This window comes from Eschscholzia californica, unplaced genomic scaffold (genome assembly GCF_041429995.1).
Source record: "Eschscholzia californica isolate CP2 unplaced genomic scaffold, dmEscCali1.0.p SCAF_1, whole genome shotgun sequence".
Classification (NCBI taxonomy): Eukaryota; Viridiplantae; Streptophyta; class Magnoliopsida; order Ranunculales; family Papaveraceae; genus Eschscholzia; species Eschscholzia californica.
In genome coordinates, this window is record NW_028238198.1 from 73,386,927 (window position 1) to 73,526,291 (window position 139,365).

The following is a 139,365-nucleotide window of genomic DNA, read 5'->3' on the forward strand; positions in this document are numbered from 1 at the left end:
CAGAGAGCATTTTTATCTCATCTTTGGGGTCCTCTCGGCTAATAAGAAAGATCAAGAGGATGCGAGAGATAGAACAGAAAAACAGAGAAGGAGGACGGTTTAAAGAAGAAAGTAGAGAGAGAGAGAGAGAGGGAAACCGAGAGCTTAAATTCAATTTGTTTTAATTTCTGATTTTTGTTTCTTTGATTTGTAATCTTAATTTCTTAGTGAGAGAGAGAGAGATTATAGAGGAAGAGAGAAAGTTAGAGAGAGAAACAGGGAGATATTGTAGAGAGAGAGAGAAACCCGAGAGCTTTAATGGAGGTAATTTTTTATTTCAATTTTATATCTCTTTGATTTTAATTACTTTGTCTTTGTGAGAGAGATAGAGAGAGAGAATTAACAGAAAGATTGAGAAAAGAGAAAGAAACAGAAAGTTTAGAGAGAGAAACAGGAGGTTGAAGAAGGTGAGAAAATAAATTTCCAGAGAGGAAAATATTTCCGGGAAGACGAGAAAATCGTTTTCCCAGAGGGTGCGTTTGGCAGATTTCCGGGAAAAACAGAAGGAAATCAATTTTTTAAGGGTCTGTTTGGTGGGAGAAGCGCAGAAAAGTAAGTTTCTTTCTTCTTTTTCTTCTATTACTTCAAATATTTATCATTTCTAGCATGAGTAGCTAAGTCCTTTATATCTAGGGTTTTAGATGAAGTTTAAATAATTATTCTAATGATAAATTTATTACAGTTTTAATTATTTTAACGATAATATCTTCCGGATTTTTTTAGACCGTCCATGGACTGAAAACCTGAGTTATACAAAGAACTATCGAATTAGACCAAAATTAATTTGTCCTTAGAATTGTTAGGAAAACGGATTCGAAAACCCTAGGTTCCCTTTTTCTGAATATCGAAATATTTATTTATTTATTTATTTTTCTTGAGTTTTATATTATAATTCTATTTTATCACCATCAAAACCAATTTTAAATCTCGATAGTTTTAAGGTTAGAATTAATTTAACTTAGTCTCTGAGGAACGAACCGGTCTTACCGGAACTATTACTTGACGCCCGTATACTTGCGGGTGGAAACCTATTTTAGGGTAACCTTTTAGGCCCATCAAGTTTTTGCACATAGGAACCCAAAATACCCATAAAAAATAGGGTTATTTCTCAAATAGCCCCCAACTTTATCAAAAATACCCAGATGGCCCCTTTTTTGAGTCACCGTTATAACTCCGTTAACCCGTCATCATTTCTCTCTCCTCTATCTCATTACCTCTCTCTGCCACCTCACTTTCTCGCCATCTCATCGTCTTCACCGGCAAAAGTGGTCGACCGGCAAATTTTCCGGCCGACGACCTTCGAACATAAAAAAGGAAATTTTTTATCTCTCCTCTTTCTCTCTAGAAAAATTTTTTGGCCATTGAAGGTCTGCGAACAGACCTAGATGAACCAGACCTAGAGAGAGAGTTTTATAAAAAAAAAAATTAAAGAGAAAAAAAATTATGTTTTAAGGTCGCCGGCCGGCGACTTTTGTCGGTGAAGACGATGAGGAAAGAGGTAATGAGATGGAGGAGAGAGAAATGATAACTGGTTAACGGAGTTATAACGGTAACTCAAAAAGAGGTCATCTGATATTTTTGATAAAGTAGGGGGCTAGGAAGGAAGTTTGTCACAAAGTTGGGGGCTATTTCAGAAATAACCCTAAAAAATATATAAAAACTCTTAAAACCTATAGGTTATTGAATTACTTTTCTAAAATGAGCTCTCGTAACCATTGAATAGACGTAAAATTGTTTACATGATCGGTAAAGTCTGTCTTGGATGATAGTAGTCATTGAAGGAGTTGAAGGAGATGTCCTTCGACCAAGGTGACAATGCGAACAAATTGTCGGATAGGACAATTGATGTGGAAGATCATCAAGTCCGATTGATTTAGGGATCGTAGAGTTGTAGCTAGAGACCAACTACGATCGTCGAATTACGAAGTAATTCGCGGCTAACTTCGATCGGATCCTACAACGGGTTACGCATAAGAGTGACAAATTGATCTAGGATATGACTAGTGGGAGTGAGATATAATCATGGGAATGTCCCATAAACATATCTCATAGGCCTAAAAAGGAATTAGGCAAAGATAGTACAAAAAGGCCAAAAACAGGGTTTTTGGGCCTAGACCGGTTCGGGTACTTCTAGGACTCGGATTGGGCTGAATTTTGGAGGGTTAGTTGCTGATATAATAAACATTATATCTGCCAATTTTCGTGGTGTTTGGGCACCTCCTCCTTAGGGAATTGAGAAAATACCAATAGTTGCTATTTTCGACTATTTCCCTAAATCTTATTCTAAAGGGTGTCTTAGGAAACCTAAAAGGAGGTGGATTCTTATTAGGGTTCTATATAAACACTCTTAGGGCAGAGAATAAGGTGTGGAATTTCTCTCTAAGCTTTCTTACTCTACCACATCAAGTAGAGAGGAGAAAGTGAGCTAATTCCCATTAACTATCTATCTAGTCAAGAAGAAAGGAGTTCTTCTTTTCCAACCACCATTGGTGTGCTAGCTATACAACAAGGTGGGAGATCAAATTGATTGCTCGTGTCCCAAGTAGAGGAGCTACACTTGAAGCTCTTGGTCTTCTTCAATCAATTCAACTAGTTCGAGGGAAAAGCGATTAAGGTAATCTACTATCTCCATTAGATTAATTACTAGTTTTGCATGTGATCCTGGGAATACTAGTGTAGACATTAGATGTCATATTTCCGCTATAAACACTAGTAGAAGGGTGTAAATCCCTACAGTCATATGGTTTTTTCAGTTACTGTATTTACTCATTGAATAATGACACTATGCCTGACATCAGTCCCGGTCGAATCTCAACGGGCTTGATGTATTGGGGCAGGATCTAGAGAGAGAAAGTGAAAAAAATTCTCTCTCTTGATCCTGACCCGACACATCAGCCCGCCATTCGGCCAGGACTCGTGTCGGGCATAGCATAATGGTTGTTATTCATTATATCCACAGGGACCATGACAATGCAAGGAAGGTTGGATTCCAATTCCATGTTCCAAAAACGAATATAGCTTATACTTTTCCATTTGCTTTGTATAGACTATAGAGTATAAATCCCACCTCACCCCAGGATTTGGTGGGGATTTTACTTTTATCACGCCCAAAATAACCACAGAGCTCACCCCAATCCCGAAAATTTCAGGCACTCATTCCCGTCAAATTTCAGTCGTCTTCTCACTTCTCTCTCTCTCTCTCTGGTCAAGTTTGCGACACTAACCTAATCAATTTAACTACTACTACTACTAAATCACAGGTATTTCTCTTTCTGCTCTCTCTCTCTTTCTCTTTATAATGAGTTGGATCCGATTCAATTTCATTTTACTGACATAAATCTTGTTGTTATAGATTTAGTTCTGCTTTTTGGTTCTTGTTCTTTCCTTTTCTCCAATTTGGTTTTGTAAAATTATCTTAACCGGAATTAGGTTGACAGAAATTGTTTTAGGTTGAATTAATTCTTCTGTGCCTTAACAACAGTAACATGTTATCTTAAGACTCCAAATTAAGATAGTGTTTGGAAAAAGAAGACGATTATGATGATGTGGGTGGTAGTACTTAAATTGCTATTGAAAGTAATTAGTGTTTGTTAAATGTGGGATTATGATGATGATGATGATGATGATGATGATGATGATAGATGCATGTAGGATGTTCAATGAAATGCCTAAGAGAGGAATCTAGTTTCACTTAATGGACTTGTTGATTTAGGGGACACCAAAGAAGCATTTTTATTGTTTTTACTACTGTGGGTAGTGTTTTTCTATGCTGGTTCTGGCATATTCACCCGGATTATCGTAGTTTCGCTAGGTTTAGAACTTGTTACTGTAGGAAATTAGTTACATAATGAAAATGGGGATCGACAACGATATTTTCGTATCATATGCTTTCATTGATTTATATAGTAAATGGGAAAGCATTGAAGATGCTCATTCTGTTTACTGTGAGAAGCCAAAGAAGACTGTAGTTGGACAGAATACAATTATAGCTGGGTATGTACTTGAAGGATTTACTGAGGAAGCTATAAGTATGTATTATGAGATGAAAAAATCTGGTATAGTAATGGATGGTTCTACGTACTCGGTTATTATTACTAAATTTGCAAGATTGGATCCATTACAACATGATAAACAAGCTCTTGCGTGCGTGCTCCGTCATGGATTTGGTTTAGATATGGTAGCTAATACAGCTTTGATCGATTTTTCATAGTAAATGGGATTGAACAGAAGATGTGTGATGTGGTTTTGATTGGTTCCGTAGTAGATTTTGTAGAGATTTTAGTCTGAAATGAATTGAGTGTTAGTTGTTAATATGACACCAAATGGAGGTTAGTCAGTAGTCATAAATTTACAGTTTGAAGTCTTTATGTTACCTATGTCTGCTAAATTCGATTATCAATACTATTCTACATGCTTTCTGCTAGTAAATGATTTTTTGCATCCAAGCTAAGTACATTTGCTATGATAAATCTATATTTGTATTCTGTAATTTGGATGATTATTTCTAGGAATTGGTTGCCAAATAGACGACCGGGACGTTGAATTGATTACAAAGTAGACCAAGGAAGATCCCAAGGATTCATGAATCCTAGTATTCATGATTCCTTAACCCAAACATAACATAAATGTATTCGATGCTTGCCTTAGTATGCTGCGTATATTTGTGAATGCAAAAATTTTATGGTTCATGTATTTGTAAGTAATAGTGAGGGCATATAAAATTGAATATTGGATGGAATATGCAATTGTGCCTAGAAGTAATAGGAATTTTTTATATACTTTTTTTTTTATTTCTGAAAATTTAATTAGCATCTGCGAAATTGTGAAATTCCACTTTTGTGAATACACCAGTTTACCCACTTCCTAGTATGCCCTCGTCTTTTCGTGGCTTCAAATCTTTATTGCATTCAAAATACATGGTTCTGATCATTTCCTTTTGTGCAGACAAATGTGTTACATCTTACATAGCACTCGCTTATAAAATAAGATGGGTAGCAACTGACTATTGTCAATCATGCAAACCGTTACTCTTGTTCGCCCATGTGTTCTTATCAGGTACCTCCCTCTCCCTCCCTCCCTCTCTCTCTCTCTCAAATGTGGTTCTCTATCTTTTTTTTACTACTTTTAGTCTAAATCTGTGAAATCGTTGCAGAAGAAACTCCCCTAAACCTGTCAAAAGGAGGAGAAACGATTTCCTGGATCTAAGTCGAGTTATTAGTGGCATTGCGTTCTCTGGTGAAACCATTAACAGTGAGTTCCATACACCCATTCGTCAAACCAAACTCTTTTCGGTCCTAAATACCAACGACAATCAACCACCTATTTGGGTTCCTGAGGAGAATACAAACAACATACCACCTCAACATGAACAAGTTCCTTTTCTCAGCAGATGGGCTCCTCCCAGGCCCCTCTGGAGGGGGTTGTCAGTTTTGATCCTAGCAGGACAAGTGATCATCAGGCTTTTGAAGGGCAAAATCCATAAGAGAAACACCCTTCAACAATTGGAAAGGGTAGGCCCAAGATCAGTTGGAGTATGTCTATTGACTTCAGCTTTCGTGGGTATGGCATTTACAATTCAATTTGTTAGAGAATTTACAAGATTAGGACTAAATAGGTCAGTTGGTGGGGTTCTAGCCCTAGCTTTCGCAAGAGAATTGAGCCCCGTAATCACATCTATTGTAGTCGCGGGGCGAATAGGGAGTGCTTTTGCCGCAGAATTAGGGACGATGCAGGTCTCTGAGCAAACCGATACTCTAAGAGTTCTAGGAGCTGACCCTGTGGATTACCTGGTCACACCGAGAGTTATTGCTTGTTGTGTTGCTTTGCCGATATTAACTCTGATATGTTTCACAATTGGAATGGCTTCGAGTGGGCTACTGGCAGACTCTGTATATGGAGTGAGCATTAATATCATATTAGATTCGGCTCAGAGAGCTCTGAGGCCATGGGATATAATAAGCGCTATGATTAAGTCGGGTGTGTTTGGTGGTGTAATCGCTATCGTAAGTTGCGCATGGGGAGTCACTACCCTTGGGGGTGCGAAAGGAGTCGGGGAGTCGACAACTTCAGCAGTGGTGATATCACTTGTTAGTATATTTATTGTTGATTTCTTCCTCTCTTATTTCTTCTTTCAAGGTGCAGGAGATTCACTCAAGTCTTGCATGAGTTAGCTCTTCTTAAGCTCTTGTTTGTTTTTAGGTCACTTTGCGCTTGTGATGTTTTTGTTGGTATGCTTATGGTTTGTGATCTTAACTTGATGATACAAGTATTTATCATATCTTCATGTCAATAAAAATGTTGAAGCTATTCTGTTGTATGTTTTGTACTGATGCAAAAAACAAGTTCTAAGAACAACCATTATAATGAAAATAACGGGTTTGGCGATGATGTTTATTATCCTGTTTATTAGAAATGAAATTTGTTAGTGTAGATAAATCGTCTCGTCGTGAAGATACAAGACTGCTTGAAGTTTAAAAGAAAAAGACTCATTAGATACCGAAATAGGTGTTGGCATAGCTTTGTTGGATATAGACAAAAAATGCTAATTTTAGTCTAGAACTCTTAAGATTGTACATAAGAAAACATCTATAAGATATGAAGAAGAATCAGATTTATAGCAATTCTTGCTCATGATTCATCAGTATACATCGTCAATAAAACTGTGAACTTCAAGTTTGTGGAGTACTTTACTAGTTAGGTTTTCTAAAGTTGAGTATATTTCGTTACATTGTGGATGAGTTCGATCTTCAACACAGAAGGCATGGAATTTGTTCTTAACTTCGATCCAACTACGCCCTGGATCTTTCTTCACGTCCATGCTTCTCAATTTCTTTCTCACTTTCAGAACTTCTCCCCATTTACCAACTGCTGCATAAATATTAGACATAATCACATAAGAAGATATTTGGTTAGGGTTCAAACTAAACATCCTTTCGGCTACCCGATTACCCACTTCCATATCCATCTGAGCCCAGCAAGACTTAAGCAAAGCACCCCAAATGACCCAATCTGCTTGTAATGGCATCTTAGTGATGAATTCCTCGGCTTCTTTTAGATATCCCGATCGACCAAGAAGATCAACAACACAAGTATAATGCTCAAAGGTGGGGTCTATCTTGTATTCTTTCTTCATTAAGTGAAAAAATCCCATTCCTTCGTCGAGCAAACCTGAATGAACACAAGCCAATAGAAGCCCAACAAAAGTAACTGCGTTCGGATATTCTCCTTGATCTAACATCTGATTGAATAATGAAATTGCCTCGGCTCCCATTCCGTGGTGAGCATATCCATTAATAAGAGAAGTCCATGCAGCCACATTCGGCGATGAGATGATAGCAAATGCACTTTGAGCATCGTTTATGTTCCCACATTTTGCATACATGTCTACAAGAGAAGTTCCAACATAAACGTTTGACTGAAATGGAGTCTTGATCAACTGGCCATGAAGTAATTTCCCTTGTTGAAGTGATCCCAAGCACGAACATGCATGAAAAAGAGTGGAAAAAGTTGATCTGTTTCGCTCTATAGACAACCGATTCATTGTCACATATAACTTCACTGCTTCTTCGGGTTGCTTATTTTGGATATAAGCTGATATCATTGAGTTCCAAGTCACAGGATTTCTCTCATCTTTTGTCGATTCAAAAAGCTCAAACGCTTTATCAAGCTCCCCATTCCTAGAATACACAGTTATCATAGTATTTGAAGAAATTATGGTTCTTTGTGGCATCTTCTCAAACAATCTTTTTGAATCATCGATTCTACCACTCATTGCGTACCCTTTAATCATCAAATTACATGAAACTGGATTTGGTTCGGTCCGGTTAAAGACCATCTCTGCATCATCAATCCTACCCATCGAAAGAAGTCCTTCAATTAGCGAGTTCATAGAGTTTAAACATGGTTCGGCTAATTTCTCATAAACTTTCTTGGCATCCTCTATATCATCACAATTACAGTATAATTCAATCAAAGCCCCACTTAAAGAGTGATCAAATTCAAACCCATATTTGATTAGAAGCCCATGAACCATCTTACCTTCATTAACAACTCCCAATCTACCACAAACCCTTAGAATACTATCCAATGTGAACTCATTCGGCTCGACTTCCCCAACCACTCTCATCAACTTGAATAACTTCAGTGCTTCTTCATGTTCACCTTGACTTCTTGAATAACCAGAAATCAATGCAGTCCACGAAACAACATTTCGGATAGGCATCTTAACAAATACATCCATAGCTTCCTTCATTAAATTACAATGAACAAAACCCACAAGCATCAAACTCCATAACAAATCATTCCTCTCATGCAAAACATCGAACACTCGTTTTGCCTCCCCAATTTCATAACAGTTAGCATAAAAATTCAACAAAGAACTTCCTACAAGTTCAAAATCTTCCGACCCTGATTTTAAAACTACACAATGTATCTGTTTTCCATCGTATAACGACAATAATCGAGAACAAACACTAAGAACAGAGGAAAATGTAATCTCGTTAAGCTTCGTATTACTTCGATGCATTTCACTAACTATATCAAGAGATTCTTTCATTTTCCCCCACTTCAAATAACCAGATATCATAGTGTTGAAAGTTACTACATTTCTTATACGCATTCCATCAAATAACTTACGGGCAACTTCTAAATTACCTTCTCGAATGTTGTTTGTTATCGAAATGTTTAGAAAAACTATTTGTGATTGTGAAATGGAAAAGTTCTGATTATGGGTTGAATAGAATTTTGAGTTTTTCCATTTCCTGTGTTTCCAGTTCCTAAGAACTGAAGATTTTAGTAACATTTAGACAGAAAAATTGATCCTACCCAACTTTGTTAAGCTAGTAATTATAACAATGGAGTAACACAAATTCTTCTCTTGGGCATTTCGTCGAATACTTTCAGACCTTCAACCAAACACTCAAAATAAGTGATAATTCACCAAAGAAATTTAAATATAAACATGAATTTTACACACATAAATTGATTGAATAGGCATGAACTTTGGGTTTCTTTAATGGGTTACTGCAAATTAGGAAAAGCATTAAGAAGGAAGGAGAGACTAAAGAGAGATAGTACAGATATTCAATGAAACAGAGTAGATGGAATTTCATGAATTTGTTACTGCTGGTAGAAATACCTAGTGACAATTCTCTTAAGTAACGGCGGAAACCAGAAGAGATTTGAATTAAGTGGGTCGGGGCGGAACCAGGATTTTGTACTAGCTGGGGCAAGTGTAAAATACTACAAAAAAAATCTAGATCTTACGTATATGTGTACAAGTTTTACAAACGATTATATATATATCTTTCATAGAACTAAGCGATAAAGGTAAAATTGGTATTAAAATAATGTGTTTTGGGGGTTATTCTTTGACTTGATTGTAAGTTTGTAACTAAAACTAAAAAAAAGGAAACCAACAAAAGTAAGGCGTAATTGCCTAGCAGCGGATTCAAACCCTCAACCTAACATGTCGGAGGCAAAAACTTAATCAGTACGCCAAGCCTCTTCTGTTGTTGTATTCTCTATAACTTATTAGAAAACTCGTGTAGACTAGCCTATAACTTCTTGCAAAACTCGTGTAGACCAGCCTGGGCCACTGCCTAGGCTGGTCTACACATAGGTCCGCCCCTGAGTGGGTGCCTTGTTGGGTAAGTAAAGAGGGTGAAGTGTTACTTGGAGAAAGTTTTAGAGAGAGCTTACAGGAATACCGTTATGGCTTTTGAGGAATATTTAAAAGGTAAGTCTAACAACATAGACCCTAAAGTCCGACAAATTTATTGTTACTGAACCTTGACTCTGAGATTTTGGAGGTTGTCCACCACCCTTTGGTGTAGCGGTTGAACACTTCCTCTTAAGCCCACGAGGTAGTGGGATCGAGTATCGGTGGAAGCAGTTTGCCATAAAGATTAGGCGGTAATCGTGTTCATCACATCTTCATGATGTATCAATGTCTTGTAACGACTAACGTAGAACGTAGTCGATTTTTCAACGAAAAAAATAAAAATTGAAGGTTATGTCAACACTCAACACTATCAGCCAGTTGGGCAACCATGTGTTGACCCTTCTCAATTTTGTTCCATTAATAAGAAGGTGATGCTTGAGACCAGAGCAGGTCGCCCTCTCTCCAATTCCGTTCTATCAATAAGAGGATTAGGCGTGAGCCGCACTGGTAAATGACCAGGTCTTTGTTAGGTTTAAGTGTCTACATCAGTTTTAGATCTTCGCATTTAAGGTTTTAGATCTTCGTGATTAGTGGTTTAGGCGTGCACCACACTAATGTAAAATAATGAATTTGTTGGACTTTAAACTCTTTAGTATGTTATTGAGTTTTAGGTCCCTTTGATTAGTGGTTTAACTTAGATAATTATCGTGCTTATCATATCTTAATGATGATGTGTCAATGTCGTTTAATAGCTAACGTAGATTGTAGTCCATTTCCAAAAAAAACAACATAATGCTCGGGGAGTTTTTTTTTTTTTTTTGTTGAAACTGCTCGGAAAGACTTCAACGAAAAAGTTCCACATTGACTAGTTTTCTTTTTCTGAGAAATCGATTACGATCTACGTTAGTCGTTACAAGGCATTGTTACATCATGAAGATGTGATAAGTACAATAACAGCCTAAGTTAAACTTACAACGGAAGAGGCCTAAAGTCTAACTACATGAAAGAAGCCTAAAACCCGACAAACTTATTATGTTATTTATACCTTTAATAACCCAAATTCAATAACAATGGATTCCACCATGTCTAGGAATCGAACATAGGACCTCCACGGTTTTGGAGTATATGTCAACGCTTATCAACCACGTGGGCAACCATGTGGACAACCAAATATTGACCCACATGGACTAATTTTTTTTTTTTTTTGACAGCAAAAAGTCTAATAAAACCAAAGAAATTACATAGTAACCCAAGAAAAGAAAAAAAGTCAAAAACAGGACTAAACTGAAACTAGGTTAACAACAAGCACTTCAAAGCAATATTAGGTAATCTGAGGATCAATCGATGAGGTGGCCAGGATGTGTGCCTCTTGATTGTTCACCCGATTGCAATACTCTAAGACAATATGTAGTATGTTGACCCTGAATTGTAACCTACATGGACTAATTGAAAGCAGGTAAATAGACGCAAAAGAAAACAATAGGGAAAAAATTTGTCAGCCAGTCATGATTACGGCACAATTGATTTAGCCCCAAAAGGAAAAACATTTAGAAGGTCGTGATAATCTAATCAGTTATCTTTCACTTGTTGAAATGCCATTTGTAAAGTAGGGTAGGTTACCCTGAAAAATGACATCGTATGTAAAGACAACATTAAACCTAGTAGATTATAGAGAATTACATTACTCGGAAGGAGCGAGTCAAATGATGATGGTTTCCCTCAGTGTAGAGTTATCCATGCCAGAAAAACTGAAACACATAATTCATGAGTATAGGTTTTGGGGTTCTTCTGGTTATATTACACAGTTGTACTACAGTTGAAATTATTTTAACAGAGAGCCTGTCATTAACCCACCTCGATCTTCTAACTTTCGGGATTCACTATATATTCTTCATAATGCCACGAAATCTTCAGTCTTTCAATGGATTTGTCAATCAAAGATCTCCTGGGCTTCGATAATGCTATGTTGACTGAGGAAGGGAAAACATATACAAGTTCTAATCAGATATATAACTGGGTGGAAAACAGATTATTGTGCCAGAAATAATATAAAAGAATAACGGACTTACTGTTCATTCTTGGTAACGCGGTAGTATCTCTCGGCATGTTGTCTTTGACCAATTAGTTGGGCGAATCGTTCATCATGAGTAATTACGATTAGTTGAAAATTCTCTTGCCCTTTTCTATCCTCCATTATTCTGACAAGGGACAGGAAATTTATATGAGCGATAAAGTTCGCACCTCAATGTTATCACCTATACCTACTTATCCTGCTAAGGTTACAACTTTCGGCCATTTGAGTGGTTAAAACCCACTCAAAAAGATCATTGGTGTCTGATGTAACGACCCAAGCCCCAGCAGTTGATGATATTCTCCATGCTTTTGCCACCAAACCCAAGACCGATGGATTCAAGGTTTTGTTTCCGACAAAGGCACCATGAGCCCAGTCCCAGAAGTCCTGGGCACTCGCTAAGCTTGAAGTCATAACTATATTCTCCCTACTTTTACCACCCAAGACCAAGCTCGATGGGTACAACGCTTTGTTCCCGAAAGGAGGCACCACGAGCCCACCCAAAAAGGGCTCAACTTTACTAAGCTTCAAGCCTTGAACTCGTAAGCATAGCCAAGTCTGTGAAACGGTTCCGAAGGAGATGTGGCATATAACACCTAAGATAAGAAGTTTGATCTCAACCTTCCCCTCCAAACTTCCTCCAGAATAGACAATGTCGAGGGAGAATTTGTAGTAATAATAGTCTTGATTCTTGAATGGGGTTTCCAACTGGGATCTTGTTAGCGAAGGTTTTGCTAGCCTTAAACTGTGTGCTGTATCCAGACACAAACCCCCAAAAGAAGAAAATATATGGCCACCAGAGATTAAGAGAGTACCTTAGGAGAGCTGCTGCAAGGCTCTCAGCATTTGGGCCATCTAAGTTGGTAGTTGGTTCATCAAGAGCTAGTATACCACAGTTGAGGCAAAAAGTTTCAGCTAATGCTAACCGTATTATTAGCGAAGCAAGAACCTGAAAGCAAGAATACAAGATGGACAAAATTGAGGTATCCTGATCTCTCAACTAAATATCCAATAAAAGGAAAAGCAAAATACTAAGGTCACTAATATGTACACGAGTTTAAGTGGCTAGTAAGTTAGATGTCTAACTAAGCATGACGTGAAATCAGAAAAATAATGTGAATAATGTTCTTATGTTCAATTTCAAATAATCGCATTTCATAAAAAAAAAATTCAAATAATTGCAATCACTTAAGGCAGTTGGGCATTTTCAGCGAAGTGAAATGGTTCAAAGGGGCAGCAAGTTCTGACAAAATAAACTCAACATAAAATAAGTCATGAACACAAATAAGACGAACATGGGAGGCCAAAAAGATTAAACAATCTTTTTATTAAATTTTTCTTCCTCTATGTTCCTTTCCCCTTTCTTTTCTTTTAGTTTTACTATGAGACTCTTTGAACAGTAGAGCAATAAAGAAACCAAAACGAGAAGCAAAAAACTAATATGCTTCCTCAAAATTGGGGAAAGGCGTTCACATTGGAACATAATAGTCAACAATGGGGTCACTAACTCATTCGTTTCCAGGAGAACTTAGGTAGAACAAACAAAAGAGAGATCGAGGGAATCAATAGATGCTCACCTTCTGACCAGCACTACATCTTCCTCGCATTTCCAGCTCCGCATCCCCTGTTTGCATGATAACCTGCAAAGTAAACCGCAAAATGTCCTCCAGATTTTCAGGAAAAAACCCATTAAATAAAATAACAAGAAACAGAGAATGACGGTTTTTGCGTACTCTATAGCTGTAAGATCGAGTGCCAACACCATCTGAATCAGAATGAATACTTATATAATCAATATCTTGTCCCCTGTATGTTTGTTGCCACAATTCCCTTATAATCTTATTTATCTCCTCCATCTTCATTGTATGGAAGCGCATGAGGGCTCTACAACAAAGTGAAAAGTACAAAAGATTATATAGATGAAGTTTTGAATCATAATGTTTCAATTAAAAGGTAATAAGCTGTAATAAGCTTGTATAAGGAATAAGGATACGACAAAAGGATTTCAATGGCCAAACGCGAAATCAACATAATTATTAAGTTTCAGTAAATGTGTACAAAAGCTTCTGGGTGATACAATAAAATAGTTCAGTTAAACCGGGCACCAATTACAAAATGTAATAAACTTCAACGTTGCTGTAAGAATTAGTGAAGTTAAATGTATATGTGAGATAAAATGCTTTGTTAAATACACACTGAGATAATCTTAAACATTGTTGTATACTACTTCCAGTAAGGTACAAGACTGCTCTGTTTTATACTTCGTTTTTGTTTTGTTTCTTTTCATCACAGTAAGAGATCACAGTTCATCGCAGGAAGCTCAAGGAGGTTTGACAAAAACAGGTTAGCTACTAGGAAGTGCATAAAATGTGAAAATAGTTTAAAACCAATATTTCAGGAAATAGTCAAATATCTGGATTTTAAAATCAAAACAAATAAAGTTGGCGGATTTCTTGCTAGAACTTTAGTAAGGGGATTCTCCGGAAACAATGTAAAACAAGTACTACTTAGTAATTAGTAAAGGATAAAGTGACAAAGTAAGCGTAAAATCACCTAACCTATGTATCGGCATACCACAACAAACAACTGTACAGAGTACTAATGACGTGAGAGTCGAAATAAATAGACCATTATGTCGAAAACTATGGATTCATTTAACGAATATTCACATGAGAAACATAGTGGTAAGTCAGGTAGTTTTGCATATAACAGAGCATTTTAAGAAGGTCAGCGCTTTGGGGAAACCAAGGAATGAAACTTCCCGAAATTTCACGAAACGTTTCCTAAATTTAGATTAGGTGCACGAAATCACACTTACAACTATTTCCTGCATAGTTTCCACCGACATGATGGAAATTTCGACCGAAATTGTTGGAAATTTCAAACTAGGTTCCAACAATGGACAGCTTAAAGAAAACTTTTCAAATTGTTACATAAACATCCTTCAAAAAAGTGTAAGGCAATATCTAACTGAAGCCTTAGAGACTTGTGCTACTTACTTATCAAGTGCGTTGTAATATCTGTCGAGATCCTTATTTGCCATTTCAGTTGTCTGAAACACAAATACTTACTCAGAAAATGAAATATTGGAGGACAAATTTATAAACACTAAAGAACTATAAATGTCTTAAACCTTGAGCTGGATCAGCTGATTAAAGTATCGCTTGTCAATGTCATTGTACTGAGCTTGTTTCAGGTCAAGTTTATTTCTCGAAATATTACTCTGGTAAACAGACAATGTTCCATGACTCCTGTCAAGCTGGCAGATAGAGAGTTCAATCAGTTATCCACAAGGACATAGAACATCAGTTGCAAACATTTCGCTCGGCATGTGAGCTTTTCCTACAACACAACCTTACCAGTCAATTTTACAGAAAAAAAATTCTATCTACAGTTTATATTAACTTCTTAGTTTTATCATCAAAATCTATGTCCTTTCTTCACACTTTCACTCAATTGAGTAAATGAACCTATAAGGCTATAGGCATACATTATTGGTTCTTTCCCTTTGTCATTCAAGAAAAGGTTGACTCGTTCTGTAGTTAAAACTTAAAACACAGAAGTAGGTTGAAGTATCCTCTTACTTTGTTGCTGAAAAGGAATTTATTTCTTGGAAGTCGCTAAGGACAGAGAGAAATGCAAAATATACAAAATATTGGATTTTAATCGGGTAGGTAAACTAGAAACGTGAATCTGTTGTATTAATTTACCTCTGAGCGAAGCCTCTCCTTTTCCTGCAGGTGTTTCTTAAGTTCAGCTTCGAAAGTAGAAACTCCCCCAGCTTTCAGTATTCTCTCATCTAGTGACTCTATCTCCAGCGAGAGCTCATCTACTTCAGCTTTAGTTTTCCTATAATTTAAGTTATCATCAATGTTCCTTTTTATTTGACCTTGATTTTGCATCAATTCTTTACTTTTGCTCAACTCTGCTGAAGTTTCATTTTTCCTGGTCTCACAATTTTGAAGTTGAGATTCAGATATAGAAAGCTTTTCTTGTAATTCCTTCAGTCTCTCCCCTTTCTTAGCATCATTATACCTGGGAAGAAAGAGAACCTCTAGTTCAAGATCACTAACAAGAAACACAAGTGTATAACATGTCTCCTGTTGATAATACATACTCTTTAATCTTTGTAGTAATCGCTAAAAGCGTATCAAACTCCTGTTGGTAGCGTCTTTTAAATTCAGATTGCTCTTCAAATTCTCGTTCAAGTTTTAGTTTTAAGTCGGTATGATTGGATAGCAACTTCTCTTTCTCCTTGGACAAAGGATAAATAGCCTCTCCCACATGCTGTCATAAGAATAAATAAATTCATTAATTCTTCAAATTTAAAATAGTTCATCAATAATCATTTTGAAGAAAAGATACAATTAACAAATGGCTCGAACTTTCTTGTGGTTTAACTTTAACAATAACAAAGCTGATACGCTGCCCTTGCGGGAGGTTCTCACTTTCATGCTTCCACTCATCAACCGGAAAAATATATGATTAGATAATGTAATTCTCAGAGGATCAAATTCAAAGTATCATATTTAGAGAGCTCTATACATTTGAAGCTACTGATTATGAAGTTCATTCATTTTATGGAAAAAGTTTGCAAACATCACCCAAGCTAGCAAACTGTTGCAAACATTCTCTGATTCCGTGAATGGGTCCAAATTCTAGGTAAACTGTATTAATTGTGAATAGTTTAGAAGTACTTAAACAGAGGCAATGCGTTTGAATATAATTGAACGAATAGCGCACAGGTAACATATACAAATTTGATGTGCTACAAACTGAAATGCAATTTCATGCAAATGGGAGACAAAAATCACAAAAAATAGAAAAGAGATGTCGGAATGAATCTTTTTAACAGGTAAAAGCCCCAAAAAGGCTTTATGATTGCATCATTAGTGTATGCAATCTCAGGAGTATCCAGAAACAGGGAAAAAACTGCAAATATCTAGTTATTAACCTTCTCATCAAGTTCAACTTGATGTTTTTTTTCCGCCAAAAGATCTAAATCCTCTTCCGCTCTTTTAACTTTATCCAGTATGTTTGATGCTTCTCTTTTTTCCTCTCTTGTAGTGTGCCAACGCATCTGAACACTTGATAGGTCATTTTTCAAGTAGCTTTGTTCTTCCCATAGCTTCTGAAGATCATTATTCAGGTTATCCCTGTTTGAAAATACCAAAACATTTGAGCAAGCAATAAAACAGATGAAGAGAAAACAAAGTTCTGAAGTGTAATTGTCTTAAAAACGAAATTAACTAAAGACCTATCCTGTAACACCTTATGACTAAGTTCATAATGGAGTACCTCATTCTCTGAAAATTGCTAAGCTGTGACTGAATTTCCTCCAAGGATTTGACACCTTGCCCTCGAGCATCAAGCCTGGACTCTAAATCCTCAACTTCCTCTTCTAGACCCCGCATCTCAAGTAAGAGTCTGTCGGCATTTTCAACAGGTGGGATCAAGCCTTCGACCACATCCTTCTCAGATTTTATTTGAGCTAACACACCTAAAACCTGCATACCACCAATCTTTAGTTGTCAGGATTAAAACTTCCAGGCACAGTTCAAAAGTGAAGCTCATTAAATACCATATGAGGTAGAAAAGTTAGTTAATGCAGTGGCAACTGAAACCATAAACTTGCAAATTGCAATGTTGCACACAATTGGAAATATCATTTTTTTCTTTGAAAACTTTGAATGAATTTAAGCAATTAGAAATATCATCAATTTAAGCAATAGACAATGATGTTAAAATCGTACAATCTACGAGTCAAATCGCACGATTGGAATTGGATAGTACAAGTTTTGATCCAAATCATACTTCAAACCATTTATAAGCCTAAATCGTAAGATTCATAAGTTCAACCATATAATTTAAATCGTCAATCGTGGGATTCAGATGGAGTCGTTAGATTCAACCTTTTGTAGAATCGCAAGGGTTTTTTGGGTTCAAAACTTTCATCCCTTCTTTGAATGAAGCAAGTAAAAGACAAATAGAAGGAAAAGAAAAAAGGAAAGACTATTAAAACCTTATATTGAAGGTTGGGAATGAAAATGTACAATTTACCAAGTTCTTTTTCTTATTCTTCTTTACTCTTTTCCCATTTTCTTTCTTCTTAGTCTTAGTCTAAAGACAAACGAACTGACTTTCTCTCTGAAATTACTGTTTTTATCTCCTTTCCTGGCTTAATGTTAGCATACCATTTTTATTAGTACTCTTTTAGGATTTTACATGTTCTGTTTTATGTTAGTATATCATTTTCTATTAGTAATCTTTTTACATGTATTCTGATTTTTTTTCATTAGAATCTCATTTATGTTTTTGATATGTAGGTTTAGTAGTATGCTATATACGTGGGTATAACCCGTGTTCGCGGGACACGGACAGTTCTAGTAATCTCAACCTTTGGAGATATATTTTGAAGGTGTAATCTTTACCATTGAAGAGGGTTTGAAGCAAGGAATGAAACTTGTCGAAATTTCACCGAAATTCGCGAAACGTTTCCTAAAATGAGATTAGGTGCACGAAATAACACTTACAACTATTTCCTGCATAGTTTCCACCGACATGATCGAAATTTCCACCGAAATTGTTGGAAATATCAAAATTTCCACCGACATGATGGAAATTTCATCCGACATAGTAGAAATCTAGCAAAAAAAAAAAAAAGGAGAAACTAATACTAGAAACGTATCCCTTCTCTTCGTCTTTTTCATCTTCATTTCTCTTAGATCTCTCTTGATTTTTATGTTATGTTTTTAATGGTTTTTAAATCTATTTGAATGATTTATGCCTTGACTTAACCTAAATTGATTTTATCTTAGTAACACCTCTGATATAACTGTGTAATTGACGATACGTTCTCAGACTAACATAGTTTGTTAACTATTAACTATTATCAGTAAGAATGTTATCTTTTGGGTGTTATAGCCAAAAAGTTATTCAATTTACCGTCGGAAGTAACTATGTAATTGTTAATACTCCCTCAAACTAATAAATAATGTAAAACATCATTTTTATACTTCATTATGGTTCAATAATCTTGTTATACATAATTGCATCATAATTCTATCATTTCTGTAGATTTATAAGATTTCCACAGTGACCGAAACGTTTCCACTTTTGGACCGACCGAAACCGAAATTTCATTCCTTGGTTTGAAGATAAATTTGTGAGGTATAATCTCGACCCATTGAGATATGTTTGGGAGGTGTAATCTTAGCCATTGGAGAGGGTTTTAAGATAAGTTTGAAAGACATGATCACAACCCTTGGAGATAAGTTTGGGAGGTGTAATCTTAACTATTGGAGATACTAACATGTTACCACTCAATCAAAAAATGAGCTCTTTATTTTTAAACAGTAAAATTCAAATCCCAGTCTCCCCAATGGAGATACTAACATGTTACCACTCAATCAAAAATGAGCTTCCCAGGATGAAATACCTTTGATTGCCAGTTTTTGGTCATATTTGTGAAACTACCAACTTTTGAAGAAAAGCAGACTCGAACCTAGGCTACCTTAGGCCTAGTCAAACTGCTAATATCCCCTAATTAGTACAATATTTTCGTATTGGATTCTTTGTAACCTATTTTGTAAGTGATTTGAGAATCGAAGACACGAAGAGTTGATGCTTCAAAACCTATGCTCATGATTGTGACTATATATATATATATATATGAGAGAGAGAGAGAGAGTTACATCATCAAGTGCTTGTGACTTTGTGTCCAAATCTTCTATCAGATCTTTCAAATTTCTCTCGGCTTGAGGAATTGTTTCCTTCCCAAGCTTAAGATATTCCTCATATACCATACGTAACTTATCCAATTGCTGGAACAGTGAGTCAGCAGTTGAAGACTCTGTTGCCAGAACCTTCAAATGCTCTGCAGAAGTCGTAGCTTTTACTCTTTGCTGCATAAAACAAGACAGTTAAAATGAAACAAGAATCAAGAAACAAGCATATTATAATCAGAAGGTACAGCTTGTATGCAGCTCAAGAAATAAAGGAAGAAAATTGTGCACCTTTTTAACAAACTCATCCTCCTCTTCAGATGAGAAAGGGCGCTCACAGCAGGGACAAACATGATGGGCGCGTGCTACTCTTTCAAATGGATCAAACATTTGCCGCATGCCATCTGCAATGTTGTATTTGCTGCATTTGATGCATCACAAATAAATATGAGCTGTTTTAAACGTGTAATAGCGAGTTAGCAAAACCACAGACCTTTTCTGCACATCCCTTTTCTCTGTAACTTCACGCAAGACTTCCGGAAAAGAATCAACGTAAGAGGACCGTTGAACCAAGGTTTGAAGTTTTGAGTCGATAAATCTTTTTCTTGCTGCATCATACAAGAGAATGAAACACTATTAGTTACAGTCACTGTGCTGTAGCTTTTAAAGAAGTAAAATCGATATCAGTCAAGCAAACTGGTTAAAGAAAGAAAATCGAAGCTTGTAGTTGATACTTTAAAGCTCAACACAGGGAGGCATTTACCTGCAGACCCATGGTTGATACTTGATTTTTACTTGTAAAAGAAGACCAAAATTGCTGCTTAAAAGTGACCAGTAATAAATACTCGTATACCTAATGGACTTCTAAGGTGACCTTTAACCAGGAAAAGAATAACAGAATTGTCCGTACTAGTGAAGGATATAAAACAGCCTTGAACTTTGCAACTATTAAAGGATACATAACATTCTTGGTAGTGCAATAAGGGTAATTTTATCCTCAAAACTAAGCACAATAAAACAAATTTACAAATATGCAAAAACAGAGTTTTCGATAAATATAGTGACACTTATTATGAAGAATAGGTGTTGTGCTTTTTCTCCTCTTATAACATCGGATGTGAGGCTCATTAGATTGTTTTTCTTTTTATTGGTTTTCAACATGGCTTACCATCCATATCTTTCTGAAGCTTAGCCAAGTTGCTTTTTGTGTCCTGTATTTTCATCTGAACCAATTTCACCTCCTTTTCTGCATCAAGGGATTTTGAGTTCAGGTCATCGTATTCTTTCTTGAGTGCCCTGCACTAGGAAGGAAAATATGTTAACTACAATATAAGATGGAAAAGGAGAAGTGGAGCACACTTTGTAAATTAACGGAAATGAAAGGACAAAGTGTATGTCTAGGATGAACACAAATAAAAAAAATGTTAGTAGAGATTCGTCTTTTTATGCTCCTGACAAACAGTTGAAGCTAGATGTGATTCTAAAAACAGACTGGTTACATAAGCAATTGACAGAAGAGAAGATAAGGATCAAATCTTCCTCGGATTCTAAAAAAACAGTTGGTAATCAATTTTCGAAAAACCTGCCATTCAAAGACAACTACTTTCAAGTTTATTTTTTTATTTTTTAAAACTTTAAATGAATATATTAAAAGAAAAACGAAAAATATGTCCAATAGTTGGGGGTTAGGCAACTAGAAATCTCACAATATCCAGGCCTCCCAGTTAACAACAACGTCTATGAAAGATACATTCTTAAAAGAAGGTAATCTTCTAATCCAACAAAAATGGTTCCTTTGATACTTTCAAGTTTATTTGAAATAGCCTTCTTCAACCAACGCTGTCAGCAGATGAAGTATATCCCTGCTATGTACTTTTAGTTGCTACGGGCTATGGTCTGTGTCAGAGAATCTTAACGCCACTTTCAAATTATCTTAGATTTGAAATAATATGCTGACATTAAAGGAACCGACTCAGTGAGTTTCCAACCATCCCAGCGAGGAACTACATCAGGATTAATCTTTGTGTTAACTGATAAAGATAAAAGAGAGGAAATTAGTGACTACCCTAGAGCTTGAGTTACTTCTTTCTTCAGGTCCTTGTCAAAAGGAAGCCTCCCTTTCAGCACACCTCTTATTTTTTCCTTGTGGTCGTCAATACTGAAAGAAAGAAAAGGAAGTATAAACAATAATATGAGATTCTACACATATCAACCTTAACAAATATGTCATCATAAAACAGAAGCAAAAAAAGAATCTTGCATCTTTTTATGTTTCTTCTTGCGGCTTTCCAGTTCTCCCCTCTTCAAGTCCAGTTTTACCCTGTACTCTGAATCACTAGTGAGGACGTCCTTCTCACGGTCAAGTGCTTTAATTTTTTGTTCCAAGCCAAATACTTCAGTTCTCTTTTGTTGTATATTAGACTCAAAATCTTTCTCTGTAATCTGAAGGGTCTTTTTCTCGACATCCATTTGCTGAAATATATCCAGAAGCAATATATGAATATACTTGAAAGTAGCTCTTTATATGTTTGAACTGTGAAACAGAATCAAGGTACAAGGCAAGATCTTCACCAAGGTTTTCTCCTTTTCATCGATGTGAGACAGATTGAAATTAGAAAGTTGATTTTCAGCAACATCTCGCTCATTTTCCTTCTCCTTGATGCCCCTGATAATATCCATCTTAAAACAACAAGAACAAACCATAAAAATAATTCAGAAACAGAGAATCAACATGGGAGCTGAAGTTGAAGACACCCAACATAATCTCCCAAAAATGTACCTTCAGTTGTAGTTTTGCTTCCTTTTGACCTTCTAGTGCACTAAGGCGCTCACCTGCAGCGACATAGCTAGCCCATAAAGCCTTGAGTTCCATGTCATTTGCTTGCTGAAAACAATGACATCATTTAAAATAAACAATCATAACAAGTTCAAGTGGAATACATACAAATAAATCATGCTCAATAAATAGCTGTTTCAAAAAAAATCAAGCCTAATCCAAAAGACATTTCACCTGCTTTAATATGGGAATAAGAGAAAAAGCAAGCACTATAAAGTAACTTGAGGCAAAATTTAGGCGCTATGCACAAAGCACTAGTGAGCCTGCGCTGATTAAGAGAGGATATAGATATAAAAATGTATTTCAAGTTTTTTAGGCAACAACACGAGTGGTAGCATTGTAGCATCGAGTAAATATTATTCCTTACTCAGCTGGTGATAAATAATTTGCACTTGCAGCCTTACAAGGTATACATGGAATTCCATTTGCACAGTTCACAAGTTCACAGTATTCTAAGCCTAAAACTCAATACCAACAATAAGAAAACAAATAGTGTAAGCTAAATAGGTATACAGCACAGCAATTTACCTTTTTATCCTGCAAGTCCTTCTCAAGACCCATCATCCTTGTTTTAATACGATTTGTGAGGTCAAACGCAACTTCGTCACTGAAGGGAATACTCGGGAGAGACCCTAAATTATACTTTATGAAAAGCCTTTGGATCGTAGAATCGCGATCATGTTTCAAGGAATTATGAGCCTGAGGAGCAACACAAAAAACCATAATTGTATAACTCGTCTATAAGACTGAAACAAATACACTTCTCCAAACTTGATGAAAATTATTACATCGGCTTCATGTTGGAGCTTGCCAATCTCCCGCGTAGATTCTTTAATGGCCTGACTTAGGAAATCTCGTGTTGTATCAGTTTCTTTCATCTCCCTTTCCAACTTCCTAATTTTAGATTCTAAAAGTGCGATTCTTTCTTCGAACTTGGTTTGCCACTCCTTTAACTCCTCATCAGTGTCTGCATAAGCGAGAGAACTTTCGAGAATAAGACAAGGTTGACAAATTGTGCTCCCAAGTGACAAGCACGCTTACATGCACAGGTTGAAACAATCTGTGAAATATGACAAACATGCATACCCTAAAAGGCAGGAAAAGATGGAAACCCAGCGATCTTTCATGATAAGAAAGTGGCTCTTGGTGCTACCTTAAGTCTCCTTGAATCAAGGCATGATTCTACAATCCAAAGGCTTTTCATGAAGTATAAAAGTACCTTGTTTTTTTATCTCAAAGTAACCATGCTAAGTTTATTTATTTTTAACAATTTACTTATGGTTGAGAATTGAGATGCTACATTGTTCTAGCAACCTTTCACATATTTTACCGACCTTCATTTTCCTCAGCAAGAGCGGCATATTGTGTATGTTGAAGCTTAAATAAAGTACTTCTTGTTGCGGTTTTGGTGGAGATCTGATTCTCTAGATTCCTCAAATCCTTCAGTGTTGTTTCTGCCTGTTGTATCTTCGTATCAACCTTCTGTATATTCTTTTCAAGATCCTGTATTTGAGTTTTCAGGGAGTCTGATTTCTCTAGATCTTGAGCAATGCTTTCCCGGAGCTGTAAAAACAAACGTCATAAATATGGATAAGTATTCTTTAAGTGCAACAGACGCGCATATGAAGTAACACAGTGCCCCTATGATATAGATGCGAAACTTTTTATGGCCGCATTTACAAGCAACTAAGCTAGGGTTGCATTGTAATTTCTAACTAATGTTATTTGATTCTTTCATTTTGGGGGCGCCTTAAGTAAATCTTGTAGTTGGATCTCATTATAATTTATTTACAGTCGAGATAGAGGAATCTTATCTGCTAGTTAAGACTAGTCTATCTGTTTTTTATCTGCTTATTGATTGGGACGATCTAGTTTATCCTAATTTGCTATATCTATTTCCAAAGAGCACTCTAATGGCGTGTGCATTAAGGAGCATTCTACATTATAAGCTAGTTATCTTATTACTAATGAGGTAAAACTTGGTGGACTTGCACCTGTACTGTCGGGTCTCGCTTGTGACTCAGCCCAGCCTTGAAATTAAACGATGACTGAATTCTGAAAAAACAGAGTGACTCCCCGAGTTTGGACAGAGTTAACTCATCCCTAGCAACTTGACAAGGTGAATCACTCAAATTGTTCCCGTCTTTCCTTGGGCTCTATTTCTATTTTGTTGGGCGTTGATGTAAAGCAGCCAAGGCAACTCGACTCCACAAGTTCCTATTTTTGAAAAAATTATTGGTTTCCTTTAATTTAATGCACAACTTAGGATAGTTGTTCACTTGTTCAGTTGTTCCTTTATTTGTAGATGTTTTCTAATTCTTAGAGCTTCCAGAGTCAAAATGATACTCAGCAATCTCTAGGAGGACATGCCTTCTACAACAAACAGGACCCGGATTTGATTATAGGGCAAGTCACTCAATCTTTAGAAACAATGACTATCTCTCGTAGGAGTTCGATTCTTATGACCCTAACAAAAAAAGTAGAAAATACTTATTGTTGCTTTCTTCACTATGAATAACAAAATAACAATATTAGGGCACTCCGTAGTCCATATAGGCTATTTACATTAAAACCAAAAACTTGAAGGTATGATTATTAGTTATTACTCAATTGCATATTATATAGTAGTAAAAAGAATATTATCCACAGAGAAATGATAATAATGAGAACATCAACCTTATATGCAGCATCTTTCAAAGTTTGGAGATGCTCCAGCTTCAGCTTGTAAGTCTTTATCTCGTGAGCTTGATCCTTGTGAAGTTTTTTTATAACCTCTAACGCTTTTGTATATCTGATTGACAGAAAACCAAATCAAACTTAAAATCACAAAAAAAAAATGATATAAAAAGTCATCCTACTGTCTGAGACCCTAACACCCATAAAACTCCTTTGGATATAAGATATACCCATCTCCTGGTGTATTGAGGCATAAGCAATTGAACCCGAGAGTAAAACGTGTGCATCTAAAGTATTTTTAGTTGTTGGACAACATAAACAAAAACTTTAGTATTTGTTAATTAAACACTTGAGACTTCATTTTATGGTAGTGAAAGAAAAACTATGTTATGTTTTTACATAATTGATGTCATTTTTCTTACAAAACAAATAGTTTACGCCTTTTACGCATCGAGGGGTATGCCTTGGAGCGCCGCCTCCCCTTGTGAGAGCAAACCTCCTTCAGACATAAAACGTATTGTAAAATATAGATCCCATAATGCCATAACAAGTTATGACCTTCTAAAAACTCTCCTAACACCAACTAAGAACACTTACACAGAGACACTTATGCTAATTGTAACGCAGCCAATAGAAGTAGTGTACAAATCAAAATCAATGTTTTAAAATACGTTTTATAAAATATATTTTATGCAATTTGCAGAAAATTGACCCAGGTTGAGTATCATCTTATCAGCACCATGTTCAAATGCATTTACGCATAAAATATTTTTTGTAAGGAAAATGACATAAATTATGTAGAAATATAACATAGCTTTACTACCATAATATGAAGTCATCAGTGTTTTATAAACAAAAATACTAATGTTTTTTTTATGTATTCCAACAACTAAAAAAATATTTCAGATGCACAATTTTACTTTTTTTTTTTCAAGTTTGAATTAATAAGGAGGAAAAGAATATACAAAAAGAATAGGGATGCTATACAACGTTGACATGTTACTTCATAATATCATCCCAATTCGAAAGAAAATCACGATACAACAAATTTTTGGCCCACCCCGTATTCCTACTCCAGTGAAACAAAAGGCCTAAGATGTCTTCCACTTCTATGTTAAGGCTGGAAATAGAATCCTTGAAAATCCCATCATTTCTTGCTTTCCAAATAGACCAGCTTATAGCATAAGGGATTAAGTTCCACATCTCCTTCTTGGCTCTCTTGTGTGGAAATTTCCTCCATTGCTCTACAAATTGAGATAGCGATCTAGGAGCACACCATTGATAACCAGGAGAAAGGATGAAGAAGTCCAAAGTTTTCGAGCCTCCTAACAATGAATGAAAAGGTGTTCTATCGACTCACCACTCAGTTTACAACGAGCGCACCTGTTTGGCATTTGCTATCCCACGCCTCTGGAGGTTATCTACTGTTGGTAATTTGCCCAGAACTGCCGCCCACACTACAAAACTAACTCTGGGAGGTACTTTGGAAGACCATAAGCACTTGAATTCAAACACCCGATTTTCCACCTCCCCCTGGTTCCTAGCCTCGAATAGCAGTGTTTCACTGAGAGACTATCAATTTAACATGAACTCCATATTCTTCAGTCTTCAGACTCTTGAGAAGGTTTGAACTGCACTAACAGCTCCAGCAGATTAAAGTACATTAGTATCTCTCAATCGTTAAGATTCCTCCTTGTTCTGATCACCCAAGCTTCTAAGTGCCAGTTATAAGAACTATGGACTGATGCCTCTTTGGAGGTTGCAATGTAGTAGATTGCTGGATATCTTTCTTTGGGAGGAAGTTGATGACACCAAATGTCACTCCAAAAGCTTATTTTGTGGCCATTTTCAAGTTTCCATTTAGTTATTCTTTCAAAGTCTTTTGCTTTCGCAGCTATACATTTTCATACTCCACATCCATAAGAAGATTTAATTGATTTCTGAGTCCATCCACCAGGAAATTCACCATACTTTTCCACTATAATGCTTCTCCACGGGGAAGTTTTCTCCTTGGCTAGCCTCCATAGCCATTTAGACAGCAAAGAAGTGTTCATTGCCTTTAGATTTTTAATGCCCAGACAACCCTCCTTGAGATCCCTGCAAATTAAATCCCAAGAGTCTCTTTGTGTCCTCTTTGTCGTTCCATAAGAACTCACACATTCTCCTGTCGATCTCTTTTAGAACTGAGCTAGGTATACTGAATAAAGATAAGAAGTGAAAAGGTAAAGCTGAAAGCACTATCTTATGAGGGTTAATGTACCCCCTCTTGATAGTGTCTTAGCCTTCCATGCTGACAGTTTCCTTTAACCTTCTCCACCACTGGATCCCATAGAGCTGCTTTTGTAAGATTGATCTAGAGGTAAACCAAGATAGTTTGTTGGGAGCTTACCAGTCGTGCATCCTAACACTTCAGTGTTTGCTTGGAGGCCTACTTCATTAATGGCTGGGAGAATCACTGATTTACAGTAATTTACCTTCCGCCAGATGCTAGTTCGAACCAAACGAGGATATCCTTGAACTTACCTATCTGTTCCGTCGAGTCTTCGAGGAAGAAAAGTGTGTCATCAGCAAATTGGAGATGGTTAATAGCCACACCATTCTCTTGAACCCTGAAGCCTTGAACCCATCTTTTTTCTTCTGCCTTTCGAAGACAGTGACTAAGTGACTCCGTGACCATAAGAAATAATAATGGGGATATGGGATCCCCTTGTTTGATTCCTCTTGAGCTCTGAAAAGGTCTGGTAGGGTTGCCATTCACCATAACTGAGAAAGAAGCCGAGCTAACACAACCATAAATTCACGACCTCCATTTGTATCCAGACCCCATTCTATCCATTGTCTGGTACAAGAAATCCCAAGCAACTCTATCATATGCTTTTTCCAAATCAATTTTGACTATGAGACCTTGTTTACCTTTCTTTCTCCTTGAGTCAATCAACTCATTACTCATTAGTAATCAGAACTCCATCTAGAATTTTCTGACCAGCCACAAATGCTCCTTGGAAAGGGGAAATAAGATCATTCCACTACCTTGAGTCTAGATGCTAACACTTTAGAGACTATCTTGTAAACTCCACTGACTAGACTTATAGGCCTGAAATCCGCCAAAGTATCAGCATTATCCCTTTTGGGCAATAACACTATAAAGGTTTGGTTCAATTTCTAATCTAGTTGTGCTGTGTTCGAGAATTCCTGAATCATAAGCATAAAGTCTTCTTTGATTGTCTCCTTCCTTCAACCACTAAACCCTTGAATTTTGTCGAAGGCTCAAGGCATCAGGTGACCGCCTCGCCTCGAGGCGCGCCGCAAGGCGCACGCCTTGAAATTTTTTTATAACACTGACAATGATTGTGAATTTAGACCTAAAATTTGTTCTAGTCGTGGAGTTGGACAAAATCTTGCTAACTGAAGCCATTAGTGTTACAAACAAAGTGAAGCCTAAACAAGTAACTAACATAAGGCACCTTAATTTCCTACATTGAACAATTAATAAATGGAGGATAGTGCTCACCGAGTAGCTGAAAAAATATCGTCGAACTTCTTTTTTAACGTTGAAGGATCCTGCAATGGCCAGTTGGCTTCATCTTGGTGTACAAATATAACATTTTCCAGAACAGCTTTTGAAACTCCCATCAAAGCAGGAATTTCCCTATCCATGTCTGCACATCTATAGCTGAGGCAAACTTTCTGCATTTTAAAAATAAAAAAATGACGTTTTGCAGAATCACAGGAAATGTGATATGTAAAAGGTACAACAAAACATTAATTAAAGTAGACACCACTTAGCTACCAGCGGGAAAAGAAGTAGTACACCCGAGATTACACAAAATGCAAAAATTGGACAATGTGAGTGAATATCTGGGCTTTACCGATAAGCATGACATATAGGTTATTTAAACTTGGGTAAAATCTTGAAGTGTATCGATTAGGTCATACCTAGAAATCCCAATGACGTAGATTAGAGGATTTAGCTTTGAGTTGCTATAACGGCGTCACTATTAAAAGACATGTCAATTCATCATTTACTTTTAACCTACTATGTTATTATTAACAATGTTTAAAGCGTTTTTAGGCCTCGATGCAGTTTTCTTTGAAAATGCGAGGAGGTGCCTCGAGGCGTTAAAGAGGCGTAGTTTCAATCTCATATTTTAATTTAGTTACAGTAATTTATTCTATTAATAGTATGTTTTATTGAATTTGTTTGTAGTACTTTAGGAAATTAACTTTTTAATAGTAAAGTTAAAGGATATGAATGCTTTTTTTTTTTTTTGAAAACTTGATTGAATTAAACGAGAGGAAAGCTATACAAGGGAATGAGGAAGGATAAAGGGTTGCTCGGGTTATGTTACATTCACATAACCCATGCCTCCCAATTCCTAACTACATCCAGAAAAGAAGTAAATTTAAACTTAGGAGAACTGCTTATCCAGTAATGGATCGTTCCTTTTACATCTTCCACATCTGTCACTGAAAACAAATTCGATTCCTTGAAGATTTTATCGTTCCGATCCTTCCAAAGATTCCATACTATTGCCACCGGTATGAGATCCCAAATCTCCTTTTTGGAGTTCGGTTTCTTAATACCATCCCACTGTTCAAACATTGATACGATCGTGTTTGGCCTACACCATTGGATTTTTAGTGTTCCCATGAAATATTCCCATAGGTTCGACGCCACCCTACAATATAGGAATAAATGATCTGACGTTTCCTCCTCCATTCTGCATAAAATACATCTGCTAGGCAGCTGAAACCCTCCGTGTTTAAGTGCTTCCACCGTAGGCACTCTACCAATGAGAATAGACCATACTAAGAAGACTACCCGTGGCGGTGTATGTTTTCTATGAAGAATTTTAACCAAGGGTTCCGAGAGAATTTGTACGTCTTGAATCATCCTGTCATAACATTCTCTTACACAGAGAGGCTTGTCGCTTCCTTCCTTCCATACTTTCTTGTCTTTCTCAGTGTTTAGTCTAACGTCTTTTAGGAAGTCGCACAATAACACAAACTGATCTACCTCCCAATCATTGAGGTTTCTCCTCGTACAAACATTCCATGCACTGCTAGACCTATCGAATACAGAAGATACCGTTGCTTCCTGATCAGAAGCAATATCATATATAAGTGGGAATTTATCACACAGCTTGTCCTGCCCTATCCATACTTCTTGCCAGAAAGATATTGACTCCCCATTACCTGGTTCCCACTTCGTTAGCCGACTGAATTTAGTGGATAAGCATTGTATTCCTTTCCAAACTCCGCAACCATATGATGTATTCCTCACCTTTTCCCCCCACTCACGAGGATTGTTACCATACTTAGCTCCGATTACCTCTTTCCACAGAGCCCCTTCCTCGTGTTGAAATCTCCAAATCCACTTCATAAGTAGAGCCTCGTTCATATTCTTTAAATCTCGAACCCCCATGGCTCCTTTCTTCTTGGGTAGTCGGACCATCTTCCAAGCCGTCCAATGTAGTCTCTTCTTGTCCGATTTGCCATTCCACAGGAAGTTACACATCTTTCGATCTATCTCCTTTATAATTCCTCTCGGTATAGAGAACAAAGAAAGGAAGTATGAAGGGAGGGCTTGAAGAACCGATTTTATGAGAGTTAATTTCCCTCCTCTGGACAGTAAGTGACCCTTCCATGCCGCCAGCTTTTTATTAACTCTCTCTAGAATCGGATCCCATACCGCTTTAGACTTATACCTTTGACCCAGAGGAAGACCTAAGTAAGATGTTGGCAAAGATCCTACCGGACATCCGAAGCCCCTAAGAGCTTCCCAGTTTCTCATCCCACCTTCCGTCTCTGTCACCTCATAGATAAAAGACTTATTCATGTTCACCTTTAGACCCGAAGCTAACTCAAACCAAACCAGGATGTCCCTTAGTCTCTTCACCTGTTCCACGTTGTCATCTAGGAAAAATAGTGTATCATCAGCAAATTGTAAGTGGTTTATACTCCTACTTCCTTCCTCCACTTTGAAGCCCCTGATCCAGTCCAAGCCTTCCGCCTTTTGCATACAGTGACTAAGCACTTCTCCAATTAGTAAAAACAAGTGAGGGGATAGAGGATCCCCTTGCCTTGTTCCCCTCGAGCTTTGGAATACTTCCGAAGGTCTGCCATTTATTAGGACGGAGAAAGTGGTTGAGGATATGCAAGAGTAGATCCATGTTCTCCATTTGTATCCAAAACCCATCCTGCTCATCACTTTGTAAAGGAAGTCCCAACTTACCCTGTCGTAAGCCTTCTCCAAATCTGCCTTGATAATCGAGGCTTAAGTTTTAATGCCGTACACCTATATTTTGCCTCGAGGCGTACGCCTCGATGCGCATCTTATGCGCCTTTTTAAACATTGATTATTAAGTGCCAAATACTCTATACTAGTCCTTACTTCCTTGACCGACTGTACTAGTTACTTCAGCCTCCTATGTTGTGATCCAGAATTAATCCACATCCTAGCGGTGCATCCTTGATATCCACAAAGCAGCCGAGAAGCCCATATTGGCAATTGCCTAGTCAAGTGCTATTAGGACTTCATAGGAGTATTTTAGGCCCTTATTAAGAAGTAGTAGATCAGCCTCTGTCAGTGTTTACAAGGCTTAAATTCATTTGGGGTTTAGAAGTCTTTAAGTCCAAGTTATTACTCCCCCGAGATACTATTTGAGGTACTCCAGTCGTTGCATTTCTTTCTGTTACTTCAAAAATACCTGCTTCAGCTCTGCCACTCGAATTTTCGATATTCCTTTTTATTTCTCATCAAACGAATGGCATCGCCATTTGACTCGGACATGTTCTAAAAAAGTCGAGGTATTACCATCCGCGCCTATAAATAAGATATTTTACTTGATGTTTAGTACATGCTTAATGCTTTGACCAGTTGTTATATCTTTCTCCTCATCTGTATCTCTTTTATGCCTCTTTATTCATGTTTCCAGTTGTTCAAACCTAGCTACTAGTAACTAGTCTAATATCATAGCTAAGCGAACCTCAATTGTTATTGCACACACATTCTTCTCCCAAAAGGTCTAATCCTCTTGTAGCAAATATCTATTGCCCATATTAACACTAGTTAACCAGGAATCTAGTACATCCTTTCGTTAATAAATTGAATTAATGAATCTAGTATATGTGCCATAGAATGGATTATATTTCTTGAAACAGGTGATTAATACATTGAGAGAGGGAGAAACGGAGAGAGTTTTCCTTAATATATTCATAATGCATTCACAGTTTCAAAGAAAATGATACAATATGCATAAGAGTGCAGGAAAGGAACATGAATTTGAAAATTTTTACTGACAACTTAAACCAATCTATCTACTTATCAATCAAGGCATTGGTAAAAAAAAACAAATCTATGTAGTTCATTATATCCTCAAGGAAAATTCTATATCCACTTGCTACTTACAAAGTCACAATCTCATACAAAATTTGAAAATTATGATATTTTCAATCTTCGCAGAATGTACATATGTATTCAAATAAACTAAATAACAGTTTGAAACTGAAAGTGAAAACACACCCAAACCTTCACTTACCTCTCCAGTATGAGGATTAATAGTTTGCAGAACACTCTCAATTGCTTTATACTCCATTTTTGAAGCCTTTTGTGTCAATTGAAACGACCTTATACAAACAACATCCTTACCAGCTGCTGTCTTAAATCTAAGTTTTATTTGCCCTTTTGTTTCTGTTTCACCCTTAACCTGCAAAAATCATTAGCAGTACAAAAAGAAAAGCTTTACAACTCTAAACCCAGATTCATTCATGAAAAATGAACTTCAGTTAGAGGCCATACACAAGATCAATGAAGAGAGAGAAATCTAGAGAGAGAGAGAGGATACTGACCTTGGGGTCGTGAATGAAACTATGACCAGACCTAGCATTTGGAGGCAACTCTCCAGTACATGAAAGCTTCAAACACTCGATAATCGTCTGTTCAAATTGATTAATGAATCAGCAAAAAATGATTATAATTATAAGAAAGAAACACCCAGAAAAGATAGAGAAGAAGAAGATGAAGGATTACCGTTTTGCCAGCTCCATTGTGACCAACAATTAGGGTTAAAGGTCGGAAGAAAGTGATTACATGTTTATTTTCAGGATCGAAACTCCTGATTCCTTTAATCAACATCTTATCAACGGTACTCATTTTCTTTTTTTTTTAGGTTTTGATGTCAAGTTTGAGTTTCGAAGTTGCAGAAAATAAGTGATTCGGTCATTCGAAGTTCTCAGTAGAAGCTAAAAATGGAGAAATGGCGCCTCGTGAAGTCGTTCGCGCGTTTTATGATTTTCTTAAGGGATGTGTTACGGGCACACGCATAAATTCAAAGCCCACACAAGTTTGAAGGCCGTCCAGAATACTAGTACTATTTTTTTTTTTTTTGTTGAAGGCCGTCTAGAAATAGGCTTTGATTTGGGGCATAAGATATTGAAGATCAATCCACTTGGATCTAGTCATCTTTATTACAAAAAGGATTAGCAAATAAAAGTGCTAATGCCACGACCAGCCCATAAATTGTTAAAGCTTAAATAAAAGTTTGACTAAGCAACAAAGTACCTCGTATTTTACCCGCTGCTTTTGGTTGTCTCGCGATACCCTCTATGGCTTGTCCCGCAGGAGTACCTTGACCAACTCCGGGTCCAATAGAAGCAAGCCCTACGGACAATCCAGCAACAATAACGGAAGCGGCAGAAATAAGTGGATTCATGGTAAGCTCCTCTCATTACAAAATCTCACCACTCCATCACCGTCCATCACTACTCCTTAGTCCGTCCAGTGTGCCCACCACCATCTATCTTTCTTCTTCTCTTATCCTGTTATCGACCAAAAAAACCCCATCCTCGAGGGTTTGTAACCCTCAATAGAAACCCTCGTTGAACTTATTCTCAATGCGGTCTCTTCAAAATCCTCAGGTGTCAAACCTCAATGACTGCCCCTTGTCTGAGACGAGCATAGAAACTCCTTTGTTTGTCAGCAAATAGTAGAGAGAACTAGAAAGAGAAAGGAGTGGGATGAGAGGAAAAGGACTGTGAGAGAAAAAATGATGGCGATTAAGTAAGAAAAAGAAGTGTTCTGAAAAAAGGAGGATCACGAGTTCAATAGTAAATGACTTGTAACGAACGAAGATCATAGTCGAATTCTCAAAAAAAATAAAAAATTGTAAATGACTTCATAAATGTCTCGTCCCCGTAAAACCCAACAAATTACGCAATAGCCCCTTAAGTTACATACCCTGGCTTAGGGGTGGGAATCGGGCGGGTATGGGTACCCACGGGTAACTTGGTTTCGGGCACCGGCGGGTCGGGTACTTAGGCTCTTTGACCACTCGGACAAATCGGGCGGGCAAATCTTAAAATTCCCATGATCAAAGCCCGCCCATGCCCATTTACATAGCCGGGCAAATCGGGCTATGGGCAACCGGGCATCGGGTAACTCCTTTTTGTTGGGTGGCTAAGAGTTTTGAGTTACATGTGCGAAGTGCACGTGCTTTGAATCAACACTCAAAGATGAGTGCATAATAATGAGCTGCTACCTACAACATCTTATAAGAGCATTCCCCCCCTTTATCAAGTATAAAGGGTTAAATTTACAAGAACTTGTGAGAGAGTTTACCTTTAATTGTTTAGTCCCACATCTTTCAGTTCATAAAAAATTGGTAAAGAGTTAAATTTACATATAGGAGAACTCATTCCTCACAACTTGTGAGAGCTCTATTATAGGCCCCACTCTAAGTTTCAATTTTAAACATTGAGTTTTGGTTTTGCAGCCCATGATTGTTGGGCCACATGACCTTAATAACTTCTTTAATTTGTCGGGCACTTCTCGGGTAATATCAACGGACTCGGGTGTGGGCGGGAGGTCGGGTAGGTCTTTTCACCCAAGCCCGCCCACTAAATTCCTTCGGGTTGGGCGGGTACTACACATCATCGGGTGCGGGCATCCACGGGCCTTGTCGGACTCGGGTGACCAAGGCGGGTATCAGGTAATCGGGTATAATTCCCACCCCTACCCTCGACCAACGCAACTGACCAAGAAAAAGTAGAAAATGAGGTGAACAAGTTGGGTTCTGCCAACATCTAGTAGCCCAGTTGGTCAATGCATCTACTCCGCGATACGAAAGTCGCACGTTCGATCTCATGAAAGTGCAAATCCAGAATATTAAACTTGAGTATAAAGTAGTTTATGTAGGTTTTACGTCGTTTTATTTCGTCGGCTATAGACCATTTATTTTCGTCGGATTTTAGACCAGTAATAATTCAGCAGTTATCGTGTTTATCACATCGTATCGATGTAATGCCTTTGTAATGACCATGTAGTCAATATTAAAAAAAAAAAAACTGGGTTCTATTGCTGCCTTATCTCTCTCATCTCCGGCATCATGAAACCCTCATTGATTTGGATTGAACCATAGAAGGATCAAGTTTGGATCCAATTAATAGAGAGATCCCTAGGTTTGACGACAGGGACTAATCTATGGTTCAAGTTTGGATCGAGTTAATACGAGAGTTTCAAACCCTCACACATTCGGGTTGGGTCGAATTAATACAGAGAGTTTCAAACCCTCACAGGTTTGACCACAAGCAAGGTTTGACCACAAGCAAGGTTTGACCACATGCACTTAACTTACCTAGATTGAACTCAATAGAAGGAGGAACAAGGTAATGTTTAATGGCAAGGTCTGCAAAGGTAACTGTTATGTAGAAGCAAAAGCATCTACGCCCGAGCGAAGCCAGCATCTTTTGGTAGGAGTGGTAAAAAGTTTTTACATATTTGTCCACCTTTAAAATTGAAAATGAAATTTTTTTACATATTTGTCCACCTTTAAAATTTTTTACATATTTGTCCTCAAAATTTTTTACATATTTGTCCACCTTTAAAATTGAAAATGAAAAACGAACCACAATATCCAATCACACAAATCTTTTGAAAAAAGAGAAGATAGTCGGGTAAATCAAGAGGTAGAAAGACACCAAAAATGAACCAGATAATTGAGCATTTGAGTAAGATATAATTTTAGGTATCTTAGAGTGGCTTTCCTTTTTGCCTTGTTTGGTTGCAGAAACAACATAATCAAATACTAGCAGATGCCATGTTTATCTGAAAAGCAAGACTTGTATTACAAAGAACTTATGCAATGTAGAATTAGTTTTTATCCGATCCACACAGAGATATAGAGTAGAGAAACTGGAAAGTTTAACAGAACTGAATTTCTGAGTAATACTCGTTTTTAGAGAAATGACTTCCTAAAATGCATACCAAATTGCAGGAGAAAAACAACATGATGTAAATTAGAAGTCGTCATCTCTTCCTCCTCTACCGCCTCCTCCATAACCACCACCACCACCTCCGTAACCACCGCCACCACCTCCGTAACCACCGCCGCCACCTCCGTAACCACCGCCGCCACCAAAACGTGGAGTACTAGGTCTTTCATTTGCATAGCTCACGCGAATACTTCTTCCATCAAGTTCCTTCAACAAAACATGTTTATTTAGCATTCCGAAAAGCATGTTACTGTATAAGCAAAAAAGAAAAAAAGAGAAAAAATTGCTCCAAATTCAGACCTTGCCATCCATGGCAGCTAAAGCTGAGCTTGCACATTCATCAGTGTCGTAGTTAACGAATCCAAATCCTTTTGACCTTCCAGTATCTCTGTCAATAATAACTCTTGCTGCAGATAATATAATTCATTAGTTCAATATGTCACTAAAGTTAATATTAGCACTTTCTGGTTTATGAAATCTGACAAAAAGGATTCTACTTATTGAAACTAACCTTCGTGAACGTCCCCAAAGGCAGAAAATGCATCTTTAAGAGATTGATCATCAGTACCCCATGAAAGACCTGACAAGAACAACTCAATTCAATAAGGTAACAGCTAAATTTACGAAGTTCAAATATAGGCCATCACATATAAGATGCATACCTCCAACAAAAAGCTTTGAACCTGACATGCTCCTAATAGCATTGAACATTGACCCTAGGGCACCAACTTGTGCATTTGGTGCATTGCTTTGGGATATGCTCTGCCTTATCAGGCCTCCAAGCCTACCAGTGAATGCCATCTTGATTGATTCTTTCTACTGTTTAGATGTACCAAGTCACTGAAATAAAAAAGAAAAACACCAGTCAAATCTTTAAAAATTTCAGTGATATGAAAACAAGGGATTAATGCTTTCAAGTCGTCTATTGTATCATGAACAATATGCAATTATGATACTACTCCAACACACGAAACTTCATTCGCCTCCATATTTCAAATATGACAATAAAGGTAATCCAATAAGGTGGTGTTTTTTGTTTTTTTTTCTCATTGTCGAAATTTGAAACAGTTGGGTCAAATGGACCCAAAATCAGCTGAAAGTAGCCATTCCGGCTAGTCAGACAGCACGAGTCGGACAAAAACAAACATTCTGAAATCAGACTATGAGTTGCTTCAGACCTCGAGTTAGATTTCAAAACTGGCTTAAACAAACAACACTGCCTAAACGAAATGTAAATACAAACTTTGATGGCCGAATATCAATAGAAATCTAGGTATGACTTAATATAGGTACAACATACGAACTATTTAGGGTTTATATCTCATGATTCAGTCTAAAAACGATTTGAATCAAAACCATGAGATACAATTTGAATCACGAAATTAAAATACTCACATAACGAATACCATCTAAATTACTTAAATAACATCTAAATGTTTGATCAAAATGAAGATCTCTTAAACCCTAAAAAGTATACCTAACTAAAAAAGGTTTAAGAATTCCAGGATCAACCAAGATATCATAATCGCGTAAGTATGAACAAAAATCAGACAGAAACACAGCGAAAATGAAGAACTTAACCTATAAACATCTAGATAAAACAAAGAATAACAATATGAAAACAAAATGAAAAATCATTGAATGGCATAGAGAGTTGAACGATCTAATGTACATAGAGATGAAGGAATACATATCAAAGAAGATCTAAAGAAAACTAGGGTTTTATGAAAGGGGCTAAGAAATGATACCTTTTTCCACAGTGACTAACTGGAAGAGAAGAACAATGGAGAAATAGTTTAGGGCTTTAAGAAGGAAATGCTTTTTAGAGAGAGAAAGGGTCGGCGGCCACTACCACTTGCTAGGGTTTAAGCCAAGGGGTACTTTAGACTTTTCGATGTTTGCTCTATCACCGACTTCAGATGACAAAATATCGGGATAATTCTATTTGGACACCGAGTGGTGACTAACTATCTGTTGAACCCCAAACATTGTTCAATAAGCTCGTTTAACCCCCTTTTCAAATGTTCTGTTAAGTTAATGTGAAGTGAATAACTTCCATTTCCATTTTTAGCCTTTTCCTTTCCTTTCCCTTCACATATACTCTTTCTTCCTCCTTTTCCTATCCATCCATGGAGATCCTAAAAAAACCAAAAATGTGTCCCTTTTTTTCCTTCACATTTCTCTTTATCTATCCATGGGGTAGATGAAGGAAGAGAGAGAACTAGAGATAGGTTTTGTGAGTGTCGATTTACCGTCCTTTACGGAAGTTCTCCATAAAGGGATGAAGGAAAGAGACATAACCATAGGGACGGGGTCGGGGGTGGGTTGAGGGGTGAAAGAGAGAAAAATAATAGAAAGGAAAGGATGAAAGTAGAAATTTAAGAAATAACTTAAGTTTTTCTAGAAAAATTAGCCCGAGTATATCTCCTACCTTTTATAACTACGCGTCAATAGGGGGTGTAAATGGTAGTCTATCAGATTAGATATGACTACATATATATTGAATCTGATATCTAATGAGCTATCTTGTCGATATCGCGTCCTCTTACCGAATTCGTAATTGATAAGTTTATCGAAATAAAAAATATAATTGATAATAGATAGAACAATTTCATCACAAAGGATCTATTGTTTATAAATGACTAAAAATCACACATTTTAATCTACACCCACAAAGTTAGAAGAATCACTCAATTGGATCTATTCTCACTCAAAAGTTACCAAAGAATAAGCATTTTGATCTATTTTTTCCCCTGCATATGTATAAACATTCAAAAATTACTGATAAGAAGATTAATAGTAACTCTAAAGAACAAATAAATTCTGAAACTAAAGCCCAAAACTTTATCTGAATTCATCTTTGAAATTGTTCATGGGTTACAACTTTAAAACTACAGCTGAAATGAATTACAACAATAACTCAAACCACCTATAAGTTCTCCGCTATAGCGGGCGTACATAAATTTATTTCTATCGACTCGAAGTTCAAAACACTAATAACACATAAAGGGAAGTGATTATAAACTCATCTTCTTCAAGAAGCAGTAGTATTTGAAATGGATTCCAGAAATGTAGCTTTCGCAGTTGAGTCAGTTGAAAATCGACCGAGTGCAGCAGTTGTTACTGTGCTACTTCCAGGTTGCTTGATCCCTCTTGAGATAATACAGAGTTGATTGGCTTCGACGATTACAATCACATCCCCGCCTAAAACTGAAGAAACTGTTTCTGCTATCTGTGTCGATAACCTTTCTTGTGTTTGGAGCTTACAACCACGGAAATGTACAATAGACTGCAACATTGAACGACGCTTAATGGGATCGTCTCCGTTAGAGCTAAAGAACCCAATATGTACCACCCCATGAAATGGCAAGAGATGGTGCTCACATAATGACCAAACAGGTAAGTTTAGCTCAGAGTGAATCTCATATTGATCGGGACTAGAACCATCACCATTTTTGTCTGTGCTAAAGTTCTTACCCGAGCTGAAGCCATTCAGATTCAGATCCATTCCCGAATTATATTTCTTGAAGTGCATTAGCCAATGCACAAATCGTAGAGGGGTATCCACTAGTTCTTTCCTCGAAGGATCTTCACCAAGGGAATGAAGTATCACAGACACCGCATTTGCCATTGCAAGAAGGTCGGGTTCTTTTTCGCAGAGAACTTCATAGCGTGAAGGATTTTTCTGGCTTGTTTGTTCATTTGAGATTGAATCAATAGATTCAGATGGACACCAACATGGGATGATAGAGGGTCGGTTTTTCGCCGCTTTCACATCTATGCCTTTGAACTTCAAAAAAGCAACAAAATTAGCCCAAAAGTCTCCATTTTCGTTTTCGAAAACTCCAGAAGCAGACTTGACAAAAAGTTTTTCCCATCCTTGCATTTCAACTTTAGAAGGATGGAAACATGGGTTAGTCGATTCAACATCAACGTTCGGAGATTGAAGGTGCCAACACTGAAGGACAATTGCGACACCGTGCGGGTTGATCCCATTATGCAAACTCGAACAAATTTCATCAGCTAAATGTTGTGGATTTTGAAGCCTTTTGGCGAAAACATCTGAAACCTTACAGAGTTTGCTAAAGCCCACGATCCGTTCTTCTGACGGGACATAACCTACATGACATTGAACCTGAAAAGGGAGCAAACAAGATTCACAGAGCGAGAAGAGGTTAAGATCTCGAACGACAATAAGCCCACCAGCACCTCCTCCTTGCCCATCTGAACTATCTAAACCAGCTTCTGAAAACAAACCACCTTGAATGATATCATTCACCATTTGTTGGTAACCTACAAATAACATAAAATTGATTTTTTCAAAACCAAATCTACCATTTAGATATGACTTATGAGTACAATAATATTTGATTTGATAATCTACCATTTAGCCCTGTAAGAAAGAGAGATCAAATGAATGAAAAAGAAGAGGGGGAGAGGAAGTACCTATGGTTGCTTTTATGAAGGATTTAGCGACACGAAGTGATGTTTTCTCTAGACCTTCTCTGTTGGCATCCTCACCCAATCCTTGCAACAAGACCTTGACAGCTTCTTTAATGGCGGAAATATTCTTCGAATATCCATCTTCTTTCTCAGAACATTTCTCAAGTTCTGCATCAATACGCTTCTCATTCAAAGTGCCCATTGAAATCCAAAAACAACACAAACCCACTCACTAATAGTCAGAGCTTAGAAAACTCAATTCACACCTTAAAAATGAGATTTGGAGAGGTTTATAAGGTACTCAGTTTGAAGAACAAATGCATGAATCATATTAAGCCAAGAAAGGAATAGCTTGAATAATTAGAAGTTTCTTTAAAAATGTGATTTTTTTTTGTTTTAAGTTGTTTCCACTTTTGACATGTAAGAATTCAACTCACCTCCCAATACTAATACTTGTAAGGGAAAAAACTATAAGAGTCATATAGTCTTTCCACTTTTAACATGTACAAGTTAAATTCTATTGTCCATTCGGATATTTGTAAGAGAAAGAATATGTGTGTGTTTCGTGTTTTTATCACTTTTAACATGTAAAATTCAACGCAATAACTAATTCTAATATTTGTAATGGAATGAACTTATAGGTGTCCAGTGCTCTTTCTACTTTTAACGCGTTACCGTCCAACCAAAATGAACTTCACAAATTCTTCCTATTTTTAACAAATTAAACTTTAATTCCATAAGAAGAAATGTAGGGATGCCTATATTTTAGAAATAATGTGTCTCATTCCTATTTCAATTTAACATTCTCACATATTAAATTTAATTTCAAATAGTTTTCTTTTTCTTTTTGTTGCAATAGATATTAGTTAAACATTACAAAAAATCATAATACGGTATCATGCACAAATGTCTATTAGTGCTTAATTTGATTAGATCAACATCCGTCTCAATGAATACTTGATTTTCTATAGGAACAAAATAAGACAAATCATGACTAAAACCAAGTATGAGAACTCTAAGTAAAAAATAGTTAACCATTCTTGATTTATTTGCTCGTGGCATCAACCTCAGCGACACATAGACATCTATATAATAAAACAGAAAAGAAAAACGCTGACTAAGACAAACATCATTTTTTAATAAAGGATATTATTTAGAAGTCCTTTCCAAAATTTAAAATATAGTCATTCTTAGACATAAAATAACCTATTTAAGATAAAAAAAAAATAACTATGTCCTTCTTAGAAATAAAATAACTAATTTAAGAAAAAAAGAAACAAAAGAAATTACAAGAGTTTAAAAAAGAAATTGAAATCTATATAATAAAACAGAAAAGAAAAACGCTAACTGAGACAAAAATCCTTTTTTAACAAAGGATATTATCTAGAAGTCCTTTCCAAAATTTAAAATATAGTCATTCTTAGACATAAAATAACCTATTTAAGAAAAAAATAACTATGTCATTCTTAGAAATAAAATAACTAATTTAAGAAAAAAAGGAAATAATAGAAATTACATAGTTATTTTTTTCTTAAATAGGTTAAGATTCCAGAATATAGAAATAACTATGTCATTCTTAAATAGAAATTATTGAAATCTCTTTTTCTTTCTCTCATTAAAATAACTAATTTAAGAAAAAAAAAATAATTAGTAAAATACCAAAAGTTAAGATTCCAGAATATAGAAATAATAAATATGGAATGTCGGGTAGTATGTTTGGAGATAGCGACTAGAGCAGTACTATGGGGCACCCATGGAAGCACTGGATTAAAATTTCGTCAGATTGATACAACAATTCGTGCTCTAAGGCACACAATATACCCTAGTCTAGTACTATAATAGAAACTTAAATACAACTGCAGCTTGGAAAGGTCTAAACACGAATGCCAAAAGTCGAGCTTACAATGAGAAGTCAGAAATTTGATGACCTGACAGTAAAAAGCACCACGGCCTAGTGGTGGCCAACGGGCCGTGCCGACACGGAAACGGACCGGCACGACCCGTTTATTTGAGGACACGGAACGGCACGGAACGGTCCGTTCCGTGCCGTGCCGACCCGTCACGGGTCTGGCGTGCCGTGTCGGGGCTGGGATTTTAGAGCCCCAGACCCGTTAAACACGGCCCATTAGACACGCAGGAACGACACGGAACGGATCGTACACGGCACGACCCATGGGCACGGAACGACACGGAACGGAAACGGCAACAACGACACGCTAGCAACGGCCCAATTTAGTTATTTGAATTTAACAAAAGAGGTTTTACTTTATTTTTTTTACTTAGATTTTTTTTTTTGAAACAAACTAAAACTTTTTTTCAAAAAAATAAACAAATAAAGTGGTAAAGATAGTCCCACACCTAAACCACAAAATATAAAGTAAATGTGGAGAGTGTATAAATAAGCAAAGATATGACATAGACTCTAAAGTTTTTGTACATCACAATTTTTTACTTGAAAAAAAATGTATATTTCTTTTATTACTTTTTTTTGACAAGTAAAAAAATATTTATGAATGGGTCGGAGCCACGGAAGCGACTACGGGAACGCCACGGAACGGCCACGGGAACGACTACGAAAACGCCACGGAACGGCCACGGAAACGGCCAGAAACGCAACGGAAACGCCACGGGAACGGGTGGGCCGTTCCCATGGGCCGTTTCTGTGCCCAGACCTTTGTGGTCTGGGCACGGCACGGAACGGCACGGCTCAAGCCGTGCCTGGCGTGGCCGTGGCGTGTCTGACACGCCACGGCTGCCAAACGGGCCGTGCCGGCACGACACGGCCCGTTGGCCACCACTACCACGGCCCAAAGAAAAATCTCCGGAGCATAAAGAATTAGTCAATAAAAATTAATTTAGAGGGCATGTTCATCTTTTAATCCAAAAATTTACTTGATCAAACATTGCACCTTAATCTTCATTTTTTTTCTCTCTCTCTCTCTCCCTTTCTCTTTCTCTCTCACTATCTATGTCTCTCTCTCACTGACTATCTCTTTGTCGTTCTCATTCTCATCTCTCTCGTTGTAGACATCTCTCTTTGTAGATTAGTTGCTCCTTTTCTTTTTCTCTCTCGTAGTCTTTATCTCTCTTTCTCGCTAGTCTTTATCTCTCTCTCGCAGTCTTTATCTCGCCCTCTCTCTTTTGCGGTATGTATAGATCTATCTGTGGAGATCACAGAGTTCGTGACCACAAAAAGTTTTGCAGCCACGAAATGTTTTTAGCCACGAAATGGTCAGGGCCACAAAACGTTTTGTGGTCACAATATTTCGGGACCGCGAAATCCTCGAAGGTTTCGCCAAAAACCCTCCTCGAGGTCCGGTTATGGCGAAGGGAACACTTCCCTTCACCGGAACAGTGTTTGTGTGTGTTTGACATAGTGAAAAACAATGAGAGGTCAGTCAAGAAACAATGAGAGATCGAGAGAGAAAAACAATGAGAGATCGAGAGAGATAGACAATGAGAGCAATAGAGAGAGATAGATAATGAGAGAGAAACAATGAGAGATCGAGATACATAGATAATGAGAGCAATAGAGAGAGAGGGAGAGACCGAGATAGATGGTCACAATAAATGAGAGATGAGACAGAAGAAGAGGCAATGGTGGTCAAAATGGTGATGGAGGGAAGTTCTGGTGGTGATGGTGATAGAGAAGGTGAAGATTAGGGAGCAATGTTTGATCAAGTTATGTTTTGGGTTAAAAATTAATATTCCCCGGAGAATGTACAGAAAAACATTGATTCCCTTAAGAACTTATTCTCCGGAGATTATTCTTTATTCCCCAAAGCCGCGGCAAAAAAAAAACCAAGGAACTGAAATCAGATGCCTGTTAAATCCTATTTTTTCTTATCTCACTTTGGACGTCTTCATCTAAATAGACCATAAAATAAGTTTTGTCAAATGCCACTCCATAAATGGAGCAACAAATTAACTTGCCATCCTTGAAGCATCAGAATGAAAAATCTTTGAGTAGTCAGTAATAGACCCAAAGACACCTGCTTCGCTAGTCGAGTCCAAAGTCAGTTCGAGTCTCTCGACAACTTTCCCCATTTCCCGACAAATTTCTGTCAGTCAACGGGTACGAAGGAAAAAAGAAAACAAAACCCCCAAAACAGTTGAAGATATAGGGGAGATAAAGAAGCAGGACTTGAGAGGCTGTACCAGTAATACAGGAGAAAAAGTACTCACTTATCATAATAACTTGCAAGTTTTTGGCATTAAACAAGTCATGCCAAAAATTATCAGTTCTCATACACACAAACGTATTTGAAACCTCCCTCAGAATTTTCTTGTACTTGGTTATAGGAGAACAATATGTCACATTACTGACTGGTCTGAGTCCTTCAGTCAAAATATTATCACGGTTTTAACTTGTTAAGAATTGCGTTGATCCTTTCCTCTGGTAGAGGTTTGTGATTATCATAGAAGTCTAGAATCTCCATCGATATGTTCTTTACCTGTAAAATCAAAGACATAAATAAGTTCACAAACTAAATGAATCTTAAGAACATATATAGTTGAATAATTCAATCAGAAAATATTAACACGATCATTATTAGATTTACTATTTCATTCAACCAGAAATTGGGCCGAATACCCTATGCAAACTTGTGCAAACCGAGCAGAATTTAGAGCAGAATTTTGAAAATATTCCCTAACTAAAATCTTGATATCATTAAACCTGGTTAACTTTTTGACACAGATAGGTCATTGACATGATTCATAAAAGCACCGTTTATTTTTCAACAGATATTCTCGACTTTAAGAGATGCTAAATATGTGAATAGAAAATTTTATTCAAAAAAAAATACTTACAACGTTCATATCAACACGGAGCTCTTCAAACCATGCTATGGTGTCTCTATCTTTGAGAACACTTGCAATATATATGCAAGCTAATGCGATCATATACGGAGGGTAGATGAGAATGAGATCCATCTTATATGTATCATTTACAAGACCCCTGTATGGTACAAAATGCCTTGTCAGATTCAACATAATTTTTCTGAATTGAATGTAAATTGCATATACAATAAGAGTCTTCAGAATCTTGTTGACTTGTGGGTAAGGTGAGTCAAAAGCTAAGTAGTTCGGATCCGCCGATACACTCCAGTAACTAGTGGATCCGATTTGGTTGTAGCCTGACCCTACCCGATCCCGAGTCCCCTAGTTAGTTTTGAATCAAAAGTTAGATTTTTAGAATTTCAGTACAGCGCATGTGCAAAAGAACCAATGTTTGAAAATACGTTTTTACGTCTCAAGGCGGTTTGCTCTCAAAAGGCGATGCCGCGCCTGGAGGCGTAGACCTCAATACCTCATTGTGTAATAAACTATTTTTTTTATTTTGAGGGAAATAATATCAATTATGTCAAAACATGCCATAGTTTTTATACTTTACTACCGTAATATGAAGTCCTAAGTGATTAATAAACAAAATACTAATATATTTGTGTTCCCCAACAACTAAAAATAACAGGGGATTTCATATGCAACATTTTAGTCTTGAGTTCAAATATGTACGCATCGAGGCATCAGGTGACTTCATCAATTTATTAATTACCCAACAATTCTTACCACGACAGATGAGTTAGATCCGTCATGCCCGCGTCCTGAAGTAACCTATCAGACAAAAACAACTAAGTGATGAAAATTTAACAAATTGTTCCGTTTGAGAACAAAATAAAGCAACTATTAACACAAAAATAAAGCGACTGAGATTGCTAAAATATGTGGAGCCCAAAGTTTAAATATTAAATGTAGCCAAGCAAATGATTTACGTTATGTATTCTATGAATGGTGGTACTTCTTCTAGGAATCATGATGCATCAGCAGAGATATGAAACCTAATAAAAAAACCGACAGGATTTTAACACTTCATTAACTAGGAACTAAAACTATCCAAGTATCTAGATAATGTAGCATGGAGTCATGGAAACCTATACAGGAAGCCTTATCCGATAACATTAGGAGGTCGAAGACATCGACTGTAATCAGAGATATATGCCCATACACATATTTTTCTTGTCTTCGTCATTAGGTAAATTGATTTTTGATTACAGTTTTACCATGGGACCAATGCTTGTGACATTATAATATTATATACCTGTTTAACATGGCTATTTCTATCAATATCAGAAGTATAAGACGTTGATATGAGATATCACAAACAGCAAGTGGATTCAATGCCAAAATGGGGACACATTGGTACAATCATATTTTTTTCTCAAGGTCTCTTACATTTACTTACAAATTATTTTTTGGGGATCAACCAAAAGATGGTATCAATATCAGAAGTATAAAACGATGATATGAGATATCAGATACAGCCTTAAGGTTGTTGTTTGTGAAAGATACAATTATGTCATGGGAAGATTTCTTCCCATGTACTCCGTTCTCTAAGTGTGCTCAAGGGGGGCGCCCCCTTGACCCCTATGAATTTCATTTCATTGAATTTACGGCTCTCAAATCAAAATCAAAGGCTCCTTGAGACCTTACTAATATAGGCGTTAGCATACCCTTTCTTGGTCCTTCTGGTCTTTCTTCAAACACAAAACCAGACCATGTATGCAGTTATAAAATACAGTCAAACATATATATGATACCCATGTATGCAGTTATAAAATACAGTCAAACATATCTATATCTATATGTATACGTATATATCTAATACCCAAAATAAGATGCAAATTACAATTTTAAATCATGATAAAGAGATAGAAGAGTTATGCTTAAAGATAAGAAAATCTTACTGGGACAGTGGATGGTAAGGATGGTAAATCACCAAATAATAATTAAGAGCGTCTAGAATCTTCATTTCCATTTCAAGTATATCTTTGATTTCAAATAAATACTTCTCATCCTTACCTGTAACCCAGAGAGAAAATGACATCATAACAAGAACAGTATATATCACATCGAAGAAGAGTACCAACTGAGGTGCACCAACAAGTAATTACATTGTTTTTTAATGTAAAACACAAGGAGTCTAGCTTGGACAGTGCTCTCTTCTGCTTTTGAAGCTAAATACAAGCATGATGGAGCAACTAGACGTGGATCAAATTCTGACACACTCTTTCTGAAAAAACAACGAACTTGTTATAAAACTCACCCTACAAACTGTATTCGGATTATATGCTCGTAAAACTGAACTTGAGATAATATATTCATCAAAATCCAGCAGATATTATACAAATAAAAGAAGATGGAAATGCAAATCCCAAGAAGCGGTTGTGTGCCACAACTACAGAAAGTTAACTACACGAGCTTCATCATTTATGACACAACTTGTAAAATTCTATCAGCAATCCTACATAAAAGATTGTCCTGACAGTATTTCTATGCCAATGACTTTTGCAGCATACCTTATGAGATATAGCGGCCTTGGAGGTCTCATTTTAACACTTCAACTTTTTTTTTTTTTGAGAATTTACTTTTGTAAGTTTTGAGAGGTCTACTTTTGTCTTTTGGTTCATACCACTTTGTACAAGTACTCCCACAGTCCCACATACTAAATTGCCCTTCCCCATTTATATAACGATCCAACATATGGAGAATTACTCTCCACCACTAATGAACAAAATTAAGGGTTTTTTAATAACATCTAAGTGTCACGAGAACCCTCGTCAATACATTCTAACCCGTTCCTTAGAGAAAGTATGTCTGGGTTTGTGCTACATTGGCAATAAAATAATAAACTTCTCATTGTTGTACCAAACATTTTTTTGAACAAGACGAATATGATAAACTTATATATATTAACTATCTTAATGGTGGAAGCAAGTATATATATATATATATATATATATATATATATATATATATATATATATATATATATATATATGGACTAGGAGTGTATAAATGATTATATATATATATATATATATATATATATATATATGTACATTCTAAGTTTGAAATATACCTTGTGTATACACGTCTCATGTAAGCAACTGCAGTAGCTATCACCCTGAAAATCCAGAAGTGCATTAGAGAATATACACTGAAGTTCATCCAATGAACAGGTTACAGATGGATATTACCCTAAAGAAGTTAAAAAATGCAAAAGAGATGCAATGGCATTGTTTTCAAGTATGAATCCAAAACATATTAAGAACTACATAACTATTTCCACTAATTTATAGCACAAATATCTCATCGATAAGAATTAGTGATCTCCAGTTTTCTTTTCGGAAGCGAAGGTATATGACTACATAGAACTGCAAAAGTAAATGAAGAACTAGAAGCACTGGACACTATAGTTTCCCTCCTTGCTCTACTAACCTAAACAGTTTCTGCAACATGATAGAGTGAGCAGCAAAATTGCAAGTTACAGTAGTAAGTTGTAACAGAAAGTGGTTCATACCTTTGCCTCACTTTAACCAACTGAGCCAGCTTCCAAATATCTGAAACAATTATTTAAAATGTATAAACCTCAAAAAGGAGAATTTGTCGAAGGAAGCAGTCAGCAATGGCATTACGAGTAAAACGTATTAGAAAGTCATAGTGTTAAGTATTAACAACATATATGGGTCCACTTGTGGCACCTAGTCCACAAAATCTTTAAAACTTGAGGATGTGATTCAACAAAAGCGTTTTAGGGTGCAACAACACGCATCTTAAGCTACCACAAGCAGATCATCTAAATATAATCCATTTGTACATGTAAATCTGATTCATTATAATATTTTTTGGTTCTTGTAGAGTCCAAGCTTTAGAAATTAAGCTGGATTGGAGATGAATTCCGAAGTTGACACTCATTCTAGATCATTTCATTCTAATTTTTCGGGACGTCAATTAATGGGGGTCCCAGCTCTTGCTATAGCAGGTCCAAGAAAACTTCGCTTGCTCGCGCAGGAAAAATTTGGTCCTATTAGACAGGCTTAAAGAAAAATTGCAAAACTTTATATCGGATTTTGAAGACGGATCCTGTCCTCCGTTAAAGTTGCTCACACCATGTCAGAAACCTTCTTCTTATTAATCTGAAAGACATAGATGTTACTCGCCTAATAAAATCTGGCCCTAAGACAAGCACTATGAAGAAACAAACACCCGCTAAGACAAATATTTGGAGAAAGGATCTGGCTGTGGAGCTTAATAATCGATAATGCAATCTAAAAATCATTAACCGAAATCCCAGTTTTAATGTAAGATTGGAGAATTTCGAAAAAACTACAATGTCCAAGGAAAGGAGATGAGAAGTATACAATAAGAAAACCCTAACAATCTTAACCCTATTAGTTCACAACCCTAATGCATTATCAATCATTAGAGAAACCCATACGAGAAAAACTTCAAATACAATACAAAATTTTACAAAACAAGTTGCACAAAGTAAGATGAACCAATTAAGGGATAAAATACATAGGCACACAGAATGAGAAATGGGTAAAAATATACATAAAACTTCAAATAAATCTGTGAAGTAAAATTGCAAATAAGATAACTTTATGAGAAAATAAATGGAACCCAGATTGGAAAACTCCCTAATATACAATCAATTTATACATATCATGAGATTGGATTGAATAGAAAGAAGAAAAATTTAAAGAGGAACTTACAATTGGCCATATGCATCTTAATGTACTTAAATTCTTCAACAGTTAAACCCCTCTCTTTATCAGGAGAATGCACAATATCCACTTCTTCCTGATCCATAAGCTGTTTCCTACCCACAAAGAAAAAACACAAAACAATCAATCTAGAAATCAGAAAAAATTAATAGGGGAACTTTTAAAAAATACATAAAATGAAAAATACAAGTGGGAGGAATTCCAGAAGTTGGCTGCCATTATTTTGCTTTAAAGAGAGAGAGGGAGAGAGGGTAGAGGGGAGGGAGATTGTGCAAGAACAAGTGAGTGAGAGAAACTGAAACAATTTGGAGTTGAGAACCAAAATTGAATATATTAGTCAGGTTTTAATACTAACAAAGCTAGGTGAACCGGAATCTGAACTACTGGTTCCTTGCAGGTAAGTTCTAGACACGCCTCTATGGATTGATAAAGGCGCCCCCACTCCAAATGCCTTCTCTTTTAGAAATTTTAGGAACCCCCCTATAGAAATTTCCCTCTTTACTTGATCCATTCACTTGGATCGAGTATTTGCTAGTTCCACAACAAAAACAAAAAGTCTTTGCTAGATCTAACCCACTTCCGGGCCCTCTCCCACAAAAAGACGAGTGAGAGAGAATAAGATAAAGGTGATTGAAAGAGAGAGATGAAAACACAGGAGGCGGACACCTGTTGTGTTCCAGCTCGGTGTCCATACCATCCAAAATGCAAGAGGTTGTAGTTTTGATTCTAGAAAGACTTGAATTTATATTTTCTATTCTATGTAATTTATAGGTAAAAACAAAGTTCTAAGTAATTATTATGATTTTCGTTACTCGTTATCAAATATCTCATGTTTCAGTTTCTGTTGAAGTTTATGTGCTTTATTATTTCATCTCATTGATATATCTAGTTATATGATGAAACATTCTCATGCAATATAGAAGGTAATAATAAAAACATAAAGAGGGAAAACTCGAAACTCTTATATTTATCTCCTTTTCTCATTGTTTGCCAAAAAGATGGGGTAAATTACAAGGGATTGCCAACATTTAAAACCTAGCTTAAGATGTCTGGTAGGCTAAAATATTTTATTGTAAATACATTTTTATATAATTTTTGTACCTCAAAAGTATATAATCCCCCGTTGCACACTTTAATGTCGATATACTTATACATTTGTGAATTTATACATGTAAAGAGTTGAAGTAATCGAATACTAATCTTATTAGTTAGGTAAAACCAAAAGTATCATTACAAAGAAGGTGAAGTTCTTATATAGTCTTTAGAGAGAGAAAACGATTAAACAGTAACTACCATTAACTAACTAATGGAATAGTTAGTTTAGGATTATAGCCTGGATAACAGCACCCTAACCCGAGTGCCCTTGTATCAATATAAGTGTGCCTGCAACTATAATCGAGAGTGCCTCTATCGTAGTGGTAGTTATGACAGTTGACTTCATCTTCTCCAACTCTTCTATCTAGCTGAACCTCCTTCTTATCCTTCATCTCTCACAGCCCCCCTCAAACTAATGGTTCGAAGGCTGGAAGAACCATGAGTTTGCTACGAATGAAATCGAATTGAGAGGAGAGAATACCCTTTGTAAAAATATCAGCCAAGTTAGCTTCAGACGCAACAAATTGAATTTCCAAAGTGGAATTCATAACCAAATCTCGAATGAAATGGTAATCAATCTCAATGTGTTTGGTTCTAGCATGGAAGACAGGATTTGAAGCAAGATATTTAGCCCCCAAATTGTCACAGGAAAGTCGAAAAGGAACAGAAACTGAAACCCCAAGTTCCTCAAGAAGATAAGACATCCATAAGAGCTCAGAGGTTGCAAGAGACAAAGCTCTATATTCTGCTTCTGTAGAAGACCTAGACACTGTTGTCTGCTTCTTTGAAGACCATGAAACCAAGGAAGAGCCAAGAAAAACACAATACCCACTTGTAGACCTTCTAGTATCTGGACATCCTCCCCAATCAGAGTCAGAAAAGGCTTGAAGCATATGAACATCTCCTGACTTAAGCAAAATACCACCTCCAACAGTACCTTTTAGGTACCTTAGGACCTTCTTGAGAAGAATTAAGTGAGAAGTCCTAGGCTCATGCATAAATTGTGATAAGTAATTGACACTATATGTCAAGTCAGGCCTAGTCATAGTAGCATATTGCAGACCCCCAACCATGCTTCTATAGAAAATTGGATTATCAATAAGCTCACCATCAAGTTTAGAAACCTTCTTGCCAGCTGAGATAGGCACTAGACTGGGTTTAGAGTCAGAGAGTCCTGACTTTTCCAATAACTCAAGTATATACTTGGTTTGAGTTAAAAACAATGAGGAAGGCTTTCTACTCACCTCAATTCCAAGAAAATAATGAAGATGGCCAAGTCTTTTCATAGCAAATTCTGTAGCTAGCACAGCCAGGAGTTGATCAAGCAAGGAGTCTGAAGTGCCAGTGAGGATGATATCATCCACATAAAGTAAAAGCAGCATCATGTGCTCACCAGATTGAAACACAAACATGGAAGTGTCTGAAGCACTCTTGGAAAAACCCCAATTCAAAAGATATGATGCAAATCTTGTAAACCAGGCTCTTGGAGCCTGTTTGAGCCCATAGATAGCCTTGTGCAAGTGACACACATGATTAGGATATTGAGGGTCAGAGAACCCAGGTGGTTGTCTCATATAAACTGTCTCATTTAGATGCCCATGAAGAAAGGCATTTGAGACATCCAGCTGCTGAATAGGCCAATGTCTAGATATAGCTAAAGTTAGAACAACTCTAATGGTTTGTATCTTAACCACAGGGCTAAAAGTTTCCATATAATCAATGCCCTCTTGCTGATTATACCCTTGAGCCACAAGCCTAGCCTTGTACCTTTGGAGAGACCCATCTGAGTGACATTTAACCTTGAAAACCCACTTACACCCAAGGACATTCATATGGGTGGTTTTTGGTATGAGTGACCATGTACCATTCTTGAGAAGAGCTTGGAATTCCTCTTCCATGGCCTGTTTCCATTTTGGGTCTTTAATTGCAGTTTTATAGCTCTTTGGTTCTGCTATAGATGAAGAAGAGGAAGTGTTCAAAGTAGGAAGAGCATGGGGTATTGAGAAATGAGCTACATGGTCAGGAATGGTCTTGGGTTTAACAATCCCACTCTTAAGTCTTGTCTGCATAGGGTGTTTAGTGACATTGAGTCTTGGAGCCTCTTCTTCTCCTAAGCTAGAACTTGCAGGAGAGGGTGAATTAGTGGGAGATGAATTTGTGGGAGATATGTGTCCTGATGATGAGACAGTAGGTGAAGGGTATACTTGATCATCTAAAGAGTATGTTGAGTGATAGGAAGGGGTAGACATATCAACATTCAATGGAAGAGGTGGAAGCTGCAATACTTGGTAGGGAGAATTTGATTCTTTCTGTGATTTTGAACTTGAAAGAGACTTATCTAATTCAAAAGGAAAGGTGAACTCATCAAAGATGACATGTCTAGATATGTACTCTCTTCCTGTCTCAATGTCTAGGCACTTATATCCCTTGTGTGTTGGGCTATACCCAATAAAGACACACCTTGATGACTTAGGACTTAACTTATCAGGCTTAATGTTACCTAAGTAAGGATAGCATAAGGAACCAAACACCTTTATCATAGCATAGTCTGGACTCTTATCAAATAACATTTCATAGGGAGTTTTATATGAGAGAAGCTTACTTGGAGTCCTATTTATGATGTATGTGGCAGCAGAATAAGCATGGAACCAAAACTCCTTAGGCATAGAAGCTTGAAAAAGGAGTGTATTTCCCACAGAGGTAATCTGTCTGTTCTTCCTTTCTGCTCTCCCATTTTGTTCAGGAGTATAGGGACAGGAGCTTCTAAAGACAATTCCACATGACATAAGATGAGCATAGAAGTCCCCTTTACTGAGCTCAGGAGCACCATCACTCTGAAAGCATTTGATAGAGAGAGAAAAGAGTCTTTCATTCTGTGTCTGAAAGTGTTGAAAGCATTTCAAGCTTTCTGACCTTAGCTTCATGGGGTAAATCCAGAAGAACCTACTATAGTCATCAAGAAAAAGTATATAATATCTAATTCCTGTCTTTGTAGTTACAGGTGAAGGCCCCCAAATGTCACAATGTACCAACTGAAGAGGAGCAGTAGTTGAACTTAGTGAAATAGAGAAGGGAAGTCTCTGACTCTTCCCTAATTGACATGATGAGCAAACCTCTTTGAAGTTCTTAGATGTTATTCTAATCCTCTTCTCCCTTTCTAGAAGTAAAATGACCTCTTGAGATGCATGGCCCAACCTATTATGCCATGTTTCAGCTGTTCCTCTAGCCAAATAGGCCATTTCTGTGTCTTCTTTAGGTGTGACATAAGGGTCCATCTGAAAATCAATACTGTAAAGATTGTTTACCATGGGTCCTTCTCCCAGGACCTCCTTGGACCACAAGTCTCTTATTAAGAATCCCCATGGGAGGAATTCAACACTACAAAAGTTCTCTTTTGTAAATTTTGAGATAGACAAGAGGTTCTTTTGAATTGTAGGAACATGAAGTACCTTCTTTAGATGAAATGTGTGAGACCCAGTAGTTAAAATTGCTTGTCCTGTACTAGCAATATGCAGACACTTTCCATCTCCTATAAGAACACCATTCTTTCCTTGATAAGGAGTAATATCATCTAAAACTTCTTGAGAATTTGTCATATGGCTTGTTGCTCCAGTATCAGCTATCCATCTCTTATCTTGATTGTTTATAGAGATATAGCTGCTTTCTTGTGACTCACTCTCAATTTCCTTCTCAGCACCAAAGTGAGCTTGCTCATCTTCTACTTCAAGAGGGTCAGATTCTTCTTCTTCCTCCTCTTCTTCATCATCTTCAATCTCTTGAAGATGCAAATTTGCAAAATTTCTACTTGCTGATTTTGAGGCTTCTGAGGGGAAGTCCTTATACCTTAGCCTACATTGTCTGGCTGTGTGTCCCCATTTATAGCATATCCCACAAGGTACTGTTGTGAAATCAAAAAAATTGTTCCTATTTTGAGAGGAAGCCCTCAAATTGGGTCTAAAAGGTGTCTTTATGCCATTTTCAAGCATTTGGGTCTGATTAGAAGGCCTCATAGATGATGGTCTTGAGCTATTTCTATTCTGTATTTTCTTGACAAAGTATAGCTCACTTGAATCATTATTTGATTCTTGCTCCTTTAACCATTGTTCATGGTGGATCAATCTGCTTCTTAATTCACCAAAACTCAGATTACTATCTCTATTTTGTATGGTAATTACAAATTGAGAATATTCTCTTCCTAAGCCTTGAAGAACTATCCTAATTAACTCACTTTCACTTACTTTATCATTCACAGCTACAAGAGAGTCAGCAATATTCTTGATTTTACTTAAGTATTCAGATATGGGAATTGATCCTTTCTTTATGTTTTGAATTTTGTTTCTCAGGGAAGACTTCTGTGCTTCAAATTCTTGAAGAAATACTGTTTCTAAGTAACACCATATTTCCCTAGAGGTCTTTAATCCTAGAATATCAGATGCTATAGAATGTGTGATTGTTGCTTTGATGCAAGATTTGACAAAGCTATCGGTCTTTCGCCATTGAAGGTAAGCAGGGTTTGCTATATCTCTTCCTTCCTCTACAATCAATTGAGAGGGTTCACTATAGGTGCCATCGATGTAGCACACTAGATCATTGCCAATTAGGGCATTTTCAACTTGATCTTTCCAAACAAGAAAGTTCGATCCATCTAATCTTGCAGATATTAAATTCATAAGATTTGGATTATAAGATACCTGATTTTGATTTGAATTCATCTTTGATTGTTTGAAGCTTAATGATGATGATGATAAAGACTGTATCCCTGATTCTTTGATAGCAGAAGATCAGCTTTCTTCCTTGTTCTTGATTTCGGTTTGCTCTTCGAAAAACAATTCTAGGGTTTTTTGCTCTGGTACCATGTAAAGAGTTGAAGTAATCGAATACTAATCTTATTAGTTAGGTAAAACCAAAAGTATCATTACAAAGAAGGTGAAGTTCTTATATAGTCTTTAGAGAGAGAAAACGATTAAACAGTAACTACCATTAACTAACTAATGGAATAGTTAGTTTAGGATTATAGCCTGGATAACAGCACCCTAACCCGAGTGCCCTTGTATCAATATAAGTGTGCCTGCAACTATAATCGAGAGTGCCTCTATCGTAGTGGTAGTTATGACAGTTGACTTCATCTTCTCCAACTCTTCTATCTAGCTGAACCTCCTTCTTATCCTTCATCTCTCACAATACAGCTAAGTACCATGATATGTCCAACTTTTTCAGGTTGAGAATATATGTTCTGTTTGTCGAAATTTATAGTTACTCTGATAACGCGATTTAACATTTTTCTTGCAGGAAGTTGATCCTTCAATCCTTCCATCCAAATTCAACACTTCTACAAGCTCTTTTCTTTATGGTATTAAATATGATCAACTACTTTCACCATCCACCCAACCAAGATATATAAGGTTTTATTATAGTGATAGTGATTAGTGGCCTGCCTTAATATCCATGTGACCACTAAAGGTTTATGTATCCTGTGTGTCCTCTAATGTGGGTTTTGTGAGCCTAACACATATGTCTCCTCATGTGTGGTGTTTTTTCGACGTAGCACGTGTTTTTTTTTTTTTTTTCTGTTCGAGTGATGTGGAGCACGTGTGTCTTTTAAGCCTATCACTTGTAAGCCTAGCTTTGATGACATGTTAAGTTTGTGGTCATCAAACTCAAAACTAATTGTCAATGAGTGGAGAAGACCTACACATTATATTTTGTCAGATACCCTTTCTACCATCATGTGAGACTATTCTCACATTATTTAGTTTTGTGGCAATTTGGTCGTGATATTGAACTGATCATAATACACACTTGGAATGGCACAAAATAATAAAATTCTTGAGAACGACAATATATAACCTAGCCATACTGATCTTATACGAGAAGACTTCTATGTATGTAATATATTATTTAAGTGGGTAGTGTGTACTATGAAAATGCTCTTAATACTGTATTGAGTTTTGGTTTTCAATCTCACACAACCGACATATACGAAGTAGCAAATAATATACAAATAAAAGTTAAAACCGTGTAAATCACTAAATCAATATTTAGTGTAGTAGTTGGACATTCATTTCATCATTTACAGATCCAAGTTCAATTCTAGTGGTAAAGAAAATCGGTGAGTTATAAATCTTAAGATAAATTTGAGAAGATTTAATCCCTTTTAGTACACCATTACAAAAGAAGAATTAACAACCTAAGGTATCTAATATTCAGTAGGTTTTAGTCAAATTGTTAGAAGACCTAAATATTTTGCCAATCATAAGGAACATCAAAATACTGTTGGGCTCAAATTTGCCAGACAACAAGAATCAAGTGTACCCATTTAAAGCAATACTAGGGCTTCTCTAAGACTAACAAGTCATTCGCAATGCCACTCTAACTGCCATTGTAAACTACCTAACAAATTAGCAATATTCTCTCATTCACACTTTTGGAGCCTCAAACATAAATTTCATTACCTCTTCCTCTTTTAGATGGAAACTTAATTTTTAATACGTAAAAAGTCAACTTTTAAGATTGACAAACCAACATCATGCCTTGTTTGTTAAATATGTATTTATTGGTTTGTCGATTATATAATATATGAATCAAATATCTAAATTGCAAAATCAAATATTGTTTACTTATCAGAGTTAGCTTGTTTCAAAAGTACTTTTGGTGATAAAAAATGACAACTTTAATCAGAGGTTATTATACGTTCAGTTAAACCGGTCATACAAGTAAAAAACTTTTTAAAGCTTCTTATGCTAAAAATTCATAAATATCAAATCTATCAACAATAATAAACTTTAGCTTATAATTAGTTTGTATATTTTACTTAAAGGACTGACTTATTAAGTCACTTCATGCCTATTACTCACTCTTACTTTTTTACTTCTTAATTATTTGAAACCCTAGGATTACAATATGTCGATATGTAACCACACAGAGAGATCCATGAGGCCTATATATATAGCTACCTTCTTATCAATTCAATATAAATTCTACCAAAGACTAACAAAACTTCTCCTCAAACCCTCACTTTTATTTCTTTCTTAGTTCTATCAAAACTTCCATTTCCTTCGAGTTCTTCTCTATAATGGGTTCTATCCGTATTGAAAATGGGGTTAAAGGAAACCTTGTTTACGACGTAAAATTATCATCTGTTGGACCAGCAAATGTGACTAAAAGTGGTACAATTTATGAACCAACTAACAAAGATTTGGTCATGAAACTACATTACCTCAGAGGTTTATATTTCTTTGAGAAAAAGGCGATTGAAGGGCTTACGATCTTCGATATTAAGAAATCAATGTTTGAATGGTTAGATCACTTTATCATTAACTGTGGAAGGTTTAGAAGATCAGAGGAAACAGGTCAACCATACATTAAGTGTAATGATGGTGGTGTAAGAATAATAGAAGCTCGGTGTAAGAAAACAGTAGATGAATGGTTAGAGATGAAGGATTATTCTCTTGATAAACTTCTTGTTTCTAATGAAGTTCTTGGGCCTGATTTAGATTTTTCTCCTTTGGTTTTTATTCAGGTAATTTTTCTTTAGTTTCTGCAATTTATTTCGATCTAGCATCGCTAGACCATACTCTAATGTCGGCCCATGAAATTGTTTTTTGTGTCATTTGAATTTATTACGTCATTTAACTTTTTATGTTGACGGTTGATTTCATGTTTCTAGTTTAGACCATAATGGTAGGATTTGACCTTCACGATGTCGATGTGACATAAAACCAAGTGCATTCTATGGTCGTTAATTCTGAAAATTGCATCTTTCAACAAAAAAAAAAAAAAAATTCTGAAAATTGCATAGAATAAGGGGATAATTGATTAATTGACCACATGCATGTAAAGATTGTGATCTCATATTTTTAATTCAACATTTATTTACAAATAAATGTCTATCATGTACAAAAATATAAATTTTTCTTTACATTTTTCTTTTAAAAGATGACGTACAATTAATCACACACTCATCATGATTTCAAATATTTTTTTACAATCTCATTGATTTATATGGTTCAAAATGTGATATCTCTTTCTTTTCCCCTAAAAAAATGTCACGTCTCAGAGACAACAAACGAATATATTAACATTGTTATCAATACAGAAAAATATGTTAACAATTCTTGGCTAGAGCAGTTACCTAGGTGGTCTTCACCCTCCATGTCTCTAATTCGAGACACAAATATATATATATATATATATATATATATATATATATATATATATATATATATATATATATATATATATTACCTTTAAAAAGGATCAATATAGAGAAGAATGGTCAAACCCTCAAAAGATAAAGCTAGAGAGGGGGTTAGATGATTCAAAAGACTATTATTCATAGTCAAGAAGCTAGCTTGGTATATGGTTATCATAACTGATTCATAACTTAGACAAACCAATATTCATAATATTTTAGGACTATATATACATGAACTTTATTTTTATTGATTATGTTCCTCTTCTCTAAATCGTTTCCATATTGTGTAATCTATCTATTGACCTCTTCTCTAAATACATGGCCAGCAATTGTCTGGTATACTCAACTACATGTAGAATATCCATGTCCCAAAATCATCAATTGTCATTTAATTATTTGGATGATCCATCAAATCAGCTATTAACTCCCAATAAAGATATCCATGTTCCTATTCTTTCTTCACCAAGTTTGAGAAACAAACACTTTAGGTACCACCACATAAGGGGTAAGTGGAGTAGGACATTGGTAGATTCTTGAGGTGCTGCATTATTCAATTAGGATATTATGTCTGTTGACATTTGTAGACTTGCCATTCACATGAAAATTGGTGATGTTTTTAGAGTTGTTAGTGTATATTTGGAGAAAGAAATGTCTGTCAAAATGTGTGATTACCTTAGTACACATTTTAGCAAAGAAAGCTAATGATGATTAATAATGGTGATGGTACTTAGGTACAAAAGCAAAGGTAATGGTAATAATAATATATTATGATTATATAAAAATAAATATTGTGCTATTATAGACTTTCATGCCTATACGACAGCTTTAAAGTATAAGGTTTTTATGGTCAAAATGTCTTCAATGATAGTATGAACTAGGTTTACTGAATTCATGTATTTATTCATGACGTATCCATATCATATTGGATGTAATGACTCTTGAAGTCCACGTAAAAAAGATTCATACAATAATAAGGATCAGTTCTCTTTTGACCCATACTTTGTCAATAATTAGCTATTCTTTCCATTTAAGTGTTTTTTTTTGTTGAAAGTCCATTTTTATGTAAAACAAATTTCATTTTAGTCTCTGGAGCAAAACAAATTTCATTTTTATGTAAAACTACTCTTATGCATTTTTGTAAATTATTTTTTTTCTTCCTTTATACACATCATCCCATCTTTTCTCTGAACTTCATACTCTACTTCCTCCACTTCATCTCTCCCCATCTCCACATCGCTACTTCTCTTTCACTAAGGTCACCCACAGAAGGCCGTCAGCCGACAACTTTTTTTTTTTTTTGTTGAAGACGTCAGCCGACAACTTAGGAGACCCTAAAATAAAACAAACAAAATAAAATTCTTGTTCTTCTCCCACGCCACCACCACTTTTATCTCTCTCTCCTCTCTCATTGTTATGACGAAGGGAAGAATTTCCTCCACCAAAATCCCATTTGTCTGAGACGAAAAAGACATCAAAGAGGGTTTCAGACCTTCAATATAAAGGGTTACATGTCGGCCACGAGACCCTTGATCAAGGGTCTGAAACCCACGAAGAGAGTATCATTAGAAACTCTCCATGAGATCTCATTCGTCTCAGACGGAAAAGATTCCGGCGAATGAAACCCTTCCCTTCCCGAAATAGTGGTGGGGACATTTAAGATTTTTCTACCCAAATCATAGAGACTTTTTGGGATTTCCCAAACCCCCAACCTTACTTATATACTTATATCATTGAAGTTTGGTATTCGTTTTATAGTATTTTGATGCTAGAATTGCTTAGCTCCCTGGTTTCCCTCATTTAGGTTCATATGTTGTTGGGTCCAATTTTCTTTCCATTTATGCCTCCACTAAGGAATTCTAACTATCTAGTCAGTACTGACAACTGACTACCAAACATCCCTTGACCATTGTGTTTAATCAGCTTACCAGATTCAGATGTGGAGGAATGTCAATAGGGCTCAGTTGGGCCCATGTCCTTGGAGATGCTTTCTCAGCTTCATATTTCATCAACATATGGGGTCAAGTCATTACCAATCCTCATCTTCCATTCATCATACCAACACCAAAACCAGATACCCAGATACTCAAGAACCCACCTTCATTTGAATCCGAACCGCTTTCAATAAAACGGGTCGACCCGGTTGCTGACTACTGGGTAACTGCCAGTACCTGTAAAATGACTACATTTTCCTTCCAAATCACTCATACACAACTGAACAACATACTCTCAAAGATCAATGGTGAATCTCAGAGTTATCAAATTCCATCTTTCGAAGCACTCTCGGCTATATTTTGGTCATGTTTAGCTAAAATCAGAACAGAATCAGAACCACGGGTCGTCACAATTTGCAGAAAAGGTTCAAAAAACTCGTCTTCTGGAAACAATCAGATAATAGGCATAGTAAAAACAGATTTTTCAACCGTAAACGTTGTTCCAGGAGAACTGGCCTCGTTGATATTAAACATGGTGGTGAATGAGGAAAGTCAGATTGAAGATACGATAGAGAGAAACAAGTTATCAGACTTTATAGTTTACGGGTCGAATTTGACTTTTGTGGATTTGGAAGAAACTGAGTTTTACGGGTTAATGCTGAAAGGATATAGACCCATTTTCGTCAATTATACTATGGGCGGAGTCGGGGATGAAGGGGTGGTGTTAGTAATTCCTGGTCCAAGTAAAGGAAGAATAGTGACTGTAGTCCTGCCTGAAAATCAACTTTTGAAGCTGAGAACTATACTTGAAAAAGAATGGTGTATTGTTTGAGAGTGAGGAGGAGCTCACTAAATATATTGTTTACAACTTTTAGGTTAAATGCTTGGTTAACATTTCTTTGTATTAGTAAGACAACTAAAAATAAGATATTTGGTTTCGTATAAGAATACGTATAACTTAGACGAAGTTGAAAAATGTTCAATCCGATGTAATAATGCTAGACCTTCAATCAACTTTTTTTTTTTTTTTTTTAAAATAAAGCATACTATTCAACAGTAGATTTTTTTTTCTAGCTTTTCTTGTGATTCCTTTACTAGGAACCTTCACTCATGTTTAATCTTGCAAAACAAAAATTAAAACACTGTCATGATTCTGTTCTTTTCCGTCGAAAGTGAAATAACAGATATTAGTAAAGAAAAAAGAGAGACTCGACCCTATCTGGCTAACTGAGCCTTCTCGCAGTCTATGCTGTCTAGAAGAACTTTTAGTTATATAGACAAAATCTCAAAATAATTCTTCAAATATGGGTTGTGCTTTAGATTGAGCCAGCCATCCCCCAAATTCCAAAGGTGTTTTCCAATAGTGTTATTGGCACCTCGGCCGCTCTTTTGGTTTGGTAAATCTAGTTTGACCAATTTGGTTAGAGGCGCTCCTAAATCAATGGACTCAACCTGAATTTTGTCAAGGTCCACCGAATTCAACTCCAATGTTTCTAAGTTAAAACCAATAGACTGGGGGGGGGGGGGGGGGGGGTCAAATTTTGTAGCAAAACTCTATTTCATTTCCACCGATTCAACTTCTATGTTTTGAAAGTGAAATCGATAAACTTAAACCAAAATGCATAACTAAATTCAGCCCGAGTGCACTGACTTGAGTTGTATTCAATAGTGACAACAAGATTAAACCTAAAAGTTAATTCCATCAAATTTGGAATCGGTAGACTTGAGCAGATTTTATAACTAAATCGGCTAGAGTCCACCAATTCTAAGTCTGAAAAAAATGAGAGTGTCTGTTTTAAGAGGACACCCATTAAACCATTTAGTAGAATATGAGAGACGCCAATAATAAAGAAGGGTGAATAACACAACGGGGTGGCGCCTTTAAAACTTCACAAAATTTATATGGGAGATTTGCTGTTTAGACCCCCTTTCGTATAATTGACTTGCTGTTTGGACTCTCTTTTTGGATTTTTTTTTTAAATATAACAGTTTAAAAATACATGTGAGATGATAAGACCATTTTACCCTAATCATAGAAAATACTATTTTACCCTCTACCTAACCTAACTCAACTTAAATAATTAATCCACGAGTTAATTAAACCCTAATCTCACCCGCAAGCTGACCCGATAATGATTCTTCTTCTTCATTCTTAAATAACTGATCATCTTTCTTGTATTCTGTTGATTCATACTCCGGAATCGAATCCAACATCCCTTTTCTTGAGTTCTTCTTTCGAAAGTTTAGTTGAAGGGCTTTAGTCAAAATGATTGGACTGTTTGAGAAACAACCAGCAACATAAACCTCAATAGTTGGCGAATGGATTTCGGAACTACCCGAGTTTTTCCCCTTCAAAAAGATCTAACCCGAAGTAACCTCGGATTCACAATTTATAGTCCATTGCTTATTTTTCGACATTTGACCCCAGTTAGCACATGATCTTCTTTATCAAAAACTTCAAATTTCACACTTCCTGTCATTTTTATACTATCAGAGCTTACAAATGTAGTTTCTTCATATTTTTTATCGACTCGATCCCTTGGAAGTAGGGAAGAACTCCATCAGAGTATATACTAGTTCTTCCACCATTTACTTCAAGTCGAGTACCAGGACATAATGGGATATGATTGAGTTAAAAACTCAGGAGTTGATTCATCAATTTCACAGTTACTAATTCTAGCATAAAATACTCTCATATCAAACCAAGGTGATGAAATCTTATTCCGAGGCGATAAGTATGATGAGTTCCTGATGATTTCACAGCTAGGTCTGCTGATTCATCACCATAACCCATCATAAACTTTGAATTTAAATCCTCTTCTTCTTCACTCAGATCCTTCCATATCACTATAATCAATACCCAAATTCAGTACAAGAAACCTGTGAAAATTAAGGAAAACAAAAAAGTTGATAATGAACTTTAGGCAGGAAATAGAAACAAACATCTGAAAGTATGATTCAAAGTTAAAAAAAGTTGAACAATTCAGAGCTATACTATCATTCATAGACAAATTGACTAAACAATATTATCCGGGTGCCGTAGAATTTTATATTAAAACCCAAATTGGAGAAGGATAATGATGTAGATTGTTGCGGAAGCGTAAAAGTAATGGAATCCACCATTATTAATAAACTAAACTAACGAAATAAAACTGATAAAATAACGATAAACAATAAACTTGATTAATAATAAACTTGGTTGATAATATTCTCTGATCTGGTTAACAAAGACAGACTAGACTTCTCTTATATAGAGATTGTACTTTCCTAGATAGACTCAAATAAGGAAATAAGATAACTATTAATAATACTTTCCTTGATTGCTAAGACTCATAATTATGGAAACCCTAAATACTTAATTATAGAAACTACGCTAATGTAGCTTCTTGACCGTGAGGCCCACTATCACCATGACCGTGAGGCCCAATAGTAGGGGTGGGAAAAAGATCCGGAAGACCGCTATCCGACCCGTTCGACCGAGATAAAAAGTGTCCATGGACACCCGATGGTCATAACGGTCAGTGTCCACCGGCCCGAAAGAATTCGCGGACGGTCACGGTCAAAATTCTATGTCGAAGGACCGACCGCTAACCGACTGGTACGAGTGACCGAATAGGTTGACCGACTAAACTGTCCTCATTTTTAGAAGTTGACCGTTGAATTTTATAGACATATGAATAGATGATGATCGTTGGCTATAGTCATATAGTCCTCTGGAAGACCAAACATTAGTGCATGGCTTAATTATATCTTGTCAAATGATGATCAACTGTGTTTTTTCTTTTTTATATTTACTGTTGATTTCTTGCCTAAACATCTTCATTTGTAAGTAATTATATTGTGGTAATAAAAATAAAGTTCTGAATTAAGAAAATTTATTGGAAAGTCCGGACCGAGACCGTCCGGTGTCCGACTGGGCCGGTAAAATAAACGGTCTTGGACGGTCAATGGACAAAGAATTCTTGAGAGTGACCGTCCGAGTCCGCCCGAGTAAATAGGTGGTCACCAACAGTTTATGTCCGAGTCGACCGGTTCGATGAAGTTAGTGTCCGGTACCGACCGGTCCGGACCGATTCCCACCCCTACCCAATAGGAAGATGGTCTCCATCATACTCCCCCGCTGCGGAACAACTTGCCCCCAAGTTGGTGTTGTCATAAAGCGGATCGTCCAAGTAATGAGGATATATATCAGCGATGTTGAAGGTAACTTCGGCGACGAGTTTGAAGGCAATCCTTAGTTCCCACTTTTCACGAAAATTGCCGAAAATTCGAAGAAGAAAAATATTGACAATATCACCAATTATAATGTGAAACATATATTGCCAAGATACTCGCAAAAGCAATACCAACGTAGATACGTCTAGTAAATTGCGACATCGCCCGTCGTCTTTTAGTTTGACGAAAGAGGTCACATATACAACCTGTCTTGTTCTTGGAAAAACAATGGATGGCCATGAAGATTGGTTTGTATGATTCTTTGAAGTTGAAAGCCGTGAAGAAATCAATAGAGGAGAAATTATTTTATGATTCGACACAACTGATTCGTCTCCCAGAATCATATATGGATCAAACAACTTATTCGAGCTTGTGTTAGTCAGTTGAATTTCTTCTTCTTGATCTGTCTCATCGAAATTTTCTTCCTCCATTATTGAAAAACTAGGATTTTTTTTATCAAAAACCTCTCCTTCAATAATATTGACCATGGTAGTCGAAGGAATTTCGGATAATAATTTGTTCGATTGGATTTGAGATTCTATAAAAGATAAGTATTCATGTAAAGGGAGAAAAGCATATCGAAAAATACTTTTCACTTTATTCCAATCATCTACGAACGATTTTCCTTCATTAACGAGTCTCCATTGCATCTCGTTGTATTTTTCATACACTCTTGTAGACAAGTGTTGTTCAAGAATAAAAACCTTATCTTCATCACGAACCTCTTGGTTTATAAACCAATCTTCCATCTGTTGAATCCAAAAATCTATATGATATTGATAATCAAACATAGGAATTTTGGAATCGACATTAATTTTGTTTTGATCTTTTCGATCAACATAGAGTTGTTGTGCATCTCTTAAAGGATCCCAACCTAAACGCGGAAGATTATTCCAACATTCAAGATGAGAAGTATTTAAAAAAAAATTATCTGTTCCCAGATTCTTAAAGCTCTGAATACCAGCTGATGTAGATTGTTGCGGAAGCGTAAAAGTAATGGAATCCACCATTATTAATAAACTAAACTAACGAAATAAAACTGATAAAATAACGATAAACAATAAACTTGATTAATAATAAACTTGGTTGATAATATTCTCTGATCTGGTTAACAAAGACAGACTAGACTTCTCTTATATAGAGATTGTACTTTCCTAGATAGACTCAAATAAGGAAATAAGATAACTACTAATAATACTTTCCTTGATTGCTAAGACTCATAATTATGGAAACCCTAAATACTTAATTATAGAAACTACGCTAATGTAGCTTCTTGACCGTGAGGCCCACTATCACCATGGCCGTGAGGCCCAATAGGAAGATGGTCTCCATCAGATAAGAATAAGATGACTAATTTATAAGAATGAATGTGTAAAAAAAAAAAATCTAAAACAGTATAGATAGAAAAGGTTGAAACTAAAACCTAAACAATAATCTAATGATAATAACCATGAAAAATTGAAGAGAGTGTGAAATATGAACCACCCATTATAAAGCATCTGTTCTTTACAAAAAAAATTATGAAGCATCTGAGATTGTGAGTTGATTTCAAATAAAACAAAAAGTTTTGAAACTTGAAGTGAATAATTTAAAGAAATCTGCTCTAAGTGATTAGGGAGATTAAGTGATTAGAGTTTGTGAGGAAGAAGATGAGTTGATCGAAGAAGAAGATGAGTAAAATAAAGGGTTATTTCCCAAATGGCCCCCAACTTTGTGACCAGCTTTCCGCATGCCCCCTTACTTTAGCAATAATTTCCGTATGACCCCCTTTTTCCGTTATCTTTAACATTCCGTTACTCTCTCTCCATCTCATTTTCTCTCTCTGCCACATCATTTCAGCACGCCACCTCATCGTCTTCTCCGGCAAGTCGCCGGCAGGAAAATTGGTCGGCCGGCGACTTGCCGGAGAAGACGATGAGGTGGCGTGCTGAAATGATGTGGCAGAGAGAGAAAATGAGATGGAGGAAATAGAGTAACGGAATGTTAAAGATAACGGAAAAAGGGGGCCATACGAGAATTATTGCTAAAATAGGGGGTCAGGCAGGAAGCTGGTCACAAAGTTGGAGGCCATTTGGGAAATAACCCTAAAATAAATTAGGGGGTCTAAAGCGCAATATTGATTATAAAAGGGTAGACTGGGTATTGTTTAAAATATAACTATAAAGACGAAATATTCTCGAGTGATTCCATCAAAAGGGAGTCCAAATTGCAACTCTGGAAAAAAAAGAGTCCAAACATCAAGTCAATTATATCAGAAGGGGGTCGAAACAACAAATCTTCCGATTTATATTGAACTACACATCTCCATAAAACAAAATATTGTTTCCACATAGTAGAGCTTGCCTCAACACGGAGACGTTGATTAGATCATTAGACTAGATCAACTATAAATTCAAAATCCAAACTCATCACTTTCTTCTTTCCTAATCTAAAATCTCAAGGAGAAAAAGGAAAAAAAAAGGAAGAAATCAAAATACTTCTTTTCAAAAACCCATCACCATTGAAGCTCGGCAAGAAGGAAGGATAACGAGTAACTCACCCACCATAAGGTATATATATAAGTTATTTTCCCCACTCTTCCAAAAGTCTCTTCTTTTTCCCCCTTCTAAGAATATATAAAATTGCACGTAAGCTGTTCGATAAAATTCTTCAATGAATTTGAAAGGTCGAATCTTTCCTCTTATAAACCTCTAACTCAAAGAGGGCACTGATCATAAATGAAGTAAAAGGTTGTTCTTTATGTCCTTTAGGCTTTAGGGTTGATATCATGGCCTTCGAGACAATGTTCAATGTTTGATTTTGCTTTTTCAATCTTGATTTTGCTTATTCAATCTTGATTTTGCTTATTCAATCTTGATTTTGCTTATTGAATCTTTGTTCGATTATTAGTTATTATTTAAGTTCCACAAAATGAAATTTAGTTTGAATCAAACAAAATTTAGGGTATTTTTTGTTTTTGTAAGTGGCATGTAAAGACTTAAATTTGATATTTAACTACTAATATCATCTTTAGCATATTTCGTGAAAAGAACTAAGTAGTATATATATTTATGAATAAGTTGATTTATTATTTGTACAGAAGGTGAATATTCATATAAAGAAAAGCAATGTCGTTTTCGTCTTGTCCCTTATGTGATGAGATAATACTTTCAACAGAGCTAGAAAGGTACACATCACATCTCTATCTTCTTCTTTTGATTTCCTGTTGGATTTCATTGTTTTCTATGGTGATATCTGAACTATGGAGATATAATAAATGCAGGCATGTAAACTATCACTTTGAGGAGCAAGAACTAGCTGATGATGTGAAGTTAGCTCAACAAATTTCTTTAGCATCAACAAGCCCGCATAAAATTGCAGTAAGGTTTTCTTATTTACAAGTTTTTCATAGCAGATGTAAGTTTGTAAAAGTTTGTAAATGATTTGACGACCATACTTAATGACCCACTTGCAGGACAATCAAATTAATACTTACAGCTCTTTTAAATCCACTTTCGGAGATGATCCAAAAACCAGTACCTCGACGTATAATACGAAGATTATTGACAATAAAGAGTTACATATTCAAGAAAACACTTCTTGTCTAGTCCGTCTACAAAGTCGAGGCTCGTTGTACCAAGTTGAAGGTGGTCTCATGGCCTTGCTGAAGAGGTGCTTGGAAAAGGAAACAAACAATTCAACTTGTATTTTATCTGGTTATATTGATCATTACCAGTCTCGTGAATTAGAGGACTCTGGTTGGGGTTGTGGGTGGCGTAATATACAAATGATGGGTTCACATTTACTAATGCAGAGGCAAGAAGTGAGGAAAGTATTGTTTGGTGGTTCAGGATTTGTTCCAGATATCCCGGCTCTCCAGAGATGGCTTGAGATTGCTTGGGAAAGAGGTTTTGATATAGTTGGCGCAAATTCGTTTGATCATAAAATCTATGGCACAGATAAATGGATTGGAGCTACAGAATGTGCTACTCTCTTTCGCTCTTTTGGATTACGGGCAAGAATAATAGATTTTGATAGTAAAGAAACTGATTCCGTATGTAGTGGTACCAATCAACGGTTGAAATTTTTTGAGATCAACAACATAAACAAGAGAAGAAAAGAACTAGTTTATGGCCCAATGGACAAGTTTCTACAGAATAGAAAGAAAGGCGCTGTCCGAGCAGATCCTATTAGTCAGAGTGACTCCATAAATATTGGTGGTCATAGTAGTAGTGATCCTTCTACTTCCAAGAGTTCCGATAGCGATAAATCGCGAAGTGCAGATTATAAGTCAAATAAGTTTATCAAAAAGCAATTAAATGGTCATCATGTTCTTATGGATTGGGTGTGGAATTATTTTTCGGAGAAGGTCAACAGATCAAACAATCTTCAACGTGTTACCGTCAGTGACAGAACGTGAGTGGCAATATTTTTAGTAGGATTAGCTTATATTTTGAAAATTTTCTGCAACTTAAGTTGAAGCATTGTGATATGCTATTGTTAATTGTGAGTATCTTATTTTTGAAGTTAGGCCTTTGTATTTCCAACATGACGGCCATTCCAGAACCATTGTTGGGATTGAAGTCAAACAGCCCAAGCATGAGACAGCAAACGAATACACGCTTTTAGTCTTGGATCCTGGTCATGTAAGTCACAAAAAATTAACTGTTTATAGTTTATTATCTGTGCCTCATTTGTTTTCTTGAAGCCAAAGAAAATGAAAAATATTGCATGAAGATAACTACAAAAAAGAAACTCAAATTGCTAAATCGTTGTTCTCTTTTGTCCCATGCAAAATATAATCATCTTTGAAAGATTGGAAGCATTGCTCCAAGAAGCAAGCCCTCTCAAGTCCGAAATACGCTATAGCCTATATGTGGATATGGGTAACCTATGTAGTTGGTCTCGGTCTCGGTCTCGGTCCGGCCGAAGGCCGAGACGAGACCGAGACAGGCCGAGATTCTCGGTGAGACAGCAAATATAGAAACTTCAACTTTCTCTCTAGAATCACCTTCTTCTTCTTTGAAACTTCTTGACTTCTTGTATTCTTTGCTTCTTCTTAGTTCTTAATTCTAGTTGTACTATGTATTATAACTTAATTTCTGTATAAGGAAATCCCAATCTACTAAACTTTTGAAAGTTTCTAAAGAATTTATTAGTTTCTCTCTAAGGCATAAACCCTAAATATTCTATATAGTATTATTGCTGTTTATATTAGATACATTGGGAATATAATAAGTAGTTAAGATTTGAGAATATAATAAATAGTAGTACTTAATTTAGGTCAAAGAGTTTTCCAAAAAAAAAATCTAAATATTTGGAAGTTGCTGTCTCGGTCTCGGGTCTTGTCTCGGTCTCGGGTTGTCTCGACCGAGAAACTCGGCCAAGCCCTAACTCGGGGTCTCGGCCGAGTCTCGTCTCGGGAGAGGGCCGAGACCGAGACGAGACCCGAGATTCTCGGCCGTCTCGGCCGTCTCGGCCGAGACCAACTACATAGTGGGTAACCCGCAACTGATTTCTAATTGAACAGCCCTTCCTTGAATTTTTCAGCCCCTCCATTCAATTCCTTGCCCAAACAGAATTTCTTGACACGATTAATTCTTTGAATCTTGTTTGAAGTGTTTGATCTGTTGTCAAGTATTTAATCTTCGATTCGTACCCGTTCATTGAATTTTTGCTGGCATCTGCAGAGAACAGAAGCCCTGGAGAAGTCTCTAAAAGCAAATTTTGGGTGGCAAAAGCTTGTTAAAAGAGGGGTGCACACACTGAAGAAGCCACAGTATCAGGTCATATTGCATTTTGGACATTCATTTCTTAAACTTAACTATTATTCATAGTTAATTTTTGACACTATTTTTGCTTTCAGTTGTGTTATATTGATCCTGGAGTTGCCCGTGGAAAAGAGTTCGAACAGCTCAAGACCATAGATAGTGTCTACTTTTCATTGTAGAGAAAAGGTATCCTGTGAGTAGTTTCGACCTTTCCATTCCTTTGTGAATTATGATTTTCGTTCTTTGTTCATATTCTTAAGACACATTGATGCAGTTTCATCTTTCATTCATTCTTTCATTATGTTGGATCGAAAATGTTGAATGCTCTCTATTATTCTGTAAACATCATATCAATTATCCTATTTATACTGTTAATGCAACTTTCATATTTGCATGACCAAATCACCAAAACTATCTGGCGTACATTCGGCATTAGATATTATTAAGCAGAAAGTACACCAATACTTACAAAGAGAACTTAGAAAGTGTGCGACTAACAGAAGTTGGGAGCTAGCTTGGTAGTTAAGAGAGTCTTGTGGGAATACCCGAATTCAGGACCTCCTCTGTTAAAGGATGATTTCAGAAAATTTAGTCCATCTGTAGATGGTAATAAATCAAAAGTAAAATTTAGTAGATTTCAAATTGATTGGATGCAATTAAAAGGTTTGGAATTTTAATGAGATATTTATCTGTTATTTGTGAGTATCATCGTCGAGGTTCCACTTCAGTTTATTGCCTTGAATGATAATTTTTTCTGTTTTGCTTTAGTAAGCAGATTGAAGAGCCCAACCCTTTAACAAAGGAAAAATCAACGATGCAGCACTATCCCAAACTTTCCTCTTGAATTGGAATGTAAAAGAGGAAGACTCCTGAGGTAAGCTTCGTACATCTAGCTCTGTCTTCCTCCGACCCGATCTTCAATTTAGACAAATAGTTCGCCACTTGATTCTCGCTTCTTTGTATATGTTTAACGTGTAAGTCTAACCCTTCAAAATGAAGTTGATGTCGCTAAACTTTATGCCAAAGCCGTAGGGCCCTCCACTGCAACTTCTATTAGGAATAACTAATAAGCCTCTAATGTTCGTTTAGCTTACGGAATCAGAAGGAAAATTATTAGTACTAACTGGAAGCATAATTAATCTCTCTCCGTTTGGTTAGGAATATATCTCAATTATTAGTACTATCTCTGCTCTGTGGGTTTTTGCTGAAACTAATTTGCTTTTGCTTGTGTTCGTCTTCAATTAGGTTAAGTTCTGCTTCCTGCCCAGAGTTGCGTGCTCACAGATGATTCGGCATTATCCGTATTCATTCTGTTCATATAGATGACGATTAACTAGACACTAGTGCAAGTGCTTTTTAAAATTATTTCAAGTTGATGTAGTCCTAACTTAATTCGGACGAATAATTAATGCATTATGTATATTTGCTGCCTTTTTTGAACAGTTTATGCTCTAGTCTAGTGGGTGAGTTTTAAAATCCAACACTTCATATTGTATTAACAGATTTACCTTCTTCAAGGGTCATGGTTTACAGGCTTTTCCTTGGTTGCTCTAGTAGTCTGGTTTGTAATCATCTATGCTTGCAATATGATTGTACCTTTTTTTTCGTTATCTGAAAGATACAAGTTTGAAGGACTGCTACGTGAATAACAGAAGGAAACATTTTCAATTCAGACAGCTGGAAACTCATATTGAGTTCGGATAAAGTGGAAACCGAAAGTTTCGAATGAGTTGTAGGTGCAACTAACTAAATGGTCAAATTAAAATTAGGTCGTTGATAGTAACTTATTCAGCTAAAACGTGTTATTGTACGGTAAAAACAGAATCAGTTATGCTTCATTACAAGGTCAAAAAGTATATCGACTTTCAATGACATTCTCTCTCTACAGTATAGGCTAAACAACAAAATCTAACCGGATGAATGAGCCAAACATAAGTGCTCTCATATGAATTTGATGTGTATCCTTATACTGTAACTGTGAACAAGTATAGCTTCAAAACCACAGCCAACCCCAACTGCAGTAGAAAGATTCCCGCTACTATCAAGAACCATCTTTCACCAGCAGACATAATATGAGCTCGGAGATTTAGGGCAACAAATGTAGCTGACATGAACCCTGCTACACCAACGACTGCCCATCTTACTGCTTCCACTGGAACAACTGATAGGCACTGTTTTCAAATGTCAGAATTTCAGTATAAACATCTATAACCATGGAATTTGGGTTCTCGATTGTTGATTATAATGGAGAGGTCGAGATGCAATCTGTATGGGCTAAATTTAACGTAACATGTCAAATATCAGTATGTGAGTACTAGGTTAGTTTTCTTCTATTAGACACCACAACCGTATATCCCCTTCAATGGATCTAACAACTACAACAACTTAATATTCATAGCAGTGTCCGACACAGGACACGGCTATGAATATTAAGTTGTCTTATATTAAAAATACCTAAATAGATTTCCATGTGACATATCAGTATGTGAGTACTTGGTTAGTTTTTGAATAAAAAAGGATGGTCGTCTGTTTGGGGAACGAAAAACCATTAACTTCTTACATTAAAAATGAACTAAAAGAGTGAAAAACAAACCATGGAGAACTTACCGAGGCCGGAATGAATACAAAAAGAGAGTATCCATATAGACACCACAACTGGATAAGACCGGATGGTGCAGAGAAGTATTTGAGGAGGATATACAAGACAAGAGGAACTATGATCGCATAGCCGTAAAACAAGCCAGCCGACCATGTGATCATGTTAATGTCATAGTCCCAATCTTTCTTCTGTAGCCTGTGCGCCACATATGTCACAAAAGTGCCAATGGCTGCTGCGACAAATATTAAAGTTGTGCATATCCAGAATGGCCCGTACCTGATAAAAGATACACGGAAAAGAAATCTGTGATATGAAGACCTAGAATTATCAAAATAGTGAAGAGCCAGGGAACACTTCAAAGAAAAAACGTTTAGGGAAAGAGGATTTCTATTTGCTACCTTTTGTGAAGGCAATACATGGATTCCAACGAAAAAAAGAAGGAAATACATGGACTTCAGCGAAAAAGAAAGAAGGCAATATGTGGAAGCATGGAACTAAGAAATGAAACAAGGGGTGCTCAAAATAAGGTTATCCAGAACTTATTCTATTTTCTACCTGTTATATTTGTACTATAAATCATCAGTATCATGTTAGAAGAGAATTATGACCGTAAAAAGATAAAGAAGAAATGTGAAGATAAAAAAACTTAGTAAAACTTGCTCTAGAAAATAACAAATTATTTGTACAGCCTGATTGTTATCGGTAAGAAACTACACTTGTACGCAATATGAATTCAATCTGAAACAAACAACAAATTCATTCACAGATACTGCAATTGCCATTATCCCTATCTAAGTCAACTATTCTACAGAGAAATTCCCGAATGCTAATATCTAGTTAGATTATCATTGGATCAACTTGACTTCAAAAGGATTCTTAACATGTGTCTGTGCGAGCAGAACCCAAAGTATGAATTCAAGGTCAACGGAAGTCAAATTCTATAAATGAATGATTATTCATAATTTCACACTTCACTTGGCCTGATGCTAGAATTAGAGAAGCGAATTCCATTGATTAGCGACTGCAGACTGCTAATAAAAATTTATCACACTATCCCAGTTGACTTAGTGTCTGAACCACAATAAGTCAATAAACAATCAATAAATATGACACAGGGAAGCTGTGTAAATATGCATATGGAACTTGAGCACTAATTGTTTAACATCACGCCCATACAGAATCGAGAAAATGAAGTTTGGATGTATTGTTTGGTCAAGTAATCAACACTAAATAGCATGACTAGCAATTTTAACGAGCCTGGGTTACACATCAAAAGTATGAGATACTATTTCTAAACTTGAGTAATAGAATAGCGCGAATAGGAGAACTGACTTTAATCACAGATAACCACCACCAAATAAACGAAAATTATAACAAAGATTCAAATAACATCATAACATTTTATTGGAACATCGAAATAGGATCCAAGTGATTGGTGAAAGTACAACTTACAAGTCCGGGTTAGTGCTGGTCTTTTCAGTAAAACTTCCTTTGAATGGAATTAGTGAATCTTTGATCCTTTCTAAGACATCTGACGTGTCTACATCAAAGTATGGCTTGTAAGCTGCAACTGTAAATGATCGCATCCAACCACTTGGTTGAGCTTCTTCAGAATTACCACCAGATGCTGGTTTTGAAAATGAATCTGCAAATCAAAATAAAATAAAATAATCAGAACTCAAATAATTGTATTCTGTTCTTACAGATTCACTTATGCACCATACTTTGCTTAAGTGATGACCTAGTCTCTTTCCACAAATATATGCAGTTGAAGAGTAATTGAATCTTGACCTAAAAAAGTTTCATATACAATTCAAGTTTCGATGAGGAAAGATTTAATTTGGCATACCGTCAGCATCGCGAGGAGGACGATAACCACCAGAGATCTTTCCTTGAGTTTCAGATGGTGGAAATGTTTGAAGATTCGACTCTAAAAATACAGAAATTATTGAAAACGAATCAAAATCAAATAAATATATGTCAGGAAAGAAATCAACTGAAAGGAATGAGATTCTAACCTGTAAATTTGACGGTTGCGTGACCTGGATCTGATGAGACTGCCTGAAAGTTGAAAAAAAAAAAAAATCAAAAGATATATAAAGGCTGATAAGATCTAGAGAGAGAGAGAGAAAATGAATTACAGGAACAGATCCGGAAACTTTCTGGTTGTCGAGGCTGGTGTAGCCACTCGACATCATTTTTCTGCCCCGATTGAGTTTCGCGCGAAATCTCTCTCTCTCTCTCTCTCTCTCTCTCTCTCTCTATCTATTCAATGGATTCTTCTTCTTCTCGAGTGGAAGACAGATCTCTTTTTTTCTCTCTTTAATGAAATTAATCTCTCTCTTCTCTTCTCTATTTTTTTTTCTTCTTCGCAAATCTACTACGATGCTCGTTACAAGACAATGATTCATCGTGAAGATGGGATAAACACGTTAACTTTAACTCGTAAGTCATAACGAGTGATTTGGGGCATGACTAAGTTATTTTTTCGAGTTTGGAGTGTGTGTACCAATTTTGATTAATTTTATCATCAAAAAAATAACGACGTTAAACAATAACTAACGTTAGTTAAAAAAAGTGAGATGCTTCGTACACTGATTTTATTAAACTTTTGATGTCCCAAACACTAATTTTTCAAATTCAAGTTTTCCTAACACTATTGGTACAATTTTTTAGAGAATTGTTCAAAATAAAAATCTAATTTAATTCATAAAATATATTTACACGAGGGTATAACCCGTGCTCGCCGAGCACGAACAGTTCTATCAAATGCGTCACGTAAGGTTAGCTTTAAGATAATTGTGGCTTAACTCAAAATCTCTATAACTTAATACAGACATACGATAAATTTAGCATCAATTAAATGAAGGAGAGGGAATGAGATGTCTGGAGGAATGGGTGTGAGAAAGAAAGAGGATGACTAATACACGCCCCACATTGTAGCTATAGCCTATAGATGCCCCCCAATGGCTAAAGTTTTAAGGGATCCACATCTAAATGAAGCGCCTACAATGGGTACCTTTAAGTCTTCCCAAAGAAAATGGAATCTTTAAAAAGATACTCTTTCTTATAATTTGAACCCTTGGTTAAATTTTAATCAAATCTGGACTCTCAAACTTTGATGGAGTAAATCTCAATCATTTTTCTTAGTGCAAACCATACTTTCATTCATAAGTGATAATAATCACGAAGATACATGGTAGAAATTCTTATTTCTCTCCTCAACCTCATGAGAGTTACAGAAGACAAATTCATAGAACCTTCGACTGTAAAGTGCCTCATGAAGGGACATAAATTGACATGAAACAGACGCAAAGAAAAAGACCCTAAAGGTCGACAGAAAGATCATGAAGATCAAGAATGAAATGAGCCTGAAGGTCGACAATAAAAATTTTATTTAACTAGAATTACAAATAATGAAATTTATTATACTAATAATAACTAAACTAAAACTAAATAGCCCCCAACCGAGAGATCCATAGCCGCCATTGAAGGAAAATCACCTTCGCTTCCGTTCAAACTCTTCACCATCACCATAGACCATAGTCTAACCACCATAATACACCACGACCACCTTCTCATCAAGACCGCAACGACAACCACTCCGATCTGAGACCCTAGAAACTATCAATGGAGGAAAACAAACAAACAAACAAGAAAGGGTTCAGGCGAAGGGTCCTTCGCCGGTGTTCTCTCACTAAATTGGGTAGGAAGTAATCAACACAAGATCCTAAATACCATCAAAATTGGTCCTGAAGACCATTCAAATTCAGATTCACGGATGAACCACCGTGAAAAACCGCTTTATCTGCCAATAAAACTGCTTCCACCACCGTAACTGCTTCTACCATCGTGAGAAGTAAATTGATAATGAAGAAAGAAATCAAACATAAGGCGATTCGAATAAATCTCAACCATTAGAAGCAAACATGGGAGAGCAAATCTTAGCCGTTGGGAGGAGGGGGAAAGATACCTTCCTCCCTTATTATGTAGATAAACCTGCATGCTCAGTATTTCTCTCTGCTGACCACCATCATTTCTCTCTCTTTATCTCTCCTTTTCTCACTCTCTCTCGGCCCCCTCTCTATTTCTCTCCCTTTCTCTCACTCATTGTTTTGGCGAAGATGGAATATCTTTGTTGGAACCCTCCCTCGTCTTAGACGAAGACAAATGGTCTCATGTGAACTCTAAAATGTTCGAGGTTACTAAATAATTCCCTCACTTTCTTTTCTTCATTCCAATAGTGTGCGGCGGAGGGGAACAATTTCACTTGAAATCTTAAAACTCTCTATGCGGGTTACAAAGAAGGGAACCTTTCCTTATTCTGTCGGGACAATGGAAACATGGTAAGAGACTGTAGTAGGGTTAATATAAGATTTTTTCACCCAAAACTTAGATTATCCGATACAAAATGTTATTCTCCAATTCATCGTCGTAAAATTTTACATCTTTTGATCTTTTTGAACAACAATAAGGTACTTAAATACTGATAGAGATTAATTTTTAACATTAAGATAGTTTAATATTTATGAACAAAATGAATATTTATGGGTGTATTAATTTTTAGATCAATTTATGTGTGAAGAATGAATGAATGCATATCTGTGATATGTAGGTTCAAACACAAAGCTTATGAATTTATGTGAGTCTGGAGGTTTATGTCAATATGGTTAATGGATAGAAATAGGTTATCTCACGTAACGAGCATTGAAATTGAAAAAATAGTGTTTGAGGCATCTCACATTTTTAACTAACGGAAGAGTCAACTAACTTTAAGGTTATTAGACGCCGTTACTATTTGGATGATAAAGTTAGTCAAAGTTAATTCTTGCCCCCAAACTAAAAAAAAACTTTTTCATGTCTCAAAATCATCATCTTTACTTAGAGCATCTCCAATGCAAAACTCAAAAAATTCTCTATTCATACTATATGTCAAGTTTCAATTGAGATTCTCACTCCTACGTGGCGTTAATAGATATCCTCAATTTTTTTTGTGTCTCCAATGCAAAACTCTAAACTTATCTTATTTACTTATGTGGCATAGTTAGTTTAGTAAATAAATAGTTAGTTATTTTAGAAAATATAGAAGACTCGATTTCTATTGGTTGAAAATCAAATATTGATGAGTTGGACAATTAGAGATATCTCAAGAGGACACTCCAGAAATAGAGTGTCCTCTTGAGATATTTCTGTTCCACCCTCGACACGTCATCTTAGAGACCCAAATAGAGTGTTGCACTGGAGATTATTTTTAAGAAAAAACTCTAAAAATCCTAAGTGGCACTCAGAGTTTGTAAGATTGAGTGTTGCATTGGAGATGCTCTTATGTTTGTCCCTTTTACAGAATAACTATTAATATAATGTGAGTCCGAAGGTGTTAAGTCCACGATAAAAAGTCTAACAAGCTTAAGGTCCAAACTAAATAAAATAAAAGTAATAAGCCTATCTTTTGTAAGTTTTAATTGTCCGTAAGTTTACATAGATGTATCACTAATATGTTTATTTTTTACGCAACAGAAACTAAATTGTATTAAATAAAACGGGTCAAAACTCATATAGCTATTTAACGTAATTAAGACTCATATAGACTTGTGTAATATCTCTCACAACTTTAGATTTACCATGATTTGAAGATTATAAACACCATCCCTTGTACTCTATGTAAATGTCATGATCCAATATCTTTATTAGGCCATTTCATTAGACAAAATGCTACTTCAATTTTCCCTTCCGAATTTGATAATTTTTATGTATAATTTTTTCCTATGCGACCATCGACCTATTAAGATCGAAAAAAAACAAGATCGACCTATTAAGATTATTACTAACTTCTTTCAACAAAAAAAATAGAATATTATTGGCTTGCCATGTTTTTGAATATCAAGATTTACCCTTTATGTAAGCAAGTTGTAACAAAAAAAAAAGTTGTGCAGGCAGAGATTACCGCTCAAGTATGGCAGTAAATCCTATTATGTACACGTGTCATTACATTATTAGCTAAACACAAAATTAGAAACCTGTCTTAAAGTTTCACTAAAATTGCATGCTCTGTTCTTCGTGTCAAAATCAATCCTCAGAGATTTTATTGATTGAAAACAAAATCACAGAAACTCCTCTCTCTCTCTCTCTCTCTTCCTCTCTCTCTAATAAATCTATCTCCCTTTCTTTCTCTAAACTGTAAAACAATCTGTTTGTTGGATTAATCGATTATGGGGAGGCGAAGAACTTCACCTGTGAATATTTTGTTTGGATGGGTAAGAAAACAATCAATGAAAGTGAAAATCTTCTTGGGTTTTGTTTCTGCAATTTGTTCTTTAATTGCTTTGAAATTTTTAGTGAGAGATCATAATCACTTCTTTATAGCTTCTGAAGCTGTTCATGCTATTGGGATTTTAGTATTAATTTACAAGCTCACTACTCAAAAGACTTGTTCAGGTATATTTTGATTTCCTTCTTCTTCTTTGATTGATGAAATTCTGATCAATTTTAGGGTTTTACAGAAGAATTTCGCCCAAATAATAAGAAATTTCATGTTTGTTTCATGCATAAGATATCATAATCAGAAAAATCTTGTTGGGGAACTAAATTCTAGTGTTTACTTTTCCTAAGTCAGATCTGTAATCTGACTATATGTCTGAATTGACTCAGGATGAATTAAAAAATGTTTACTAGTCAGAATGGCTTGTTCATGTTTATTTTGGGTCAATTTGATTCATAAGCCATTCAGGTTAATTTTGGGTCGATTTGATTCAGAAATTTCAAATTCCGACAAGTCAGTCAGATTCGGACAATGAGAAAAAAAGAAACACCACCAAAATCTATAGGTCTCTGCTTAGTTATTATTATTTTTTTTGTTGAAACAGTCTCTGCTAAACTTCGACCTTTAGCCCAACTAATTATTTATACCCCAATAACCCAAATTCGATAACCCAAGGATTCCACCTCCTCTGGGATCGAGACCGGGACTTCCAGAAATATTTGGAGTTTATGTCAACACTTTAAACCACTTGGTCAACCAAGTGCTGACACTTTCTTTTTCATTTGATTTAACTTGTTGATAAATTTTGAGATTTTTTTAGGGATTTAATATGATTAACAATTTTGAATAATTCTTGGTGTTTAGTGTGGATATTTATTGTAGCAAGTATGAACATTTAACTAGAGGTTGTCCCGTGACCCAACAATTCAACTCACTAGTTACACAAGTTCAAATCTAAGTAGTGCGTTTTGAATGACCGTTCAACATGAACAATAGAGATCTTGTTTTTCTTAAGTAGTGACTTGTCTAACGAGTGGGATAAATTTGATGGGTTATTTAGCATTTCCATTGTTTACTTGCTCTAAATTGTGCACACTCTACTTTCAATTTTATAGTGATTAAAATTTAACCAACCATTTCCTATTTTCCGAATCATATTTCTAACGACTGATATGCCTCTTTAGGTCTTTCGTTGAAATCCCAAGAGCTCACTGCTATATTCCTTGCTGTAAGAGTCTATTGCAGTTTTTTCATGGAAGGGGATATTCATACAGTGCTCGATTGTGCAACTTTAATACCAACCATATGGGTCATATACATGATAAGATTCAAACTGAAATCAACCTACATCAAGGAACTCGACAACATGCCAATATACTATTTGGTAAGATAATTCTGCTATTAAACCACTGCAGTACTGTATTACCCGAGACAAATGTTTTTCGAAATTTATCACTCTTGCCTACTTTTGAATTCCTATTTTACCTCCATTTGATCGACTTATGTCATAATCGAGGAAGTATTTGATAACATTTCTATCCTTAAAGTAATGAGTCTTCTTTCTCCTATCGTGACAGTTGGTTCCCGCTGTTATCCTTGCCGTAGTTGTCCATCCATATACTTATCACAATGTCGTAAACAGAATGCTTTGGGCTTTCTGCGTGTACTTGGAATCTATCTCGGTGCTGCCTCAACTACGTTTAATGCAGAATGCAAAGGTTCGGTTATTAATAGATTTGGATGCGTGAAGTTAGAAAAAGCAAAATCAAGTACTAACTTGCTCTATTCTTTGTTAAATTTTGTTTTCAGATGGTTGAGCCATTTACTGCTCATTATGTTTTCGCATTAGGAGTTGCTAGGTTCTTGGCTTGTGCTCATTGGATATTTCAGGTGAGTTGTATAAACTAATTATTTTTCTTAACGAAAAAGCGTATCTTATACTTAAAGAATCACAATTTCCCTAAGGCATGAGTAATGGATAATAAGCTAAATAGTATTTTAGGATAGTTTGATACTGACCCGCACGTTAATGGCGATATTTGGACTACTCCACATTTTTTGTGAAATCACTTATATAGACCCCTTCTTTGGACGGAATGTGTCAGAACCGAGTTAACATTTTTTTTTTTTTAAGATTGAACCGACTTAACTTGGGTGTGTATCAAATACGAATGGTACATGTGAATATGTGATACTTGACAAAAATATTTTTCCCCTATATGGCTATATTAATCTTTCAACTGGTGCCTGGTGGTGAAGATGATAAGAAAGAACTTGAACATGAAGGAATGGTGGTTAAGATCTGGAGATGATGTAGTTTTTGTTGTTGAAGATGATGAAGTTACTTTAGTATACTTAAACCTTTTGTTGTGTTAATTAATGCAGATTTTCGACACCAACTGGAACTACATATTCTCGGCCGGGACTGGATTTTTCTGGATACCAATCGTTTTACTCTCAGAAGTTGTTCAGACTTTTATTTTGGCCGACTTCTGCTACTACTATGTCAAGAGGTAAATTGTGCTCCCCACTTAGCTACTTCTACCCGACCTTCTTTTTTTTGGTTTTGGTTCATTACAATATCAAACATTGATGTTCTTTTTCTGTTTTTCACTCTTTTTGCAGTGTCATTGAAGGCCAACTCTTAGTGAGACTTCCTTGTCCTGTCTGAGGTTCAATTTTGAAATTTAGGTTTTGTTGTTCACTTTTAGCTAACAATATATTTCTGAAGTTTAATTTAAACAGTTCAATCAGTTAAATAATTACTTTTCCTGATTCCATAGCTCAAATTTTAGCAGAATTATCATTTTTGTTAGAATTGCATCTCATTTTGGTGATAGATGATGCATACATGCCAATTGCCATGTAAGAATATTAGGCTAAGCGCACATCATGTTTGGCTTACAACTTACTAGATGAGTCAACCTGGAACATCCACATCATCTGCCATGTCATGTGGTCCGATAATTTGACAAATACTTGTCTGTAGATAATGACATACCGAGTATCTTCATATGATAATAATGTGATGAATTTTTATTAACAAAAGAGAAGTTCCACATCCTCTCTATCTCGCTCTAAATATCCAAGCCATAAAAGAAGCACGAATTAAAGAGTAAACCACTTCAGAATTGGGAACAAAATAAAAAAATGTCTAAAATCTGAGGACTAGAAATGATAAATCTAATATACTACAGACAGACCAGTTCCAAATTACTGGTAAGAATAATATCAACCAATCACGGTGCTTACGCTTACAAAAAGTATATTCGAGAAATAAACAGGAAAAGGAGAAGAAGTCAATTAAATCAAAATCTTCCTGAGAAATCTACTATCTGCCCTTCTGTGAACTTTGCAACCCAGAAGGAAGAAATGAATGTACTACATCTACACTGGTATTTTAAGCAGTCGCAGGTACCTTTTCTGTGCCAGTTTTAGCAGCCATGCCATTTGGGGGCCGGTTCACGCGAGCACCACTCCCACCGCTCCCACCACCACTGTTTCTACCACTCGAATGGCCAACCCTTTGATACACTCCATCGTTTGAATGGCCTGAACCTACTCCCCTTCCGCCGCCACCATTTCGGTTATTGAATTCGGACCTGTTGTTGGAATCAACCCAACCATAACCTCTTCCTGAATTGCCGTAATTACCACCACGCCCTCTTGCCCCTTCATTTCTGAATCCATTACCACTTCCTCTCCCAGGAGGATATCTACCTCTGTTACTCCCTGTAGAAGAACGGATCAAGCACCCTTTTCATTTCAAAGAAACTAAAGGAAGAAAAGGATAAAGCTGTCTTGTACTATTTCAGAAAAAGGAGAAAATATAGCAGTAAGCAGATTATGGCTACTGTAAAAATAAACGGCCATCCCTTTTCACTGAAGACAAATAGGAACTTGCTCAAGTAAGCAAAGAAGAATAAATATCAATGGAAGCCAACTCAAAGTGGTAATTCAAACTTGCCTCGAGAGCTAGAAGCTCGTTTGCCCTCAACATATGCCTGACGACCACCAATCGTAATGGGGGAAGCCTAAAAAAAATCATATACGAGTTAAGCAGGATATTATCAGTAGTAGTGAAAGTAGGTCAGCAATTCAAGCTAAAAACCAGTTGAAAAATGGGCACTCGACTTACTGAGAGATTAGCATTAGAATGTTAAATCCTTTTGCCCTTATGATCAAAGTTAACTAATAGGTCTATAATTATACATGGACTACCTTCACTTGAACGCTTAAGTTGCATATTGTGTAAGTGATTTACCACATTAATCTTGCTTCATGTCTACCTACCTAAAGGAAATCGCTACTTCATGACAGTCCAACATATTGGAGAGTCGAGATAAAGAAATCTAAGAGCCTTCAACAGGTCATTGTTTTAGACTCTTAGCCAACAACATTATTACTAATTCACTATTATACGCAACGAGATTGTGTGAACAAAACAACGATTGTTTCCATTTCTCTAAACAGGATTTTATTGTATTCATAATCACAGGAAACATAAACATAAACTTCTCTGTAGATGAATGAAGTTCTTGGCTTTGATTGCCCATACAGGTCAAGAAGATAATTGTTCAGATACAATGAAGCTGCTTCTTTCAGTGGATTGATCATATTCCGATGTGTGAATCAACACTATTCTGACTATAACAAGTAGTAGTATACTACTTCTCTACAAATTACCCTACTTTTAGACAAGCAGAGTTAGATATGATTTAGACTAAAGAAGTAACTTTCCAAGTCCGCAATGAACGAAGAGAACAAGGGACAAAAATAAAGGGAAATTATGATAGCAAGACAATATACCGCTATTGCACCTTGCACAGCACTTGCTGTCTCAAACTCCACAAAACCGAAGCAGAATCCTTGTTGCTGCAAAATAAGCATACATAGATTTTCTATTAACAAGGGGAAAAACCAATAAAGAAATTAACACATGAAGAAAACAAAATGAAAAATCCAATCAAGAAACCTTATTGCTTCTAACTTGAATGCCACCACTCTTGATAGGTCCAAACGTCTTGAACTCTTCCTCTAGTTGGGAAGGAGTTGCATTTATCGGAAGATTCTTTATGTAAATAGAGTGACCATCAGCTGGCACATGCAAAAAGAGGTCAATGAACCAACAAGACAACAGTAATAGACAAACCCAAGACAAAAATAATTATGCCGCAACCAAACCTTCTCCTTCTGCTGCACTGCCATTCTCTGCGGCATTTGAACCCAAAGCAGGTGTCTCAGTTGTTGGAACTGGTGTTGGTACAGAGGGAACCTGAACATCGTTATTTTCAGTTGCGGGCCTTTCAGGAATAGCCTTAGGAATGGGTTTGGGTAATGGACTTTCCTTCATCACCTTCACCTGCAATAATAAATAAGTGTTTCATTATGCTCAAAGACAATGTATGTGTATGAAGACAAAAGTATTAACTTGGTATTCAAACAATCCTCAAACAATAGCCACATGGTGTAATACGCATCACTGATTAATTAAACAAACAGTAGATGACTACAAATGATATGCACAAATAGAAGATTGGAGTGAAAAGGGCAACACTTACGATAGAAGCATACGACTTCTTAGGAGTATCTTCCAGTTCCAGGGGAAAGGAGTTGGACTCCGATACACACTGCAGATCTTCCTGAACTTCACGAACAACCACAACTGGTGCTTTCTCCTCCACAACTGCACGATCTCCATTCTCTAATGGGACATTTAACTTTTCAACATTAGCTTCTTCTTTTGGCAATTGAGGTGGATGCTCAGAAGCCCGAGGCTCTTGTGGTGCAGCAGGTTCTGTAAATAACCCAGTAATAAATCACAACGAGAAAAGGAAAAGAAAACGACAAATCAGAGCTAAAAAACAAGCAAACATATTAACACTTATATACCCTGAATTGGAGTTGGAATGGCAACAAAACCATTAGACAGACTTCCGTTTACATCATGATGTTCGACCTCTTCGACATATCTAAAAATGTCGTTCAAAACAAAGTAGCCTTTCTCTTGAGGAGCAAGAAAGAAACTCTGGGTAAAATTTCGTTTCACATTGTCTTTGACAGTCAAATGGCCAGTGACAAGTACGATAACTCCACCATCTACCGAGTCTTGGGTATCCACTGTCTTTATCTCTGCCTCACATTCCGTATAACCAAGAGAGAGTATTTTCTCATTGATAGCCTGTTTCACAACATAACAACCAACAATAAAACAAAATTCCAAATAACCCCACTTAGTTGTCTCAGTCTCTCAGATGGTATCACAGGCGCTGACGACTCATCTCTAAGGGTGGGGGCTTGGTGTTTCAGGGGAATGTTATAGTGTCACATCGCATGTGAGGACATCCGGAGCATAGGCTACAGGTGCGTGCTCAAGTATAATGAGCGTCGCCTTCCGGGTGGGCCCATGGAAAACCCTGCACCCATTGGGTTTGTGCCGAGTGTCAGGATATCGATAGCTGCTAAGGTTTGGGGCATTACATATGGTTCTTTCAAAGTCCGAGAGATATTCTCGACCCATTAATTATCATGTCTAAATCAAATTATTTTCAACTACTAACTTAAAAAACTTACTTGTTTGGTAGTAACAAAACTCATGCAACCATTGGGCTCAGGACGTCCAAACTTGCTAATGTCCTGGTAAAAGTGATAAACCATGCCTGGATTTTGATGCAATATAAGATAGTATTGATGGACAAAAGCATTCCCAACCTAAGAAAAGAAATAGAACAATAAATTTGAGTTCTTTTACAAACTAAAAAGTAAATGAAAACAACAAAAGATTGAAAAGAAGAAGGTAGCAGAGCTAATTTGAAACCCAATTTCTTACAATTTGGGAAGGAGAGCATCCTCCATAAGTAGGTTGCTGTGTCGACCCCATTGTTAATCAAACAAGCTCCAAAAGCAGTTCTCTGATTCAATATATTTGAAAGAGAAGTTGAATTAAAACACGTAAATGAAATCAATCTCAGATAAACTTATACAAGTGTAACCCTAGATACTGAAGAACTATGGAAATGTGGAGATCACTGAGAAAAACAACTTCCACAAAAAAAGATAAATAAACAAAAGGAGTGATGAATTTGTAGGGAGATAGAGAGAGAGATGGCGAGAGATCTACAGATCGGAGGATTAAGAGAGAATTTGATCCATGAAAATCGTACCTGGTTTTGTTATTTGATCGAAGAGATTTGTTGTAGATGAAGAAGAACAGACCTCTTCTCACCCCAAACTCTCTTCGTTCTTTTAGGGTTTTGTTTTCGGATTGTATTGGTGCGGCGCATAGGGATGCAAAATCCGGCCCGAATTGCAAATTGTGGATCGGATTATCATTCGGGTAAAATGGTGGATTTGACCCTAAATGCTTATCCAATCTCCCTTTTCCTATTTTTTTTTTTTTTTGAGTTAAACCAGAATCTTTATTCATACCAATCCAGAACATTACATGGTCTTGAGATTTTTGACTCATTTGATTACAACATGAGATTTACAGAAGTAAATTATAGCACGGAATTTACAAAAGTAACTTACAACATGCAGGGAAAAGAGTACAACATTACAATAACTAAATGAAAAGACCCTAAAGGTCACGAAATGAAAAGATCCTACAAATCACAAATGAGAAGACCCTGAAGGTCATAAACTTTATTATATTAAAAAATATATATAATGATGAACCTAGAAGAGAAATGGAGAGTGTGCGAGTCTGTCAGACTGAAGTTGTTGAGCGAAGACAAATTATTTTTTTTTTCTTTTCCTTTCGTCTTCTCGATGTCTGTTGTAGTGCCCTAGAACTGATGGTGAATTTATGAATTTTCACGATGTGAATCCATCAAATCTAGTGTTGATTACCATTTATTTGAATCTCATGTCATTTGCTTGATTTATTAGTATCTTCTTAAATTGTACCCCAAAAATGATCTCTCAAGAACTACATAATTTCGAACAAGGTGTTGTAAGGAGAAGATCTTAAAAAAAACATAAAACATCTTTCACAGAATTTCTTTCAACCTTTGCTTGCTTTTTTCGAAATCTGTTGTTACTCAAAAAGGTTAATTAATACTAAAATAGGATATCCACCGCCACTAAATGGTGGATTCCGACGAAGAGAATCCCTTAACGCGTTTCTTGTTTAAGTAGGTGGTTGATGTGTCATCTCCCTTCCCGTACACTTCTATCATCAATTTTTAGAGGTCTTCGGTGGGGGTGAGATTTTGGCCCGTGGCCCTGTACCCGCATACGTCCGGTGACCGAGCCGGTCAAAACCCGTCCGACCGATATATGTTTAGTGGACAAACCAAGGAATGAAAAAACATTTCGATCTGTGTTGAAATTTTACAATTTTGCGGAACTGATAGAAATGATAGAAATATTAGTTTAAGGGGATATTTGCAACTATATAACTATAAAGTTGATAGATTTGTGACAAATTTGAGTTAATTAGAGGGCTTATCTAAAATAATGTCAATTAGAGTGCTAATATGCAATAAAGTATGTTAGTTCAGGGGCTAAACTCAAACCCGACTGTAAAATCAGGGGGCCAAACTCAAAACCCGACTACAAAATCAGGGGACTAATTTGAAATAACGAGGACTTACAAAATAACACATAAATCTTGATGTGCCCTGCTTAGTATTAAAATAAAATCACTCCCTATTTAATTTTCCAAATCTCTTCGTCTACGACCTCTCAGTTCAAGTGTTCAAAGAAGCTTCTTTTTCCTCGCTCTCTCTAGATTTTCTCTAAAAATTAGGCAACAAAATTCTCGAAGAAGGCTAAGTTATGATTCAGTGAAGAAAGAGGAAGAATTTAGTTGAAGAAATTAGAAGAAAATTTAAAGAAGAAACCTAACAGTGAAGAAGACTAAGTTTCGATTCGGGTATGACTTTCAATTCTTATGAGTTAGGGTTTACAAAACCTTTGGAATGACTGAAATCCAGACCGAATCTTTACGAAATCATATTATTCATCTCAATTTTCTTCTTTTGAAAAAAAAACTGTGAGAAACTCAGAATCAACTAGGGTTTCGAAACCCTAACCTCTTTTTCGAGATTTCGTGTCAGATTTCGGTGGAAGTTTGACACGAAATTTTTGTATGCAAACTTTCGTGTCGATGGAAGAAAACCCAACAAATTTCAACCATTTCGGCCGAAATTTTTCGACATTTCATTCCTTGGGACAAACACAGACAACGGACCTAACTTGTGTACTGCCTGAGTCCACCCCTTAGGTTGTCCGTCTACCCGTCCGTAATACCCACCCATAATTAGTATGAATGTTCAGAGTAAGATGGTAGTGTTAGATTAAATTAAGCTATGTCATATAACCCTCGAAATCAAAAGAAGTCTAACCCTTTCCTTTACTCTTCTCTTCGACTCTCTTCGAGTCATTTCTCTTTTAGTTTTCAGTGGCGAAATCCCAACTGTTAATCATAGTCGATTATTCTCTCTCCAGGGGCGCCTCGAGCCCAAAGCCACCAAAACTATCACTTTGGCCCCAAATAATGAAGGGCCTCATGTTTCTTATTTCAAATTGAGTTTCAATCCAATTTCAACCATAATTTAAGGTGTAGCTTAGTGGTAAAGAATTTTAAACATGGATAAGAGGTCAACGGTTCAATTCTCCCCTTTGCATTATTCAAATTTTATTTAATTTTTTCTAATATCCATTATATAGAGTCAAAGTACATTGACACATGATGTTGTGTTATCGTGGTTTATGATAAATGGATTGGAAAAAAATAGGTTGGTTTTAGCCATTTGGACGCAATTTTATTTTCATAGAAGTATGCGTTTTCTTAATCCAAAATTTATGACGAGAAGTGTTAATTCATCTGTAACAACAATCTGTTACAGATGGGCTTCTTACTGTATAAAAGTGAAAACCTATGTTTTTCTTTCTATCTTAACAATTTACTTGATCCTGTTTCTACTAAGTTTCTACGGATACTCGCTTCAATATTGTTTTTAAAGACAATGCTAGATAGCGATAGATTTTATCACATTATTTAACATTGGATCATCAATTCGCTTTTAAGATTTTACAAAGAGATACATTTTTGTGTCTTGGAAATAGATCAAACAACATCATATAACTGATGGAATCAAATCTTATTCCACACAGTTCTTCTTACTGATTCTTCCTCTTCTCCTTGTTCACTTCTCTCTAACATGGATCACATATTCATTTCCTAAAGTTACAAAAATTAAATTTGATGAAGGATTTAATCCATTTGTTGGTGATTTATATGATTAAGAAATGGAAGTATGGATAAAGATGTCAGTGAGAAAAGAAGATTCAATATCGCCGAATTATACGATGAACAATTCAAGGAGATTGAAGATGAAATAACAAGTCAAGAGAAAAGAACTATCAAGATTTCACTTTTATTAGTTTAATTTTATTGTTGTAATTTTCTCTTTGTCGACCTTTAGAGCCTTTAATTCTCGATCTATAGGATCTTTTTGTCGACTTTTATGGTCTTTAATTCTCGATCTATATGATCTTTGTGTCCGTGTCTAGTCAATTTTTTCCCTTCATGAGGCACTTTACATTTGAATGTATGTAACTCTCATGAAGTTTTGGTAGGAGAGGAATAAGAATTCTACCATGTACTTTGTGATGTTCATTGATTAATGAAAGTATGGTTTGGATAAAAAAAAAACTAATGTCGTGTCAAGAAAGTGTTAATTAGTGTGTCAAAAATATTAGATCAATATAGCTAGCCTCAATGGCAGTGTTTTACATGTAGGTTTCTTGTGCATATAGAAATTCTATGTAAGGAATATTGAAGAGGATGATAGAGATGATGAAGAGGATTAAAGGATACTACTGTACTGTTCTTGTGGCAACCTGAGAGAGAGAAGAGACAGAGGGGTCAGACATGGGGTTTCCCTTATAATCTCCCCCTCTCGGTGTCTTATCATCATCACTTATTTAAGTTTGTTATCTTTTGTTTAACTGTCTTCCTCCTCTCCATGGTGGTTCAGATCATCGAAATATCGAGTGGTTTGGAAGATTCAATGGAGAGGTGGTTATAAAAAAAAATTGAGAGAGAAAAGAAGATAAAAGGAGGAGAGTGGTATCTTAAACAAAAGAAAGTAGTATTACTTGGAGAGACAGCAGGTGAGAAAAAAAATGAAGGACAAAAGAGGAAATAAAAATGCGACGGTAGCAGTTACGTGCCAAAATAGTTAGTTTTGGGAGGCAAGTCAAAGTATAGGAAGCTAATAGTAAGTTGGTCACAACATGAGAGCTAAATAAGAATAAACACTAAAAACAACTTCATAAAACCTAAAGCCACGTCATTAGGGCTCAGATCAAGTGGGATTTAGGTTAATTTAATCTTTCTATTTTTATACAAGAGTTCCTATTTCTTTCTTTATGATCATCTCCAAAATCCTCATCTGCCTATCTAACACTCCTCTCTACTCATCATCATCAACTCTCAAGTCCTAGTAGTGACCAACACCAGCACAAGAAGATTGATTTAGAGGTGAAAGAATCAATAATCGATTCTTGGGATCCGAGAAGAAGAACCATTCAGAATTAATTAAAGTGAGTCTCTCAACAAGATTTCCTTTTTAATCTAATTAATTTCCTTTTTTTTTTCTAGTTAAGATTTAGGGTTTCTATATACCTATCAAAAGTAATTTTAAGATTTAAGGGTTGGAGGGTATAAGAGTTCAGTTTCTTTCCAGATATACAAGTATTTCTAAAATAACCCTAGTTTACTTGTTTAAATTGGGCTTCTTTAAATCATTATTAGTACTATATACTTGGTTGACTCAATAGTATTGTCCACAGATACAGAAACAGAAAGAGAAAAACAGGACCGTCGATATGAATCGCGAAGAAGAGAAATCAACATCTGAACACAAAAATGGAACTCCTACAGAAGCAGATTCATCGTCGAGCTTATTAAAAACAGATAATGAGAACTTGAGTTCAGGTACTAGAGTACTGCTTAAAGTTCAAGAAATAATTCAAGAATGGAAGAATAAGGTTGATATTATCGAACCAATACGAAGCCATGCAAAGTCAGCTAATGGAGGAAAACCTAGCCATGCAAGACAAAGAGAGTTCCTATTTAAGAAGCATTTGACTTCACATGATATTAAACATGATCTAACTATTCCAATAAGAGAGGCCAAGAAGCATATGCCCATAATACGTCTATCCGAGAAAATGTTCAAGACACAGATCATCAAATTATCCGAAAATAAGGGTAAGAAAACGTGGTGGAAGATGAGATACAAATATTGTGAAAAAAGCCAAACTTACTACTTAACAGGAAGATGGAAAGAGTTTGTTAAATATCATGGACTGAAAACGGGCGATATTGTTCAATTTCATAAATTGGAAGGACGGGATAATAAGTATTTTGGGATTGGTTTTTGTCGCCAAGAAAAGAGTAAACGTTTTCGGAATAGTACTAGTGAAGTTGTTCCTGGTTTTGAAGCTACGAAAGCAAATATTAAGAGAAGAAGTAGTAAAAGTAGAGCAGTAAAAAGAATGCGTGACTTCATACCGAGGATTTCACCATTGAACCCAACTCGATCTTGTAGCATTAATAGTATTATTGATGAACCGATGAGCTCTACGCCATCGATCATATAAGAAGAGTATCACATTCTAATTTCTGTCTGTGAGTTTGTTTGTCTGTGTATATCTCTCGTACATTATTATACAATGATTAGTATATTTTTTCATGGTAAATTCTTTTGGAAAAAAGATGGATCCCAATATCCTATAATGCATTTGAATTTCGACGACAGACTCCTCAAACTAAACTTTTCTTTGTTCGAATTTTTTCTTAATCTTTTTGTTTGTGTATAATTTTCTCTTTACTAATCTCTTCTACTATTCGCTCTACTTATTTGATGAGTAAACCCGAGGAAACGTTATATACTTTTTTTTTATATGGAGCTTTTTTCGAAGGCAGAGATCAGAGTTTTGATGGAGTTTCCCTTAACACAACTGGCCTCTCCATTATATGATATGTAAATAAGCAGAACTGTCCTTTAGCTAAAAGACTGTCCACTTCATCTAAAATTCAAAATTTTGGGTTCAAATCGTGGAGGTAGTTTACTCTCATGAATGAGCAAATGCATTATTAGATATAGGTACATTAATACATTTGCTCATTCAAGAAAGAAACTACTGCTTGATTGCGCTAAAATCTGCTATAAAAGACCTACAAATATATGATCGAACATAAACAAAAAACGGTTTGTTCTCCGGAAAAAGCAATGTGTCGTGTTACTTTCTTCATACAATCAACCTTGTTATTCTTAAAAAATATGAAGCACAATCAAACTAATGAAGGATTTAAAGTGGGTGTCGTGGTAGAGGGAAAAGAACCACGAAGAAGGTGAAAGTGGTGTTCGGTATAATGGTGCCGCTAGGCGCTATGTAGATTGAAAAAGGAGTTTTAGTGTTCATTGCCTTAGATAATAGAAAGTTTTGGACTTGGGATTTTATCTTAGGTAGAATCTTGACCCACCATTATATCTATATAACAAAACAGAAAGGGTATCACAGTGACAAAGGTTGAGTAGGACAAAATAAATGACATCAATACTTGACAACCATTCAGTTCACCATTTCTAACCTTTTCAATCCATCATCTTCCCCTTATTAAACCCTTTATTGCCCATTAAGTCTTTACTGCCCATTAAGTCTAAACTATCAATTTCTCTCAAGTTTTTTCACCCGCCTACATGGGTTGTCTCTCTTTCCCGCCTTGTGGATCTTTCTATTTCTTTAATTTTTTTTATTCAGTTTGAGTTTAATTTTTCATATTTGTTGTTTTAGGTCTCTCATGGTTTTTCTTGGTTTGATGTTTTGGGAGAAATATCAGAGGATTCATTGTAACGGGAAAGTTAAGAAATGGTGGCAAAAAAAATCAACTTCGACAAAAAAGAAAGAGATTTCTTATGGTTAACTCTAAGTTAATACATTAATAATTGTTGATCTTTTTTCTTCACGTTATGATGGATGCAAGGCTCTCCATCTTAAGGTAAAGTTCATACTAAAAGCATATCCTTCTAAATTCTTTCTCTTACCACGATCACATCTCTCTCTAAACTTGTAAAGCAAAAGATCAAATTTGGATGTTGGGTTATTTAATTGTTTGGTATAAGAAACCCATATGATGGAGTTCATCTCTTGTTGAGCAAGTTGGTCTCATTCATATTTCATTCATATTACTTTATGCTTATTTAACCCCCCGAGTTTTTTTTGTTCTTCATAATCTATCTTAGTTTGATTAGATTTGAAAAGTTGAAATACCCACTATTTGTATTAGCTTTAGCAGCAATCAAAGCATTTTTATTACCCTTTATAGGTTTAGATCTTAGAGTCCGTCATTCTAACGACACTTTGGATTCTTTGCAGATCAATTAGAATGAATTACTACCTTTTTCATTCTTTCATTGTCCGGGTTCTTGATTGTTATGTTATCATGTTTAATTGTTTGGTGCGTTATGAAGATAGTGCTGGAGGTTGATGGTTATTTCAGAATCAAGAGGCAAGAATAGAGAAGACAATTATAGTGCTCAGGAGACTGTTGAAAGATAATTAGTAATTTCTAGAAAAATAATTATCTATGTTTTAAGTATGTTTTTAACTACATAAGAGTTATGTTACTCAAGAGTCAAGAGTTATGTCAATCAAGACTTGAGAGTTTAGAAAATCAAAAGTTGGGAGTTTGTAAGTCTATGAGTCTAGGAGTTATTGTAGTAGTTATGTCTATCATCTATGATCTATATAAATAGATGTCTTTGTAATGAGAAGATATCAAGCAAAAACAAAAACAACATTCAACAATATAGCATCTATCTCAATACAATTTAAGTTTAGCAATTATCTTCTTGTTAATCTTCTTGTAAGAACAAGTAAAGCACCCAACAAATTTGGTATCAGAGCCATCTATCTCATTTTGAACCAATGGCTACAAACAATTCATGTTTCAACCTCTCATCAATTTCAGTTTCTGTTTTTGATGGTGAGCACTATGACTATTGGAGCATTCAAATGAAGACAATTTTCATCTCACAAGATTTGTGGGAGTTCATTGAAGATGGATATGATGAAGAAGCACTAGATGCAACACAACTAAAACAAACAAAGAAAAGAGATGCAAAAGCATTACAATACATCCAACAAAGGGGAAAGTAAAACAATCTTCCCTAGACTTATGGGTGTGCAGTAAAATCAAAAGAAGCGTGGGAAATTTTGAAAAATGAGTTTCAAGGGTCTGAAAAAATTATTACAGTTAAACTTCAATCCTTGTGGAAGGACTTTGATAGTTTAGCTATGAAAGAGAGTGAGAATATTCAGCAATTTTCCTCTCATGTGACTACAATTGTTAATCAAATTCGAAGTTGTGGAGATATACTTGAGGACAAGAAAATTGTTCAAAAAATCCTTCGTAGTCTTCCTCAAAAATTTGATCATGTAGTTGCAGCTATTGAAGAATAAAAAAATCTATCTACATATACCATGAATGAACTTATGAGTTCTCTTCAAGCACATGAACAAAGAATCAATAGGTTGACAAATCAACCTTTGGAGCAAGCTTTCCAATCAAGATATAATTTCTCAAACAAGAAATTTTCTAAATCCGAGCAAGGTAGAAAAGGAGGTGGTAAAGAAAGAAAGGAAAATTGGCAATCAAAATTCGGTAATTCAAACCCCTCTTGCCGAATTTGCAAAAAATCTAATCATGAAACTAAAGATTGCAGGTTCAAATGCAAAAGATGCAAAAATGCAAATCATTCCTATACAAATTGTTGGTTTAAGATAAGGAAGAAGCAAACTTTATCAAAGATGAGGAAGAACATCAACTCTTCTCTTGTATGAATACCCAAAATGTAACTAACAACATTTGGTACTTGGATAGTGGTTGTAGCAATCATATGATGGGAAATCAAGATATCTTTGTGAAGCTTGATCAAAGTCACAAGTCAAAAGTGAAGCTTGGAGATGGCAATCTTCAAAATGTAATTGGTAAGGGAGTCATTGCAGTGGATACAAAAGGAGGTACACAAAAATTAATCCATGATGTTTTATATGTTCCTAACTTGACCCAAAACCTCTTAAGTGTTGGACAGTTGCTGCAAAAAGGTTATTCACTATATTTTGAAGATGGAAAATGAAGAATTTTCAACAAACAAAATAACAAAATCTTGGCTGAAATTGACATGAACCAAAACAAGGTATTTCCTTTCTTCATGTCACAAGTTGACACATTTGCCTTCAAAAGTGAAAATGATGATAAAACATTATTATGGCATTTGAGATATGGTCATTTGAATAATAATGGATTGCATTTGCTTAAACAAAAGAATATGGTGATTGGACTCCCCTCTATTGAAAAGACAAATCAGGTTTGTGAAGGATGCATATATGGGAAAATACATAGACTCCCATTTCTTAAAACATCTTATAGAGCCAAAGACCCTCTTGAATTGATACATTCAGATATTTGTGGACCTACAAGGACTCCGTCACTTGGAGATAAGAGATACTTCATCTTATTTGTCAATGATTTTACTAGAATGATGTGGATTTTCTTTCTTAACCAAAAATTTGAAGCTTTTTTAGCATTTCTTCAATTTAAAGTGTACGTTGAAAAGCAAAGTGGGTATGAAATTAAGTCTCTCCGAACGGATCGAGGAGGTGAAATATCTTTACAGTCCATTCATGAACTATTGCAAAGAAAATGGCATACAAAGGCAGCTCACCGTTCGAAGAAGCCCACAACAAAATGGAGTGGCGGAAAGAAAGAAAAGAACAATCGTTGAGATGGCTCGAAGCATGTTAAAAGGTAAAGATCTTCCTAACAAATTCTGGGCTGAAGCAGTCAACACATCAATTTACATTCTTAACCGTTCACCAACAAAGGCTGTTCGGAACAAGACACCATTTGAAGCTTGGCACAAAAAGAAACCGGTAATTGATCATTTAAAAGTTTTTGGATGCATAGCATATTCACTGGTTCCTTCTCAAGAAAGAGAAAAATTTGACAAGAAAGGTGAAAAACTTATTTTTGCTGGTTACAGTGATGAATCTAAAGGCTATCAACTTTTTAATCCTAACACTAACAAGTTGATTGTTTCAAGAGATGTTGTATTTGATGAAATGACAGCTTGGAGTTGGGGAAGTTCTTCTGAAGCACCAAATTCATTTGAAATTTTGGAGCCTTCAGTAACTGAGGGAGAAGAACCACAAGTTGGTGAAACTCCACCATCTAGTCCAAACACAAACTCACAATCAAGCTCATCAAGTGCCACAAGGCCAAACAGTCCAGATTCACCACCAAGAAAGATACGGGCATTACAAGATATATATGAGTCGTGTGATGTAGCATTTTTCTCTAGTGAGCCACAAACTTTTCATGAAGCAGCAAATGAACAAGTTTGGAGAAGCGCCATGGATGATGAAATTGCTACAATAGATTAGAACAAAACTTGGGAACTTGTAGACCTACCAAAGGCAAGGAAGTTGTTGGCCTTAAGTGGGTTTATAAGACAAAATTTAATGAAGATGGTTCTATCCAAAAACATAAGGCAAGGTTAGTAGCAAAGGGTTACTCACAACAACCCGGAATTGATTTCAATGAAACATTTGCACCGGTTGCAAGAATGGAAACCATAAGAACAGTTCTAGCCTTGGCAGCACAATTTGATCTAGATGTTTATCAACTAGATGTAAAATCAGCATTTCTTAATGGAGAACTTGAAGAAGAGGTCTATGTGGAACAACCACAAGGCTATGAATTGCAAGAACATGAAGACAAAGTCTATCGTCTTCAAAAAGCGCTTTATGGGCTTAAACAAGCACCAAGAGCGTGGAATAGCAAAATTGATGATTATTTTCAGAAGAATGGTTTTCAAAGAAGTCCAAGTGAACCATCACTCTATGTGAAGAAGGAAGGCCAAAATGATTTTCTTATTGTATGCATATATGTTGATGATTTAATTTACATGGGCTCAAGCATGGATATGGTGGAGGATTTCAAAAACAAAATGATGAAAGAATATGAGATGTCTGACTTGGGTCTTATGAAATATTTTCTTGGGATTCAAGTGAAGCAATCAAAAGGTGAGATATTTATTTCTCAAGAAAAGTATACTGATGATTTATTAAAAAAATTTCAGATGGACAAGTGCAAGCCGTTGTCTACTCCTATGGCATTGAATGAAAAATTACAAGTCAACGATGGAGCAAAACAAATTGAATCAAAATTATTTCGAAGTCTTGTTGGATCCTTGATTTACCTCACAAATACAAGGCCAGACATAATGCACTCGGTTAGTCTTATATCGAGGTTTATGAATGAGCCAAGTATACTTCATTATGCAGCAGCAAAAAGGGTTCTACGATATCTTCAAGGTACAAGAAAACAAGGCATCTTGTATAAGAAAGAAGAAGATAACAATTTAGTTGGCTGTACTGATAGCGATTGGGCTGGATCTTTAGAGGATCGAAAGAGTACATCAGGTTACATATTTAGTCTCGGAACAAATATTGTTTCATGGAGTTCAAAGAAACAAAAGACCGTGGCATTATCTTCCGCTGAAGCTGAATATCTTGCTGCTACTGAGGCAGCATGTGAAGGAGTTTGGTTGAGAAGAATTCTCGTCGATTTATTCCAGACTCAAGAACAACCTACTCTCATTCATTGTGATAACATGTCAGCAATTGCTATGACAAAAAATCTAGTGTTTCATGCAAGAACGAAACACATTGAATTGCGTCATCATTTCATTAGAGATTTGGTAAACAAAGAGGAGATAAAATTAAAATTCATTGGAACGAATGATCAACCAGCTGATTTTCTCACGAAGTCCATCAATAGTGAGAAATTTGAGAAGTTCAAGAAGTTCTTAAAAATTACAAATTATGAAGGGGTGTTGAAAGGTAATTAGTAATTTCTAGAAAAATAATTATCTATGTTTTAAGTATGTTTTTAACTACATAAGAGTTATGTTACTCAAGAGTCAAGAGTTATGTCAATCAAGACTTGAGAGTTTAGAAAATCAAAAGTTAGGAGTTTGTAAGTCTAAGAGTCTAGGAGTTATTGTAATAGTTATGTCTATCATCTATGATCTATATAAATAGATGTCTTTGTAATGAGAAGATATCAAGCAAAAACAAAAACAACATTCAACAATATATCATCTATTTCAATACAATTTAAGTTTAGCAATTATCTTCTTGTTAATCTTCTTGTAAGAACAAGTAAAGCACCCAACAGAGACATCGTTTGAAGTTTTCTTCTGTAGTGAATCAAGAACAAACATTGTTTATTTTAACCAACATCTACAAAATCACTTATCAATAAAATTTTGAACTCTTTAAACTTCAACTTCTTTTGTGGGATTGTTCAATGGTAGTTTTGTCCTTAGGTAATATGAAAAATTTATGATAAAACAAAGAAAACAAACCCAATGTATACTAATTCATGGGAATTAAGAAAGGTAGAATTTTGTTTGTTTTCGTATGAGGTGATGGAGAACCTAAACGAAAAATGGTGCACATCGTATTCTCTCAACTCCAACATTTGATATTTGAATACTTCCGAAGAGTACAATTAGTTTCTCCTGCATTGAATCACTCTCTCAAAAGAGAGTTTCTTTCGATAAACAAAATAGTTTATTACTTGAGACCTCAATGAAACCCTGGGATTTAATACTTTTGAAAAATATTGGGTTATATATTAACAAATCCAAATTTGCAAGGAAGGAATTTCGCATTGTGACTCTTCCAGGATTTCTTGTAGTGTGGATATGTTGTTTTTGGGTCAACCTACTAGGAATAGGGCTATGAATTGTTACGGTTCATTCATAGTATCGACTAATTGAAGCCACCTAAAACATAATGGTAACAAAATATGTTTATACTCTTTATGGCTCCTTATTTTTCTCCCAACAAAAAATCAACTTAATCGTATTCTTTTGTTCTCTTGATCAACTTTATATTCTTCAAATTTTACTCTAACTTCTTTGTCTATTAAAATAAGCAGAAGTGGAATCAAGAGAGAAACTCGAAGAAGTTGATGAAGAGTATGTGACAATGATTTGTTACATATTGTGTAGAATTTTTTTTTTTTGAAATCTATAATTGTTGCAACCATTTTTAATTTTTGGACAAACTTAATTTGTTTGTATTTTATAATTTGTTTTTGGAGATCTTTTCCTGAACTTTTGGTTTGATTTTTGTTAGTTAGAGGAGATAGAATATTTGTGATAACAGAAAGTTTACCGTTGCGAATTGAAGGTCATTCATTTTGATGAAGGAAACTACCACTTTATAACATGTAAAGTGTTCAATAGAAGGGCACGGATAATGCCTAGTATGTATTATAAATAATATATAACATTTATATTATAATTGAACCTCATTGGTTACGTTAGCTTTTCACGGTTTCTTAAAAACATATCCACTTGCTAGACTATGCTTGTCGGTTTTAGGGATTCACAACTGTGCCAAAACCACTCATTGTTTGATTTGAAAATCGAGTGGATCAGTTTGGATTGGTAGGTTTGGCATATTCTTGCGGAACTCTACTTCCTCCCCTCAGTTGGTTGAGACCACCACGGGATATTTGGTTCTGAACATTCAGTGTGGCGACATCATAAATGAGACAGGAAAGTAGAATTACTTAAAGAGGAACCTAGAAACAAAAGACTCAAGGATAAAAAAGGAAAAAAAAAAAAACAAACCTAATAGTTATATGACGAAATAGTTAGTTTTGGGACAACATCGAAATATAGGAGGTTAAAAATGAGTTGGTCACAACGTGAGAGCTAGATAACAATTTATAGTAAAACCAACTTGGTCATAATATTTGACCGGGTTATTAGACGGTAAAAATTGTTTTGGTGATAACGGGTGTCAATCTTGTTAATTGTTTTGCTGAGAGAGAAAGACCAGACATAGGGTTTTCTCTTATGACCGCGGGTGTCAATCTTGTTCGATCTAATCAAATTTTTTTAGTATTCTCCGCCTCTCTGTTTCTTCTCATGTTTACTTCTTTCAAGTTGTTATCTTTTGGCTAACTGTCTTCCTCCTCTATATGGTGGTTGAAACCACCGAAATATAAAGTGGTTTTGAACATTATTTGAAGCAATGGTTGTAAAAAAAATTAAGAGAAAGAAGAAGATAAAAGAGGGAGAAAGAGAGAGTGAGACCGTAAATGAGAGAGGGAAATAGTATTACTTCAAGAGAAAGCTTGAGATGAAAACATTCGAAGACAAAAAAGGAAATGAAATTATAGTTATGTGACAAAATAGTTAGTTTTGGAGGGCAAATAAAAAAAAATAAGAGGCTAACAATGAGTTGGTCACAACATGAGATCTAAATACGAATTACCACTAAAACAACTCTTTTTTTTGTTGCAAACCACTAAAAACAACTTTGTCATAGTAATGGACAATAAGCAGACGGTAAAAATGGTTTGCTGTAAAACCGAAAGCTACTTCATAGAGACTCAGATCAAACTATCTCTGGCAGTTAGACGAAAAACAACTTCTCCTTTAGACTAGACAGATAATTGGAAATTATTTTCTCTCTCTCTCTCTACTTGATGTTTGTAGATTCAAAGATCTCTTTGAGAAGTTTTCACACCTGTTTATGCTTTAAAGAGACCCTTATATGGAATTCCAGAAGTCTTAATCCCATTGGGACAAGGATTCCTTAATGACCACATTGGGATTTCGAGATGAGTTAATCATCTGGGAAACCCTAATAGGGTGACCCTTATTGGGCTGGGCCTGGCCTGTCCCTATAGCATAGCTGGCCTTCCTTTCGCTGGGCCTTTTGTCCGACCCATTATCCTTTCATCTTGGGCTTTTGCTATCTTTGCCTATGACCTTTTGGACATATTAATAGATCTAGTCCACAGTTATATGTCTCATCCCTCTAGTCTTATCTTCCGATCAAATCGACACTCTTTAGTGTAACCCGATCTAAGATCCATACGAAGTTAGTCGCGAATCACTCGAGTTATTCGACGCGTAGTTGGTTTCTAGCTAAATATTACGATCCCTAAATCGTCCGGAATTTGATACCCTTCTTCAACAATTGTTCTATCCGATAAATTGATCGCATTGCCACATTGCCACATTGGTCGAAGGACACCTCCTTAAAAAACAGAGAATGATACCACAAAATGAAAGAGGAAAGTATTATTACTTGGACAGAAAGCGGGGTTGAAATAAAAATCAAGGACAAAAGAGGAAATGGGAAAACAACCGTAGTAGTTATATGCCATTATAGTTAGTTTTGGGGCCAAATCAAAATATAGGAGGCTAACAATAAGTTGGTGGCAACATGAGAGCTAAATAAGAATTAACACTAAAAACAACTTTGCCATAGTAATGGGCGGGGCTAAGTAAAAATGGTTTGGTGTAAAACCTAAAGCCACATCATAAGGAATCAGATCAAGTGGATTGGGTTAATTTAATCTTTCTATTTTTAAACAAGAGCTTCTATTTCTTTATGATCTCCAAAATCCTCATCAAATAGGACTTTCTAATTTCCATTGAATTAGACAAATTACAAACCGACTATTTTCTTTCTCAGAACATAAATACCATTTGCCCGTTCAACGCTTCCTCATTCATCATCAACTTTCTCTAGCGAATTACAACAATTCCTAATAGTGACTCCACAGAAGATTGATTTCAAGGTGGTGAAAGAATTAATAAACTATTCTTGTGATAGAGAAGAAGAACCATTCAGCATTAATTAAAGTGAGTCTCTCTCAACAAGATTTCCTTTTTAACCTATCTAATTAATTATTTCTATTTTTTAGTTTGTTCAAAACCAAAAGTTAAATACCCTATAGTAAGATTTAAGGGTTTAGGGTTTTAGGAGTTCAATTTAATTCTCTTTATACATATAGAACTTGTATAGACGCATTACTAAAACAAAATCAAAACAGGAACGTCGTTATGAATCACGAACACCAAAACCATTCACTTCTACTACATGACTCACTGCTTAAAGTTCAAGAAATAATTGAAGAATGGAAGAATAAGGTTGATAATGTCGAACCGATAGGAAGCCATGCAAAGTCAGCTAATGGAAGAAAACCTAGCCATGCAAGGCAAAGAGAGTTACTATTTATGAAGCAATTGACTTTACAGGATATTAAACATGACCTAGCTATACCAATAACAGAGGCGAGGAGGTATATGCCCGTAATACGTCTATCGGAGAAAATGTTCAAGACGCAAATCATAAAACTATCAGAAAACAAGAACAAGAAAAAATGGTGGAAGATGAGGTACACATATTGTGAAAAAAGCCAAACTTACTGTGTAACACGAAAATGGAAAAAGTTTGTTAGATTTCATGGACTGAAGACAGGTGATACCGTTCAATTTTATAAACTAGAAGGAAGGGATAATAAGTATTTCGGGATTGATTGTTGTCGTCAACAAACAGGAGTACACTTTCAGAATAGTACTAGTGAAGTTGTTAGTGATTTTGAAGTTGAGAACGCAAATATTAAGAGTAGTAGTAAAAGTAGAGCAGTAAAAAGAATGCGTGAATTCATACCGAGGATTTCACCACTGAACCCAACTTGATGTAGTAGCCTTAATAGTATTATTGATAAACCGATGACCTCTACTGCACCTATCATATAAGAAGACTATGCCATTCTAATTCGTATCTGTGAGTTTGTTTGTCAAGCTGTGTATATCTCTCGTACATTATTATACAATGATTAGTATATTTTTCGTCTTGGTGGTAGTAATTTTATATATTTTTTGTACCTTATTTATTTCTTTTTGGACCAAAGATTAATCCTATAATGTATGAAGACTGACCCCTCAAAACTTCTCTTTGTTTGAGTTTCTTGTTCATCTCTTTTGTTTGCCTGTAATTTCCTCTTTTCAAAACTCGTTCATTTTGTCTCTAAACAACTTGCTCAACTTTTCATTGAAATGGGGTTTTCTAAAAGAAATGAAATAAAAATAAACTTCCAAGACAGATCAGATGGGAGTATTGAAGGAGCTCCCTTTAATCCCACCGACCGACCTCTCCATTATATGACATGTAAAATAATAAGCATAACGGGCCTTTAGCTCAAAGACTGACCACTACATGTAAAATTCAAAATTGTGAGTTGAAATCTGAGAGGTGGTTTACTCTCTTGGATCAGCAAATGTAGTTTTATTTACATAAATGAATTATTAGATGAGATTTTAACTAAATAAGTCAAAATAATATTGAAAATGAAACAACATCATACATTTTCAATGAGAGAGGGGAAATAGCGTTACTTGAAAGATAAAAAAATTTGAGAGAGAAAGGAAGATGAAAGAGGGGGAAATAGCTTTACAAATTTCATTTGGATATTTAATTTCTGAAATCGTATTATTTTACGTTCCCAAATTGGTGAAAATTTGAATCGTTCATGCAACAACCTTGGATTGACTTTCTCTCAACAACCTTCTCACATCGTTCATGCAGTAAAGTAGGCATGTCTATATTGTTCATGCAGTTCATCGTGCTTTGTTGTAAGAGGATCTAGAAATTGTTAATGTTGCTTCAGAATGCAAGCGTCTACGGAACATAGCAATGCACATCTAAAAGTGTTGCAATAACCTATGCCTATTCCGAAGAGTTGGACCTTATTCTCCTTACACTATTGAGGATCATCTTATTACGAGTACAAGCGTGTTATTTTTTCTGCAAGTTTTATTGTTCTTTGATGGCTATATTTCATTTCTGTTTTTTTTTACCTCTTTGCATTCATGATAAATAGGTGTTTTTACAATGTTGTATATAGGCAAATGATTCTTTTAGGTAAGTTGCTTCAAAGCTCAATTTTGTAAGACTATCACTTAATAATAACAATTTACTTTTTGTCTTAAATATCATAAGAATTTCATTTTTGTATTATGCTAAAGTGCATAAATTTTCTCTTTTTCATAATTATCGTGAAACTTGATAAACCAATACAAGAATTAAGGTCGAAAGTCAAGTCTTTACGTAAGCTTGAACGGTACATATAAAATTTGGAAACATTAGTAAGATCAAAATATCAGTTGTACAAAAATCAAAGAAAAAAGTAAAAGAAAATAAAACGCAACCTCATTCAAAAATTGAGGTGAAAAATAAGTGGAAGAAGCAACCTGGGCAAGTTAGTGAAGAAACTTGCATTTTTCTCTAATACAAAGGCAGTTTTATTTTGATTAAAAAATATAATTTTTTCTTTTCTCGAAAGACCATAATTTGACAATTTTGACTTTGTTTCAAGATGCTTGAACAAGAACTGAAAGGACAAGAACAGTTGGAGTCTTTAATACTCTAACAGAAGATGTTTGCAATCTTTTCTGGTGAAACTACTTCCAAAAAATGCTAGCTTCTTACGTTTGGACTAAACATTATTAGAATCGAACCGGATAATTGGTGGTGAGGTTCTATCTCTTCTTGCAAGTATTATCTTCAACTTGAATTTTTCCCCTCTTCCTTATCCCTTTTCTTGATAAAGTCGTTCAAGTATTACGTTTTTCAACTTTATGTTGAGGCATATATAGCTAAAATTTTAGGAAATTTGTATATTTATATTTTTGTGAATGTAAATAATATTCTTACAAAATTGTTGGTAATATTTTTAGCTAATCAACCTCATTCTAAAATAGAAATCAAATTATTTTTATTTATGGTAGAATGGATTTGTGGTTTTGTGTTTTATCATTTCCATTTACTTAAAAATGAAATTATTTGACAACGACTGAGGTGGATCAACTCTAACCATGCGAATGGAGCTACAATTCATTGTTGAAATGGGAGCTACAATTCATTGTTGAAATTATCTTTTGGCATCACACAATCATAATTTTTTTTTAATTGTTAATTTGCCTCGAACCCTTATCCTCTAGGGTGGAAGACCAATAGTACTCTTACCACTCAAACTAAGGGTTGTTGACAACATAATCATAAGTTGCTTTTTTTCCTTTACGATTTTCTGACACTTATACAAAATCGCTCGTGCCGAAGGCACGGGTCATGCCTAGTACTTTTACAAGATGACAAAAGTAATAAAAATTGGTATACTCTTACACACCAGATGTGGGAGTGGTGGAAAGCTCGTAATGAGTTCCATTTTCAACAGAAGGAACCAGATCTACTTCGATGTTGCTGGAAAGCTAAAGATTCTTTAAGGTTTGTCTCAGATCTCTTAAATACATCATCTTCTAACTCCTTTTCACAGGTGGGAACATGGTGTCCTCCTCCATACGAACAAATGAAGATAAATTTCGAAGGTTCTTACCGTGAACAACAAGCTTCTTATGCAGCTAAAAGCTGGGAGGCAACGATTCTAAGAACAAAATCAAGAGCCATTCAACCAAAATCGCCAATCTACAGTGAACTTTTAGGGTTTGAGAGTGGATGAATTGGGAATGGAGGCATTTATAGTCGAAGGTGATTCTAGGGTTTTACTAAACCTAATCTCAGCCGTTTATCCTGAGGTGCCGTGGGCAAATTCGGAATAAAATCAACGGTTTAAGATTGAGATTAAACAGACGATAGGTGGATATAAGTTACTGTAATCGTATTTACAATGGGGGAGCTCACTTATTAGCAACTTCGGTTTATGACAAGCAGACGTGATTTATATCCTTTTAGTACTTCTGGCTTTAAATTTAGTTACCTTTAGTCGACGGAAACGTTGTCGTGGGTCTAGTTTGTAACTCTTTTGTGTAATTGTGTGTATATTATTTATTTATCCTGAAAAATTAAAATCAAGTGGATTGGGTTAATTTAATGTTTCTATTTTTAAACAAGAGCTTCTATTTCTTTATGATCTCAAAAATCCTCATCAGACAGGACTTTCTAATTTCCATTGAATTAGACAAATCACACACCGACTATTTTCTTTCTCAGAACATAAATACCATTTGCCGGTTCAACGCTTCCTCATTCATCATCAACTTTCTCTAGCGAATTACAACAATTCCTAATAGTGACTCCACAGAAGATTGATTTCAAGGTGGTGAAAGAATTACTAATAAACTATTCTTGTGATAGTCTGATAGAGAAGAAGAACCATTCAGCATTAATTAAAGTGAGTCTCTCTCAACAAGATTTCCTCTTTAACCTATCTAATTAATTATTTCTATTTTTTAGTTTATTCAAAACCAAAAGTTAAATACCGTATAGTAAGATTTAAGGGTTTAGGGTTTTAGGAGTTCAATTTAATTCTCTTTATACATATAGAACTTGTATAGACGCATTACTAAAACAAAATCAAAACAGGAACGTCGATATGAATCACGAACACGAAAAACATTCACTTCTACTACATGGTTCACTGCTTAAAGTTCAAGAAATAATTGAAGAATGGAAGAATAAGGTTGATAATGTTGAACGGATAGGAAACCATGCAAAGTCAGCTAATGGAAGAAAACCTAGCCATGCAAGGCAAAGAGAGTTACTATTTATGAAGCAATTGACTTTACAGGATATTAAACATGACCTAGCTATACCAATAACAGAGGCCAGGAGGCATATGCCCCTAATACGTCTATCGGAGAAAATGTTCAAGACGCAAATCATAAAACTATCAGAAAACAAGAACAAGAAAAAATGGTGGAAGATGAGGTACACATATTGTGAAAAAAGCCAAACTTACTGTGTAACACGAAAATGGAAAAAGTTTGTTAGATTTCATGGACTGAAGACAGGTGATATCGTTCAATTTTATAAACTAGAAGGAAGGGATAATAAGTATTTCGGGATTGATTTTTGTCGTCAACAAACAGGAGTACCCTTTCAGAATAGTACTGGTGAAGTTGTTAGTGATTTTGAAGCTGAGAACGCAAATATTAAGAGTAGTAGTAAAAGTAGAGCAGTAAAAAGAATGCGTGAATTCATACCGAGGATTTCACCACTGAACCCAACTCGATGTAGTAGCCTTAATTGTATTATTGATAAACCGATGACATCTACTGCACCTATCATATAAGAAGACTATGCCATTCTAATTCGTATCTGTGAGTTTGTTTGTCAAGCTGTGTATATCTCTCGTACATTATTATACAATGATTAGTATATTTTTCGTCTTGGTGGTGGTAATTTTATATATTTTTTGTACCTTATTTATTTCTTTTTGGACCAAAGGTTAATCCTATAATGTACGAAGAGTGACCCCTCAAAACATCTATGAGAAGTTTTATAAGGCCTCCCCAATTTTGTTAAAAGGCCTCCCCATGAACCATTTTACTTTAAGCATAGAATAATCTGGACTTTTATGAAACAAGACCTCATAGGATGTAAGATGGGAGAGTACCTTTGTGGGAGTTCTGTTGATGACATAAGAAGCTGTATCATAGGCATGGAACCAAAAATGGGAAGGCATAGATGCCTGAAACAACAAGGTGTTGCCTACTGATGTTATCTGCCTATTTTTTCTCTCAGCTGGCCCATTTTGTTCAGGAGTGTGTGGGCAGGAACTTCTAAATATAATCTCACATTTATTCAAATGAGCATTAAACTCCCCTTTGGATAGCTCAGCTGCTCCATCACTTTGAAAACATTTGATGGAGACTGAGAAGAATCTCTTATAGTGTCTTTGGAAGTTTTGAAAACAACCCAAACTGTCTGACCTGAGTTTCATAGGGTATATCCAAAAGAATTTGCTGAAATCATCCATGAACAAGATATAGTACCTGATACCAGACTTTGTTGTCATAGGTGCTGGCCCCCAGATGTCACAATGTATCAATTGAAGAGGTCCTGAGGATGTATTATCAGAGGAGATCAGAAAAGGCAATTTGTGACTCTTACTCAACTGACAAGAGGAACATAGTGATGAAAAGTCTCTAAAACTTAATTTAATCTTCTTTTCCTTGTCTAAGCTCAGCATAATCTCCTTAGAAGGATGGCCAAGCCTATTATGCCATATTGTGGCAGATGCAGTCACAGAATAAGCCTCCTGATGGGCTTAAAAGGTTACCCTAAATAGGTTACCACCCGCAAGTATACGGGCATCAAGTGATAATTCCGGTAAGACCGGTTCGTTCCTCAGAGACTAAGTCAATCTATTCCAAAATTTAGAAGTAAACGGTTTTCTTTTCGAAATTGATTTGGTGATAAAATACTAAAGCAAATAATTAGACAAGTAAAAAAAATGGGAAGTGAACTCAAATGGGGAGAGAGCCTAGGATTTCGAATCCGTTCTAATCATCCACAACCGTTGACCTAAATCTCATATCTTTTATGGCTCACTATGATTAATTATTGACGACTCTAACTATTACTTATCAACTATCAAGTATCCATCATTAAAGAACCTAACCTAAATATGATGGATCAAGACTTATGAAGCATAAGCAATGAAATATTAGCCGTGTTTCAACATTCGACTATTAACTAAGAAGCATTAGTCATTAAAGATGCTACTCTAAATATGACAAATCAACTTAACAATATAAAGCAAAGAAGAATTACAAACATTAATCAAAAATCAATTCACATGAGTTGCCTATCAAATTTGTAAGATAATAAATCAATAATCGTGTAAAACCATAACTTCATCAAATCCCTAGACTAGAAAATTAGTTACTCATGATCATTAAAGCATCTCAGACAAGGGTTTCATTGGAAAATTTAGAACAAAGAAAATTAGAGAGATATCACCTAATTCAGAAACTTTGAGATGATGTTGGTGATGATAATAGATGGAGAATTATATGATTAAGATGAACGATGAAATGACGGCGATTCCTCTCACAAGAACCAAATCAAACAATAACCTTCACTTAATTTTAATCGAATCAAACAAATTCCACAAAAACAAAACATCTCTCTTTGACTTCTCTTTATTTCTCTTTCAATTCCAAGGACAAATAATCAATACCAAAACAAATCAATGAAGATGATAACAGAAGAAGAAGGATTGAATAGACGATTGATTAGAAATGATGATTGTGAACTCAATAATCCTCTCTGTTTAATTTGATTTTTCTCTACAATCACTCTATCTCTTTACTGATTTCCACTCTCACTCTCTCTGTAAATCTCCATCTCTCTCTCTCTCTAAGCTATTAATTTCTCTCTCACAAAGAAATAAAATAAATCAAAGGAAGAAGAGAAAATAAATCAGAACAATGGTGGTTTCAGTTCTTCTTTCCCAGCCGAATGGAGATGATAAAAAAATGATGAACTTTCTCTCTCTCTCTCTCTCTCTCTAATATTTCTGCTTAGTTGAGCTTTTGAGATGAGATGATCCCCCCAAACATGAGATGATCTTGAGCTGTTCCTGTTCTCTGTTTATATAGAGATAAGATAAGAGAGAAAAAGAATTGGAAACAACTGGTCCTCTCTATCAATCCAGCAACCAAAATATATCTTCACCTGAAATCTTTCTCTCTTTTGATTGTAAATACCCTGTTTAATTCTCTAAATATCATTAGCCGAATCCTCTTCTTCAATTTCTATGTGAGAGAATTTCTATTTCTCTCACTAAAAGAAATCTCCATCTTCACACTATCTTAGATTTCCAAATTAAGCCGAGTGGATGAAGAAGATAACATCTATCAATCTCTTCCAAAAATATTCAATCTCTCTCTCTCTCTCTTCTGTTTAATCTTAGAACTCAATACTCCAATCTTTCCTGTGATTTTATGTACTCTTTCTCTCTCTAATCTTGCAATCAAATCTCTGAAATAAAAAACCGAATCTATCTCTCTACTGTCTGAGAAAATCTCTTGAAATTCTTTTCCTGTTTCCATAACCTCAATAACTCTCAATCATATCTCCTTCTTCCAGCTATTATAATCTCTTTCCTTCTTTATGTATAAGCAGCACCAAATCAGTAGATTTCTCACTGAAAACAACTCACTATTATCACTGAGATTTCATCTTTCCAAAATATCAATTATTTCCATCTCTTGGTTTTAAATCTTTCCTTATCTCTCTAAATATAATTTCCAGCAGTTCTTATCAAAAATATCACCTCAAATCTTGTTCCAGCTCACAAGATGAAAAGAGAAATTTCCTTCTCTCTCTCTAGAAAATAACTAAGTCATCTCTTCTTTCCTTTTTGTTGAAGAGAAGATCTCTTTCTCTCTCTACTCTTATGGAATGAGGAGATAAGAGAGATATAAAATTCCAACATTTTAGGAAAGAGAGTGATCCACGTCCTTGGTTGAAATTTAGAGGTCATTCACTGTAGTAAGGATTAGTGAATTAATATGCACCGAAAGAGTCACGCCGTCCGATCCTCACAAATGTGTTCCCGTCCGTCAGATCATGGTGGGAGTACCGTATTACTGTGTACCAAGTTGCATTAAATTAGAGCTTGGACTTGATCCCGATAGTGACCCTCTCGTGTCCCACCAATATACCGAAATATCACCAGGACTGTTGGATTGCACGCCACATGTCACTAAAAGATTTGTGTTGACCTTTTGCCCGATTGATTCTTGACTCGAACTTTGACCTCACCTAAATTGCTCGTCCGGACTCCGATTTGACTTCTGTTTTCACCTACGGATCCGTCTTTGACTCTACTTTTACCTAATCGTCAACATTGGCTAAAATACCAGAATCTCCAAATGACCAAACTACCCTTTTGTGCGTCTTTATCTCGTTTTTAACCATTTTCCGTGCTCAATTGCATAGAAACCACCTGAGTGAGAGAAACAAGCAAATCATCAGAGTAACCGCTCGAAAGTGACTAACTAACCCGAGTTAAGAGATTCAGATGAGATATTTTCATGGCTCATCACCTCCTCCATGCTCTCATTTGTGCTCTTATAAGGACCAGTGGTGAGATCAATGTTGTATAGATTGTTGACTATAGGGCCATCAACAAGTACCTCTTTGGACCATAGATCCCTAACAAGAAACCCCCAAGGCAAAAATTCCACACTACAAAAATTCTCTTTAGTAAATTTTGAAATAGAATGGAGATTCTTTTAAATTGTTGGTACATGGAGTACCTTCTGAGTTGAAAGGATGCTGACCCAGTACTCACATTTGCCTGACCAGTATTATCAATGGGTAAGGACTTTCCATCTCCTATCATGACACCATTTTTGCCTGTATAAGGGGTACTAACAGTCAGATTTCCTTTAATGCAAGTCATGTGGCTGCTGGCACCTGTATCAGCAATCCACTTCTTATCATTGGCATTGGAACCAGATGAATATGATTCTTCTTGAGTGGGTTGATTGATGTCAACACTATGATGGAACTGTGCCTGTTCTTCTTCCTCATTATGTTGTTCCAAGAACCCATCTTCTTCTTCTTCTTCTTCTTCATCTAGTTCTTGCAAGTGTATATTTGCAAAGTTTCTTTGAGGAGGTTTGTTAGAAGTGGAAGATTCTGAAAAATCTTTAAACCTCATCCTGCATTGTCTTGTTGTATGCCCCCACTTACAACAAATAGCAAAAGGGATTGTTCTATAATCAAAGAATATGTTTCTTGGTTGAGACACTGGTTGTCTTTGATTTTTTGTAGGATTTGGTATCAATAAGTACTAGGGAGATTTTATAGGGCCCCCTCATTTTTGTTAAAAGGCCCCCCCCCCCCCCCCTCAATGATAATTTACCAAGTAAAATGGTTCACGGGGAGGCCTTTTAACAAAATTGGGGAGGCCTTATAAAACTTCCCTAAGTACTATTTATGTTTATGAACAAAAATTGATTTTAGATAAATTTCTATTTAGATTTACGTACAAAATTTTATTTTAGATAAATTTTTATTAAGATATTTATATATTATCTTTAAATTCTAACCCTTTGATGTATCGTGTTATTTTTTCATATCTACGAATTTGAAAAAATAAAACTGATTTTAATATATTACAAAGTTGATGTGTATATTTTATGCTAAAAAAGGTTGTTGTGTATTTTATGTAGTTTAAGTAAGGGTAAAAGTGAACTTTTACAAATATTTACATTCATATTCCTATACGAACCAAACACCTAATTAGGAATATGTCAGGAATCAAATTCCCATTCCTGGTCAAGCCAAACATCAGACTACAGTAATCTGATTCCCAAGAATCACGTTACGGGAATGTGATTCCCAAGAATCACATTTCATTCCCGCGCGCCAAACATGGCCTTAGGGTTTGAGAGTGGATGAATTGGGAATGGAGGCTTTAGTCGAAGGTGATTCTGGGGTTTTACTAAACCTAATCTCGGCCGTTGATCCTGAGGTGCCGTGGCAAATTCGAAATGAAATCAACGGTTTAAGATTGAGATTAAACGGGCGACAGGTGGAGATAAGTTACTGTGATCGTATTTACAACGGGGACGCTCACTTATTAGCGGGTTCGGTTTATGACAAGCAGACATGATTTATATCGTTTTAGTACTTCTGGCTTTAAATTTAGTTACCTTTAGTCCCTTTTGTAACGGAAACGTTGTCGTGGGTCTACTTTGTAACTCTTTTGTTTAAATTTAGTCAAAGCAGTCTGTAAAAATGGTTTGGTGTAAAACCTAAAGCCACATCATAAGGAATCAGGTCAAGTGGATTGGGTTAATTTAATCTTTCTATTTTTAAACAAGAGCTTCTATTTCTTTATGATCTCCAAAATCTTCATCAGACAGGACTTTCTAATTTCCATTGAATTAGACAAATCACACACCGACTATTTTCTTTCTCAGAACATAAATACCATTTGCCCGTTCAAGGCTTCCTCATTCATCATCAACTTTCTCCAGCGAATTACAACAATTTGCCCGTTCAAGACTCCACAGAAGATTGATTTCAAGGCGGTGAAAGAATTAATAAACTATTCTTGTGATAGAGAAGAAGAACCATTCAGCATTAATTAAAGTGAGTCTCTCTCAACAAGATTTCCTTTGTAACCTATGTAATTAATTATTTCTATTTTTTAGTTTGTTCAAAACCAAAAGTTAAATACCGTATAGTAAGATTTAAGGGTTTAGGGTTTTAGGAGTTCAATTTAATTCTCTTTATACATATAGAACTTGTATAGACGCATTACTAAAACAAAATCAAGTAATATTGGCAAGAAAGTCTCATACATCAATCAGTATTGTGTTCTATGTGGACAGGAAAAAAGAAACGACATACCATCTCTTTGGAAAATGTCCAAGATATAAAGATCTCAGAACAACAATACTACAAAGAACAATGATAGATGTTGGGTGGTCTTTGGCCTCTCTTACCCCAAAAGCTAGCTAGCTAAAGAGGTAAGGCTCATCCCACACTTATTAATACACTTCCTGCCCCTTCCACAACCAATGTGGGATTAACCTAACAATCTCCTCCTCACAGATTGACTCTTAACTTCAATTCACAGATTGACTCTTAACTTCAATTCACACATTGACTCTTAACTTCAATAGTTATTGGGCCGATACTTGTTATGACCTGGGCTCTGATACCAGGGTTGGGTGGTCTTGGACCTCTCTTACCCCAAAAGCTAGCTCAAGAGGTAAGGCTCATCCACACTTATTAACACACTCCCTGCCCCTTCCACAACCAATGTGGGATTAACCTAACGATAGATTTGGTTAGATCCTTAGAAGAAATATTTTTACAAGATGACAGAGGTAATAAAAAAAAGGTATACTCTTACACACCTGATGTGGGAGTGGTGGAAAGCTCGTAATGAGTTTCATTTTCAATATAAGGAACCAGATCTACTTCGATGTTCCTGGAAAGCTAAAGATTCTTTAAGGTTTGTCTCAGATATCTTAAATACATCATCTTCTAACTCCTTTTTACAGGTGGGAACATGTTGTCCTCCTCCATACAAACAAATGAAGATAAACTTCGTTCTTACCGTGAACAACAAGCTTCTTATGCAGCTAAAAACTGGGAGGCAACGATTCTAGGAACAAAATCAAGAGCCATTCAACCAAAATTGGCAATCTACAGTGAACTTTTAGGGTTTGAGAGTGGATGAATTGGGACCGGAGGCATTTATAGTCGAAGTTGATTCTAGGGTTTTACTAAACCTAATCTCGGTCGTTGATCCGGAGGTACCGTGGCAAATTCGAAATGAAATCAACAGTTTAAGATTGAGATTAAACGGGCGGCAGGTGGAGATAAGTTACTGTGATCGTATTTACAACGGGGACGCTCACTTATTAGTGGCTTCGGTTTATGACAAGAAGACGTGATTTATATCGTTTTAGTACTTCTGGCTTTAAATTTAGTTACCTTTAGTCCCTTTTGTAACGGAAATGTTGTCGTGGGTCTACTTTGTAACTCTTTTGTTTAAATTTAGTTAAAGCAGACTGTAAAAATGGTTTGGTGTAAAACCTAAAGCCACATCATAAGGAATCAGATCAAGTGGATTGGGTTAATTTAATCTTTCTATTTTTAAACAAGAGCTTCTATTTCTTTATGATCTCCAAAATCTTCATCAGACAGGACTTTCTAATTTCCATTGAATTAGACAAATCACACACCGACTATTTTCTTTCTCAGAACATAAATACCATTTGTCCGTTCAAGGCTTCCTCATTCATCATCAACTATGCTATAGGGTATGGCTGGTCCCTACAGCATAGCTGGCCTTCCTTTGGCTGGGCCTTTTGTCCGACCCATTACCCTTTCATCTTGGGCTTTTGCTATCTTTGCCTATGACCTTTTGGACATATTAATAGATCTAGTCCACAGTTATATGTCTCATCCCTCTGGTCTTATTTTCCGATCAAATCGAAACTCTTTAGTGTAACCCGATGTAGGATCCATACGGAGTTAGTCGCGAATCACTCGAGTTATTCGACGAGTAGTTGGTTCTAGCTAACTATTACGATCCCTAATTCGTCCGGAATTTGATGCCCTTCTTCAACAATTGTTCTATCCGACAAATTGATCGCATTGCCACATTGCCACATTGGTCGAAGGACACCTCCTTAAGAAACAGAGAATGATACCACAAAATGAAAGAGGGAAGTATTATTACTTGGACATAAAGCGGGGGAGAAAAAAAATCAAGGACAAAAGAGGAAATGGGAAAACAACCGTTGTAGTTATATGATTATAGTTAGTTTTGGGGCCAAATCAAAATATAGGAGGCTAACAATAAGTTGGTGGCAACATGAGAGCTAAATAAGAATTAACACTAAAAGCAACTTTGCCATAGTAATGGGCGGGGCTAAGTAAAAATGGTTTGGTGTAAAACCTAAAGCCACGTCATAAGGAATCAGGTCAAGTGGATTGGGTTAATTTAATCTTTCTATTTTTAAACAAGAGCTTCTATTTCTTTATGATCTCCAAAATCCTCGTCAGACAGGACTTTCTAATTTCCATTGAATTAGACAAATTACAAACCGACTATTTTCTTTCTCTCTTTCTCAGAACATAAATACCATTTGCCCGTTCAAGGCTTCCTCATTCATCATCAACTTTCTCTAGCGAATTACAACAATTCCTAATAGTGACTCCTGATGAGACATGAAATGTCCCATCTGAGTCTCTTAATTTGGACAAGTTAGTCTATCTAGGGCAGTTACTCTCATGAAATTACTCCTTTTTCTACTCAGGTACCTTTTTCAGAGTTATGTGTGCAAAGCGGATAAAAGTCGGAGAAAACGCAGACTAGGGGTATTTTGGTCATTTGCTGATTCTGATTTCATGATCAGTATTAGTGCTCGGATGGAAAGTAGAGTCCAAGACGAACCCGTAGGCGAAAACGGAAGTCAAATCGGAGTTCGGATGAGTAAAATAGAGCGAGTCAAAGTTTGGGTCAAATTCAGTTGACCAAAGGTCAAGAGGGACACGTGGCGCGCATCCAGGAAGTCATCGGAGGGACCAGAGAAGTCGCGGGACACCTTCTGTCACGGTCAGGAGTACACGAAGCTATTATCAAAACACGGGATTATTTAACGGTCCCGATTTAGCCGAGACATGTGGCGACATCCAAGAGCAGGAGCCGTACCATTTTCCGTCCGGCCGCGACGCACTGGATTAGGAGCATATAACCTCCTCAACGGCCGGCGTCTTCTCATCGGGCTTTTCTCTCTCTTTCTAAAAAACCGAGAGTTATCAAAAGAGGGTTGTTCGGATTCGATGGGATTCGATTCAAAATAAAATCAGAAACAAAGGAGGAGAGAAGGAGAGCCCGGTCTATAAAGAACAGTAGAGAGAGAGAGAAGGATATCTCTCGGCTGGGGGGTCATCTTCCCGGAGCTCAACCCTAACAGAAATTATTAGAGAAAGAGAGAGAGGAGAATAGAGAGGGAATCGGTTTGGAGAACAGAAAAACAGAGAGAAGGACAGGAGAGAGAGAGACAGAAACCGAGAGCCATGAATGTAGTTTTTCTCGATTTTTTTTATTTCTCTTTTGTTCCCTCTGCTTCTTAGTGAGAGAGAGAGAGAGATTAAAGAGGAAGAGAGAAAGTTAGAGAGAGAGACAGAGAGATTGTAGAGAGAGAGAGAGACTCGGTTGTAAACATTAAAATCATCTTTATTTTATTTTCGATTTGTTCTCTTTCTTTTTGTTTCCTGTTAGTGAGAGAACAAGAAATAACATAGAGAGAGAGAGATTAGATTAAGAAAAGAAAAAGAAAACAGGAGGTTAGAGAGAGAAAACAGAGTTGAAGAAGAAGAGAAAATAATTTTCTCAGAGAGGAAAATATTTCCGGGAAGACGAGAAAATCGTTTTCCCAGAGGGTGCGTTTGGCAGATTTCCGGAAAAACAGAAGGAAATCAATTCCTTAAGGGTCTGTTTGGTGCGAAAAGCGCAGAAAAGTAAGTTTCTTTCTTCTTTTTCTTCTATTACTTCAAATATTTATCGTTTCTAGCATGAGTAGCTAAGTCCGTTATATCTAGGGTTTTAGATGAAGTTTAAATAATTATTCTAATGATAAATTTATTACAGTTTTTATTATTTTAACGATAATATCTTCCGGGTTTTTTTTAGACCGTTCATGGACTGAAAACCTGAGTTATACAAAGAACTATCGAATTAGACCAAAACTAATTTGTCCTTAGAATTGTTAGGAAAACGGATTCGAAAACCCTAGGTTCCCTTTGTCTGAATATCGAAATATTTATTTATTTATTTATTTTTCTTGAGTTTTATATTTTAATTCTATTTTATCACCATCAAAACCAATTTTAAATCTCAATAGTTTTAAGGTTAGAATTAATTTAACTTAGTCTCTGAGGAACGAACCGGTCTTACCGGAACTATTACTTGACTCCCGTATACTTGCGGGTGGAGACCTTTTAGGGTAACCTTTTAGGCCCATCAACTCCACAGAAGATTTATTTCAAGGTGGTGAAAGAATTAATAAACTATTCTTGTGATAGAGAAGAAGAACCATTCAAGCATTAATTAAAGTGAGTCTCTCTCAACAAGATTTCCTTTTTAACCTATCTAATTAATTATTTCTATTTTTTAGTTTGTTCAAAACCAAAAGTTAAATACCGTATAGTAAGATTTAAGGGTTTAGGGTTTAGGAGTTCAATTTAATTCTCTTTATACATATAGAACTTGTATAGACGCATTACTAAAACAAAATCAAAACAGGAACGTCGATATGAAGCAATTGACTTTACAGGATACTAAACATGACCTAGCTATACCAATAACAGAGGCCAGGAGGCATATGCCCGTAATACGTCTATCGGAGAAAATGTTCAAGACGCAGATCATAAAACTATCAGAAAACAAGAACAAGAAAAAATGGTGGAAGATGCGGTACAAATATTGTGAAAAAAGCCAAACTTACTGTGTAACACGAAAATGGAAAAAGTTTGTTAGATTTCATGGACTGAAGACAGGTGATATCGTTCAATTTTATAAACTAGAAGGAAGGGATAATAAGTATTTCGGGATTGATTTTTGTCGTCAACAAACTGGAGTACGCTTTCAGAATAGTACTAGTGAAGTTGTTAGTGATTTTGAAGTTGAGAATGCAAATATTAAGAGTAGTAGTAAAAGTAGAGCAGTAAAAAGAATGCGTGAATTCGTACCGAGGATTTCACCACTGAACCCAACTCGATGTAGTGGCATTACTAGTATTATTGATAAACCGATGACCTCTACTCCATCGATCATATAAGAAGACTGCCATTCTAATTCGTATATGTGAGTTTGTATATTATTTTACAATGATTAGTATATTTTTCATCTTGGTGGTGGTAATTTTATATATTTTTTGTACCTTATTTATTTCTTTTTGGACCAAAGATTAATCCTATAATGTATGAAGACTGACCCCTCAAAACTTCTCTTTGTTTGAGTTTCTTGTTCATCTTTTCTGTTTGCGTGTAATTTTCTCTTTTCAAAACTCCTTCATTTTGTCTCTAAACTACTTGCTCAACTTTTCATTGAAATGGGGTTTTCTAAAAGGAATGAAACAAAAATAAACTTCCAAGACAGATCAGATGGGAGTATTGAAGGAGCTCCCCTTAATCCTACCGATCGACCTCTCCATTATATGACATGTAAAATAATTATGCTAACACAACATCATACATTTTCAATGAGAGAGGGGAAATACCGTTACTTGAAAGTGAAAAAAATTTGAGAGAGAAAGGAAGATGAAAGAGGGAGAAAGAAAGTGAGATCATAAATGAGAGAGGGGAAATAGTGTTACTTTGATATTAGAGAAACAATCCCATGGAAATAAAAGAGTTTTCTGGAACGTTTTCCATGGAATATACACTAGAATTAATGTTAGGAACAAAGAAAAGCACCGACGTTAGCATTTGGGTCAAGAGTTTGTTCGCTATAGGGTCAGAGTCACAGACTAACTATTGACCCAGTTGACTAGAGACGGTCGTCAACAACCGTTAGTTTGTGACCTAAATGCTAATGACATTAGTTTTTCATTGATCCTAACGCTAACTTTACCTTTTAATCATTAGAACATGGGAGTCTGAAGGGAAATCGGTGAAAGATGTGTGGGTTTCAGGGGTGTACACATTTTCGATGGAAAACTTGTCAGACGTAGAGCGGATCTTAGTCCCAAGGTAGCTCCTCCACCATCGTTAGCTTTGCGAAGGACACGGTCCCTGTTCGACGATCCCTCAGTAGAGAGTCGTGGACACCGACGACCTACCGTTAGTAGAAAGACAAGTTGTGTTAGCATATGTCACTCCAATGGATCTAGTGTTTAGCATAGGCCCCTTCAATATATCAAGGAAATAATCGTAAGAACTAGTTTGATGAGATTTCCAGAGGACATGTATCAAACGTTTGTGAAGAAAATTAGGTTCATGTGATATTTGTGAAAAATATTTTGAAAGTTCCACGATTACAAAGAAGAGGGTCCTGAAAACAAAGAGAAAGTGATCTAGAGAATTTGTAGGGATAATAATCTCATATTTCAAGGCACTGGTACAACAATTTTCACATCAGAAAGACGCAATGTTTTGAGGACATGTATTAAGTGCAGAATAAAGCACGTTCCCTCTACGATCGACATATTGAATTTGATGAACATTTATGTTTCTGAATTACATTGGAGTTTTGCTATATTGATCAATGTGTTTTTATTTTGGCATTATAATTTACTTCTAAGATATTTTGTGTCAGAGTCAACAAAAAGTAGCGGCATAACCTTCAAAAACCCCTAGAGGTCCCGCAATCGACCCCTAGAGGAGGTGGAATTATTGGGTTATTGAATTTGGATTATTAGGGTATAAATAATGTAGTTGGGCTTTAGGTTGTAGTTAGTTGGGCTTTATGCCATAGTCTAATTGGATTTTAGGCATGTTCTTGTTAACAGTGCCAGTTATCGTGCTTATCACATCTTTGGTGTATAAATGTCGTTGTCATGACTATAGTACATCGTAGTCAATTTCCAAAAAAACATAAAGTAGCAGCATTAGCATTTGGGTCACAGACTAACGGTTGTTAACTACCGTCTCTAGTCAATTGGGTCAACGGTTAGTCTGTGACCCAGACCCTATGATAAACAAACTCTTGACCCCAAATACTTACTTTTCTTTTACTCTAACACTAAAAATCCATCCTCATTTGTTATTTCATGTAATTGTATAAGTTTGTTGTTTGGTTGAGAACGAATTTCCACGAAAATGGTTATAATATACTTCATGCTCTTTAAAGAAATGAATAAAAACATTAATTGTGTGTTTGGGTGCAGTATTCCTAGGTAGGACTCTTACTAAAAATGAGATTTGGTAGGAATCAAGATTTCGTGGTATGTTTGGCTACTAAAAATCACAGGACTCTTGAAACCTAAAGATTCGTATGTCCAAAATTAATGTTGGACCAAAGTCCTACCCTACCTCCGAAGATATACAAGGATTTTAGATTACTAAACCCAATTTCAAAATGAAACCCCAAAAAATATTTCTTTAAAAAACATTTTTCTACAAAATAATTTATTTTTTCAAAAATCGATTTTTGTCAGATTTTTTTTCTTAAATAGTTCTCGAGAAAAAAAAATTTAGGGAAAACATTTTTTCGAGAGACGAAAGATTTCTTAAAAAAATGATTTTTGAAAAAAACATACCGTTTTAAAAAACTGGTTGTCAGAATAACGATTTCTTCAATTTTTTTTAAAGAATATTATTATAAATCCTATGATCTTATTAGTTGCAAACAGATCTAAAAAAATTATATCAACTAATTAATCAATTTATTCATGAATCAGTAGATTCGTGATTTGTTCACCCAAACAAAACCAGGGGCGGCCCAGGCCCAAAGCAGCCAAAGCGGCTGCTTTGGGCCTCAGTTTGAGAAAGGGCCCCAAAATTTCAATTCACTGAAGGCACCTCCATTAAAAAATAAATAAAAAAAGGAGCAAAACTCGGCGAATACAAAAGCCCGTTCAATAAAAACCCATTAAGACAAATCCTCAAGATCCGTACGCCACTCTTGTTGCGGAATCTTTTTGGATTTGGAAGGAAATACATGGTGGGGTCCACAATAAAAAATTAAAAATTTATTCTAACCTAATCTAACTTTCAATTTCTTCGGTCATGTCCCCTAGATTGGACTATTATCCTATATAGTCCTCCTTGATTTTCAGTTATATCTGTTCCTTACTTTTACTTATACGTCCAAGTTCCAACAGTATATGTTTTAATGGATCCTTATTTGAAAAAAAGAAAATTTCTACTTATAATGCAGTAGTTAGTTGGTATATGTTATGTTCGATTTTAACTAAACACTTCCTTTTTTATAGTCATTACAATGGCGTTGATACATTAAAATGTGATAAGCACGATGCTGTCAAATTAAACAAGAACAAGTGTAAAGCCCAACTAGATTATTTATACTCTAATAATTCCAAATTCGATAATCCAAAATTCAATAATCCAAATTCAATAACAAGAACAACCCTAAAGTCCAACTACATTATTTCAAACCACTTGGGCAACCAAGTGTTGACAACACTATTTTCTTACATTTGTAATTTATAGAATTGTAATGTTCAATTAGATCGTAAGTGTATTTAAATTTAATTTTCATTTTAGGTCCAAATCCTTGTATTGTACTTCAATTATTCTATCGAAAGTAGTATGAGAATGAAACACATACATCAATCCGTTTACGGCAAAAAATTATTATTTTTTTTAAATAGCTAGGATAAAAGGGCCCCAAAATTTTATTCGCTTTAGGCCTCCCAACTACTTGGGCCGGCCCTGAACAAAACATAACTAATTTTTTAGAAACAAATTAATTAATGAATATAAGTCAACAAAAGGCAACCTATCTATTACTAAAAGTACAAAATTTGAAATAATTTAAAACATTTAATTAATACTTTATCAAAGTAAAATAAAAAGTTAACATCCTTCGACAAAAATACGCTAAAAGAATTTCGAAATTAGTTTTGTAATCTATGGGTATAAAAGTGACGAAAAGTATGAATATATATATATACTCTTTTTACGAAAATATAGAAATATATATAGGTTTCAAGTATCCCATATATTGAAACAGTATTTCTTTAGTTTCTATGAAATCGGTTGCAACGAAATCAAGCAAGAAAAGCAAAAGGAAATAAACAATAACACAAAGCACAAGAAATTTTACGTGGTTCGGTTGGTGAGTCATACTCCACGACGACAACGACGTGATAATTTCCACTGTGATAAGTAAATAAGTTACACAAGCGATTCGTGAGAACTCTACTACTACGATATCACCACTAGTTTATATATAGCCACAAAAATCATAATCTCACTGACACACCGCCTTACCGACTATATTTTTCTATTTCTGAATTATATATGAAATCGCTTACACTATTGACCGCTCTAACATGAGTCCTGCTCCACATACCAGCTCTGTCTTGGACCCCCTGCATTGCATAGCACTTCTGTCTCGGTGATCAACCCTGCTAACGAGTCCAAAATTCTGCCAAACGGGCTGGCGGGTTGCAAGTCGGGTTAGATATCGACCCATATTCAAGAAACTTTCAGCAGAATTTAATTCCTAGGGTGGACCAAGGAAATACACTTTCTATTTGATGGCGGAAACACCTATTTCAATGGCAACTCTTCCATTTCCATGAAAATGGTGATCTGAAACACAACAAAGAAAATATAACATTAGGGTTTCCTAAACCTAATCAAATTTGAAATAACAACTTCTAAAAAATAAAATATTAGAATCCTAAAATTATAAAACTACTAAAAATATTAATTCTTTACTAACCGAAAATATAAAACTACTAAAATAACTAGATTATGATATGAGCCCTGATTCAATGAGCTCGAGCTCACGTGGGGAAATATGAGCTCGAGCTCGTTGGCCGTCGATCTTCTGAGATCAAGCAAGGGATAAATAATACAGCTGTACCCGTCAAAAGTAGGCAAAAACAATATATTATAAGTCCCATTTTGTCTATTTAATTACAAGATTACCATCTTGTTTTCTATTCATCTCTCGGTTGTTCCATTCGCCATCTCTACTTAGATCAAACAAGGGCTAATAGTACAGGTTTTTTAATCGAGTTCACAAAACTCTTTCATATTCCATCAGTTAATCTACATTTAAAGAAACCCTAAAATGGCTAAAACCTGAAATGTGTGAAACATACTACCGTCGTTGTAGGTTAACTGATGGAAATGGAATATGAAAGACTGGAGCACCAACACCAACTCGTTAAGCATACTTGCCGGCTTTGAGAAATCTTCGGATTCTTCCTACCGGAAATTGAAGACCGGCTTTGCAACTACTAGATGATCCTTTGTTCACGGCACCTGAATCCTTTCCCCTTCTGGCCATTTTCTAAGGTTAAAGATATAAAAAATAGAGAGAGAGAAACTAGAGAGGTAGAGAGAGATTTAGCTAAATAGTACAGATGTATTCATTATTACTAGTAAAAGCAATATTTTACAAGTCACAATTCGTCTATTTAATATCAAGTGAAGGTATAATCGCTATCAAAATCTTCATCTCTGCTTTTCTCCTCTTCCATTCCGATTTCTGATAGAGATGTTCTTGTGGATGAGCATAATTTAATTTTGAGGCAAATCTGCTGGTACTAATAATTGATGGTATTATTTCCATAACAGAGAGAAATGGTTCATTTCTTGCAAACAAGAGAGAGAAAGAGAAATGCGTTTTTGCAGGGATGGAGAATGGAACGGTGGAGAAGAGAAAGGGTAACAAGATGGCAGTTTTGTAATTAAACAAACAAAATGTGACTTATAATTTATTGTTCTTACCTAATCTTAAGGACTACAGCGGTACTATTTATCCCTTGCTTGATCTCAGAAGATCGACGGCCAACGAGCTCGAGCTCATATTTCCCCACGTGAGCTCGAGCTCATTGAATCAGGGCTCATATCATAATCTAGTTATTTTAGTAGTTTTATATTTTCGGTTAGTAAAGAATTAATATTTTTAGTAGTTTTATAATTTTAGGATTCTAATATTTTATTTTTTAGAAGTTGTTATTTCAAATTTGATTAGGTTTAGGAAACCCTAATGTTATATAAAGGAGGTTTAGTAATTGTTTTATTCATTCAGTTTTATCAATAAAATTCAGTATTTAATGTAATCTTGTTAGTTTTTGTTTTATCAACTTTCTCTCTACTTTATACTCAATTAATCTCTCTCTCTCTAGCGGATTACAACAATTCCAAGTAGTGATCACCAACTCCTCCACAGAAGATTGATATCCAGGTGAAAGAATCAATAAACGATTCTTGTGAGAAGAACCATTCAGAACTAACGTGAGTCTCTTAACAAGATTTCTTTTTAATCTACTTAGTTAATTTCCTTTTTTAGTTGGTTCAAAACAAAAAAAATCAAATCGTGCAACCCATGCACTTACATAGTTAAGATTTAGAGTTTTTGGTTTTTATATACAGTAAAAGTTCTAAATATTTGATGGTTTAGGGTTTAGGAGTTCAATTTCTTTCTAGATATACAAGTATGTCTAAAAACAACGAAGTTTACTTGTTTAAAATGGGCTTCTTTAAAGCATTATTAGTATAGAGAAATGATCCTAATCCGACACAAAACCCGGTCCAAACCCGGTGGGGTGACGTGTCGGGCTGTGTATTTCACTTTCTCTAGATCACAGCCCGGCACGTCACCCCGCCGGGTTTCGACCGGGTTTCGTGCCGGGATGTGTATCACGGTTGATTGGTATATACTTGACGCAATAGTATTTTCCACATGAACAGAACGAGGAAAACAGGAACGTTGATACTCGTTATGTATCACGAAGAAGAGAAATCAACATCTGAACAAAAAACTGGAACTCCTATGGAAGAAGATTCATCTTTGAGCTTACTGGAAACTGATATTGACAACTTGAATTTGCCTACTACTGACTCACCCCTTAAAGAAGGGAAGAATAATGTTGATATCATACAAACCCTTGCAAAGTCAACAAACCAAGAACCTAGCCATGAAAGCCAAAGAGAGTTCCTATTTGAGAAGCGATTGACTTCGCATGATATTAAACATGACCTAGTTATACCAATAAGAGAGGCCAAGAGGCATATGCCCATAATACGTCTATCGGAGAAAATGTTCAAGACACAGATCATAAGACTATCGGATAACAAGAAAAAGCAAACATGGTGGAGGATGAGGTACAAATATTGTGAAAAAAATCGAACTTACCTTTTAACACGAAGATGGAAAAAGTTTGTTAAATATCATGAACTGAAAATGGGTGATATCGTTCAATTCCATAAATTGGAAGGATGGGATAACAAGTATTTTGGGATTGATTTTTGTCGTCACCAAGTGGGAGTACGCTTTTCGGATAGTACTAGTGAAGTTGTTTGTGGTTTTGAAGCTAAGAAAGATAATATTAAGAGTAGTAGTAAAAGACGAGCATTAAAAAGAAAGCGTGAATTCATGCCCAAGATTTCACGGCTGAACCCAACTCGATGTAGTAGCAATAATTGTATTATTGATAAACCGATGAGTTCTACTCTATCCATCATACAAGAAGACTGTGACATTCTAATTCCCCTTTGTGAGTTACTGAGTTTGTTTGTCTGTGTATATCTCTCGTACATTATTATAAAATGATTAGTATATTTTCTGTCTTAGTGATGATAATCTTATATATTTTTTTAAGAAAGACGGATCCTGATATGTGTTGCAGACAGTCCTCCAAAACTTCTCTTTGTTTGAATTCGTTCTTAGTTGTTTCGGTTGTGTATAATTTTCTCTGTCCAAATCTCATTCGTTTTCTCTCTAAACTACTTGCTCTATTTACTTATTAATAGACGTGTAGATTCGAAAAAGTTACTAATTTATTTAAGATCGGGCTTTTTAAAGAAAAAAAATTCAAAGACAGTTCTCAAGGGTTGATTGGAGATTCCATTAACCCAACCAGCCACTCCATTATATGACATGTAAAGCAAAACTGATATTTTGCTCAAAGAGTGTCCGCTTCATCTAAAATTCAAAACCGTTGGTTCAATTCCTGGAGGTATTCAGAGAACTGAAGACCTTCACTTAGGCATACGAAGTTTAAAGTCTAATAGAGTTGAAAAGTAAGAAGTACGGATCGAAACACTCCATGGGTAGATCCCACTAATCATTTCGTTTATTGGATTTCGTACAGGTCAAGTTCGGATGACAAGTAGATATTTAGAATTAAGAAAAAAAAAATCTTCAAATGGTGTTACAAACTTTTTCTTAGAGAAGGCAAAATAGTTTCACAGATCAAAGAAAAACAGGGCGGTAACTAAGGAGGCTAACCATCCTAATAACAACAAGAAAACAGAAGATTACATTTGAAAGGGCTTAGAGTTTGATCATGACATCCCAATTACTAATAAATTGACTGAAATGAGTATCACTAATCCAAGTCTGATTCGAGGCCCTAAAGTAAATTATGCTCTGCACCTTGACGACTCTATTCTCTAATGATTGTTCAGTATCGTCTTCTTCTTCTAAAACTCCGTGATTTCTCTCTAGCCAGATTGTCCATATGATGGCTGGAGGGATATACAACTGAATAAAAGACTTTCTATCTGTAATCTTTTTAACATTCCAATCGCTAAGAAGTTGAGAAATGGTATGGACATTAATGCGAAATGGATGATGAGGATATATAGAATCCCAAACTTTAGATGTGAATGGACAAAGGAGAAAAAGGTGAGAAGAGGTTTCACAGTTTAACTTACAAAGAGAACATCTGTTTGGCATCGTAGATCCTCTTTTTATGATCCTATCCATGGTTGGGACAACATCTAACATAATAGTCCAGAGAAGAGACACGTTTGATGAGATAAATTTATTCCAAATCTATTTTGGAATTAAACTTTGGTGAGTCATGGATTGTTGTTGGAGCTCACTATAGAAGGAGTTGACGGAGAAACCATGTTGAGAGGGCATCCATACCCGATTATCTATCATGAAGTATAAAGAACTTGAAGCTAAAGTTCCATTCTCTTTGGTTCCGAGAAGTTTGAACCACAAAATTCGTTCTCAAATGTCCACTCAATCACCATTATCGGCATAATCAAAGAGAATGGAACTTTAGTGATGATTACAAATATATATGGGCCAACTGGTAAAACTGAGAAGAAGAAAATTTAGAATGAATTAGAAAGTATCAATAGTATGTATCATCTCCCATGGTTATTAGTGGGTGACTTCAATGTTATTAGATTTGTTGAAGAGAAGAACAAGAATAGCTCGATCACCAAACACATGGAGAGATTCAACAACTTCATTGATCTCCTTGGGCTCATCGATTACCCAATGACAGGGGGCTCTTTCACGTGGTCAAATGGGCAGGAGAATCCAACCATGAGCAGAATAGACAGGGCACTGAGCAACCAACAATGGAACGATCTCTTACCTCAAACCACCCTCCATATGCTTACTCGTGTAATCTCAGATCATTCTCCATTGTCCTTAAATTCAAATGGCTCGAGCAAACAACCACACCCATTTCGATTCGATAATTTTTTGCTAACCCAAAATTCCTTCTATGTTATAATGGAAGATTCGTGGAATTCTTTTTATTTTGCATGTACAGCTAGCTTTGATTTGCAAAGAAACTTCAAGCTCTGAAACCCATTCTCAAGAATTGGACCAGAGAAATCTTCAACAAGCTTGAAGAACAATTCAACAAACTTGAAGAGCAATTCAACAATCTCAATTCATTAGAAGAAGCAAGAAATCTGAATGGTTATACGGACCTAGAGAATGTATTTTGGATCTACGGTGGTGTTTGTTTTTTTATATCGTCTGAATCTGAATTGGTTGAACTGAATTGGCTGAATTTGAATTGGTTGAATCATTTTGTCAATTAGATGGTTGTTTTCCATGTCTGAATCATTGGGTCTGAATTAAGAATTTGACAATTATACCCCTCATTAAAATATGACCAAAGACACTTTAATGTTGGTTTGGAATAAAAATATATACTAGAAACCCTAGGTAGGGTTTTCATTATTCTCCTCTTCCACAAGTCAGTCTGCCTCTCCTCTCTCTCTCCCCGATGGAACTCTCTCGCCGGAACTCCAACCTCTCGCCTACTCTCTCACTCTCTGGATAACTCTCGCAGTATTTCCCTCTCTCTCTGGATACCTCTCGCCAATCTCCCTCCCTCCCTCTGGAAACATCTCGTCATCTCTCTCTCTCTCTAACCGATTGTAAGATCGTCGGATCTCTTTCACTTTCTCTGACTCTCTCTCTATCGTTCTCTCAACAATAAGTGAAAAAAAGCTTAACTCTCGCCAGATCCAGCGAGGGCTTGGAAAAAATGGGTATGTTACTCTCGCCAGATCCAGCGAGGTTTACAACTATTAAAGGGTTGTAAACCTGTCTTTGAGTGATTTGGTTGTACAAATAGACTTTCTGAAAAAGTGTACCATTTATAAGATAGAGTAGCTTGAAAGCCTTCATAGGGAGGAGAAGACGCATACCATTTGCGGAAGACCACGAATGGAAGTAGTAGTACAGCAAAGCTCTCCATACCAGGAATTGTCTAATGATGTAGATCCACAAAAAAAATATCAAGTTAAAATTTACTTCAATGAAATATCACATAGTGTTATTGCCTAGTAGAAACTATCATTTTACCGTACAATGCACAAACTTTCTCATACAGATCTGTCGGACATAGAAGCTCCAAACAAAAAATAAAATGGTGTCTTCCCTTCTATGCAGGGTCATCTTTGAGGAATTAAGGTACATATATATCCTCCACAATCCAAATACATCCTTCCGTATGTTCTTTTAAATATTTTCATATATTTTTAAAAGCTAACCGAAGGAAAGACGACACATTCTCAGCCAAAGGAAAAAAAATAATTTTTTTCAGTCAGAACCGTTGGAATCGGAGCTGATTTTGACTCGACCCGACTCATCAAACTCAGAAACATAATGCTCCGTTGTGTTCGTCTCGTCGAACCCTTCAAGTTAGAGCCAAGAATCACTCGAATCCGATTCTGGATGAATGAGAAATTCAAGTTTAAAATTTGGACGAAAATCGGTTAAAGTAGGGACTAAAACGGCAAAATGGACTAGTAGATTTGGGGGGCCATTTGCGCGAAGCGAGCACGTCCAGATCTGGACAGCTAGTGTTCGCTCCGCGCGATTTCAAGTGATCTGACGGTTGTGCGATGATTCTCTTGAGATAAAGTCGGGACGAAGCCAGATGTGTCTCCTCCGTGTCCGGTACCGAGTGGGACATCTCCAATCTTTTAATCTAGTCGTTGCTTCCATCATCTGTCTCGCCACGTAACGAGTCTTGAAAAAAATGTTCTTCAAACAGTTTTTGTATGAACAGTAGGCGCAAATACATCGACTTGTTCTCGTTTTTTTTTTTTGTTAAGGGATCGGCTTGTTCTCTTGCCATACTTTAGTATTTTTGTTATTTGTGCATACCCAAGTTCTTAATCATGTCTTTCATAAAAAAAAAAACTTCTTTAATCAAGTAACATTTTGACTAGTTCAACAAAAAAAAAGTAACATTTTGACTTATCATTCAATTATTTTAGAGGGTCATGGGTTCACAAGGTTACAAAGTCACAGAGTCTCAACTAATTAGAACAATACCACAAGATATACATTTTGACTTACTATACATCAATATATGATTTTATTTTCTTCTGATATACTAATTTTTATTTACTATTTATTATTAAAAAGTGCCCCAACAAAATAAAAATCTGAGTGCCCCAACAAAAAAAATCTGGTCTCGCCAATGGAAACCCCCGCGGATATCTGATAGTTCTAAAGATTCAGTGGGGGCGAGATCATAAATGAGAGAAGGTGAGAGAAAATTCAAAGAATCAAAGACAAAACAAAGAAATTAAAAACAACTAGCAAGAACAATTACGTGACAAAATAGTTAGTTTTGGGGGTGAAATCAAAATGTAGAAGGCTAACTATGAGTTGATCTTTTCAATAAAAAAAACATGTCCAGCCTTTGGTGCAGTGGTTGGACACCCCTCTTAAGCCCATGTGATGTAGAGGAACTGGCCGAGAAATACATGGATGAGATCGAAGCGGCCAAATACAAGGGTGACAGACTAAAACGACCAAAATCGAAACTACGGATGTCGAAATTGGACGAAATTTTGAGGGATGGTGCGAAATAGCGTTCCGGTCCTTCCCACGACGGACCCACTTTGAGGGGCAAATTCCATCGTTTAGAGCCTCACAACGGACTTTTACTAGTTTTTTTCTATTTTTGGTAATTGTTTTCAGTTTAGGATTACTACTATTCTAGTATTTTATTTTTTAAGAGTTTCTATTGTAGTTTGACCAAGATTAGGAAACCCTAAGTCTATATAAGGAGGCTTAGAAGTTGTTTCAGTCATTCTGATGCAGGCGCATCCAAGACGGGCCCACAAGGCCACACGGCCATGGCCTAGTCGGCCAGAGTTTAGTAGTTTAGTAGGAGTCCTAATTTTAGTATGATTCATAATGAATCTAGGTTTAGGAAGTTTCTTTATTTTCAGTATCTCTATTGTAGTCTATAAAAGGAGGTCCAGTCTGTTTTATTATTGATGTTGAAGAGAAAACCCCTTGAGTTTAATAAAGTTTTTCAGTTTTTAGAGTTATTTTATTGTTCTTTATTTACTTTTATTCCGTTCTTTTACTTCCGCTGCGTTCTACATCATGTGGTATTCAGAGCCACCAGAGTTTTAGACGAATGATTCTGGAAATTTTTTCCAAATCAGTTAATTCAGAATCGGTCATATTCTATTCCTCAAGAGAGTCATAATCAACTAGATTATACTCATCAAGGGATAACGAATCAATGCTTATGCACATCTTGTTTTTCTCCAAATAACTCGTACGATTATCATTGGAATCCTGGAGAAACCTTAAGAGAAAACCCATCACAACCTCCATCTTTTTATTATCCGACATCAACCGCACCACCACCACCACCACCTCCGTACTCTAATTATACACCACAACCTTCGCCTTATCAATACCAACCACCACCAGTGTTTTCTACACCATCACCTCCATCTTATTACTACTCTACATCAACCCCATATCTTTCTTGTCCTCCACCATATTCACCAACACCCCCATCTTCCTATTATACACCAACATCACCCTCACCACCACCTCCATACACTTATTATTCACTACAACCACCAACACCGATAGAACCATCTTCTCTTGACCATTCTGCGGCACCAACACTTTTGAAGCAATCCACATCGTTGTCCGAAGAAAAAGTCATTGATGATAAGAAGAAAAAGGATGATTCGATAAAAATACCCATTGAACGAGCTCTCAAATCGGTAAACACTACTGTTTCCACTATGCCCACTAAAGAGAAGACTCCAACTTTCGCTTCCGAATGAGACAACATTAGAGAAGGATTATCTTCGATTTCGATGTTAGAAGAAGCGTTTGTCGAATACAAGAGAGAGAACACCGAATAATTTGACCGCATTGATCACCGATTTGATCAAATCAATGATACAATCAGAGATTTCAACCTCAAACTCAAAGGTATTCGTTCTAACTCTTCCCCGTCTAAACAACAACCCCCTACTAGTTATACACCATCTTCGTCCCAACATTCTACAACCACCACTACTACATCAAATACTTTTCTTTCCCTGGAAAATCAAGGAATCGTTTTCCTCCACCCTAATAAAGTGCATGTTCACACAACAATAACAGGAGCAAACAATTATAGTTTATCCATAAACAATGTCCTTCCCCATCACCTAAGTGTTGAACCACCATTCATCCCCCTTCACCATTCCAGGATTGAATATCAAACCATGCCAAACCGAACAACACACCATCCGCCCATTACCCATAACCAGGCAGAATTATTCATGCCCCTACACCACCATAACAAGTCAATTGTACCATCACCAACCAGTTTCATTCACCTAGTTACACCACCAATCCCATCGTTCACCTTTCCTATGGCTACCCAAACCTGGAATAACTACCAGACCTTCCCCGAAGCTTCTCAAAACCAATCAGTCAACCTACTTGTTACCCACACTCCGGGTTCTCCTCCTTACTCAACTTCATACCGTATAAGTGTGTGTTCTTCTTCTCCACATCTATACAATAGTCCAACGACCATAAACCATTACTCATACCCTCAACTTTGTGAACACATCCTGTCCCTTACCTCTTCTACTATTTTTGTTGATTCTAGAGGCACTTCGATAGAAAATTTAGACTCTAGGCGTGAGGATTTCGATAAACTTCCTTTTGTTTCTGTTGGCACCCCAAGATCCAAGCCAACAACCCCGTCTCATCTGTTAAAAGACGACGATAACTTCAAATCCGAAGAACCAACGTTAGTGATCATCGATGAAAGTGTTTCTGCTGGGTTTTTGATGCACCCGAAAAGGTTACAACCCAAGCGGAGGTATCAAGTAGTAACCGGCAAAGCCGGAATCGATCCAAGGATAGGACTGTAGCTTGTATATCGAAAAGGTCTCGTTCAAAAGTTTAAGTATCACAAGCTAACTTAGACTAAAACGAAAAGGGAACAAAGGTAAGTGAGGAGTTTTACAATCGAATAAGTAACAAAAGAGAAAACAAGTCAAACAAACTAAATTATAAATGTAAACAGGCGAGAGAGATTCGAGAGAGGAGTTGAAGGAACAAGAGTAGGGAGGCAACAAATAATTGAGAGAGGTGTCGAGGTCCGGGAATCCGTTGTGGTGAACCTACAACTATTTACGATCCAATCGAATGCATTGATACAAACCTAGTCTCGATTCCTACGGTGGATGTTCATAAGCACTACGTATGTCCGGAGATGATACTTAGTCAAACAAACTTCCTAAACGATTAAAACCGAATCATCAAAAATGTCGTCTAGCCGCCTAACTATGTGAAGTGCATGACAAGACACATGAAATTTGGATCTAGACTACGATCGATATCGATCACTTTGCCTAATCGATTAACTATGCGAAGTACTTGATAAGACACATGAAAAACGATTGAAACAAGTAATCAAAATAAGAAAACATCAATTTATTGTCAAAACATTAAATCATCACATAGATAATCACAAATTCATCACATTTCATCTCATTAACGACACACTTGATTTAGCTAACATGGTGAATAAGTAATAAATGAAAAGAAGATGATGAGAAATCCCCCTTTTTCGATGTGGTTCGAGGCTAGGTTCGTCGGGAAATTTGAGTAGTTAAGGTTCAGCCGATCTCCCCTTAGAAAATTTCTGGATTTCCCCTTAACAGTGCATAATGGGTCTCCCCGAGCAAAAATCAGATCTCCCCTTAGCAACCAGACTCATCTTCTTCATTTAAAACCCACCACCATTAAAGCTTCACCAAGCTTTCTCTCTCTAATCACTTTCAATAAAAAACAAATCAAACAACAAGGGTAGCTAGCCAACGACGTGGGGAGTAAAACCCCTAAGGTTTCCGGCCAAGAAAGTGGCCGGAACACCATGAAAAATCCGGCCAAAGAAAATTGAGAAATCCGGCCAAAATTGAGAAATCCGGCCAAATAGTGCACTGTCCCGAGCTGATGGCTTCTTCCCGTGCTGCTGTCCCGAACCTCTCCAGGCCGTCCCGTGAACAGCCCGAGCTGCAGCCGGCCGTTCCCGAGCTGGAGAGAAGCTTCCCGTGCACAGCAGCTCATCCCGAGTTGCAGCAGCTGCTTCGAGCTATACCCGAGTAGGTCCTTCAAATCGAACTAGACAGCTGCTGTTCCGGTCGTTCTATAGCTTCCCGTGCTTGCCGTTCTTGCCCCGTGCTCCTGTGATGCAGTCCCGAGCAGCTCGAGCTGCTGCCGGCCAAGGCTAGGCCGGCCTTAGTGCTGGCCGGCCTAGCTTGGCCGGCCTCCTCCTTCTTCCTTCTCTCTTTTACTCCCTCTCAAGCTTTCAAGAACTAGATCAAACCTCCCAAAAACTCAAGAACCCTAAAACCTTTTTTTTCTCCCTTGGTGCTTGGTCCAAGAAGATGATGAATAGTCTTTTTTTCCTTTACTACTTGTGATCCTTTCTTTTTGACTCAAAACCCTAGTCAATGTTTGACTTTGACTCAGACTTTACTTTGAACCATAAAGAGGGTGCCTCCAAGATTTTTCCTTGTCATCTTCTTTGGGCTTGTGTGGGCTTTGGGCTTGGTTTAGAAACCAAGCGAGTGCCTTCATCTTGTCTCTACATCTAGAACCAAAGGGGGGTGCCTTCAAGAAAAGACCTTAGCTTCTATCTTTCACATCTTCCCCGTCCGAACTTCGAATTGAATTCCGTTTTCACCGTCGGACTCGTCATTAACTCGTCTTGTCATTTGATTTGCTTGAAGTCTTTTTCTCTCGTTTTCGGCACATGAAATGATAGTGACGATTCGTTCCCTTTATTCCGATTTTCATGTCTAACTCCAAAATAGGTACCTAACATGAAAAACACATAAATAATTAGAAATACAACTCGAAAAGAACTAACTAATCAAAGTTAAGTGACCTAAATGTGGCTTTTTCACGCCACATCAGTTTTCTCATGGAATTGATTGTACTTTTGTTAATGGTGAGGCCATGCAATATATAAAAGGAAATATGATCATTCATCTTCGAGAAATTTTACGATGGTTTGCAATTTTATTGGATCTTCTCGTAAGGATTCCACTGATGACGCCCTCTTTGATATTATAGAAAGCCTTGTTGCGTACTTCACAATATTACAAGAGGATACTCATAACAATACTCAGATTGTTGCAAGTTCTGTAAATTTTCATACTTTTATTTGGGAACCTGGTGATTCGTTTGTTTTTCTTTCTCTACACTTTCCCTCTTCGTATGATGGTCAAATCGTCGTTACGAGTATTCCAGATATTATTGAAAGAAGAGAGGCAGGAATCGTGATGGATTAGAAGAAGAATTTTAAGGTTAGAATTTTCATAGAGGAAAGTATGGTATTTGCAATCTTCTTCATCAAACTACAAGATGACGGGAGATGTCGAAATTTGTTGGAAGATTCTTTCTCACGATCGATCTTTCGAAATTCCTTGCAATATGAGATTGAAGCTAGTGCTATAATCCACAATGGTGTCTTTTGGTTATCGTGCCCCTTCCATGCAAAGTGGGAATTACGGATCGCCATGATAGAATTCATCGTATGTGGGTGCATCAAATTATTTTCTTCATCGAATCGGTCCGAGACGAACCTTCTGGGGAAAGGGGAGCTGATGCAGGCGCATCCAAGACGAGCCCACAAGGCCACACGGTCATGGCCTGGTCGGCCAGAGTTTAGTAGTTTAGTAGGAGTCCTAATTTTAGTATGATTCATAATGAATCTAGGTGTAGGAAGTTTCTTTATTTTCAATATCTCTATTATTTAGGAAAGTCTAGTTTGTGTCTATCTAGGAAAGTTTAGTAGTCTATAAAAGAAGGTCCAGTCTGTTTTATTATTGATGTTGAAGAGAAAACCCCTTGAGTTTAATAAAGTTTTTCAGTTTTTAGAGTTATTTTATTGTTCTTTATTTACTTTTATTCCGTTCTTTTAATTCCGTTGCGTTATACATCACATTCATTCAATCAATAAAATTTAGTATTTTAGTATTCTTGTTATCAATTTCGGTTCAATAGTCTTTAGACGGAGTTCTAAGGCTTTTATCAGTTTTTCCGCTACCTCCAGGGCCTTGTGGTGGGGGGTGCGGGCAGGGCGCCCGCACAGGGCCCCCCACCACCAAAGGGCCCAATTAACAAAAAAGTTCACATAACTTTCTTATATTAAAAGTAAAGATAACATGTTAATCACATAACGTATACTAGCTCGGCTGGTCATGTGCGTGATTTCTCGTCCAACGAACCCAGGTTCGAGCCACATGCACGTCAATTTTTTCATTTTTATGAGTTTAAAGAGTAATATCGTTAAATCAACCTTTAGTTTTGCTCTGTTACACTTTTTCTTAACTACATTATCTAATGTAATTCTAAGCAATAGAAATCTTAATTTTTTATAAAATCCTAATAAGAGACAAATTTATATAAGTATTTTTTGATAAATATTCTAACTCTTGTGTTATCTAATGTGATTTTAAGCAATAAAATTCCAATAATAGGTAAATTTTTTTAAGATCCAACATTTATGAAAATTTAGAATTTCATTATATTAAATGTAGTTATAACTTATAAGTATAATAAGATAGAATAAAAAATATTTTTCGTTCGCAAATCTCTTATAAAAATGATATCAAAAGATAGATTTTTTTTCTACGACTATTTTCTTCAAAATGCATTTGGATCCATCTATAGTTTTCATCTATCTACTGGTAGATTATCTAGCATTTGTTTCGATTTTTGCTAATTTTTTGTCGTTCGAAAGGCCTACAATCGAATTTGGCACGGGCCCCCGAAATTCTCAGGCACGGCCCTGGCTACCTCACCATGAGGTCGTCGGATCGAGTCTCGGTGGGAGCAGTTTGCTATCAAGATTTCTCGCATGTAATTTAGGCTATAAATAATGTAATAAGAGCTAAATTAGAATTACCCGGGTTAATTAGCAGAGCTAAATTAGAATTAACACTAAAAACAACATAATCATGGTAATTACCCGGGTTAATTAGCAGATCCTAAAAAATGGTTTAAAACCTAAAGTAGATTTGGTTTAATCTTTCCATTTTTAAACAAGGCTTCTTAATTGAGTTTCTAAATCTTGTTTAACACCAAAGTCCTCATCACATAAATTTCCTAATTTCCAACACCGACTACATATTTTCTTTCTCTTTTCTTAGTACTAATAAATAGGACATATTAAAATCTTTCTCTCCCTGTCTACTTTCTAGTCAGTTTCTCACTCTTTTCTTCAACTCTTTTCCTTGATTAACCAACCCTCTTTTACTAATTGATTCTCTCTCTAGTGGATGATTATAACAATCCCAACTCCAAATCCTGAGTTTCCAAGTAATGAAGAACTCCATTGAAGATGTCCAGTATGAAGAATTATCAGTAAACGAATCTTGTAAGATGATCGAATTAATGTGAGTTTCTTTCTTTTCCTCAACTTGACATGTTTATATTTTTTTTTTTACTTTTTTCATTAAGTTCAAAACCAAAAACCAAATTTAGGGTTGTTGAATTTTGGTCGGGTATGTGGCCGATCAAGATTTAGACGTAGAAAGTTAAACATTGTTTGTCTCTAAATTGTTCCGGACCACATGCCCGGCCAGAATTCAGCCAGGATAGGGTTTGGACATAATACCATGTCCAATCTTCATGAAAATCATTAGTGTAAGTACGATTAAATAGCGATATTTTTGCAGTTTACAAGAGGAAGAAAACAAGAACATAGGTACGAATCACAACGAAGAGAAACCAACACATTCACCTATAGACGGTTCACCTATGAAAGCAAATTTAGGTTCGAGCTTGAAAACTGATATTGAGAACTTGAGTTCATGTACTAGTAAAACACTGAATACAGTTCAAGAGAGAACCAAAGATTCGAATTATAATAATGTTGATAACATCAAAATGAAACCAGTAAATGGAAGATCGAGACATCGAAAGCGAAGAACCTTTCTATTTGAGAAAGTATTGACTTCACAAGATTTTGAACACAAGCTAACAATTCCAACAAGTGAAGCGAAGAAGCATATGCCCATAATACGTCTATCAGAGAAAATGTTCAAGACACAGATCATAACATTATTAGATTATAATTTTGAAGATTGGTGGACAATGAAGTACAAATATTGTGAAAGAAGTCAAACTTATTATCTAACACAAGGATGGGATTTTTTTGTTTATTTTCATGAACTAAAGACGGGTGATACTGTTCGCTTTTATAAATTGAGAGGATTTGATACTAACTATTTTGGAATTGGTTTTCGTCGCCAAAAAACAAGAGTATGTGGGATTGGTTTCCGTCGTCCACAAATAGAAGTTTGTGGAATTAGTTTCGGGCGACGAGAAATAGAAGTACATGTTCCTAATACTAGTAATGAAATTGTAGCTGGTTTTGAAGCTAACAAAAAACATACTAAGAGTAGTAAACGTAGAGCACAAAAAAGAAGGCGTGAATTCGTACCAACCATGTCACCACTAAACCCAGCTCGATCAAGTAACAACAACAGTAACGTCGATAAAGACTGCTCGCCTCTAGCAATATGAAGAAGACCAAAGCACTTTAACGTGCATATGTCTTGTGTACATTTTTTTACAAGGATG

The 139,365-nt window shown here is 36.0% G+C and overlaps 12 protein-coding genes and 1 pseudogene across 18 annotated transcripts; 5 read left to right on the forward strand and 8 right to left on the reverse strand.

Annotated features, from left to right (window-relative positions):
* Positions 1 to 3,005: 3,005 nt before the first annotated feature.
* On the forward strand, positions 3,006 to 6,423 carry ABCI14 (trigalactosyldiacylglycerol 1). The gene is made up of 3 exons (XM_086655455.1): positions 3,006 to 3,299; positions 4,984 to 5,094; positions 5,192 to 6,423. The coding sequence occupies exons 2-3, from the start codon at positions 5,054 to 5,056 to the stop codon at positions 6,207 to 6,209; spliced, it is 1,059 nt and encodes a 352-aa protein (XP_086511581.1). The 5' UTR covers positions 3,006 to 3,299; positions 4,984 to 5,053; the 3' UTR covers positions 6,210 to 6,423.
* A 183-nt stretch (positions 6,424 to 6,606) lies between these two features.
* LOC147568997 (putative pentatricopeptide repeat-containing protein At1g56570) lies at positions 6,607 to 9,336 on the reverse strand. Its single transcript, XM_086655454.1, has one exon. The coding sequence runs from the start codon at positions 8,837 to 8,839 to the stop codon at positions 6,677 to 6,679; it is 2,163 nt and encodes a 720-aa protein (XP_086511580.1). The 5' UTR covers positions 8,840 to 9,336; the 3' UTR covers positions 6,607 to 6,676.
* A 2,005-nt stretch (positions 9,337 to 11,341) lies between these two features.
* On the reverse strand, positions 11,342 to 33,350 carry RAD50 (DNA repair-recombination protein (RAD50)). Its single transcript, XM_086655456.1, has 27 exons — positions 33,040 to 33,350; positions 32,859 to 32,945; positions 32,549 to 32,716; positions 28,519 to 28,694; positions 25,008 to 25,122; positions 23,666 to 23,894; positions 23,120 to 23,298; positions 22,860 to 23,030; positions 22,275 to 22,379; positions 22,067 to 22,174; positions 21,756 to 21,967; positions 21,561 to 21,653; positions 20,664 to 20,791; positions 19,989 to 20,103; positions 19,787 to 19,916; positions 19,466 to 19,675; positions 17,070 to 17,278; positions 16,726 to 16,927; positions 15,889 to 16,058; positions 15,482 to 15,806; positions 14,905 to 15,030; positions 14,771 to 14,823; positions 13,505 to 13,655; positions 13,349 to 13,411; positions 12,587 to 12,720; positions 11,770 to 11,898; positions 11,342 to 11,670 (listed from the first exon to the last, which is right to left on the reverse strand). Exons 1-27 carry the CDS (start codon positions 33,160 to 33,162, stop codon positions 11,631 to 11,633), a joined length of 3,951 nt encoding a protein of 1,316 aa, XP_086511582.1. The 5' UTR covers positions 33,163 to 33,350; the 3' UTR covers positions 11,342 to 11,630.
* Positions 33,351 to 36,106: 2,756 nt separating this feature from the next.
* Positions 36,107 to 38,292, reverse strand: LOC147568999 (glycine-rich RNA-binding protein 4, mitochondrial-like). 2 transcript variants are annotated; one of them, XM_086655448.1, is made up of 5 exons: positions 38,027 to 38,292; positions 36,941 to 37,118; positions 36,790 to 36,858; positions 36,579 to 36,685; positions 36,107 to 36,485 (listed from the first exon to the last, which is right to left on the reverse strand). In XM_086655448.1, exons 2-5 carry the CDS (start codon positions 37,077 to 37,079, stop codon positions 36,303 to 36,305), a joined length of 498 nt encoding a protein of 165 aa, XP_086511574.1. In that variant the 5' UTR covers positions 37,080 to 37,118; positions 38,027 to 38,292; the 3' UTR covers positions 36,107 to 36,302. The 2 variants fall into 2 exon arrangements, with proteins under 2 accessions (XP_086511574.1, XP_086511575.1); XM_086655449.1 differs by having other exon boundaries at positions 36,941 to 37,097; positions 38,027 to 38,086.
* Positions 38,293 to 39,012: 720 nt separating this feature from the next.
* Positions 39,013 to 40,985, reverse strand: LOC147569000 (GTP cyclohydrolase 1-like). Its single transcript, XM_086671544.1, has 2 exons — positions 40,725 to 40,985; positions 39,013 to 40,571 (listed from the first exon to the last, which is right to left on the reverse strand). Exons 1-2 carry the CDS (start codon positions 40,921 to 40,923, stop codon positions 39,313 to 39,315), a joined length of 1,458 nt encoding a protein of 485 aa, XP_086527670.1. The 5' UTR covers positions 40,924 to 40,985; the 3' UTR covers positions 39,013 to 39,312.
* Positions 40,986 to 44,885: 3,900 nt separating this feature from the next.
* On the reverse strand, positions 44,886 to 52,067 carry LOC147569001 (cyclin-C1-1-like). Of its 2 annotated transcripts, XM_086655451.1 has the most exons (10): positions 52,057 to 52,067; positions 50,478 to 50,585; positions 50,279 to 50,385; positions 49,084 to 49,123; positions 48,643 to 48,687; positions 47,675 to 47,793; positions 47,468 to 47,582; positions 46,293 to 46,337; positions 45,534 to 45,681; positions 44,886 to 45,175 (listed from the first exon to the last, which is right to left on the reverse strand). In XM_086655451.1, the coding sequence occupies exons 2-10, from the start codon at positions 50,507 to 50,509 to the stop codon at positions 45,077 to 45,079; spliced, it is 750 nt and encodes a 249-aa protein (XP_086511577.1). In that variant the 5' UTR covers positions 50,510 to 50,585; positions 52,057 to 52,067; the 3' UTR covers positions 44,886 to 45,076. The 2 variants fall into 2 exon arrangements, with proteins under 2 accessions (XP_086511577.1, XP_086511576.1); XM_086655450.1 differs by lacking the exon at positions 52,057 to 52,067 and having other exon boundaries at positions 50,478 to 50,620.
* Positions 52,068 to 57,897: 5,830 nt separating this feature from the next.
* On the forward strand, positions 57,898 to 62,569 carry LOC147569002 (protein ECERIFERUM 26-like). Its single transcript, XM_086655453.1, has 2 exons — positions 57,898 to 58,904; positions 61,500 to 62,569. Exons 1-2 carry the CDS (start codon positions 58,458 to 58,460, stop codon positions 62,340 to 62,342), a joined length of 1,290 nt encoding a protein of 429 aa, XP_086511579.1. The 5' UTR covers positions 57,898 to 58,457; the 3' UTR covers positions 62,343 to 62,569.
* A 1,038-nt stretch (positions 62,570 to 63,607) lies between these two features.
* Positions 63,608 to 64,511, reverse strand: LOC147569003 (uncharacterized protein At1g01500-like; annotated as a pseudogene).
* Positions 64,512 to 67,989: 3,478 nt separating this feature from the next.
* On the forward strand, positions 67,990 to 73,013 carry LOC147569004 (Peptidase C78, ubiquitin fold modifier-specific peptidase 1/ 2). 5 transcript variants are annotated; one of them, XM_086655458.1, is made up of 9 exons: positions 67,990 to 68,274; positions 68,805 to 68,891; positions 68,988 to 69,084; positions 69,180 to 70,120; positions 70,236 to 70,350; positions 71,395 to 71,490; positions 71,571 to 71,661; positions 72,244 to 72,349; positions 72,721 to 73,013. In XM_086655458.1, exons 2-7 carry the CDS (start codon positions 68,833 to 68,835, stop codon positions 71,652 to 71,654), a joined length of 1,392 nt encoding a protein of 463 aa, XP_086511584.1. In that variant the 5' UTR covers positions 67,990 to 68,274; positions 68,805 to 68,832; the 3' UTR covers positions 71,655 to 71,661; positions 72,244 to 72,349; positions 72,721 to 73,013. The 5 variants fall into 5 exon arrangements, with proteins under 5 accessions (XP_086511584.1, XP_086511583.1, XP_086511585.1 ...); XM_086655457.1 differs by having other exon boundaries at positions 68,042 to 68,274; positions 71,571 to 71,668; XM_086655459.1 differs by having other exon boundaries at positions 68,145 to 68,454; positions 71,571 to 71,668.
* A 235-nt stretch (positions 73,014 to 73,248) lies between these two features.
* On the reverse strand, positions 73,249 to 76,483 carry LOC147569005 (uncharacterized). The gene is made up of 6 exons (XM_086655462.1): positions 76,216 to 76,483; positions 76,093 to 76,135; positions 75,924 to 76,004; positions 75,527 to 75,719; positions 74,083 to 74,350; positions 73,249 to 73,646 (listed from the first exon to the last, which is right to left on the reverse strand). Exons 1-6 carry the CDS (start codon positions 76,270 to 76,272, stop codon positions 73,440 to 73,442), a joined length of 849 nt encoding a protein of 282 aa, XP_086511588.1. The 5' UTR covers positions 76,273 to 76,483; the 3' UTR covers positions 73,249 to 73,439.
* Positions 76,484 to 80,109: 3,626 nt separating this feature from the next.
* LOC147569006 (uncharacterized) lies at positions 80,110 to 83,093 on the forward strand. The gene is made up of 6 exons (XM_086655463.1): positions 80,110 to 80,509; positions 81,518 to 81,717; positions 81,911 to 82,051; positions 82,143 to 82,223; positions 82,719 to 82,846; positions 82,959 to 83,093. The coding sequence occupies exons 1-6, from the start codon at positions 80,284 to 80,286 to the stop codon at positions 83,002 to 83,004; spliced, it is 822 nt and encodes a 273-aa protein (XP_086511589.1). The 5' UTR covers positions 80,110 to 80,283; the 3' UTR covers positions 83,005 to 83,093.
* A 391-nt stretch (positions 83,094 to 83,484) lies between these two features.
* On the reverse strand, positions 83,485 to 87,785 carry LOC147569007 (nuclear transport factor 2-like). Its single transcript, XM_086655465.1, has 10 exons — positions 87,497 to 87,785; positions 87,163 to 87,244; positions 86,907 to 87,044; positions 86,226 to 86,514; positions 85,895 to 86,130; positions 85,518 to 85,695; positions 85,309 to 85,430; positions 85,143 to 85,208; positions 84,301 to 84,367; positions 83,485 to 84,065 (listed from the first exon to the last, which is right to left on the reverse strand). Exons 2-10 carry the CDS (start codon positions 87,211 to 87,213, stop codon positions 83,734 to 83,736), a joined length of 1,479 nt encoding a protein of 492 aa, XP_086511591.1. The 5' UTR covers positions 87,214 to 87,244; positions 87,497 to 87,785; the 3' UTR covers positions 83,485 to 83,733.
* Positions 87,786 to 118,840: 31,055 nt separating this feature from the next.
* Positions 118,841 to 119,365, forward strand: LOC147569008 (AP2/ERF and B3 domain-containing transcription repressor RAV2-like). The gene has a single exon (XM_086661606.1). The coding sequence runs from the start codon at positions 118,841 to 118,843 to the stop codon at positions 119,363 to 119,365; it is 525 nt and encodes a 174-aa protein (XP_086517732.1).
* Positions 119,366 to 139,365: the final 20,000 nt, after the last annotated feature.

Coding starts and splice junctions, on each gene's coding strand:
- LOC147569006 (XM_086655463.1), top strand. CDS start 80,284: ATGGGGAGGCGAAGAACTTCACCTGTGAATATTTTGTTTGGATGGGTA. Junction 81,718..81,910: donor ACATGCCAATATACTATTTG/GTAAGATAATTC, acceptor CTATCGTGACAG/TTGGTTCCCGCTGTTATCCT. Junction 82,847..82,958: donor TGCTACTACTATGTCAAGAG/GTAAATTGTGCT, acceptor CTCTTTTTGCAG/TGTCATTGAAGGCCAACTCT.
- LOC147569007 (XM_086655465.1), bottom strand. CDS start 87,213: ATGGGGTCGACACAGCAACCTACTTATGGAGGATGCTCTCCTTCCCAA. Junction 85,431..85,517: donor CAGTGCAGCAGAAGGAGAAG/GTTTGGTTGCGG, acceptor TGCATGTGCCAG/CTGATGGTCACTCTATTTAC. Junction 85,209..85,308: donor TTCAAGTTAGAAGCAATAAG/GTTTCTTGATTG, acceptor CTTATTTTGCAG/CAACAAGGATTCTGCTTCGG.
- LOC147568997 (XM_086655454.1), bottom strand. CDS start 8,839: ATGTTACTAAAATCTTCAGTTCTTAGGAACTGGAAACACAGGAAATGG.
- LOC147569001 (XM_086655451.1), bottom strand. CDS start 50,509: ATGGCAGCCAACTTCTGGAATTCCTCCCACTT. Junction 49,124..50,278: donor TAAGATGCATATGGCCAATT/GTAAGTTCCTCT, acceptor TAATTGTTTCAG/ATATTTGGAAGCTGGCTCAG. Junction 48,688..49,083: donor TTGGTTAAAGTGAGGCAAAG/GTATGAACCACT, acceptor CTGGATTTTCAG/GGTGATAGCTACTGCAGTTG.
- LOC147569005 (XM_086655462.1), bottom strand. CDS start 76,272: ATGATGTCGAGTGGCTACACCAGCCTCGACAACCAGAAAGTTTCCGGA. Junction 76,005..76,092: donor CGCAACCGTCAAATTTACAG/GTTAGAATCTCA, acceptor CTGTATTTTTAG/AGTCGAATCTTCAAACATTT. Junction 75,720..75,923: donor TCCTCCTCGCGATGCTGACG/GTATGCCAAATT, acceptor TTTGATTTGCAG/ATTCATTTTCAAAACCAGCA.
- LOC147569002 (XM_086655453.1), top strand. CDS start 58,458: ATGGGTTCTATCCGTATTGAAAATGGGGTTAAAGGAAACCTTGTTTAC. Junction 58,905..61,499: donor CTCCTTTGGTTTTTATTCAG/GTAATTTTTCTT, acceptor GTGTTTAATCAG/CTTACCAGATTCAGATGTGG.
- ABCI14 (XM_086655455.1), top strand. CDS start 5,054: ATGCAAACCGTTACTCTTGTTCGCCCATGTGTTCTTATCAG. Junction 5,095..5,191: donor CGCCCATGTGTTCTTATCAG/GTACCTCCCTCT, acceptor AAATCGTTGCAG/AAGAAACTCCCCTAAACCTG.
- LOC147568999 (XM_086655448.1), bottom strand. CDS start 37,079: ATGGCATTCACTGGTAGGCTTGGAGGCCTGATAAGGCAGAGCATATCC. Junction 36,686..36,789: donor CTTTGGGGACGTTCACGAAG/GTTAGTTTCAAT, acceptor TATTATCTGCAG/CAAGAGTTATTATTGACAGA. Junction 36,486..36,578: donor TAGCTGCCATGGATGGCAAG/GTCTGAATTTGG, acceptor GTTTTGTTGAAG/GAACTTGATGGAAGAAGTAT.
- LOC147569008 (XM_086661606.1), top strand. CDS start 118,841: ATGAAGCAATTGACTTTACAGGATACTAAACATGACCTAGCTATACCA.
- RAD50 (XM_086655456.1), bottom strand. CDS start 33,162: ATGAGTACCGTTGATAAGATGTTGATTAAAGGAATCAGGAGTTTCGAT. Junction 16,928..17,069: donor AGCAATTTTCAGAGAATGAG/GTACTCCATTAT, acceptor ATTTTCAAACAG/GGATAACCTGAATAATGATC. Junction 16,059..16,725: donor AAGTTGAACTTGATGAGAAG/GTTAATAACTAG, acceptor TTCTTATGACAG/CATGTGGGAGAGGCTATTTA.
- LOC147569004 (XM_086655458.1), top strand. CDS start 68,833: ATGTCGTTTTCGTCTTGTCCCTTATGTGATGAGATAATACTTTCAACA. Junction 68,892..68,987: donor CTTTCAACAGAGCTAGAAAG/GTACACATCACA, acceptor TAATAAATGCAG/GCATGTAAACTATCACTTTG. Junction 71,491..71,570: donor TGAAGAAGCCACAGTATCAG/GTCATATTGCAT, acceptor TTTTGCTTTCAG/TTGTGTTATATTGATCCTGG.
- LOC147569000 (XM_086671544.1), bottom strand. CDS start 40,923: ATGGGCACTTTGAATGAGAAGCGTATTGATGCAGAACTTGAGAAATGT. Junction 40,572..40,724: donor CTTCATAAAAGCAACCATAG/GTACTTCCTCTC, acceptor TGTTATTTGTAG/GTTACCAACAAATGGTGAAT.